Here is a 141292-nt window from a genome sequence, read left to right as displayed (position 1 = left end):
CAGGACGCCAGGGTCCGGAAAGTAGCACGTCACCTGGTTTCGCATCCTCCCAGAAGCTTGGCCGCGTCCCCAAGCTCAGGGTCGCCCGCCATCCCGCACCCTACGTCCCACTTCTCGGGTCCTTCAGGTCCCCTCCCCCTAGTCAGCTGTGACCGTATTTATAGCGGTGCGGGGCCCCGATGCCGCTTCACTTCCGAAAGGGATTGTGCCCCTTCGTCCTGCCTTCAGAACCCCCGACACCTGTTCCCCGCACGAGCCCAGTGGCTGGGGGGAGTAGGCGGCCCCTCCTCCCGGAGCTACCGTTGGGGAGGGGGCTAAGCTCCCCGGCCTCCGCGAGCTCCCTCCTGGTTGGGTGCGCCTCACTCCCCGCCACCCGCCCCGAGCTCCCACTCCTCCGGGAGCCTCTGTCTGATCGCAGGACCCCCCTCCCTGCACACCGACCCCGAGCCGCTCGGTTCCCAGGCCCCCCGAGGCCCCAGCCCCGCCTGTCTCCCCTCCTCCCCTCGGCCTGCCTATTGTTCTGGATCCGGGGTCCTGGGGCCTGGGCGGGCAGGGTTCTGCGTGCCGGGGGCGAGGGCCAGCCGACAGCCCACCCGTCTCTGGGCAACGCTGAGAAACCTGGAGAGACGCTGGCCCCGCGCCGGACACAGAGGCGGCGCTGTTCCTGTGAGGGGCCGGAGGGCACTTAAGTGACCGCCAGGGAAGGGGATCTCAGGCCGGGGGGTGGGGATTGGGAGCGGAGGGCGGGGGAGGGTGGCAGATTTAACTGTCCCAGGTTGGAGAGAGGTTGACTGACGGGGGCCATGGGAAAATTTTTCCCAGCCTCCGTCCCTATTGTGTCCTCAACTCACCCAAATCAGACCCTCCTGTTTGGCCAGACCCCACAAGGGGCTCTTTACAAGCCTGCTGGCACGTGGTCCTCATAACCTGGGTTCTGCAATGAACCCCACCTAAAGGATGCTGAAATAGTGCCCGGGAGAACCTTTGGTGACTGGAGTGGTTAAGAGACCAGGTTCTGGGTACCCGACTTGGGACTGGAGCCCCAGTCATGCTGTCTCCTTCCTAGCACAGCCCAGCAGCCCGTCTGAGCCTCAGTTTCCTCATCTGCACCACTAGTGGATAATAGAACCCACCTGGTGGATGGTTCTGTGGATCCCACTGTCCCTGCATGGGAAATAAGATATTTAGCACAGGCAGGCCTCTCAACTCAAAGAGTGCCTACATGCCAAGTCACTCAGTCGTGTCTGACTCTTTGTGACCCCATGAACTGTAGCCCACCAGACCCCTCTGTTCATGGGGATTCTCTAGGCAAGAATACTGGAGTGGGTTGCTACACCGTCCTCCAGGAAATCTTCCCCACCCAGGAATTGAACCCCTGTCTCTTATGTCTCCTGCATTGGCAGGCGGGTTTTCTTTTTTTCACCACTAGTGCCACCTGGGAAGCCCCAACTCAGAGAGAGAAGGGTTCAAACTCAGGTTGCCACGTACTAGCTGTGTGACTAGCCCGGCGACGGCATCTCTCTTTGCCTCCGTTTCCCCAGTTGCTCTTAAAATTGAAGCAGTTATGATACAAACTCACTAGTATGGAATACACCTTTCGTAAGTGTTAGCTGGCTCTCCAATTTTCCCTCTTATCCTGTGTTCTTCATGAGAGAGGCTGGGTGTGCCTGTGTTTGTGTGTGAGGGGTGGAGGGGGGGAGGGTGTGGTCATATGCCCAGGGCTACCCAGGCCCCAGACTTGGAGTCAGGGGTTGAGGTAGGTGAGTCTGAGACTGGGCCTGCTGCCTGGCAAGTGGTCCCCTATCCCAGAGCCCTCCAGGGCAGCCTCCCCCCGCCAGCAATCTTCTCATGGGGCAGCTGCTGTTTCCTCCTGCCAGGCAGTCACCAGGGTGGGTGCCCCTGGCCAGGGGCATCTTTTCGAGAATGCAGATTCCTGGTGTGGGGGCCCTTAGTGGGGAGGAGATCCTGAAGGGGATGGGAGGAAGATGAGTGTAGACAGCGGACTCTCAGAAACCGGGTGGTCAATGGAGAGGAATGTGGGATCAAGAAAAGGGTTTTAGGACTTCCCTGGAAGTCCAGTGGCTAAGACACCATGTTCCCAGTGGAAGGGGTTCGACCCCTGGTTGGAATGAGATCCCACATGCTGTGCAACTAAGAGGTCTCATGTCACAATGAAGATGCAACTAAGACCCGGCACAGCCAGATAAATAAGCAAATATTAAAAAAGGAAGAAGAAAGGGTTTTAGGGACTTCCCTGGCAGTCCAGGGGTTAGTACTCTGTACCTCCACAGCAAGGGGGTATAGGATTGATCCCTGGTCAGGGAATGAAGATCCTGCAAGCAAGGTGCAAGCAATAAAAAAAATTTTAAGTGATGGAAAACAAAAGTGGGTAAAAAAAGAGAAGCTTTTATAAAGTGCCTTGAAGGAATTCCCTGGTTGAGAGGTTAGGACTCTGCACTTTCCCTGCCAAGGGTGCAGGTTCGATCCCTGGTGTGGCCGAAAAAAGAAAGTGCCCCAAACTGTGTAAACGCTCACAAAAGGGATGCTGCTAAATATACTTTTATTAGATAATAATTAAAATCATTATCCGAATGACAGTGATTACCAGTTCCCGAGGCTCTGAGCTCCAAAGTCTGTCATCCCCTTCAGCTCACAAAGGAGGGGCTAGAAGCTACAGCAGGCGGCCAGAGGCCTGCAGCCCAAGGTTAGGCCCCAGGTTGTCCATGTGGCGGCATCGATTTCTATTTTCATGTATTGCTTTGAAAGCCCAGGAGGCTGCAGATTCCTGTCTCTTGGGCTGGGAGTGGTAATGAGGCCTCTCCAGGGAGGATGAAAAGCTAGGAACAGGTTCTAGAAGCGTGGTGGTGGTGGCTGAGGAGGGGACTGCCCAGATCAAAGCTGGGAGGTGGGAGGGACGCCCCCAGCTTGAACTCCCCCAGCTGCCAGTTTGCAAGTTCTCAGGAGCGGGGCTGAGCCCCAGGGCCAGTGTGCATTCATAGAGCACCCACTGTGTGCTGGGCTCTGGGAACTCAGAGGCAGCTATGACAGATATTAATGAAAGAAGCTCCCTAGTCAAACGCAGCCGTAGCTAGGCGAGTTTCAAGGAGTCAGGGGAGAGAGGGACTCCAAAGGCTACCTGAGGAAGTGACACTTGAGCTGAGGACAGAAGAATGAGGACCTGGAGGGGTGCCTGGAAGTGGGACAACAGGGCAAAGGCCCTGGGGCCATGTGAAGTGTTGACTGTTTCAGAAACTGCATGGCCCCAAATTAAACCCGTTTTTCTTCTGTCTCTGAGCCTCATTTATTCCCTCTGTGAAATGGAAATAGTCACAGAAACTCAGAGAGTGTCTCTCCAGGTGTGTGTGTGTGTGTGTCCACCTGTGTCCTCCCAGCACACTCCAACAATTACTCTCTTATTAGACTCACTCTCCCCCTCCCCAGATTCCATGCTCCCCAGGACAGCGCGTGTGCATGTCAGGTCCAACTCTGTGTGACCCCATGGACTGTAGCCTGCCAGATTCCTCTGTCCATGGATTTCGTAGGCAAAAATACTGGAGTGGGTTGCCATTTCGTACTTCAAGGGATCTTCCCAACCCTGTGATTGAGCCTGCATCTCTTGTATCTCCTACACTGGCAGGCAGATTTTTTTTTTTTTTTTTACCACTGGCATCACCTGGGAAGGAACTTATGTGAATCTTGTTCACCGCTGTAATTGCTAGGCCTGGCATGCATTAAGTGCTCCATCAATACCTGTCAAATGCATACATAATAAGCCCTATAGAACCACGTCCTGGGTTAAGCATTTTCTAACTATTAACCTATTTATTTCTCCCCGAAGCCCCATGAATGTGTGTGTGTCGGGGTTGGGGGGGGAGGGGGACCCCATGAATGTGTGTGTGTCGGGGGTGGGGGGAGGGGGACCATTGTAAACCCATTTTACAGGTGGAAAGGCTGAGTCACAGACAGGTTATGCTCCCACATGTCTCACCACCATGTCACACCACCTCTCGGTCTGGATCTGTGGGTTGTGGGTTTGCGCATGTTTGCATGTCTCTGTACATCTAGGTGTGTTCTCAGTGTTACCAAGTATCTGAAGAGCAAACTTACAAAGGGCTTGCACAAGCTGTGAGGGCACCCTGAGCCTGAGGACAGTGGGTGCCACAGGGTCGGAGGCCAGTGAGGGAGGGCGGGTGGGCAGACTCCAGTGAGACCGAAGGTCCAGCCTTCAGGCCTTGTTTCCCATCCTGGACCTGGGCTCCTTCCCACCTGCCGTGGTCTGGCCCTGGCCCAACTGCCGACCTCGGGAACTTGAGTCCCCCCAGGGATGCAGGCAGTCAATTAGAACTGGCAGCGCCTGCCTAAGTAAAAGGCCTGCTTTAATGAGGAGGCTGGGAGGGGTGCTTGGAGCGGCAGGCACCAGGCTCAGCCAGGCCTGGCCAGGAATATGGGGTCCTGCAGCCACCAGTGCCCACCCGCCTGCCAAATCTGTAGGTCCCTGTGTATGCTAGTATTACATTTATCCTCACCAGGCTGGAGCTATTTACAGACCTGAGTGGAGCAGCCTCCAACTCATGCAGGCTACACATTTATTGGGTGTCGACTGTGTGCTAAGTCCTATGCTAGATGTGAGGATACAGCAGGGACAAGAGACACTTCCTAATGATCTAGTGGGAGTGACAGACATCACTAGGTAACCCACAGAGTGGTAAGAGCTATGATTATGATACAGGTGGCATTGGGGACTAAAGGAAGCATCAAGGTGGGCTTCCTGGAGGAGGTGATCCATAAACTGTAATCTGAGGCATAAATAGAAGCAAGTTCCAAAGGAAGGCAGGGAAGAGGAATACCATGGCATGGTTAGGAATAATCTCCATGTGTCCTGGGAGATTAAAGCTACATAACCAGTTGTGTTAGGCAAAATAATGCTCCCCAAAGAAGGCTGAGCACCGAAGAATGGATGCTTTCAAATTGTGGGGCTGGAGAAGACTCTTGAGAATCCCTTGGACAGCAGGGAGATCAAACCAGTCAATCCTAAAGGAAATCAACCCTGATTATTCATTGGAAGGACTGATGCTGAAGCTGAAGTTCCAATACTTCGGCCACCTGGTGCAAAGAACCGACTCATTGGAGAAGACTATGAAGATGGAAAGATTGAGGGCAGGAAAAGAAGGGGGTGGCAGAGGATGATATGCTTGGATAGCATCACTGACTCAATGGACATGAATCTTAGCAAACTCCAGGAGATAGTGAAGGACAGGGAAGCCTGGCATGGTGTAGTCCATGGGGTCACCGAGTCGGACACGACTTAATGACTGAACAACAACAAAGATGTCCTCATCTGAATCCCTGGAATCTGTGAATGTTAAACCTGGAATGGCAAAGGGGAATTAAAGTTGCTAAATCAGTTGACAGTTAAATTAAAGAGATTATCTTGGATTATCCCAGTGAGCCCGGTGTAATAGCTATGACGAACATAGACAGCACATTAAAAACCAGAGACATCACTTTGCTGACAAAGGTCTGTCTAGGCAAACTATGATTTTTCCAGTAGTCATGTACGGATGTGAGAACTGGACCGTTAAAGAAAGTTGAGTGCCAAAGAATTGATGCTGTTGAACTATGGTATTGGAGAAGACTCTCGACAGTCCCTCGAGCTGCATGAAGATCAAATCAGTCAATCCTAAAGGAAATCAACCCTGAATATTAATTGGAAGGACTGATGCTGAAGTTGAAGCTCCAATACTTTAGCCACCTAATGCAAAGAGCTGATTGATTGGAAAATATCCTCATGCTGGGACAGATTGGAGGGAAAAGGAGAAGGGGGTGGCAGAGGATGAGATGATTAGAAAGTGTCGCGGACTCGATGGACATGAGTTTGAGCAAACTCCAAAAGATAGTAAAAGATAGGGGAGCCTGGCATACTGCAATCCATGGGTGGCAAAGAGTTCCACACAACTTAGCAACGTACAACAACAACCAGTGTAACCACAGGGACCCTTATCAGAGGGATGTAATGGGAGGAAGACTGCACTAGCTGTGAAGATGAAGGAAGGACTCCCCTCCCTTGCCCCTCCCCCCTAACTGTTACTTGAGCCGAGGAATGCAGAAGGCCTCAAGAAGTTGAAAAAGGCTAGGAAACAATTCTCCCCGGAACTGCCCTGCCCACACCAGGATTTTAGCTCCAGAAGTTTAAAAATAATAAATTCAGGCTGTTTCAAGCCAGTACTTTTGAGGCAGCCTTGGTATTCTTTGGCTGATAGCCACATCACCCCGGTCTCTGCCTCCATCATTTTTCATGACTCTCTTCCCTGTGTGTCCAGATCAGCCTCTCCTTTCTCATAAACACACTGATCAGTGAATTTATGTGCTTAGTTGCTCAGTCATGTCTGACTCTTTTCAGCCTCATGGACTGTAGCCCGCCAGCCAGGCTCTTCTGTCCCTGGGGATTCTCCAGGCAAGAATACTGGAGTGGATTGCCACGCCCTCCTCTAGGGGATCTTCCCAATCCAGGGATCAAACCCAGGTCTCCTGCATCACTGCTGCTGCTGCTGCTGCTAAGTCGCTTCAGTCGTGTCTGACTCTGTGCGACCCCATAAGCGGCAGCCCATCAGGGTCCCCCATCCCTGGGATTCTCCAGGCAAGAACACTGGAGTGGGTTGCCATTTCCTTCTCCAATGCATGAAAGTGAAAAGTGAAAGTGAAGTCGCTCAGTCGTGTCCGACTCTTAGCGACCCCATGAACTGCAGCCCACCAGGCTCCCTTGTCCATAGCATTTGCCAGGCAAGAGTACTGGAGTGGGGAGCCATTGCCTTCTCCCTCCTGCATCGCAGGCAGATTCTTTACCGTCTGAGCCACCAGGGAAGCACAGTGGATTTAGGCCCCACCCTAAGTCTGGATCAGAGAAGGCAATGGGACCCCATTCTAGTACTCTTGTCTGGGAAATCCCATGGACGGAGGAGCCTGGAAGGCTGCAGTCCAAGGGGTCGCTAAGAGTCGGACACGACTGAGCGACTTCACTTTCACTTTTCACTTTCATGCGTTGGAGAAGGAAATGGCAACCCACTCCAGTGTTCTTGCCTGGAGAATCCCAGGGATGGGGGAGCCTGGTGGGCTGCCGTCTCTGGGGTTGCACAGAGTCGGACACGACTGAAGCGACTTAGCAGCAACAGCAGCAGCTAAGTCTGGATGATTCCATCTCAAGATCCTTAATTACATCTGTAAGGACCCCAGTGGCAAATAAAATCCCATTCTGAGGTTCCAAGCAGTCTTGAATTTGTCCAGGAGCAGTGGGAGTGGCAGGGCAGACAGGCACTATTCAATCAGTACCGTGTGTGTGTGTGTGTGTGTGTGTGTGTGTTTAAACAACATCAAAAATATATATTTATTTGGCTGTTGTTGGGTCTTAGTGCAGCAGGCAGATTCTCTGTTGCTCCACGCGGGATTTTTTGGCGTGGCACAGGCAGTGTATAGTTGTCGCAGGATCAGTGGCTCTGGCACATGGGAATCTTTGTTCTCTGACTAGGGATTGAACCTGCACCCCTGAACTGCAAGGTGGATTCTTAAGTACTGGACCACCAGGGAAGTCCCTACAATGTGTGCCTGATTTTGGTTTCTCTGCTTTAACTCCTGGAGGGCAAGAATTCTGCCCATCTTGGAGAGGACACTGAGGCCTGAAGATGGGGGGGAGTTGTTGAGGGGTACAGATTCATTTGGGCTTCCCTGTTAGCTCAGTTGGTAAAGAATCACCACCCGTGCAGAGGTGAGCCTGGTTTATTATTCTGGGGGCTCTTTAGGGAGTTCATATTTCCCTAGTAAATTCTTTTCTATTCTTTAATTTTTAAGCTTATCTGCATCATTCTTTTTTTTAATATAAAAACATTTTATGATGGGAAATTTTAAACATATAAAAGTAGAGATTAATGCAATGAAGCCTATGTAAGCATTGTCAATGTCAAAACTTATCAATTCATCACTGATCTTGTTTCATCTTCATTAGTATTATTTTGAAGACAATTCTGGAATCATATAATGTAGACATACACAGATCAGTTTGTATCTTTAAAAGATAAGGATTCATGGTTAAAATATTAATATTTCCATAATATCGTCCAGCAATCCATCAGCCTTTAAACTTCCAGTTGCATAAAGTCATAATTTTTTTTTTAGCCATGCTGTGTGGCATGTGGGATCTTAGTTCCCCAACCAGGGATCAAATGCTCGCCCCCTGCATTGGAAACGCTGAGTCTTAACCAGTAGACCACAAAGGAAGTCTAAAAAAAGTTAAAAAAAACAATTCCTACACTTTGAAGTGGATCCAGACAAGATCCACACACATAATTGTTTGATTTCTCTTTATGTCTCTTTATGTCTTTTTTTCCTTGCAATTTATTTGCTGATGATCAGCATTCTGTTTTAGGTGTGTGTCCTCAAAAGAACACAGTGATGGATTTTGTTTCTTTGTTGCTGTTTTTATGTGTCTAATTTGAGAGTCTATGTCTTTCGAGTAGTGAGTTTAATCCATTTATATTTGTTGAGTTTAATCCACTTATATTTGTTGAATTTACAGATGTATTTGGATATATTTCCATCGCTTTCTATTATAGTGTTTTATGGTCAACACCATTTTTTCCCATTACTTCCTTTTTACCTTCTCTTCAACCTCCTGCTGAACTTGTGGGATTTTCTCTATTTCCTTTTATTATTCTCTCTAGTGGCTTGAAAATCATTCACTCTATTTCTGTCCTCTAAGTAGTCATTCTTATCATACTTAAAAAAAAATCAGGCATACTTAGCTTACCACAGCAGAAAGTCAATCAGTGTCTCTTTGTCTCTCTCAATAAGACAAGATCTTAGGATTCATGAACACTACAGCCTCCCCTACCCACCACCCGGCACACACCCACACACACACACGCTCTGAATGTCACTCCTGCTGGTATTTGAATCCTGCCTTGGCACATCCAAGGATGGAAGTGAGATGGGAGATGCCCATGTGGGTTGTCAGTGTCTGCAGCCGTGGTTGAAGAGGTGCAGATGGATTCCAGAGGCCCTAACTTTCTGTGTGACACGTCCTATTTTGGGCCTTAATTTCCCCATCTGTAGGAAAGTGTTGAGTCCCTCCTATGCTAACATCTGAAGATTCTACCCTCACCTCCACATCTTTATTCCCACCATTCAAAAGACCATGCAGAAAATGAATACAAGACTGAAGTGGGGGACAGGGGCTCCAGGAACTCGCAGGAGATGCTAATGTCATTATTTACTTCACTGAGCTAAATAATCTCGGGAATTGCTCATCAGGGCCTGATAACTCGATTGGATTTACGCACAATTAGGCCTTCAGAGCTGAGGAATTCGTCAAGTTCAGGGAAGAAGCTAGGCTCCCTGCCAGAAAGACTAAGGTGCGTGGGCAGTGACACGGGTGCCCAGCCCCAGGAAATGGCCAACTGTGCCAGAGGGAGGCCTTGGATGTCCCGGTTAGTGGCTCCAGCTGGGGCTGGAGGTGAAGGCCCACCAATCAAATTCAACTTGTCGTTGTTCATGTATTATTAATAGTTGGTTTATATTTGGGGACTTTTTTTTTTCTCTCTTTTTAAACATAAAGTCCAGAGAATACTATTGCATAAGAACCGACCTCAATTAAGGATCGCAGTTACTGTTTCGTCACTTTTCTTTTTCACCTATTATTTTGCTTTTGTTGTGTTCAGTCACTAATCCATGTCTAACTCTTTGCAACCCTGTGGACTGTAGCACGCCAGGCTCCTCCGTCCTCCGCTATCTCCTAGAGTTTGATCAAATTCTATGTTCACTGAGTCAGTATTTTTTTTATTGGAGTATAACTGTTTTACAATGTTGTGTTAGGCTCTGTTCTGAAACATGGTGAATCAGCTATTATGTATGTACACATAGATCCTCTTCCTCTTGAATCTCCCTTCCCCACCCTATTTTTCCCCTCTAGGTCGTCACAGAGCCCTGAGCTGAGCTTCCTGAGCTATGCAGCAGGTCTCCACTATTTCACACGTAGTAGAGTACATATGAACCCACTCCAGTGTTCTTTCCTGGAGAATCCCAGGGATGGGGGAGCCTGGTGGGCTGCTGTCTATGGGGTCGCACAGAGTCGGACATGACTGAAACAACTTAGCAGCAGCAGCAGCAGAGTACATATGTCAATATTACTCTCCCAGTTTGTTACTTTTGCCTGAGATTTTTGTTTTTCTTCTGTGAAATAATTCAGAATGATCAATTTAAAATCTAAGTCAGATCCATCCTCCCTCTGCCCACAGCCCTTCAGGGCTCCCACCTCCCTTGAGATAAAAAACCCAAGTCTTCTCCATGGCCCACAGGGCCCTGGGTGACCTGCCCCATCCCCTCCCTCCCCTCTTCCCTCTCTCCTTTCTCTCACTTTGCTCCAGCCACACAGGTCTCCTCCCTGTTCCTCCAACACACCAGGCAGGGTCCGGCCCCAGGGCCTTTGCACCTGCTGTGCTGTCTGCTAGGATGCCTGTCCCCCAAAATCTTTTCTTCCTAGTGATTGGTCACCAATTTATCTTTTAGTGCCCCTGTTCCAAGTCCCTCTTTGGTGCAGCCTTAATTTTCCCACCTAAACCAGAGCCTCCTCTCTCCTCACTGCCTGGCTAGGAGTCGGGGTGGGGGACAAGAAAGGGAAAGAGACCTCCCCAAGGTCACACAGTACCTCGCCTGGGAGCCCCTGAAGCCTCAGATGTGAGTCCCACTGGTTCTTGCTTGCTGTGCCCCCTCTTTGACAGTTCAGCTCTCTCATCTGTATGGGGGAAGATGAGGGTGTCACCTCAGTGGGTGATGATTAAACAAATCTGCGCAGAGAAAGCGCTTAGAACACATGAAAGATGGAGTCAGAGGGATCACTATAGACTTGGATGATCCTGGGAAAGTGGAGAGAGATGAGGAAGGGCTGGTTTGCATTGGGACCCTCATTCAGAAGCCGATTTGATTCAGAAAGGGTGGCCAGGGGTCTAGGGGCTAGTGGGGAGGAGGTGGGCTGGTGGGACAAGCTAGTCTGTTCTATTCCAAGAAAAGAATGTGGATTAAGGGGCTGGGGGTGGGGAAGTCAAGAGCATTGGGTTGCCTAGCAACAAAGATGAAGCTGACAGACAGGATCAAGACCACTGATGTCCCAGAGTCTGAGTCTGGGGGTGGAGGTGGCATATAAGAAAAGAGTTGACATTCAGGATTTTCATCAGGGAGAAGACATTAAGCAAAGAATCTGTGGGGAGGGGGCATGTTTGTCTAAATTCATTTGTTCAATCCATTTTTATTGAGCACCTACTGTGTGCCCAGGTGATGGGAATTCAGCAGTGACAGAACAGACAGAAGTCCCCGCTTCTGTGGAGCTGATATTCCAGTGGGAAGTGGAGAACTAACAAGATAAATATGTAAAGTCAAATGGTGAGCTGAGCTGTGGACTGAACAAATTAGGGGGGATAGGGGATGGAACGGTGCTATTTTAACAGAGGGTGATCAGGGAGGGCCTCTCCAAGTTTGAGCACAGATCTGAAAGAGATAAAGGAGGGAGCCATACAAAGATATGAAGGAGAGGGCATTCCAGGGAGAGGGCATAGCACTTGCAAAGGCCCTGAGGCAAGACCATTACTAGATTATAAGGGATAGTAACAGGGTAATAGTAACAGGGTAATATTCCTTTTCCCTTCTTTTTTACAGATTTCTCACCTCCCTTCTCTTCTCTCTAGTTTTATTTATTTATTTTCGGTTGTGCCGGGTCTTCACTGCTGCACACAGGCTTTCTCTAGTCGCTGACAGCGAGGGCTGCTTTTCATTGTGGGGCACAGGCTTCTCACTGCAGTGGTTTCTCTTGTTGCAGAGCATGGAATCTAGGTGCATAGGCTCCAGTAGTTACGGCACCTGGGCTTAGCTGCCTGGCAGCATGTGGGATCTTCCTGGACCAGGGATCGAACCTGTGTCCCCTGAATTGGCAGGCAGATTCTTATCCATTGTACCACTAGGAAAGTCCAACAGAATAACATTCTAACTCAAAACTCCCCTATCACTTTTAACAGCTGTGTAGGGTTCCACAGCATGAGCCTGAAGTGATACCCTTAATGAAGCCCCAGTTCTAGAATGGCCCTCCAAGGATCCCCACCTCCTCCTTTATCACACTTTGTTCAATTCCCTCCAACTGGGTGTTAACGGGGTCTCTGACACTTCTTTTTTTATAATTAATTAATTAGGCTGCGCTGGGTCTTAATTGTAGCACGCAGGATCTTTTTTGGCTGCATGCAAACTCTTAGTTGTAGCACGCGGGATCTAGTTCCCTGATCAGGGATCAAACCTGGGTCCCCTGCATTGGGAGAGTGAGAGTCTTAGCCACTGGACCACCAAAGAAGTCCCTCAGACTCACTTCTAAACAACAGAGTATAGCAAAATATGATGGGATGGTACTTCTGAAGTCCATTAAATTACATGAGATTGTAACTTCAGCTTTGTTATTTCTTTCTGTCTCCCCACAAGCCTGCCCCGATGGAGAAGGCCACCTGGCAGGACTCCGAGAGCCACTAACAGCTTGCAGCCAGTCTGTAGGGCTGAGCCTGCCCCAGTTGTGCTGTGGATGAGATGGGGTCCTCAGGTGTCTCCTTGAATGAAGTCTCACCAGACCCTGAAGAAAGGCATCTGGCTAAGCCGAGCTGGGTTCCTGACCCACAGAAACGATGGGCAGTGACGTGCGTTGCTTACAGTCTTTACATTTGGGGTCATTTCTTGGTCGCCAGCATGTGTGGTTTCTTTAGGCTGGAAGGCGGTTTTCCCAACCCGGGCAGGAACACAGCGCGGGGCAAGGAGAGAGTCTGTGTCTTGCTGGCAGGGCAGTGGGGACCCATGGGCGTTTGGGGGCAGCGTGGGATGGGACGGAGCTGGATTTTAACTTGGCCATTCTCATTACTCGTTATGTCTGTGCAGGGACAGAGCTGTTGGGGGGCAGCACTGGAGAAAGTGGGGAACCCAGGATGGGACCCCAGAAGCCTTCTGTCCCAGCAGGCCATATCGTGTAGCTGCTCTGGGAGTTTTACCTCTTCCTCATCCTCCACCCCACCCCACCCCCATCTCTCCCTGCTCCACTCCCTCTGCTGCTGCCCATGACGGAAAATGGAATTATATTTTTGTAACTCCTTGTTTTTCCCCTGAACTGCGTTCCATGTGCACTGGGCTAAATTTAAAATCAGATGGATATAGGGTGATCGTGTTCACGCTTGCTCTCCTTTGGGGGAAAAAAATAAGCGCTTCTATTCAGGTGCTGTTTCTCTCAAGGCTGTGGGGAAGTGGGAGGGGGCATTTTTGCTGTGGTGGGCTGAATTGCCACCCCTAGAGACCCCCAGAACAGCCCTGCTCACCCTGTGCTGCAAGCCACCTGTTTATATGTTTGTTGCTCCCCCAGGGCCTCCACCCTTTCTGTTCCCTCTGCCTGGCACACATTTCCCACACACCTCCAGGGCCAGCTCCCCCTTCAGGTCTCAGCTCAAGAGTCACCTCCTCCGAGAAGCTCTTCCTGACCAGCTGGCTCAAAAGGCTACTTGGCTGCTTCCTATCGCATCATCTTCTTGCATTTTCTTTATTTCTTTTGTCAAACAATTTAACAAGAACAATTTATTATTTAAAATGTTATCAACAGACACCGAAGAAGATATAATTAATTTCATTATTATCTGCATTTTCTTTACAGCACTTGTTATCACCTGGGATTCTCTTAGGCTGATGATGGCCTCTCCCAAGTCCAAATGACAGGCTGGCAGAGGCCTATCCATCCCCCTCAGCTTCTCTATGACTCTCAGCAAACAGGTGTTAAGTGGCTACTGCACTAGACTGTGTATTCAATGGTTCCCGACAATGTGCGCATGCTAGAATCACCTGGGACATATTAAACCCTGCCACTGTCCTCCACCCTGTCCCTGCTTGCCCTCAGGTTCTGAGTTAATTGGTCTGAAGTGGGGGCTGCATACATGACCCAAAGGTGCCACCAGGGTGTAGAATGAGAGGTTCTAGGTTTCCTCATTTCCCCAAAAGACCGAGCTCACCGCTGCCTTCAGGTCTTCACCAGCTTCAGCTGCTGCCTCTGCCTGGAACTTCCTCCCCTCCCATTTAAGTCCTCCACCACTAACTTTTTCTCCTCCTTATAATCATTTATTTCTCATTTTGAGAAAAGTGCAAAGATGAACATAGCAAACACCTGTGTGTCTCCCACCCAGGGCTGACAATGAATGGTTAACCTTTGTCATATCTGCTTCAGGTCATTTTTCATTTTTTAAGAAACAAACAAAATGTGGGGGTGCTTATATCTGTATGTTCTCTCAAGCACATTTATATCCAGGAACAGTGAATAGGATTATTTTGTGCATTAAAAAATGCAGGGAATTCCCTGGTGGTCCAGTGGTTAGGGCTCTGCATTTTCACGGCCAAGGGCCTGGGTTCAGTCTTTGGCTGAAACTAAGATCCCACAAATTGTGCAGTGCTGCAGAAAAAAAAAAAGACATTAATGTACTCATGGCATATATAATTGTGCAACTTATTATTATGATTTTACTAACATTGTATTTTTGACTGCCTGGGTTCGAATTCAAGCTCTGCCATGTAAGAATCTGTGACTTTGGGAAAGTTCCTTAACCTCTCTGTGTCTCAGTTTCCTCACCATCTATTGCAGAATAACGAAATATTCTGAAACATAACAGTTTAAAACAATGAACACTTATTATTGTCTCATTTCTAAGGGTCAGAAATCTGAAAGTGGTATAGCCAGATGGTTCTGGGTTGGGGTCCCTCATGAGGTTGCAGTCAAGACACTGATTGGGGCTGGATCATCTGAAGGCTCAACTGGGGCTGAAGGAGCCACTTTCAAGGCAGTCCATGCACCCCGCTGCTGGCAGGAGGCCTCAGTTCCTCTCCCTTGCTATAGTGCTGCTTGACCATCCTCACAGTATGGTGGCTGGCTCCTCACTCCCTGCCCCCATCAACTGAGTGATCCAAGAAAGACACCAAGAAGGAAGCCAGAGAGCCTTTTACATCCTAGTCACTCCTGCCTTATTTTATGCGTGAAAAACCAGTTGCTGAGTCCACTCACCCTCAGAAAGAGGAGAACTGGGCTCCACCTGTTGAATAAACTGTCAAAGAATTCAGGGACTTCTTTTAAAATTGCCACATTTGGGAAAATACAGATACTGATGCTCTCTCCTTTTCAGTGGGTACTCTTTAGTAGTCATTTTAGGATTGCTTTCTAAGAGTTGCTGTGTGTTATTACACATAGAGTGCTTAGCACAGTACCTGGTACATAGTAGGTGCTCAATAAATGTTAGAAATCATTATTTTTTAAAAATTCTTTTTGGAGAAGGCAATGGCAAGCCACTCCAGTACTCTTGCCTGGAAAATCCCATGGATGGAGGAGCCTGGTAGGCTGCAGTCCATGGGGTCGCTATGAGTGGGACGAGGCTGAGCGACTTCACTTTCACTTTTCACTTTCATGCAATGGAGAAGGAAATGGCAACCCACTCCAGTGTTCTTGCCTGGAGAATCCCAGGGACGGGGGAGCCTGGTGGGCTGCCGTCTATGGGGTTGCACAGAGTCGGACACGACTGATTCGACTTAGCAGCAGCAGCAGCAGCAGCCGCAGCAGGAGTATTTATACCAGAGAAATCTGCAATTGCTAAAAGGCAGGATTACTTCCAAAGAGCTGCTTTCCCGGAATATTACTGTGTATTTTGAACCTCCCTCTCTACTGTTTGACTTAAAGTTTGAGAAGAGGAATTGACTTCTGTATTCAACACTCAAAAGACCAAATAGTGAGATCTTTTTATCTAATAAATATCAAATGAAACACTAAAAAAAAAAAATTCTTTTTATTTATTTAATGAATTTATTTGGCTATGCCAGGTCTTTGCTGTGCCATATGGGCTCTTAGTTTCCTGACCGGGGATTGAACCCAGGCCCCCTGCACTGGAAACATGGAGTCTTAGCCATTGGACCACCAGGGAAGTCCCTAGAAATCATTATTGTATGGATTTAATTATGTCCTTATTGACTCTTCTACACTATTGCATTGTTAGAATATGCCCTAATTTACACTATGGATTTTTTTAGGTCAATTCCTGCTTTTCTGTTGTTGTTGTTTTAATTATATGAAGTTCCTTTATTGTTATTATTATTAAACCTTTTATTTTTCTATTGGAGTATAGCTGATTAATGGAGAAGGAAATGGCAACCCACTCCAGTATTCTTGCCTGGAGAATCCCATGGACAGAGGAGCCTGGTGGGCTACAGTCCACAGAGTTGCAGAGAGTCAGTCACAACTGAAATGACTTAGCACACACACATCTCTTTATGTATTAGGCAAAGTGTTTCCCTGAGGACTATGATTAAATATGGAATCAGTGGGTCATTGGGTGGATGCACTCGGCAACATCAACTCTCCTCCATCATTTCCCAAATCCACAGTTCTCTAGAGTTAATGCCTCAGGGCCTTTGCACATGTGTTGACTGCCCAGATATCTACACAGCTTCCTCCTCACGTCCTTTAGGTCTCTGCTCAAATGTCATCTCCTCAGAGAAGCCTTCCATAATCACCCTGTCCCTCCAGCAATCGGCTTCATGTTTGATGAAAGAATTTGCCATTGTATTATGCGTTTTATTGAACTGTTGATTATATGTCTTCCCCACTGGAAGGTCAGCCCTTTGAGGGCAGGGATTTATCTGTTTCCTCCACTGCTGCAGCCCCAGCATCCAGAACAACGCCTGGGAGTAAACACTGGCTGAGTGGACACCAGATCTGGGTGGCGCTCTCCCGGGCCTGACTCCTCTTATCTTTCCACTGGGATCCATCCTGAGCTCCCCTGAGCTGAAATTAAGGATTTTACTCCTTCTGGAGGCTCTAGGAAAGAACCCACTTTCTGGCTCTCCCAACTTCTAGAGACTGCCTGCATTCCTTGGCCCATGGCCTCTTTCTCCATCTTCAAAGTCAGCCAAGACTGATCACTTCTCTCTCAAACTATTGCACTTTCTCACTTTGCCTTTGTTGCTTTGTTATCACATCTCGTTCTGAGACTCTGGCATTTCTGCCTCCCTCCTGGGGTGACACTGAGCTCACCCAGGTAATCCTGGATCACCTCCCCATCTCAAGATTCTTAACTTAATTGCATCTGCAAAAAGTCACTTTTGCCACATAAGTTGATATATGCAGAGGCTGTGGGGATTAAGATGGGGACCTCTTTTTTTGAGGGGGAGTTATTATCCTGCCAACCACAAAGAGATGCAGATGTGGATACATTCATTACTTCCGCCAACATTATTGAGCACCTACTGTATGCCAAGCTGTCTTAGGTACTGAAGACAGCAGGCAACAAGGCAGACAACCATTCTGGCCTTCATGAAACATAAGCTCACTGAGAGAGACAGAAAACACAGTCAAGGAAGCAGACAGAATATCTGATGTTTGCTACCAGGATGAGTCTGCCTGAGGGAGTGATATCTTTGCACCTGACCCTAGAATGGGGAGTCAGTGTTGCCCAGAGCTGCATGCCCCTTGTTCGAGAACAACATGACTTCAGAGGGTGCTCAGCAGAAATAACCTCAAACTCCAGCTGCAAAGAGACTCTTCTTAAACGTCATTTCCATCTTCCCCAAGTCTTAGTTGGGTCCTGGGGGAGGGGGTGTCTGTTACACATTTTCTACCTGCTAATCCCGTCACAGGATCAGTGCTCCTGCAGGCATCAGTAACCAATGAGATTCAGATTAAATTGGATTTTCAGTTACCTTCTAGATATGATGAGAAATGCTGATCTTTCTTTTATGTTTGTGATTAAGAGAAAAGGACTTTGAAAAACTCATACAGGGAATTTCTTGGCAGTCCCATGGTTAAAACTTTGCCTTTCAATGCAGGGAGTGCTGGTTCGATCCTTGGTCAGGGAGCTAAGATCCCACATGCCTCCTAGCCAAAAACCCAAAACATAAAATAGAAGTAATACTGTAACAAATTCAACAAACACATTTTAAAAAAAAGAAACCTTAAAAAAATCCATACAGGTATTGATGTTTCGATGTGAGCAGGTGTAAAGGAAAATCTTAATCAAACACTTATGGGTGTAGGGAAAATTGAATATGTAAGGAGTCATTGGCATAGGTTTGCGAAATGTTACCTGTCCATAGCTGCACTCAATATGCCAGCAAATTTGGAAAACTCAGCAGTGGCCACAGGACTGGAAAAGGTCAGTTTTCATTCCAATCCCAAAGAAAGGCAATGCCAAAGAATGCTCACACTACCGCACAATTGCACTCATCTCACACGCTAGTAAAGTAATGCTCAAAATTCTCCAAGCCAGGCTTCAGCAATACGTGAACCATGAACTTCCAGATGTTCAAGCTGGTTTTAGAAAAGGCAGAGGAACCAGAGATCAAATTGCCAACATCCGCTGGATCATGGAAAAAGCAAGAGAGTTCCAGAAAAACATCTATTTCTGCTTTATTGACTATGCCAAAGCCTTTGACTGTGTGGATCACAATCAACTGTGGAAAATTCTGAAAGAGATGGGAATACTAGACCACCTGACCTGCCTCTTGAGAAATCTGTATGCAGGTCAGGAAGCAACAGTTAGAACTGGACATGGAACAACAGACTGGTTCCAAATAGGAAAAGGAGTACGTCAAGGCTGTATATTGTCACCCTGCTTATTTAACTTGTATGCAGTGTACATCATGAGAAACGCTGGGCTGGAAGAAGCACAAGCTGGAATCAAGATTGCCGGGAGAAATATCAATAACGTCAGATATGCAGATGACACCACCCTTATGGCAGAAAGTGAAAAGGAACTCAAAAGCCTCCTGATGACAGTGAAAGAGGAGAGTGAAAAAGTTGGCTTAAAGCTCAACATTCAGAAAACGAAGATCATGGCATCTGGTCCCATCACTTCATGGCAAATAGATGGGGAAACAGTGGAAACAGTGTCAGACTTTCTTTTTCTGGGCTCCAAAATCACTGCAGATGGTGACTGCAGCCATGAAATTAAAAGACACTTACTCCTTGGAAGGAAAGTTATGACCAACCTAGATAGCATATTCAAAAGCAGAGACATTACTTTGCCAACAAAGGTTCGTCTAGTCAAGGCTATGGTTTTTCCTGTGGTCATGTATGGATGTGAGAGTTGGACTGTGAAGAAGGCTGAGCGCCAAAGAATTGATGCTTTTGAACTGTGGTGTTGGAGAAGACTCTTAAGAGTCCCTTGGACTGCAAGGAGATCCAACCGGTCCATTCTGAAGGAGATCAGCCCTGGGATTTCTTTGGACGGAATGATGCTAAAGCTGAAACTCCAGTACTTTGGCCACCTCATGCCAAGAGTTGACTCATTGGAAAAGACTCTGATGCTGGGAGGGATTGGGGGCAGGAGGAGAAGGGGACGACAGAGGATGAGATGGCTGGATGGCATCACTGACTCGATGGACATGAGTCTGAGTGAACTCCGGGAGTTGGTGATGGACAGGGAGGCCTGGCGTGCTTCGGTTCATGGGGTTGCAAAGAGTCGGACACTACTGAGCAACTGATCTGATCTGATTTGATAGTAGGGGTTCCCTGATAGCTCAGACAGTAAAGAGTCTGCCTGCAGTGCTGGAGACCCAGGTTGATCCCTGGCTCGGGAAGATGCCCTGGAGAAGGAAATGGCAACCCACTCCAGTATTCTTGCCTGGAAAATCCTATGGATGGAGGAAACTGACAGGCTACTTTCCATGGGGTCGCAAAGAGTTGGACACGACTGAGCGACTTCACTTTGCTTTAACCCTATCACAGATCCAATACTTTGGCCACTGGAAAAGACCCTGATGGTGGGAAAGACTGAAAGTAGGAAGAGAAGGGGATGACAGAGGGTGAGATGGTTGGATGACATCACTGACTCAATGGACATGAGTTTGAGCAAACTCCAGGAGATGGTGAAGGACAGGGAAGCCTGGTGTGCTGCAGTCTATGAGATAGCAATGAGTTGGACACAGCTGAGCGACTGAACAACAACCTGTCCATTTTACAGGTTGAAAAAGAGAGTCCTCAGAAAGAGGAAGGACTTCCTATGATCACAACCCACTGGTGGGCTGAAGGTCTTTTCTCCAGGAGGGGAGGGGTGAAGGAGCAGAAAGCTTGGGCTTTGATCTCTGGGAGGTGGAAGACCTGGAGGGCTGTGGGCAGAGGAGGGGCGCGGCCTCACTCAGGTGCTCATGGGCGCCCTCTAGCAGGCGCGGGGAAAATGCATTGAAAAGGGAGCGCAACGGCCGAGGGGAGACCAGTCCCAGCTTTGTCTCTCATTTGCTCTGTATCCCCAGGCGAGTGAAATCCCTCTCTGGGCTCAGTTTTTATCTGCTAACGATGGACCATAACAACTCCTCCTTCCTGGGGCTGCGGCAGGGACTCAGATAACGCGCAGAAGGTGCCTGTTGCCCCAGATTCTGGCTGGGTGTGCTGCCGCTGAGTTATTTTAGGGTGTCAAGGTTAGGCTCACATACCCTCCCGAAGGTGGGAGGATGAGGTCAGCGGCACCCCCAGCTCAGGCCCCGATGAAGTCACCAAGAGAGACGGGTGGGTGTAAGGACAGCGGCGGAAATAGATTCCCCACCTGCGCCCTGTGTCTGCTGGAGAGGTGAGGATGAGCAAACCAAGGGGAACATCACACTCCACAGGCTGTGAGATGCAACCCTCAGCACACTTCACTGCCCAGGAGACCCCTCCTGCAGGAAGCCTTCCCAGTTGTCCTGATTCTCAGGGGTCTTGCAGGGAGCTGTTAGGGGGAGGATCTTAGAGAAACAGTAGGGACCCAGAGGCTGGTCAGATGGGGGAAAGGATAGTCAGAGGACCACGAGAAGTGTCCAGAATGTGCGGGAAAGCAGGATCGGAAGTTAGGTTTGAGTTAGAATCCTAGTTCAGACTCATTCGCTTTCAAACTCTAGACCAGTCCTTTCTGGACTCTTGCTTTCTCAGCCACAAAGTGGAGAGAAAAGTCTCCTCAAGGAGCTTAACAAATATTTAGTGAGTGCCTACTGTGTACTAAGCCCTGTTTGGGGCACCAGGAACACAGCAGTGAACAAGATAGACCCAGCTCTGCCTTCCCAGGGCTCTCAGGCTGGCAGACAGACATGTCACTGGGCTGCTAAGATACAGGGGGACTATGGTTGTGGTGGGGGGCACCTAGGGTTCTGTGAAGCCCAGAGGAGGACCAGATTCAGCTTGGGAGGGAGATCAGGGGGGAAAGCTCCTTCTGAGACAACCTCTGGGGAGTGAACAGATCTCCAGGCCAAGGGGTGCAGAAGAGGGTATCTGGCAGCAGGCTCAGCATGGGCAAAGGCCTGGAGAAGAGAGAGAAGTTCTGCATGATGTGGTGATGTGAACGCACCTGGAAGAGAAGTGGATGAAGTTGTGCCTGGTCACGGACAGATTATATATATATATATATATATATATATATATATATATATATTTGGACTGTACTGGGTCTTCATTGGGGCACATCCTATGGCATGTGGGATCTTAGTTCCTTAGACCAGGAATCAAACCCACATCCTCTGGCTTGGAAGGTGGATTCTTGTCCTCTGGATCACCAGGGAAGTCCTCACAGGGCAGATTAAACACGAAGATCATCCTCAAGTCCCCAGCTCACAGCAGCAGCCCTGGTTTCTAGGCTGTGAGCTTTCCAAGGGCAGGGACTGTCCCCAGCTCTGTCCCCAGAGACTATTTCCAGCCAATACCAGGCCTAGCACACTAAGTGCTCATTGTACAGATGACAAAATTGAGGCTCAGAGAGTACAAATGATTTGTCTGGAGTCATACAGCAAGTAGCTGGCAGAGCAGGGATTTGAACCCATCTAATGACGGTTTCCCCTCAGCTGCCCCTAAGCGTGGCCCAGAGGAGCTACCCCTCACCCAAGGTCAGGGGCGGCGGCTGAGAGGAGCTACCCCACGTCCAAGGAGGGGTGGCTGCACGGGTGCAGGAGGGCCGAGAGGAGCTATTCCACTTTCAAGGTCAGGAGGGGCAGCAGTGAGGAGATACCCCTCGTCCAAGGTAAGAGAAACCCAAGTAAGACGGTAGGTGTTGCGAGAGGCATCAGAGGGCAGACACACAAACCATAATCACAGAAAACTAGTCAATCTAATCACACGGACCACAGCCTTGTCTAACTCAATGAAACTAAGCCATGCCCTGTGGGGCCACCCAAGATGGGCGGGTCATGGTGGAGAGGTCTGACAGAATGTGGTCCACTGGAGAAGGGAATGGCAAACCACTTCAGTATTCTTGCCTTGAGAAGCCCATGAACAGTATGAAAAGGCAAAATGATAGGATACTGAAAGAGGAACTCCCCAGGTCGGTAGGTGCCCAATATGCTACTGGAGATCAGTGGAGAAATCTCCAAAAAGAATGAAGGGATGGAGCCAAAACAAAAACAATACCCAGTTGTGGATGTGACTGGTGATAGAAGCAAGGTCCAATGCTGTAAAGAGCAATATTGCATAGGAACCTGGAAAGTCAGGTCCATGAATCAAGGCAAATTGGAAGTGGTCAAACAGGAGATGGCAAGAGTGAACATCAACATTCTAGGAATCAGCTAACTGAAATGGACTGGAATAGGTGAACTTAACTCAGATGACCCTTATATCTACTACTGTGGGCAGGAATCCCTTAGAAGAAATGGAGTAACCATCATGGTCAACAAAAGAGTCCAAAATGCAGTACTTGGATGCAATCTCAAAAATGACAGAATGATCTCTGTTCGTTTCCAAGGCAAACCATTCAATATCACAGTAATCCAAGTCTATGCCCTAACTGGTAATGCTGAAGAAGCTGAAGTTGAATGGTTCTATGAAGACCTCCAAGACCTTTTAGAACTACACCCCAAAAAGATGACCTTTTCATTATAGGGGACTGGAATGCAAAAGTAGGAAGTCAAGAAACACCTGGGGTAATAGGCAAATTTGGCCTTGGAATACGGAATGAAGCAGGGCAAAGGCTAATAGAGTTTTGCCAAGAGAACGCACTGGTCATAGCAAACACCCTCTTCCAACAACACAAGAGAAGACTCTACACATGGACATCACCAGATGGTCCACACTGAAATTAGATTGATTATATTCTTTGCAGCCAAAGATGGAGAAGCTCCATACAGTCAGCAAAAACAATACTGGGAGCTGACTGTGGCTCAGATCATGAACTCCTTATTGCCAAAATCAGACTTAAATTGAAGAAAATAGGGAAAACCACTAGACCATTCAGGTATGACCTAAATCAAATTCCTTATGATTATACAGTGGAAGTGAGAAATAGATTTAAGGGACTAGATCTGTTAGAGTGCCTGATGAATTATGGACGGAGGTTCGTGACATTGTACAGGAGACAGGTATCAAGACCATCCCCATGGAAAAGAAATGCAAAAAAGCAAAATGGCTGCCTGGGGAGGCCTTACAAATAGCTGTGAAAAGAAGAGAAGCAAAAAGCAAAGGAGAAAAGGAAAGATATAAGCATCTGAATGCAGAATTCCAAAGAATAGCAAGGAGAGATAAGAAAGCTTTCCTCAGCAATCAATGCAAAGAAATAGAGGAAAACAGAATGGGAAAGACTAGAGATCTCTTCAAGAAAATTAGAGACACCAAGGGAACATTTCATGCAAAGATGGGCTCGATAAAGGACAGAAATGGTATGGACCTAACAGAAGCAGAAAATATTAAGAAGAGGTGGCAAGAATACACAGAACTGTACAAAAAAGATCTTCATGACCAAGATAACCTCGATGGTGTGATCACTCACCTAGAGCCAGACATCCTGGAATGTGAAGTCAAGTGGGCCTTAGAAAGCATCACTACGAACAAAGCTAGTGGAGGTGATGGAACTCCAGTTGAGCTATTTCAAATCTCAAAAGATGATGCTGTGAAAGTGCTGCACTCAATATGCCAGCAAATTTGGAAAACTCAGCAGTGGCCACAGGACTGGAAAAGGTCAGTTTTCATTCCAATCCCAAAGAAAGGCAATGCCAAAGAATGCTCACACTACCGCACAATTGCACTCATCTCACACGCTAGTAAAGTAATGCTCAAAATTCTCCAAGCCAGGCTTCAGCAATACGTGAACCATGAACTTCCAGATGTTCAAGCTGGTTTTAGAAAAGGCAGAGGAACCAGAGTTCATTGCCAACATCCGCTGGATCATGGAAAAAGCAAGAGAGTTCCAGAAAAACATCTATTTCTGCTTTATTGACTATGCCAAAGCCTTTGACTGTGTGGATCACAATCAACTGTGGAAAATTCTGAAAGAGATGGGAATACCAGACCACCTGATCTGCCTCTTGAGAAATCTGTATGCAGGTCAGGAAGCAACAGTTAGAACTGGACATGGAACAACAGACTGGTTCCAAATAGGAAAAGGAGCACGTCAAGGCTGTATATATTGTCACCCTGCTTATTTAACTTCTATGCAGAGTACATCATGAGAAATGCTGGGCTGGAAGAAGCACAAGCTGGAATCAAGAATGCCGGGAGAAATATCAATAACCTCAGATATGCACATGACACCACCCTTATGGCAGAAAGTGAAGAGGAACTCAAAAGCCTCTTGATGAAAGTGAAAGTGGAGAGTGAAAAAGTTGGCTTAAAGCTCAACATTCAGAAAACAAAGATCATGGCATCCAGTCCCATCACTTCATGGCAAACAGATGGGGAAACAGTGGAAACAGTGTCAGACTTTATCTTTTTGGACCCCAAAATCACTGCAGATAGTGATTGCAGCCATGAAATTAAAAGACGCTTACTTCTTGGAAGCAAAGTTATGACCAACCTAGATAGCATATTCAAAAGCAGAGACATTACTTTGCCAACAAAGGTTCATCTAGTCAAGGCTATAATTTTCCAGTGGTCATGTATGGATGTGAGAGTTGGACTGTGAAGAAAGCTGAGCGCCAAAGAATTGATGCTTTTGAACTGTGGTGTTGAAGAAGACTCTTAAGAGTCCCTTGGACTGCAAGGAGATCCAACCAGTCCATTCTGAAGGAGATCAGTCCCGGGTGTTCTTTGGAAGGACTGATACTAAAGCTGAAACTCCAATACTTTGGCCACCACATGCGAAGATTTGACTCATTGGAAAAGAGTCTGATGCTGGGAGGGATTGGGGGAGGAGAAGGGGATGACAGAGGATGAGATAGCTGGATGGCATCACCGACTCGATGGATGTGAGTCTGAGTGAACTCCGGGATTTGGTGATGGACAGGGAGGCCTGGCGTGCTGTGTTTCATGGGGTCGCAAAGAGTCGGACACGACTGAGCGACTGAACTGAACTGAACTGAATGACGGTTTGTTCAGTGAAGAATTGGTAATGAGTTCATGGTGATTATGGGCTGTACTTGATGTCCATTTAGAGCCCCTAAATGATTATGGGCTCTACTTTACTTGGAACTCCTTTGAGGCTCCCTTTTGTGTTAGAGAGTATGATAGGCAGTATATTGTCACTCTGCTTATTTAACTTATATGCAGAGTACATCATGCAAAATGCTGGACTGGATGAAGCACAAACTGGAATCAAGATTGCCAGGAGAAATATCAATAACCTCAGATATGCAGATGACACCACCCTTATGGCAGAAAGTGATGAGGAACTATAAAGCTACTGGATGAAGGTGAAATACAAGCATGAAAAAGCTAGCTTAAAACTCAGCATTCAAAAACCAAAGATCATGGCATCCAACCCCATCACTTCATGGCAAATAGATGGGGAAACAATGGAAACAGTGACAGACTGTATTTTCTTGGGCTCCAAAATCACTGCAGATGGTGACTGCAGCCATGAAATTAAAAGACACTTGCTCCTTGGAAGAAAAGCTATGACCAACCTAGACATCATTTTAAAAAGCAGAGACATTACTTTGCTGACAAAGGTCTATATAGTCAAAGCTATGGTTTTTCCAGTAGTCATGTATGGATGGGAGAGTTGAACTCTAAAGAAGGCTGAACACCGAAGCTTTGATGCTTTTGAACTGTGGTGTTGGAGAAGACTCTTGAGAGTCCCATGGACTGCAAGGAGATAAACCAGTCAATCCTAAAGCAAATCCATCCTGAATATTCATTGAAAGGTCTGATGCTGAAGCTCAAATGCTTTGGTCACCTAATGTGAAGATTAAATCTCAGGTCAAGATTTCTTTCTTTTTTTTTTTTTCTGTCTCTATAGTTATGCCTATTCTGGGCATTTCATACAAATAGAATTACACAATATGTGCTCATTGTAACTGACTTCTTTATTATGTTTTTAAGTTATGTTCTCGTAGCATATATTTGTATCTCATTCCTCTTTATTGCCAAGTGATATCACTTTGTATGGATATACCTACACACTTTTATTTATCCACACATTGGATATTCTTTGACTATTATGAATAAACCTGCCATGAGCATCTGTATGTCACTTTTTAATTATATCATATGCCAAACATAAGTTTTAATTTTGAAGAAGTTCAATTTTTCCAGTTTTTCTATTTTTTTGCCTATAGTTTTGTGTTGTATCTAAGAAACCATTGTCTTACTCAAGATCTTAAAATTTTACTCTTCTGTTTTCTTTTGTTTTCATTCTGTTTCTGGAGTTTTATAGCTTTAGGTCATACATTTATGTTTCAGTTCCAGTTTGAGTTAATTTTTACATATACCTTTGAGCATATAAATTTATTTTACATATAAATTTCAGCATATAATTTTTACATATAATAATAAGGCTGAGGTCCAACTTCAGCCTTTGGCAGGGGCATATCCAGTTGTTACACATTAGTTGTTGAATCTCAGGTCAAGATTTCTATGGTTCCTGTGGATCCTTTAACTCAACCATTGTGAGTGAATTGCTGTTTTCACACCTTTAAGCCTTTTTCCTGGGATGGCCCCTCTTCCTGGAACACTCTCCTTTTCTGCTTCTATTTTATCTTCAAAAACTCCTATTCAACCATCAACACCCTAGCTCCCATGCCCCTGCTTCCATGCAGCCCACTAGGACCTTCACAGGCAAACTCTTTCTCCCTTCTACTGCCTGAGCTCTGGAGCCTCCCTCTGCAGGAAGAGTCTGAGTAGAGCTCTGTTTTCCCCCAGAGTGGGGAATCTTTGAAGCCTATGTCTGGAGAATGAAGCCACTCTGGCTCTGTGATCTCCTAGTACAAGGCTGGGCACATAAAGAGAAAGGGAGTTTACATTGTAAAAATGAAATGAATAAAGACAGTTTTAAGGTTTTCTTTTCTGGAGGTCTATAGTGCTATGAACTTTTCCCCTGCTTCACAGCTCCTGCCCTCTACCCTATACATACATCCTATGAGGTGCCAAGAAGATGTCCTTGGCTGGATCTACAGGTTCTAGATGCTAGAAAGTCCAGGGGCTTCAGGCATAGTTGGAGCGAGAGCCTCAGAACTCAGTCTCCTTCTCTGCCTTGGTTCTGCTGTCCTCCATTGTCTTCTGTGTCCAGCAGACTGACCTCTCAGCTGATCTTTAGCAGCTCCCAGCTCTTGTTTCCCCAGTTTAGAGATTCCTGTCTTATAAATCACGTCCCAGGGCGGGTTCCCCTTGACTGATACTGAGCTGTGTGCTACAGCAGATGCCCTTGGAGCCCTGTGTCTCTGCGGCACTGGCAAATACTTATAAGGCTCATCTTGAAGTTTTCACTCTGCCCAGAGCCAACATTCCTGGGAGCAGCCTCAGGCAATGCTGGTTTAGGGCTGGAGGATGACTATCCCAGCTCCTTCGCTGTTGGGGTGGAACAACTCTGTGGGGTAGTCTACACTGTCTTCCAGAAGCTCAGCACGACTGAACCTCAAGTGGGTCATGACAAATCATATATCAACTGACCTCTCTATCTAATTTTCTACTCTCCTACTAGTGCTGAGCAGACACCAAGACAAGGCTGCGGGTAGTTTATCTGGGAGATGGTGGTGTTTTAAAAATATGCCCACAAGGACTTCCCTGGTGATCCAGTGGCTAAGACTCCACACTCCCAATGCAGGGGGCCCAGGGTCTATCCCTGGTGGGAGAACTAGATCCTGCAAGCCACGTCTAAGAGTTCGCATGGCGCAACTAAAGATCCCACATGCTGCAACTAAGACCCGGTGCGGCCAAATAAATAAATAAAAATATTAAAATACACAGTTACTTTTAAAATAAATTAAAAATGCCCCCGAATTCTTTAACACACCTCCCTTCAGAAAGGGAAGCCTAATTCCCCTCCTCTTGAGTGTAGGCTGCATTGAGTGACTCACTTCTAGAACATGGCAGAAGTGACAGTGTGACTTCTGAGATGAGGTCATACACACAGAAAGCCAGGGCTTTCTCTTGGCTCTCTCTTGCTCTCTTTCTGCTCATCCATTCTGGGGAAAGCCAGCTGCCATGTTGAAAGGACACTCAAGCAGCGCGTGATGATGGGCGAGTGGCAAAGAATTGAGGCCCTCCTGCCAACAGCCAAGTGCAGAAGTCAGCTTGGAGGCAGGGCACGGACACAGGGACATACACACCAGCTATGTGACACTCCCTCATGTGTGCACACAGGCCACTTCCAGCCTCATATCCAGCCCTTTCCAGAGACATGTCAGGACATGGACTGGTCAGATCAGGGGATGTGGGGAGGCCCGGAGGTCCCAGAGGAGCAGCTGACATTGAAAGCTGAGGCTGTGCCAGGACAGGAGAGAGATCATCTGATGAATTTCAGAGTCACACCTACCTCTCCACCCCAACCACACCAGTGCTCTGCTAAAACCACCCACGGCCCCCTGCTCTTTGCCTTTCTTTTTCTCTTTTGGCGTAATTTAGATTTACGGGAAAGTTGTAGTGATAGTACAGTTTCTGCTCTTCACTCAGCTTTCCCTAATGTTAAAACCTTAACATCTGTCCTAATGAACAAAGCAGCCTGGGCACGCTAAGATGCACAGATGCTCCTGATGTCCTTTGGATGTCTCCCTTTATTCCATGAGTGCCCTTTTTTCTGTTTCAGGTTCCAATCCAGGATACCACATTGCACTGAATGTTCACTCCCTTTTAGAATTGCACGATGCAGTTTTTTTTGTTTAAGATATATTTATTTATTTATATTTTTGGCTGTGCTAGGTCTTCCTTATTGCCCACGGGCTTTCTCTAGTTGCAGAGATTGGGGACTATTTTCCGAGCAATGTGCAGGCTTCTCGTTGCAGTGGCTTCTCTTATTGTGGCACGGTATTAGTTGCACCAGCAAGTGGGATCTTCCCGGACCAGGGATTGAACCCGTGTCACCTACACTGGCAGGTGAATTCTTAAGCACTAGACCACCAGTGAAGCCTACAATTGCAGTTTTGAAATGATTTGCATTATCGCTGTTTCAAGCCCCTCTGGGAAGTCAGCTTTGTGAAGGCGGTGGATAAAAGAAACCGAGGTTGATGGGACTTCCCCAGGGGTCCAGTGGTTAAGACTCCACACTGCCAATGTAGGAAACACGGGTTCCATCCCTAGTCAGAGAAGTTCTCCATGGCCACCCTCCCCCTCCCCCCGCCACTGGAAAAAAAGGAAAAGAAAGAAACTGAAGCTGGTCGACAGATAGACAGTCACTCCAGTCTGAGCCAGAAACAGCTGGGTCTGTGTGATGATTCAGGAGCTACACCTGCTCCCTTGCGGAGCTATCTCACCCGCTGAGAAGGGTGCGAGGAGGGTTCTGAAGGTGGAGAGAACCGCATGAGCACTGGCGTAGCAGTGTGTCCTCGACAAACCAGGAAAACACTATCAGGCGGCAGGGTGATGCGGTTGCGGGTGGGGGGAGGGGAGGCGATGCGCCGGGCACTCCGGGATAAGGTCTGTAGGACCCTGTTAGATCCGCCGCAGGTGATGGACTGAACGAGGGCGGGGGATCTTGGGAGTTTCTTATCTTCTTGCTGATCAGGGCCAGTCTAGATCTGTGGGAGGAGGGGGTAAGGGGAGGGCGGGGAGGCAGATTCTTTGGATGTGGGGTTGACACAGCCCCGGGAGGGAAGTAGGTGGCCTGCGACAATCCGGAAGAGGTAAATCCTGGGGAGACTGTGGAATCTGGGATCCCTAGAGTCTGGGACCAGGAGTGCTGGGGGGCGGGGAGCGGAAATCACAGAGGAAACAGGCTGAGCCCTAAACTCCACTCTTTACCCACCTCTCTCTGCCTTTACCATATCCTCACCTCCAGTCATGTCCTCAAATATCTGGATTCCAAATCTTGCCAATGACCTCCCAACTGTCCCTCACCCCAACTATCTCTCCCAGGAGAGACAGCTCAGACTGGTCTCCGCACCCTGGTGCTGCCTGCCGGCTACCCTCCTCAAGATCTCCAACAGCTTCTCCTCCTCCTCTCTGGGGTGCAATGGGGGCAGGGCATCCCAGGGCTGCACCCTCCTTCCCTACAGCCCCCTCCTCCCTGGCGTCCCAACTCCAGCCTTGCACATTGCTGTCTACCCACACTGGCCAGTGGAGAGATATTTCAATATTCTCATCTCATCCAAGCTCTGACATCTTCTGAGGCTCCCCATTGCCCTCAGGATGAATTCTGGATTCTTCTTATTATTTTTTATCATTTGGCCACCCGCGTGGCATGTGGGATCTTAGTTTCCGGACCAGGGATCGAACATGTGCTCTCTGCCTTGGCAGCGAGGAGTCTTAACTACTGGACTGCCAGGGAAGACCTGAATTCTGGATTTTTATATCCAACGTTTGATGTCCTGAAGGTCTCTGTGGTCCCATCAGGACACACGCTTTTCCCTGTCAGCCCCTAGACCTTCCCAACCCCCTTGCCCTTGTTCACGCCTGGGGAGGTTTCCATCATCAGCACTTCAGCCCTTTCTACTGTCCTTATTCCTCCAGAGCCTGGGAGTTCCTGGGGGCAGATGATAATAACCCATCCTCACACTGGGTTGAGCACGTCCCTACATCCTCTCAGGAGTCTTTGCAACTGTCCCGCAAGGTGGGTATCATGAGTCTGATTCACAGATGAAGACACAGTGGCTCAGGGACTTCCATGGTGGTCCAGTGGTTAAGAATCTGCCTTGCAACGCGGGGGATGTTGGAGAACTAAGATCCTCTGTGCAGAGGAACTAAGCCTGCGCACCACAATTACTAAGCCCTCAGGCCACAACTAGAGTCCTGTTCCGCAACAAAAGATCCTGCATGGGGCAATGAAGATCGCTCAGGCTGGGACTAAGAACCCAAGCAGCCAAATAAATGAATGAATAGTAAAACAAAAACAAAAACGGGGGTGGTGGGAAGAAAGTAAAAGAAACAGGCTCAGAGTGAACCCATGAGATGCCCAAAATCAGTAAGCCAAGAATAAAAGAGACCCTCCTTCCAGTTTCTTCCCTGTGACTGACTTCTGCTCTTTCTTTAAGTTTCAGCTCAGCGGTCACCTCCCCCTGGAAGCCACCCTGGTTGCCAGATGGGGTCAGGTACCTCCTCTAGGCCCCCAAAGCTGCCTGTGCTTTCCCCATCACAGCTCTGACATGATGGCCCGGTGCTGTGAATCTGTGCACCCATCTTCCAGATGGAGCAATTGAGACTCTGGTAAGAAGTGAAGCTTCCTCCAGCCGGGAGTAACGGAGGGAGGGTGGGGCTCACTACCCTCAGAAGCAGCAGCAGATCCGGCCCTCCCCTCCCCCACTACACGCGAACCCACAGACCCACACCTGACCGTTTATCTCCGCAGACGCCCGCCTCCCACACGCAGGCGGCCGACTGGCGTCTGCGCGGCGGACGCTTGTAAACACATTCTAGCGCTGGGACTGACTCGCTCCTGCGCTCCTTCACTGCCACGGGGAGGGAGATGTGGGGAATGCGGAGGGCGGGGAGGGGGGCTCGGGCGGGGTGGGCAGACGCAGGCAGAGGGCTGAAATATTGGCTCTTAGGACCTTGCGGTCCCACTTTCCTTCTGCTTCCCTGATTGGGCGGGGAGGCGGGGGGATGGGGTCGACGGGCCCTGAGCCCCCACTCCCTGCTGAGCCCGTGACCCTGGGATGAAGACAGCTCTCCACGCTCAGTGCCCTTGGAAAAGTTCCACAGGATTTCCTGGCCTGGCCAGGAGGCTCAAGTAAGGTCCGCCCCTCCTCCCGTCCTCCATCTGTGTCCAACCACCCACTCCCTTTCCTAAGTGGCCTTGGGAGGGGTCTTGCGGGACAGATTGATGGGCTGGGGACAGATGGATCGCGGCACGTGGGAGTTACGCCTGGACTTGGAGCGCGGGAGGGTGGCGCGCTGGTCACCGCCACCATCGGCGGTGGAGCGCTCCGGCTGCGAGGTAGCCGCCAGGAGGAGGAGAAGGGGCTCCCGAAGGTTCCTGGAGAACAGGCTTTCCTACCTCCCATCCTTCCATCACCCCCGCGGCCGCCACTACTGTGGTCCCATTGCGCAGGCGCGAGGAAGAGACCCCCCCCCCCCCAGAGAAGGGGGTCGGCCGTCGCGAGACACACAGCACCGCCTAGTGCGAGGTCTGACCTCGGGGTGCAGATGACGCTGGGTGGGTCTAGGATCTGGGGTGACTTAGACTTGGGGACCCTGTGTCGTGCATTGCATATCCCGCCCACCAGGGCGACCATTCCCAGGAAAGCCAGGGCTCAGCCGGCCCTGGCTGTGGGCAGAGCACGCCCCCTGCTGGGCACGGCCGGAATCCGCGCAGCTACGAACATTGGTACCCTGGATGGAATCCCCCACTCAAAATTGAACACCCACCCAGCTCCCCGCTCCCCGGCTGAAACTGACCCCTGATACAGAGCTCCCGACGCTGCACTGAGCCCCAACTCTGAGCTAAGCTCTAGACCTCAAGTCACTGGTTTCAGGCTTAGCCTCCAACCCCGGATAGAGTCCCTCGTCTGTTCAGACCCTCACTCCCTAGCGAGACCCCTAAGGATGTCCGACCACCTAGAGGAGCTATATCCATTGCTCCCGCCTCACTAATCCCACCTCTGCCATGACCTGGCTGAGTGCCCTGAGACAAGTTACTTGTTTCCTCTGAGCCTCAGTTTCATCATCTGTGAAATGAGACACCTGTAGGGTGTCACAGCATTGTAGGGTTGCCTTGAGAATTTGGTGAGTTAATGTATGTAAAGTGCTTAGGGACTGGAACGTAGTAGGTACTCAGTAAATATTAACCATAGTAGTAATAGTGTCAGTCGCTCAGTCGTATCCGACTCTTTGCGACTCCATGGACTGTAGCCCACTAGACTCCTCTGTCTATGGAATTCTCCAGGCAAGAATACTGGAGTGGGTAGACATTCCCTTCTCCAGAAGATCTTCCTGATCCAGGGATCAAACTCAGGTATCCTGCGTGGCAGGCAGATTCTCCATGGTCTGAGCCACCATGGAAGTCATCAACTATAGTATTATTATTATTGCCAGATATACTGCTGGGCACTTTAAAAGAAAAATAATTTTGTCGAGACATAATTTATATACCACACAATTCACCCACTTACAGCATACAATTCAGTGGTTTGGTATGTTACAATATTAATTTTCTAAAATTATGGCAAATATATAATAAAAATTACCAATGTAAGTCTTTTTAAATGCACAGTTCCGTGGCATGAAGTACCTTCACAATGTCGTGAATCCCCACCATCATCTCCAGAACTTTTCCATCAACCCTGACACAAACTCTGTCCTCATGAAACACTAAGTCCCCATTCCTGTCCCCCCAGCCTCTGGCCACCTCTATTCTACTTTCTGTCTGTGGATTCTCTGATTCGAGGTCCCTCATATAAGTGGATCACACAATATTTATCATCTATTTTTTTTCTTATATTTTGACTGCACCTCATGGCATGCAGATCTTCCCTGACCAGGGATCGAACCTGTGCCCCATGTAGTGAAAGTGAGGAGTCTTAACCACTAGACCACCAAGGAAGTACCGAATGTTGATCATCTTATGATTGGCATCTTAAACCTATTTTTTTTTATTTGTCTGAAATCTTTGTTATGGTAATATTTTTAATATTTCCAAACAAGAAAGAAATACAACATGTGTTCAGTAGCAGATGTCCTTAAACCTATTTTTAAGGTTCAGAAGGCAATGGCACCCCATTCCAGTACTGTTGCCTGGAACATCCCATGGACGGAGGAGCCTAGTAGGCTGCAGTCCATGGGGTCGCTAAGAGTCGGACACGACTGAGCGACTTCACTGTCACTTTTCACTTTCATGCGCTGGAGAAGAAAATGGCAACCCACTCCAGTGTTCTTGCCTGGAGAATCCCAGGGATGGGGGAGCCTGGTGGGCTGCCGTCTCTGGGGTTGCACAGAGTCAGACACGACTGAAGTGACTTAGCAGCAGCAGCATGTTAGCATGAATAACTTCCTTCCTTTTTATGACTGAATTATATTTCACTGTTTGGAGAAGGAAATGACAACCCACTCCAGTATTCTTGCCTGGAGAATTCTATGGCAGAGGAGCCTGGCTAGCTACAGTCCACGGGGTTGCTAGAGTTGGACACGACTTAGTGACTAAACCACCACCACCACATTTCACTGTATGGGTGGATTGGGTTTCCCAGGTGGCTCAGTGGTAAAGAACCTGCCTGCCAATGCAAAAAACGTGGGTTTGATCCCTGGGCAGGGAAGATCCCCTGGGGAAGGAAATGGCAACCCTCTCCAGCATTCTTCCCTGGGAAAGTCCATGGACAGAGGAGCTTGGTAAGCTATAGTCCATGGGGTCGCAAAGACTTAGCAACTGAACAATAACATATGGATGGATAACATTTTGTTACCCCTTCCTCTGTCGATGGACATTTGGGTTATTTTGTCTTTCAGTTCAGTTCAGTTCAGTTCAGTCGCTCAGTCGTGTCCGACTCTTTGCAACCCCATGAATCTCAGCACGCCAGGCCTGCCTGTCCATCACCAACTCCCAGAGTTCACTCAGACTCACGTCCATCGAGTCAGTGATGCCATCCAGCCATCTCATCCTCTGTCGTCCCCTTCTCCTCCTGCCCCCAATCCCTCCCAGCATCAGAGTCTTTTCCAGTGAGTCAACTCTTTGCATGAGGTGGCCAAAGTACTGGAGTTTCAGCTTTAGCATCATTCCTTCCAAAGAAATCCCAGGGCTGATCTCCTTCAGAATGGACTGGTTGGATCTCCTTGCAGTCCAAGGGACTCTCAAGAGTCTTCTCCAACACCACAGTTCAAAAGCGTCTTTAGGCTAGTGTAAATCATACTGCTATTAAAATTGTTATGAAAAAATATACTTGTTGAAGTCCTTCCTTTCAACTCCTTGGGGTATATACCTAGGAGTGGAGGCCTGGCGTGCTGCGATTCATGGGGTCGCAAAGAGTCGGACACGACTGAGCGACTGATCTGATCTGATCTGATCTGATGGTAATTCTAGGTTTAGTTTTCTGAGAAATGACCAAGCTATTTTCCACAGAAGTTTCACCATTTTGTATCCCTACCACAAAGTGTGAAGGTTCTAATTTCTTCATATCCTCCTGGATACTTTTCTTTTTTGGCTGCACTGCCCAGCATGTGGAATCTTAGTTTCCCAAGATCGAACCCATGCCCCCTGCAGTTAAAGTATGGAGTCTTAACGACTGTACCACCAGGGAAGTCCCTCCTGGGCACTTCTTATTCATTCTTTTACTTTTTGGCCTCGTGGCTTGTGGGATCCTAGTTTCCCGACCAGGGATTTAACCTGTGTCCACCCTGGTGAAAGCATGGAGTCCTAGTCACTGGACCACCAAGGAATTCCTTTTATTCATTCTTATTTGTGGGCTTGTAGGCTTTATTTTTTAAAATTTTATTGTTTTAAATTACAAAAGTATGATAACACATTTATAGGAGACTTGGAAAATGCAGAACAAGGTTACATATAGTTCCACTATATATTACAATTATTTTTTTAAGTAGATAAAGAATTTTAGTTGGAGTTTCAATATCAAACTCTCAAAAATTAATAGAATGAATATACAGAAGAGTAGAAGGATATGAAGTGAAGAAGTGAAGTTGCTCAGTCGTGTCCAACTCTTTGCGACCCCATGGACTGTAGCCTTCAAGGCTCCTCTGTCCATGGAATTTTCCAGGCAAGAGTACTGGAGTGGGTCACCATTTCCTTCTCCAGGGTATCTTCCCAATCCAGGGATCGAACCTGGGTCGCCCACATTGCAGGCAGACGCTTTACCATCTGAGCCACCAGGGAAGCCCCTGTAGAAGGATATAGTAGACCTGAAAATCACTATGAACCAATTCAACATAATTAAGATTTATACAATTTCCACACAACAGTATGTCAGTGCATAGGAATGCCAATACACAGTGTCCCGGATGAGAAACTAGTACCTGGCTGTGAATGGGAGGAGGTGGGACAAAAATTACTGGGTTAAAATCCTGGACCTGCCACTTTCGCTTGCAGGTCCTCAGGCAAGTCACTTCCACTCTCTGGGTCACAGTCCCCTGATTTAAAAAAAACAAACAACAACAAAAAAAAGGATGGGATAAAGAGACATTTCATCTCTTTTTGCCTCCTGAAGTCTGTGCCAGGGTTGTGTGTGCCCCACGTAGAGGATAGGACTCAACCTGCACAGGTTGTGCAGCCTGCTCTGGCTCCCCCTGGTCCTAGCTGCAACTGGGACTCAGGGTTGGAGATTCCGGGAGGAAATGGAGCGGCAGGGACTCTGGGAGCTGCTCCTGGGTCCGGTTCCCAGGACTCACAGCTGCATCCTCCGGGGGCCCCAGCTGGCCCCACCGCCCCACCCGCCAGCGGCCTGGAGGCTCCTGCAGATCTCCCTGGCTCATTCCCACGGACATCGTGCCTGGGTCTGGGAAGTCCCCTGGTGGGATCTCCAGGGTCCATCCGCGTAGCGACTGAATGAAACCTAACCTGGAGAATTTATCTGCAACCCAGAAAGATGTATCTTCAACCTTGGGTTAGATTCAGCTCGTCTGGAGGGTACAACAATCTACATTTTTAATGGGCTCCCTGGTCATTCTGTAGTTAAGGGTTCCCCGGGGCCGTTCTTTAAACGGAGTCCCAGTGGGAGAAAGGGGCAGTCCCAGAGCCACAGAGTTGTTCTGTTTTTCTTTTTGGCTCGCTTTGTCTCCATGGCCCTCATATCTCTGTTTTTGACTCAAGTCTCCTTCCTCTCCTTTCTTGGACTGGCCCGGGGTTGGCCTCTCCGCTGGCATCCGGCCCCTTTCGTGATTCCGGAGGAATCCCCCAAGCCGCCTGGCCCCGCCCCAGGCCCCACCCCTCCCGCGCGGCAACCTTCTCCCATTGGACTCTTCGTACACCGCCCGCACTGCCATTGGCTGAGCCTAAGTCCCCGCTCGCCCCCACCTCCGTCGGCCCCACTGCGGCCCTTTTCGGGCGGGCGGGGGCGAGGCGGGGCCGCAGAGAAGGGCGGGGCAATTGGAGGGCGGGACCGAGCTTCCTGCCCTGCCCCGCCCCGCCGGGTCCCAGTCCTCCGGCACGAGTCTCGCAGCCACAGCAACGGCCTCTCCGAGGCGGCCGGACAGAACCTCGACGGTCGAACCAACGACTGAATCCCAGAGAACAGGTAAGCGAGCGGTGCTGGGCCGCCCCGCATCTCAGCATATCTCGGGGGCCACTTGGTCTCTCTGTTTCTCTCGCTCCCTCTGCCCTGACAATCCCCCTTCAATCAGTATTCCTGCCTCAGTTTCCATCTCCCTCTCTCTTCTCCCTTTCCCTCTGTCTCTCTTGCTCTGTGGGTCAGGGGAGGCATATCTGATCTGCCTCCTCCCCACCCCCCGCATGGGTAGTGCTCTGAGACCAGAGCACACCCAACAACAAGGACTCTGATGGACTCTGCCCGTTTCACAGTGCAGGGTGCCAGGTCCCAGGGCCAGAATCCAGAGCCAGGAGGGCATTCCAGGTGTGGGCAGCCAGGCCAAAGACGTGGAGGTGAGGATGTGTGTGACTTCTGGCTGATCCAGGCAGCTGAGGGAGTGCGGAGCCAGGCCCACCCAGACTGGCCACCTGGGAGTCCCCAGTAGCCTGAAGCCTTGGTCTCAGTTTTGTCAGCTGTGAACTGGGGCTTCGTCACTGAGGTAATTGGCAGTTGACCTGACCCAGATCTGTGTGCATCACCACTCCCTGTAGCTGGGGGGGCTCAGCTGGAGGAGGGGCAGCCCCATCTGTAAACAGGCCTCTGAGGTTACTTCCTGAGCAGGTCTCAGCCCAGCTGGGGGAGATGAACATCCTGGGTTTGAGGGTGGGTGGGTAGCATAGCAGGGTGAGGGCAGTTCAGCCCAGTGGTTGGGGAGCTCAGAATTTGGAATCAGACAAACCGGAGTTCCTGCTCTGCCGCTCACCACCAGTACCTTGAACAAGTTGATTCCATTCTCCCAGCTTCAGTTTCCTGTCTGAGGGACATAATAACTCCCCCAGGGGTGAGGGCAGCTTGCAGGATTAAATACAGGAACATGGGCCCTGCATGTCTCTCCCCTGGTCCCCACCTCCTCCTCCTCACCCACCTCACTCACTCTGCTCCAGCCACACAGCCGCCACACTCCACCAACGCACCAGGCACGCTCCTGCCTCAGGGCCTTTGCAGGAGCTGTTCCTTCTACCTGAATGCCAGGTGCTCAGGAGCCAGCTTTAAAACATAACAAGTTGCCTAGATGGGCCGGGCCACGGGCCGGCGGGGCCAAGGCTGGGCAGCTGGGTGGCTGGGAGGGGCGGAGGAGGAGCCGACCCAGGGACGCTGTACCTATGGAAACCAGAACAAAGAACTGTCGTCCCAGCCACAGGAACACCTGGGCTGAGCTTCTCCCACTTGGCAGGCCCAGTGGCCTGGGACGCCAGTGGTGGGTGAGTGCCCAGATCTCTTGAGGGGAGGCAAACTGGGGACTCGAACACCACTCTGATGGAGGGTGGGGGTCCCTAAGTTAAAAGACCAGTCAGGCAGGTACAGGTTGGAGGCCCTGTGGTATCCCTTTCTGCTGTGTGGCCTTGGGCAGGTCAGGGGCTGCCTGAGCCTGTTTCCTCATCTGAGGCCTGAGGAGGGGAGGGGCCTCTTGGTTGCTTGGTGATCTGATGTGATGGATTCAGAAGGTCTCAATGTCCCTGTCTGTCAAATGGGGCCACAACAGGGTGCCTAGGACAGAACTCCTGCTATTGTCATGCAAATAGCTCCAAAGGCAGGTGCTGAAGAAATGACTCATGCTTGTGCAGGTTCAGCCCCAGGTGTTACAGACTGAGATGACCTAGAGACAGGCAGGACTTGGCCTTACAGAGAACTCGGGCTTTCACCCCAGAATCCCCCACATATACCCCTCCATCAGACGACTTCCTCCAGAATCTCACCACGTGAGGCATTCAGGAGGCACCTCTGGCCAAGTCCTTGGGATCTTCCAAGGCTCCATCCTCCCGGCCTCACTTTTCCCTTCTGTCCAAAGGGGCGGTGGAGGTTGGGGAGTGTCCACCTGGAAGAGACCCTTCCAGAAGGGTTCGTGTTTTGCTTCTATGTGACCTTAGGATATCTGTCTTTCTCTTTGCCTCAGTTTCCCTGGCTGGATAGTGGGGCCCTTGGACGACATCTCTGACTTCCTTTCTGGCACCGAAAGGCCATCTATTCATTCAACAAACTGGTTCTGGGTGCCTACTGTGAGCCAAGCCTGGTGCAGGGTGCCTAGGACCCAGCAATGACCCAGGTCCACGTGGTGCACCCCTCCCTCCCACCCGGATTCAGCTCACAGACATTCATCCAGAGAAAGTCATTAGGCTTAGCTGTAATTGCATGAAGGACTGGAGAGACAGATGGATGGGGAAGTTAGTTGAGGTGGGGAATTTGGGAGGGACTCCTGAGAAAGTGAGATTTGAATTGAAGCTCAATGGCAAGAAAGAAATAGCCATGCAGAGACGAGGGGCAATCCAGGCAGAGGGCACAACCCATGCAAAGGCCCTGGGGCAGCACCAGGCTCCATGTGCTGGTGGAACAACCAGGAGGCCTGTGTGTCAGGAGCAAAGTGAATGAGGGGGAGAGAGGAAGGAGGGGAGCGCAGGGAAGGGACGGAGAAGGTCGTGCATGGCCTTGTGGGCCACGGGAGGACTTGGGATTTTACTTTGAGGGGGGTGGGAGCCCTGAAGGGCTGTGGGCAAAGGAGGGGGACTCGGGTGTTCACTAGCGCCCTCTGGCGGCTTCTCCGGAGAGGAACCCGGGACAGGGGACGGGGACCAGAGACAGGATGGAGGCTGCGCAGAGGTGAGAAGTGGGTGGAGCCGGACTCTAAAGGGCTGTGTCCACAGTCCTTCCCAGTGGGTGACCCTCGAACCTCTGCCACTTGCTGTTAAAAATCAGACTGAGTCCCAGCCTCTCCTGTCCTTCTCTGCAGTGGGGTGGGCTTCGGTCTCCCAACATTCATTTTTGCCCATCCATTCTTTACCCCCAACCCCCGTCCCTCGCCCAATCCCTGATCTTTCTTCAGTGGAGATCTGACCACTGTGGAAAGTGTCTCAGTTTTTGCCGCAGCCTGGCAGGCAGGCAGAGCCTGCCCATCCTTGGGGTGGCCCCCGAAGGCTCTGGGAAACCCGGTTTGAGAACCACTGGTATCCCCTCCCCAGCCCCCACCTCAAACAGGTTGCCCCCAGCCCCACTTTCTACATATCCAAATGGGCGCCAAATGTGAGGTCTGAGTGATGGTTGATAAAGGGCTGGAAGCAGCGGGTACCCTGGTGTTGGCTGGAAACAGCAGGTGCTCTGGTATTGGCGGAGGGTATGGAATGGGAACAAGGATCGTGGGGGCATTTACCATGGAGAGCGGAGGCCCGGAGCCCCCACCCCAACCCCAGGCTTCCCTGGGCCCCTGCAGCCGGGGCTGAGGGAGAGAGGTGGGGTGGTAGCCCTGGCCTCGCTGAGCAGGCCCATCAATTATTGATGCCCTTTGTTGGGACATGAAGAATTCATGTGGAGGGCAGGCTGCTCCGTGGACCTGTGGCATGCCGGAGCCGGCCTCACCCCAATCATCGGAGTCACTTGCTGTACTGTTAGGAATTTTGCCACCCAGTTGTTAATATCCCAATTTTGCCACCCAGTCGTTATTAAAAATGACAGACTGTCAATAAAACTGGAAGAAAAAATAAATTTTAAATAATGACAGGCTGTGAACTTACAGTCAAATACATTATATTTAAAACAAAGGTATGGATGGGAATTCCCTGGCGGTCCAGTGGTTAGGACTCCCAGCTTTCACTGCAGGGGACCCAGGTTCCATCCCTGGTGGATAAATTAATGGCACAAGCTGCATGGCACTGCCAAAAAGAAGAAAAACACCCACAGAGCTACAGAATACTATCCAGCCATAAAAAGGAGTGAAGGCCTGACACTTGTTACAAGGCAGATAAACCTTGAAAATGGGATGCCCAGTGAGAGAAGCCAGACACAGACTGTGTGATTCCATTTATATGAAAAAATAGGCAAATTCATGGAGATGGAAAGTAAATTAGTGGTTGCCAGGGCCTGGAGGAGGGGATGGGGCGTGACTTCTGATGGGGATGGGATTTATTAAAAAAAAAAAAAAAGGGGACTTCCCTGGTGGTCCAGTGGTTAAGAATCTGCCTTGCAATGCAGAGGACACTGGTTTGATCTCTGGTCTAGGACGATCCATATGTCTCAGGGCAACTAAACCCGTGCACCACAGCTACTGAGCCTGCTCTCTAGAGCCTGTGAGCTGCGAATACTGAGCCCACGTGCTGCAACTACTGAAGCCCAAGCACCTAGAGCCTCTGTGCACCAACAAGAGAAGCCACTGCAATGAGAAACCCACACCCTGCAACCAAGGGTAGGCCCCACTTGGCGCAACTAAAGCCCAGGTGCAACAATGCAGATCCATCATTCCTTCTCCCAAGAAAGAATAATAAATAAAATATATAGATATAGATATATTTTATTTACTTGGTTGCACTGGGATCTTTGAACTTTGCTGTGGCTTACAAACTCTTATATGCCATGCATGCGGGATCCAGTTCCCTGAGCAGGGATTGAACTGGGTCCCATTCTTGGGATCTTAGCCACTGGACAACCAGGGAAGTTCAAGGGCTGGGGTTTCTTTCTGGAGGGATGAGAATGTTTCAGAATTAAATAGTGGTGATGGTTACCCAGGTCAGTGAATATATAAAACCCACTGAATTGTACACTTTAAAAGCATGGAGTTTATGGTATGTGACTTAAATACTTCAAAATAACTTATAAAAAAGCAAAGGTCATAAATGGTCAAAAATCCTTTCAGGACTTCCTTGGTGGTCCGGTGCTTAAGACTCCGACCTTCCAATGAAGGGGGCACAGGTTCCATCTCTGGTCTGGAAACTAAGATCCCTCATGCCAGGCAGTGCAGCCAAGAAAAGAAAAAATATATCCTTTCTAATTATTTTACTGCATTGTGCAATGACCTCTATGCTCTCGAGGTTATTTCTGTTTGGTGGAAATGGTGAGCAGTTTGTTCCAACTCCATGGTCAGGTTGGAAGCTTGAAACTGGCCATGGCAAGAGAATTTACACCATGGATATTGGCAGATGCTACAAATCAGGGTTTGATGTATTGTTCAGTCATCATCTAATCCAGAGGTTGGCCAGCCTTTTTCTATAAAGGGCCAGATAGTAAATATTTTTGGCTTTGTAAGCCGTACAGCCTCTGTTCCCTCTATTCAAGGCTGTGCTTTAATATGTACACAAATTGGCATGGCTGAGTGCCAATAAAACTTTACAAAAACAGGCAGCTGGCCAGGGTTTGCCACCCCCGGTATAATTCCAGGTAATGTCAATAATGAAAATTAAAGGGTGGTGTGTCTCTAGTTGCTTGCTTTCAAATAGCACAAAAAACCTTGAAGGGATATTCCCTCCTATAGGAAAACCACTGTTGGATTCTGCAAAAAAGTCTGTCACCTGGCTGACGAGTAAGTGAAGTCCAAGTTTTCTCTGTTTGTATGAAAGAGAAGATCCAGGAACATCCATGTCAGAACTGCTTTCATTTATCCATAGCAACCACAGATTGGCTATTGGTACCAGTTTTACAATTGGGGTTTCCTGGTGGCTCAGTGCTAAAGAACCCGTCTGCCAATTCAGGAGACATGGGTTCGATCCCTGGGTCAGGAAGATCCCCTGGAGGAGGAAACAGCAACCCACTCCAGTATTCTTGCCTGGGAAATCCCATGGACAGAGGAGCCTGATGGGCTGTAGTCCATGGAGTCACAAAATAGACACGACTTAGCGACTTAACACCACCACCACCACCGCATTAGGCAAAACTCACTGAGAATGTTTATCGAGCATCAACTGGCTGCATGAAATTTACAGCGAGGTTTGCTATTTTCTTAAGTTGCACGGTACACATCCTTTATGTCAGGAAGGTTTATGGAAAACATACATATGTACCTACACGCCTACATCCCCCCCACCCCCAACCCCGGAGAGCTGGTGGCTCTTTCCAGCAGGTGGTGAATGGGATGAGATGTAGCATTCCCAGTGCGCCTAGGAAGGGCCCCTGGGAGTTGGGGCGGAATCCCCATCACCCCCATGTCCAGCATCCAGCACCGGGAATGTGTGCATGGAGAGGCCACCCACAGCGTGCTCAGTTCAGGTTGGATGGAGGGCCGTGGGGAGAGTCTCCCCACCTGGTGGAGACCCCAAGGCTGGACCGTGCCTAGCATGTTGCAGGGACAGTGAGAGAGGAGATGAACTGGGGAAGGTCACTGATGGTGCAGGGATGGGGGTTGGCCCTCCTCCAGAGTTTGGGGACTGAAAGGATTGGGAGGAACAGATCTGCCAGGCTGGGTGCCCTTCCCCTCTGGGAGGGCTCACAGAGTCCTGCCTCCCTGCCCCTGCCTGGGCAAGGAAAGGATGCTGCATGTCTAGAGCAGTCCGAGGCTCCAGGTCAATGTCTGGTCAGTTTAGGAGCTGGAGTGTCCAAAATGGGGGCAAGGACAAAGGTCAGAGCCAAAGAGACAAAGTGGGGTTGGCAGAGGGCAAAAGTCTGAGGTAGGGATGGAAGGCCAGGGTTCTGAGAAGAACATAGAGAACAGGAGTTGACAGAGTCAGGGACTCAGTGACTGGACACTCATTTCACAGATGGGAAAGCTGCCCTCGGGGGCTGGGGCTAGTCTGGAGTCTCGGTGGGGAGACCTCAGAGCTGTGGGAGGACTTGGACAGTGGGCTCCTCGGAGGCTGGGGACCAGCCTTCCGTCTCCTCTCTGCACTGCCCTGCCCCAGGGCCTTTGCACCTGCTGTTCCCTCTGCCTGGCTCACCTTTCTTCAGACCCCGCCCTTCCAGTCCCAGCTGCAGGGGCTCCTCCTCCAGGAAAACTTCCTGACCACTGGCCTAGGTCACCTGCCATCCCTGGCTGTCACTGCTTCCCACCCAGGCCTTATTCGTCTCTGAAATTATCCTGTTTATTCCACGTTCATTGGTTCCTGCTGTCTCCTCCTTCCAGCAGGGGTGACCCCTCTTAGGTGGCTGTTTTGGAAATTCAGAGGGCTTTTCCCCCCACTTGTGATAATAACGGGATGTGCTTGCATTCCGGGGGCAGGGACCAGGGACACTAGGCATCCAGCCATGCTCAGGGCGGCCCCTCAGCTCACAGCTTCCTCACGTCCTGGCATCTACCAATGTACTTTCTATGAATTTGACTATTCTAGGTATAAGTGGAGTCAAACAGTATTTGTCTGCACCTGATGTATACTGGAATGCATTTTTAAGGTTAACCTGCCATATGTCCTACAAACAGATGGTACCTTTGGAGTTCTTTTTTTGATAGAAATTTGTATCTACATGTTCACTGCGATGCTTCATTAAGGGGCAAACCTCTGACAGATTCACTCCATCCTTGAGTGCAGTGGGCCTGAGGTTTTCTTTTTTTGAAGATTTTTGTTTTCTTATGTGGACCGTTTTCATTTATCTATTTACTTTATAATTTTGTTTGTTTTTGGCTGTGCTGGGTCTCCATTGCTGCGTGGGCTTTTCTCTAGTTGCTCCAGTGCTCGGGCTTCTCATTGCAGTGACTGCCCCTGTTGTGGAGGTTGGGCTCGAGGGCGCTCGGGCTTCAGAAGTTGCCGTTCCCGGGCTCCAGAGCACAGGCTCGATGGTCGTGGCTCATGGGCTTAGTTGCTTCGCGGCATGTGGGGTCTTCCCGCATCAGGGATCAAACCCATGTTTCCTGCATTTAGGCAGATTTATTATTACTGAGCCACCAGGGGAAGCTCTTAAAGTCTTTGTTGGAATTTTGTTACAATATTGGTTCTATTTTATGTTTGTTTTTTTTTTTGGCCATGAGACATGTGGGATCTTAGTTCTCCAGCTAGAGACTGAACCCACACCTCCAGGATTAGAAGCACAGAGTCTTAACCCCTGGACCATCAGGGAAGTCCCAATTTATTTAACATTTTTAAAAAATTATTTATTATTTTTGGCTGTGTTGGGCCTTTGTTGCTGTGTGGGCTTTTTGTAGTTGGGGCAAGCAGGGGCTACTCTCTAGTTGAGGCGCAGGCTGCTCATTGCTGCGGCTTCTCGATGCAGAGCACGGGCCCTAGGGCGCATGGGCTTCAGTAGCTGTGGCTCGTGGGCTCAGTAGTCGCAGCTCCCAGGCTCTGGAACAGAGGCTCAGTAGTTGTGGCACGTGGGCTTAGTTGCTCCCAGATCAGGGATCAAACCCATTTCTCCTGCATTGACAAGCAGATTCTTTACCACTGAGACATCAGGAAAACCCTATTTAACATTTTTAAAGTGAGGCATTATATCTATATAGGCTTCCCTGGTGGCTCAGCGGTAAAGAATCCGCCTGTCAGTTTGATTCCTGGCAATCCACTCCAGTATTCTTGCTTGGGAAATCCCATGGACAGAGACACCTGGCGGGTTACAGTCCAGGGTGTCACAAAGAGTCAGACACAACTTAGTGACTAAACAACAACAAATATATAGTAAGGGGCACAAAGGTATAAAATATGTCCACTGGATACAGATGCAGTGAGTGTTCAGCTTGATGATGTATAATTCACGTATTGTAAAATTCACTAAAGTGTTCACATTCCAAAACATTCTTCTACCCCCAGAAGACATCCTGTTTCCATTAGCAATCACTCTCCATTCTGTGCTCCCCAGCCCCTGACAACAGGAACCCACTGTGTCTGCGGATCGGCCTGCTCTGCACGCTTCCCGTCAGTGGAGTCACACCCTGTGCGTCCTTCTGTGTCTGCATCTCTCACTGAGCACTGTGTTCCCAGGGTCCATCCATGTGGTAGCGAGTGTCAGGGCTTCACCCCTTTTCAGGGCTGAGTGATGCTCCCGTGTGTGGAGGGACCATATTTGATTGTCCATCTGTATGTGGGTGGGTGTTTGTGTCATTTCCGTGTTTTGGCTAGTACAAATGTGCTGCTATCTATGCCCACGTGTGTGTACGTTTCTACGCGAACATATATTTTCATTTCTTGGGCGAGGTTGATGCTTAGGAGCAGAATCGCTGGGTCATGTGGTAACTGTGTTTGTTCGAGGACCTGCCAGAAAACGGTTTCCCATGGTAGCTGCACCATCTTCTGTTTCTACCAGCCTTGGATGAGGGCTTGTTTCTCCCAGCCTCGCCAGCCCTGTTTATTGTCTGTATTTCTGGCAGTAGCCGTTCTTATGGGGTGAGGTATTATATTATGAGCTCGACTTCCATTTTCCTCCTAGCCAGTGATGTTAAGCATCTTTTCACCTGCTTATTGGCCATTTGTATACCTTCTTTGGAGAAATGTCGGGTTTTTTTAAATCGAGATCTAATTCATACCCCATAAAATTCACCCCTTGAAGGTTTACAATTCGCTGGGTTTTAGTGTATTCACATTGCTTTGCAACCACCCACTGTAATGACTTTTTACATTCGTGTAAACCCAGATGGAGGCACAGAACCTGAAACACTCCAGGGACTTCCCTTGTGGTCCAGTGGCTAAGATTCCCAACTCCAAATGCTGGGGGCACAGGTTCTATCCCTGTTTGGGGAACTAAGATCCTGCATCCTGTGCGGCATGGCCAAAAAAAAAAATTTTTTTTAAAGAAATATTCCAGAGTTCGCCTGTACAATCCTGCTCACTGTTCTCACCACCTATTAATTTTATTTTTATACTGGTGGGTGGACAATGCTGCCTGTGGACTCTGTTTCAGGGAAGTGAGGGCACCCAAATTATTTTGGAACAAGGAGGTGGCACGGGATCTAGCAGGCCTGGGGAGGCAGGGACCCAGTCTCTTCTGGTCCAGCTATAGAATCTGCCTGACGAGCAGGAGAACCGGGTTCAATCCCTGGGTCAGGAAGATCCCCTAAAGGAGGAAATGGCAACCCATTCCAGTATTCTTGCCTGTGAAATCCCATGGACAGAGGAGCCTGGAGGGTTACAGTCCATGGGGTCACAAAGAGTAAGACAGGACTGAAGCGACTTAGCACACATATCCCCAGCCCTGGGACACAGCTGGTGCTGAATAAACACTCACTGAGAACCTGAATGAGCGTTCCAGTCGAGCCCTGGCTTCATTGGGCATTTCTGGCTCGTGATGGCAGTGGGGTGATCTGGCATTGGGTCCGCTGGGCAGACCCTGGGAAGGCCCTGCCCCCGCCAGGCCCCTCCCAGCTGGCCTGCCCTTGGACCTCGATGAGCACAGCTGGCAGGAAGGAAGGCTGGGGTCTATTTTGGTCCCCAGAGTGCTCCCCCGGGAGAGTAGTCATCTCCCTGTCTGGCTGCTTAGAGGGGGTGGCGTTTCTGATAGAACAATGGATGGAGGAGAAGGGTGGGGCTACCATGCAGCTGGGCTGGTCCAGGTGTCACAGATCTGGGGACTGGCCGGAGGGGCTAAGAGTGTGGAGTCTCCCACTCCACCCCCCACCCCTCTTCCTCCTATGCTTGGCAGGGTAGGGTGGGGTGAAGCCAGTAAATAGGACCAGCCTCCCCTCTGAACCAACATGCACAAGCTCAGGACTTGCAGACTGGAAGGTCAAGGCCCAGAGAGGGGCAGAGCCCTGCCTGGGGTCACACAGTAATGGAATAGGGCAGAAAGACCTGAGTGCCAGGGTTCTTGGGATCTAGGGAAAGGCCTTCTCCTGTCTCTGAGACTCAGTTTGTCCATTTGTAAACTGGGGGACCCAGGGTGTTGGGAGTTCCCTCTGGGTTCCAATGTCTGCAGACATCCCTCCCCTTATTCATTCAACACACACTTACTGGGTGCCTGCTGGGTACTAGGCCCCAGGCTGGCCGCCAGAGCAAGAAACATACAGCCCCTGCCCACACCCTCAGGCCTGGTGTGATGGACACTGAAACCAAGCGCTCAGGGCTGCAATGGAGGACGGACACCCATGGAACCATGGGAGCCAAAAGGGCACCCGGCACAGCCTGGGACATCCGGGAGTCTTCCGGGAGGAGGTGACAGTAACTCTGAGACTTGAATGGGGAGCAGTTTACAGGTGATGAGAGCAGGAGGGGTGCCCATAGAGGGAACAGAATAGAATGCCCTAGAGACTTCCCTGGCGGTCCAGTGGTTAAGACTCTGTGCTTGCAATGCAGGGGGTGTGGATTTGATCCCAGGAACTAAGATCCCATATGCCACCTAGTGTGATCAAAAAGAAAAAGAATAGACTGTTCTAGAGAAATTGTTGAGAAGGCATCCTTGCTGAGAATATAGAGAAATAGGTCTTTTCAGAGAGCTAAAGGACGCAGAGCTTGAAGGTCAGAAGTCAAGACAGTGGTCCAGCCTCTTGCCCAGGGAAAGCTCACAGCCTGGGGGTTGGGGGGGCTCTCAGGTTGGCCACAAGTTTCTGCCCTGGGATGGAGTCAGTTCTCCATCCTGACAGTCACCATCTTCCATTTTACAGAGGAAACGGAGGCATAGGGCAGTTATGTTGCTTGGCCACATGGTCAGAGCCAGGAGCAGGCCTCAGATATCAGGGCTGGTTTTGTCACAGGGGATATCTCCCAGCACCCCAAGACTGAGGCTGACTCCCAGGAATCAACTAGGAAAGGCAGAGGTAGCTGGGGTGCAGAGAGGGTGGGGCAGGCGGTCCCTGTGTTGCTGTGTGGCCTTGGGGAAATGGCTAAGCCTCCCTGAGCCTGGTTTCTTCTGCAAATGGGCAAGCTCAGTAGAATACCAGGCAGAAGTTGTGAAACAGGCACCGGCCACTGCTCAGGGCCTGCCATGTGATGCTGAGTCACTCGCACCCCGCTCTGGCCCCAGCCTGTGGACAGGGTCTGAGACTGGTGTAGGGGGCAGGGAGGCCCAGGTCATTCACCACCAGGCCTATCCTGACCTCTGTGGGCAGCAAGAGGGCGGCTGAGGGTTGGACTCCTCCCGGCGTCTGAGCTCACACAAAGAGGGGCTTTGTGGGGGCTCCTGTGGCTGAGTGGGCACCCACATGGCATTCCTGGTCTGGCTGGCCTGCAGCTGGGGTGGGGTGGATTCTGACCAGAGCCTGGGGCAGCAGCGGGGGAGGGCTGGGGGTGGGTCTCAGGCTACCTCATTCATTGGACAGATGTTTCTGGAGTCTCCAGAAACAGAGTGGATAGGGAATCACGCCATTTTGTCCCCTGGGACCTGTGGTGAGGCAGACCACTGAGGCAGCAAAGCCAGGGTGTGCAGCAGGGACGGGGGATGCCTGGGTGCTGGGTGACTCATAGGAGGGACCTCACTGTCAGTTTGGCTGTTCAGGGATGGCTTCCTAGAGGTGGTGTCCAGGCTGAGCTGAAGGATGAAGCTGCCAGGGGAAGAGGCAGGGGCTTGGAGGCCAGGGCTTTGGGGCATATATATGAGTCCACCAAGGAAGAGGCAGGGGTTTGGGGGCTAAGGTATTGAGGGATGTATAGGAGTTCACCAGGGAAGAGGCAGGGATCCAAATGGAGTGTGGGGCTTGGTCTCAAGAGCCATGAGGAGCTTCCAGCTGGTTCTTAGAAGGAAAGGACTATGCCCAGATGTTCAGTTTAGGAAGAATTCTGGTGCTGAGGGGGAGGCTTCAGAGCCTGAGAAATCTGGAAGATGGCCATGGTAGGCAGGACATAAGGGACAGGCAGAAATCCAGGCTTCTGCAGTCAGAGGCGTGGCTGCTATTCCAAGAGCACCAGCCTGCCACTCACCTTGGCCACCTGCCCGGTCCTTTCCTGGGTGGAAGCTGATGCATGTCAGTGTTTCTGTATCAGAGGAGTCATCAGAACGCTGTGCTTCCAAAAACCCCACAAATGGCCCTGGGGAACCCCAGCCAGCTGCTGCCCTCTAACTCATCCAGGGCCTGACTAAGGCCTTAGGGATGTCTGCTGTAAACTCACGGGGTTGGGGAGATGGGGGGTTGCTAACTGCGCTCCTCCTCCACCCTGAACAGCCTGAGGCTGGGGCTGGGACCCTGTCTCATGGAGCTGTGCAATGAGGCCAGGACCCCCTGTACTCACTCATCCTGAGCCCTTCTCAGCTCACAGCAAGGCTACAGTGGGTTTGTGAGGCTGGAGCCAGGGCTCACGTGTAGTGGGATTCAGAAGGCCCTACTCATTAATATCCAAAATATATAATCAGTTCATACAACTCAGTAACAGAAAAAACAAACATCCCAATCAGAAAATGGACAGACCTAAATAGACATTTCTTCAAAGACATTCAGATGGCCAATAGGCACAATAAAAGATGCTCAACATCGCTGATAGAAGAGAAATGCAAATCAAAACTACAATGAGGTATCACCCCACACCTCTTAGAATCAGTTCAGTTCAGTTGCTCGGTCCTGTCCAACTCTTTGTGACCCCATGGACTGCAGCACGCCAGGCCTCCCTGTCCATCACCAACTCCCGGAGCTTGCTCAAACTCATGTCCATCGAGTCAGTGGTGCCATCCAGCCATCTCAGCCTCTGTCATCCTCTTAGAATGGCCATCGTTAAAGGTCAATAGTAAATGCTGGACAGGGTGTGGAGAACAGGGAACCCTTCCATACTATTAGTGAAAATGGAAATTGGTGCAGTCACTATGGAGAACAGTATGCAGGTTCCTCAAAAATCTAAAAATAGCGCTGCCAGATGATCTAGCAATCCCACTCCTGGGCACATATCTGGACAAAACTATAACTCAAAAAGATACATGCAGCCCAATGTTCATAGCAGCCAGGACATGGGAGCCACCAAATGTCCGTCAATAGATGAGTGGATAAAGATGTGGTTTACATATACAATGGACTATCACTCAGCCATAAAAAGAATGAAATAATGCCATAGGCAGCAACATGGACAGACCCAGAGGTTCTCCTACTAAGAGGACTAAGTCACAGAAAGACAAATACCATGTACGGTACCACTTATATGTGGGACCTATGGCACTAATGAACTTGTCTACAAAACAAAGACACCAGGGGACATTGAGAGACACCAAGGGGACATTGAGAGACACCAAGGGGACATTTCATGCAAAGATGGGCACAAAAAAGGACAGAAATGGTATGGACCTAACAGAAGCAGAAGATATTAAGAAGAGGTGGCAAGAATACACAGGAGAGCTATACAAAAAAGATCTTTATGACCCAGATAATCACGGTGTGATCACTCACCTAGAGCCAGACATCCTGGAATGTGAAGTCAAGTGGGCCTTAGGAAGCATCACTACAAAGCTAGTGGAGGTGATGGAATTCCAGTTGAGCTATTTCAAATCCTAAAAGATGATGCTATGAAAGTACTGCACTCAGTATGCCAGCAAATTTGGAAAACTCAGCAGTGGCCACAGGACTGGAAAAGATCAGTTTTCATTCAAATCCCAAAGAAAGGCAATGCCAAAGAATGTTCAAACTACCACACAGTTGCATTCATCTCACATGCTAGTAAAGTAATGCTCAAAATTCTCCAAGCCAGGGTTCAACAGTATGTGAACTGTGAACTTCCAGATGTTCAAGCTGGATTTAGAAAAGGCAGAGGAACCAGAGATCAAATTGCCAACATCCACTGGATCATCGAAAAAGCAAGAGTTCCAGAAAAACATCTACTACTGCTATTATTGACTATGCTTTGACTGTGTGGATCAGGACAAACTGTGGAAAATACTTCAGGAGATGGGAACACCAGATCACCCTACCTGCTTCCTGAGAAATCTTGTATGCAGGTCAAAAAGCATCAAGTAGAACTGGACATGGAACAACAGATTGGTTCCAAATCTGGAAAGGAGTACGTTAAGGCTGTATATTGTCACCCTGCCTATTTAACTTATATGCAGAGTATATCATGAGAAATGCTGGGCTGAAGAAGCACAAGCTGGAATCAAGATTGCCGGAAGAAATATCAATAACCTCAGATACGCAGATACCACCACCCTTATGGCAGAAAATGAAGAACTCAAGAGCCTCTTGATGAAAGTGAAAGAGGAGAGTGAAAAAGCTGGCTTAAAACTCAACATTCAGAAAACTAGAATCATGGCATCTTGTCCTATCACTTTATGGCAAATAGATGGGGAACATGGAAACAGTGACAGACTATTTTTGGGGGCTCCAAAATCACTGCAGATGGTGACTGCAGCCGGGAAATTAAAAGACGCTTGCTCCTTGGAAGAAAAGCTATGACCAACCTAGACAGCATATTAAAAAGCAGAGACATTACTATGCCTACAAAGGTCTGTCTAGTTAAAGCTATGGTTGTTCCAGTAGTCATGTATGGATGTGAGAGTTGGACTATAAAGAAAGCTGAGCGCGGAAGAACTGATGTCTTTGAACTGTGGTGTTGGAGAAGACTCTTGAGAGTCCCTTGGACTGCAAGGAGATCCAACCAGTCCATCCTAAAGGAGATCAGTCCTGAATATTCACTGGAAGGACTGATGCTGAAGCTGAAGCTCCAATACTTTGGCCACCTGATGCAAGAACTAACTCACTGGAAAAGACCCTGATGTGGGAAAGATCGAAGGCAGGAGGAGAAGAGGAAGACAGAGGATTAGATGGTTGGATGGCATCACCAACTCGATGGACATGAGTCTGAGCAAGCTCTGGGAGTTGGTGATGGACAGGGAAGCCTGGCAGTGTTGCAGTCCATGGGGTCGCAAAGATGGGACATGAGTGAGTGAATGAACTGAACTGAACGAAACAGAAACAGACCCACAGACATAGAGAACAGGACTTCCCTGGTGGAGCAGTTTAAGAATCTGCCTGCCAATGCAGGAGACACAGGTTCAATCCCTGATCTTGGAAGATCCGACATGCCATGGAGCAACTAAGCCTGTCTGTCACAACTACTGAACCCTATGTGCCTAGAGCCCAAGCTCAGAAAAAAAAGAAGCCATCGCAATGAGAAGTCTGTGATCCGCAACTAGAGTAGCCCCCACCTGCTACAACTAGAGAAAGCCCACGAAGCAACAAAGACCCAGAACAGCCAAAAATAAAGACATAGACAACAGACTTGCAGTTGCAAGTCTGGGATTAGTTGGGAGTTTGGGAAAAGTAGGTGCAAAGTATTGTTTACAGAAATGGCTAAACCACAGGTCCTAGGGTATAACACAGGGATCTATATTCTGTAATAAACCATAACAGAAGGCCCTGCCCAGATTTCACCACTACACATTAATTCCTTTAAGAAACAAATTCCCTTAGGTCCCTTAGGGTCCCTTGGGTCATTATCTCTTCAGTGTGAATGTTGTTTGTTTTTACAAGCTTTTCCTAAAAATAGCTTTTGCTATTTGTTCACAAGTTTCTGCATCCGGTCCTCCAACAACTCTGAATTTCTCTTCCCTAGGCCTTGGAGCTCCGTAATCTTCCTGCCTGGGATTCCCTCCCCATCTTGTTACCTGTCCCTTTGTCCAGGGCCTTCTTGATCTGCTGAGGAGCCCCTGCTAAGGGCTCTTGCAGCATCGCAGATGGCGGCACTTGCTATGTTTGGTGCAGCGGGGAGGAAAGGTCTCCCAGTCAGCTCTGCACACCCAGTACCTCTGTGGTGTGGGTACGTGGGCTCCGCTGGGGATAGGCTGGTGGCGCGCGCCCATTTCTCGGATGGGGAAGACAGATCTCCAGCATTAGCTGCCTGCCCCTGAAAGCCCCTCACAGCTGGGCCCCGCGGGCTGACGGCAGGTCTGTGTGTCTCCCCTCGCAGGACAGATGGACACCTTCAGCACCAAGAGCCTGGCCCTCCAGGCCCAGAAGAAGCTCCTGAGCAAGATGGCCTCCCGGGCAGTGGCGTCCGCCTTCATTGACGACACCAGCAGCGAGGTGCTGGACGAGTTGTACCGCGCCACCAAGGAGTTCACCCGCAGCCGCAAGGAGGCCCAGAAGCTGGTCAAGAACCTGGTCAAGGTGGCGGTGAAGCTGGGCGTCCTGCTGCGCGCCGGGCAGCTGGGCGCCGAGGAGCTGGCGCGGCTGCAGCGCTTGCGGCAGCAGGCGCGCCGCCTGGCCATGACCGCTGTCAGCTTCCACCAGGTGGACTTCACCTTCGACCGGCGCGTGCTGGCCGCCACCCTGCTCGAGTGCCGGGACCTGCTGCACCAGGCGGCCGGCGCGCACCTGACCGCCAAGTCCCACGGCCGCATCAACCACGTGTTCGGCCACCTGGCCGACTGCGACTTCCTGGCGGCGCTCTACAGCCCTGCTGAGCCCTACCGCTCCCACCTGCGCCGGATCTGCGACGGCCTCACCCGGATGCTGGATGAGGACAGCATATGACAACCTCCGAACCGCTGCGGTTGCTTGCAGGGGGCGCAGCTTTAAGTGGGACGGAGCTAACCCTTTCCTTCCTGTCTGACTCTGGCCAATCACCCCTCGCCCAACACACACACACAGGTGACTGTGCAGCTCCAAAGACCCGGGTCCCCTGTCCTCGGGCCCAGTCTCACCGGGCTTAGAGCCCGGCTCAGTCTGCCTGTGCCTGCGGCCTCTCCCAGGCACCTGGAGACCCCTGCCTGCTCTGGCACCATCTGAACTATGCCCCTTAAGCCACCGTCTGTACCCCTCAAATCACTGGGTGTCTCTGACAGCTGGGGGCTTCTCACTTTAGTGTTACTTGGGCTTTTTCATTCCCGCAGAGAGGGTCACAGGGAACCAGGAGAAAGGGGGTGTTACAGAGTGAACTGTCTCACCCCACCCCACCTCCCATTTCCCGGATGAAGTCCTAACCCCTGGGACCTGTGAATGTGACCTGATCTGAAAATTGGGTGATTGCTGATGTAATTGGTTGCCATGAGTTCATATTGGAGCCAGGCAGCCCCTAATCCACCATGACTTGGGGTCCTTTTGAGAAGGGGACATGTGCACAGAGTCAAGAGGGAGAATGCTATGTGAAGGTGGAGGCAGAGACTGGGCGGATGTGTCTATAAGACAAGGAATGCCAAGAGCTGCAAGCCAGCACCAAAAGCTGGGAGAGAGCCTGGGACACCGGCCCAGCCCACACCTTGATGTCGGGCCTCCTGAGCTAAGCAAACAAGCTTCCGTTGTCTCAGCCTCCCAGGCTGGGCACTTTGCTCCGCAGCTCAGAAAATGACGCCAGGGAGCCGTGGTGAGGGCTGTGGTGGGCTCAGGCCTACTGGTGAGGATGCCCCTCTGTCTGCTTGGCATCGTGGCCCTGACTCCCAGGAGGGAGTGGTCAGAGTGCGCCTCCGATGAAGGCCGTTGGGAAAGCCATCTGAGACACATGCCTGTTTTTAAAGGATCATTTCATATTTGGAAAACAAATACACATAAACACTTGTTTTTATAAGACAGGCCTCAGAGACAAAGCTCAACAAACCTTGGCTTTGGCAACACCCAGCAGGTGGGACAATGCTTAACTTGGGGCATGGATGGACACGTGGGGGTGTGGGGGGTGTATCTGCAATCTGTTGGTTAGAAGTGGGCACAGGTTGTAAAAGATTGTGAAACCCCCTGCAGGTCTGGCTGTGTCGGGTTGTTTTGAGCACCCCGAGGGAGGGGGAACAATGTCCATTTCTGTAGAATCTGGTCTGTTTAGGGGAAACACTGCCAACAGGAGGGCTGCAGGCCGTATTAGGTGAGAAGATGGGTTTGCTTAGCCTCATTCAGTGTTTGAGACATTTGGAATTAGTTGCCAACACTTGAAACCAAGGAAATTGCATGTCCCAATCTATCAGTGGATCTTGAAAACTCTAGAAAACTCACCTGCACTGCCCGTTGGTGAAGCTGCAGAGGCGGCCTGTCTTTGCTCTGCCACAGTCCTCACCACTCCCTTTTGCCTCTCCATGGCCTGCTGGGCTGGCTAGTAGATTAGGACCCCAGATCCAGGGCAGCATTTCTGTTTGGTTTCAGCTGCCCTGAAAAAGCCAAAGGCTTCCACCCAACAGTCAGCTGTTCCCCTCTCTACCTTCGACTTCCAAAGCAACTTACCCCCTTTGTGTGCCAAGAGACAGATCCTCAAGTTCAAGAACAAACGTGTATTTTGATTACACCGAGAAGCCCCAGATGAAATTCTTTGCCCTCTGCTCTGCTGGCTGAAGGACATCCACGTGACAAGGCTTTGGACTTGTTGTCTTGACTCTTTTCATACACTTGAGATTTAATTTAGAAAAAAAAAAGAACCGGGACTTCCCTGGTGGTCCAGTGGCTAAGACTCCACACTTCCAATGCGGGGGCCCGGGTTCAGTCCCTGGTCAGGGTACTAGATCCCACGTACCACAACAAAGACCTGGTGCAGCCAAATAAAAAGAATTTTAAAAAGAACCAAAGAGAACTATGTAAATAAAAGCATCTGATAGCCTTCTCTCACCTGCCCGGGGTTTCTACCTATTAAAAATCAAGTTTGGGGACTTCCCTGGTGGTCCAGTGGTTGAGAATCTGCCTTCCAACGCAGGGAACACAGCCTCCATCCTCGGTCCAGGAACTAAGATCCCACCTGCCACAGGGCAACTTAAGCTTGAGCATGGCAACGAAGACACAGCACAGCCGAAATAAAAAAAGAAAATAACTCCAGATTGCACACAAATGTCATAGGTTCACAGGCTGCTGGCAGGCTGAATTCCCGCTGGGCTTGATGACACCCTAGCAGAGGTGGCACAGCTTGGCTTTGGCAGCACAGAGGGGGCTTGGTACCGCTCCTCACTGTGACCTGCGGCGGGGCGGCTCGGCTCACCAGGCCCTTGGGGTAAAGGGGAGGCTTCTTTGTGTCCAGAGATGCTCTGCCCTGCCCTGCCACATCGCACCCAGCGCTCTGCCTCTCTGCTAGCACCCAGGATGTGGAAGTGGTAAGTGATTCCCAACTGACCGTACAAAACTCAGTACCCCTCTTGGCTGGGGTCTCCTCACGTAGCTTAGGCCCAGGGAGCACCATTGCCTCTGGCTCTGTCCTGCTGCCTAGCTTCTGCAGGCAGCCCCAGGCAAGCGTCTCCTGGCCCTGTTGAAACCTGCAGGGTGCCGTGCTCAGTTAAGCGAGCGTCCCCAAGGACTTGTGTGCGTCCAGAGCTGCTCTGTTGTACTGTCCAGGGGGCGACAGGACAGAGGACGAGATGGTTGGATGGCATCACCGAATCAATGGACAGGAGTTTGAGCAAGCTCCACGAGATGGTGAAGAACAGGGAAGCCTGTCATGCTGTGGAACATGGAGTCACAAAGAGTCAGACATAACTGAGCAACTGAACAAAAGAGGTGCTCCCGAAATGGCACAGGTCATGTGCACTTGACCATTGAGGCTGCTGGTTCTTTCCTCAAGTCCTGTGGGCCCAAGGTCCCTGTCAGTCATTACTGGTTCTGAGTGCAGCTGTTTTTCTTGCTTGCACCTCCCTTGGAATGGCTCCCACACCAGTAGTGCTGGAGCCCTGGGGCTGGATCCCATGCCCTCGGTCACCGGCTTCTTCTCTGGCTGGCGGGGTCCCAGCAGCGCCTGGCTCCTCAACAGCACGAGGGGCGGGCCAGGTGAGTGACAGACACAGAGAGGCCTCAGCCAGCCCAATGCGGTGATTCTGATCATCAAGGACCTGATTCACAGCCACAGGTTTCTTTCCTCCTGGTCAGAGGCCAGGCAGACAGTCCAGTGGGGGTCAGACTCCCAGGCCCTGCTGCTAGGACTGGCTGAGGCATTTGGGGATTTCATTTATTTATTTTTGTTTGCCTGTGGGTGTTTTGTTATTTTTTTTAAGTCACTGAGTTTGCAATCCAGCTTCCAAAAAAATAAGCAGAGCCAACTATAGGGCACAGAACAGATGGTCTGGGAACTTGCCTGATGGTCCAGTGGTTAAGACTCCACACATCCAAAGCAGGGGACGCTGGTTCAATCCCTGGCTGGGAAAATAAGATCCCAAATGCCATGCCAAAAAAAAAAAGAAGAGCCAGTCTTCCCTGGTGCATTCCCCTTCAGCTAGGAGTGGCCCCACAGGTGAGGCCATGTGAGCCTTGGTGAGGCTGCCTCAGGTCCAGTACATCTGCACCTGCAGGAAAGTCCTACCAGGAGGTTCCCTCTGCCCGGGGGTGACTCAGTTCTCCCGTCTTCAGCAGCAAAGGAAAGTAGGGGACCCCAGCCCTGCAAGCCCAGCCGGTGGGGGGGGGGGGCCACCAGCACCGGATGCCAAGACTGTGGGTGCTTTTTAGTTGTCTTATTTATTTAAATATGAAAGAACATTTCATTGCTGCCCAGTATGAAAGTTGGTCCCCTGGGGAGTGAGAAGGCGGCTGGTGTGGGGTCTCAGGCGGCGGGGGGTTCCCCCGCAGAACATCCTGGAGCCTGGCCTGATCCCAGCGGGGAGGAGGGGATGCCCTGGCTTCACAAAAGCCATGATTCCAGGGAGACGCCCCCCTGTTCCCCTGGCCATGTGTTCTGATGTCTCTTCTGATGAGAAAAGCAGTGGGTCTCAGACCCACAATCTTCAGGGTGAGGGAAGGTGGGAGCCAGGTGAGTCCTAGCCCTCCAGACTCAATTCTGGGGCCTTAGCTGTCCTCCAAACAGGGCAACATCAGCTGGGACAGAAAACCAAGAGCCCCCCCATCCAACCTAGAAAACAAGTACTGGGCCTTCTGGGGGTCCAGCTCCTTGCGGAGAGAGGAGGAAAAGCTACCCTCAGAGGGGCTTCAGGTCACAGTTCACTGCGTGTTGCCTTGGCCACGATCACCAGCTTGGACAGCTCAGCCTTGAAGGCCCCAGGCCTGTGGAACACTGCAAAGGAAGAGACCCTGGGTTGGCACTCGCCTCTGCAAGTCCTCTGGGTCCTGAGCTGGGGGGTGGGGTGGGGGCAACAATGTGGGCAGGGCAGTGGAGGGGCCTCCAAGTGGACTCCATAAGGAAAGGCTCCTGGCCCTGAGAGGCTTATGGGTGATGGACAGGGAAAGGTGGGGAAGTCGAGGGCCTGACTGGAGGGAAACGAGAGGCCACGGGAGAGGCTGAGGTGGAAAAAGCTGTGATTATTTCTGCCACATTGAGAACAGCTGGGGGTCAGAAGTTTGCCCTGGCAAACTTGTCTGGCCATGCCCTGCTCTGCAGCCCCAGCCTGCCTCCCATTCCCTGTCTATCCTCCCCATTGGTGCTCCCTGGGGCTCAGGGTCTGCCAGCATCCCAGGCCCCTCTGTCCTTGATCTCCACTCTGAACAGGCCCTGTTCCCTGGAGGACCTGTGGGCAGGGCAGGCCTCCTTCCAGGCCCTCCTAAAACCCCCAATCACACCACCACATTCCCTCCCCTCCCACTCTCCACTTTGCTGCCTGGTGACACCCATGGCCACATGGGTTCCTCATCTCATTTCTCCCCTGTCCCTCAGGACTCTCAGGCTCCCTGACTCAGTTTAACTCCATGTCCACTGTCTCACTCACTCATCCCCCATTGCTCTCACCCCTCCGAGCCCCAAGTCTAGCACCCACTCTTTCTGTTCTGCATTTGGCTTGCATGGCTGTAGCTGAACAGGGGTCAGAGGTCACAGGGGTCTCGGAGCCTCAGGATGTGACGCCCTTGCCTCTCCAGTCATGCGGCGCACATGAGGTCCCAACTTCGATGCCTGAACCTGTCACAGGGCCCAGGACGCCCCCTCCCCCATACCCCACTGTGGAGCTGAGCAGACTTTTACACCCTCTGTTCTCTGCAAGGGACGGGCCAAGCATGCCTGCCACCTATGAGCAGTGGCTTCTACATTTATAAACAGAAATCAAAGGGAACACGGCATCCTGTGGTATGGGAATGTAGTATGACATTCACAAGTCAGTGTTCACAAAACAAGGTCTTATTAGCATGCAGCCACCCACATGCATTGACTAGTGGTTCATGCCTGACTTGGCCCTGCGGGGGCAGATCAAGTTATTTCAAAGGGGGGTGTCTGCCCCTAAAACCGAAAATATTTACCAGACGGCCCTTTTTACAGGAGGGATAGCCGCCTCCTCTCACCAGTGGTCCCTGGATCGACCCCTCATGGGGGTCTTGTCCCCTCTCTCACCTTCCCTGCTAGAGAACCTGGTTTCCAGCCCCACAAACCCCTCCACCTACCTGCTGTTTTGGTCACCTCAAACTCCTCATTTTTCAAGGGAACGTCACTCTCTTTCTCAAAAGCAGCTTTCGACTGAAAGAGAACAAGTGGAAACTTCTCTAATCAGGAAAGAACACGGCTCGGTTTGCTTCCTGGAGCAGCAGAGATGACAGACTTGAGATGCTTTTTTAAGCACAGAAAAGAGAATCCGGTGGAAGTGGTGGGTTAATCCACTTACGAGATCATCAACTGGCTTCAAACCTCATGCCTTGCTGCAAATCCAAGGAGGGAGGCATCTAATTCAGTTTTTCCCTTTAGCTGATGTATGGAAATGGCATACAAGCATGGCAGTCTCTTGAATGTAATTTTTAAAAATCAGAACTGTGTCTTTCTCAGATCAGTTAGAATAATGGAGTTTTATAGTAAGAATAGATTACTTTAGACACAATTTTGTGGTTGTTTAGTCACTAAGTCGTGTCTGACTCTTGCGACCCCATAGACTGTAGCCTGCCAGGCACCTGTTCTTTAAGAAGTGGAGTTTCCCAGGTGGTGGAGTGTTAAAGACTCCACCTGCCAATGCAGGAGAGGTAAGAGATGTGGGTTCAATTCCCTGGGTCGGGAAGATCCCCTGGAGGAGGGTATGGCAACCCACTCCAGTATTCTTGCCTGGAGACTCCTCATGGACAGAGAGGGGCCTGGCAGGCTATAGTCCATGGGGTTCCAAAAGATTTGGACGTGACTGAGCATGAATGCATGCAAAGTGAGAAGAGACCCAAGAGAGTGATGAGTTAACAGACTGATGGTCAGTCTGATGTGTCAACTGGAAGGAGCCGTGGTAGCATTAGGCAATCAGACCCTGGTGGGGGCTGCTGGGGCGGGGGGCACTGCTGTGACAGAGGTTCATCCTGAGCTAACTTTAAGTCAAAGAGACGGTCCTTGATGCCCTGGGGATGCCTAGGGGAAGAGCTGAGGCTCCCCTGGACGAATCCCCGCCAACAGCCAGGCTCCCACAGCAGAAGCCAGTTCCTACAGTGAATCTCTCATGTCTGTCTCTTGTTGGTTCTGCTTCTTGGGCTGATAAAGTGGTTTTCAAACTATTCCCAACTCGGATGCAGAAGCAGTCATGGGCTCTGCAGAGTGGCCGGGCTCTGAAGGGGGTTGTGTGGGTCAGGAGCATGGCGGAAGGTGCTGGCTGAGCCATGAACCACAGCTCACTGGGGCCAAAGGACGTGGGGCCCTCCCAATACCAGTGAGCCTGCCCTCTGGGCCCACTTCCGCCCCATCCCCAGATCTGAGCCCCCCTGCCTCCTGACTTCCTGCCAGCTTGGCCAGCAGGGGACGTAAGCGGGAGGCTGGTAAAGCCTTACTGGAGGAAGACTGGTCTCTAGGGGCCAACAGGGATCCCCTCTGGGTACTGCAACCTGCGACCCCCAGGCCTCCCTCTAAGGGCTTGGTATCCATCTCCTCATTATTGCCGCCTCCCCACCCCCCACCTGGGGGTCTTCAAGGCACAGTCCATGGTGGGCCAGCCAGGCAGCCCCCAGTCTGGGCGACACTCACATAGGCCATGCCGTACTCGATCTCGGCACCCCGCACCTCTGCCTTGAACTGCGTGAAGTACAGGTAGGACTTGCCCTGGGGCCTGCGAAGAAAGGTTGGGAGACAGATCAGCCTGGGGCTACGTGTCCCCCGCTCCCTAAGAATCTATTTGGGGATTCCATTTTGGGGAAGGACAGACTGGGTGCCCTCAACATGATCTGCTCTTTGCCAGAACATTCTTCCAGCTCCACGATGGACACGCCTCTTCCCTTTCTGCACAGGAGCTGTTTGAGGACAGGAACACTTGCATCCATTTGCTGAACACTTGTCATCCCCTGGACAACATCCCAGGTTTGCAGTGGGGGCGGGGCGGGGCAACATGCCCAAAGGGTGAGAGTACAGGGGTTAACTAGGTAGCAGAGGAGGGTGTCTACAGCTGAGTGTGTCCCTAAGGGCTGCTGCTGGGTGGGTCAACTAAGAGGCTGCAGGATGAGGACCCTGCTCTGGGCCTGTGTGGCCCAAGTCTGTGCCCAGCTGGAGGGCTGGCACTCCCAAGCCCATGTGAGATGATGGTCTACAGGCAGGGGGATGCAGCTTGGATGACTAACCTGTAACGAGGGGGCCCCACCCCGGCTCCTCTCCTCTAGATGCTTCCCTCTGAGGCCAGGAAGGGGCACAGATAGGGTCTCAACAGGGCTGGTGGTGGCGTGTTGAGGACATGAGGCTCCCACCCTCACACTACTCGGTACCCTGGAGTGGGGTACTGCTGCTGTGTGTAAGGTATCTCGCAGGAGACGGGGACTGCACCGAGGCCAGCACGCATCTTCTTTGATTAAATGTCACCCTCTCTGCTCTCTATCATATCCCATTTCTTGATCTGTCCCCTGGATTGACTCCGGTCCCTGACGGTGAGAGCGTGGCTGGGACTTCTGCTGTGCTGGACACGTGTCAATGCTTGAGAAATTGGTTCTACAGTACCTCTCTGGCAGTCCAGTGAGTAAGAATCCACCCGCCAATGCAGGGGATGCCAGTTCGACCCCACATGCCATGGAGCAACTGAGCCGTCATGCAACTACCAAGCCTGTGTACCACAAGAAGAGAAGCCCCTGCACCGCAGCAAAGATCCTACATGCAGAAACTGAGACCCAACACAGCTAAAAAAAAAATCAGTTCTGCTCAGGTGATCCATTCCAGGCCACAGGGCCCAGAGGAGAAGGGCCAGGATCCGATGACACTGTAGACCCTCCTCCCCATCAGGGGGCTGACCGCCTCCTTCTCAGGCTCCTCGAGCTGGGCTCCAGGCCGTGGGGTTACAAGAAGGGTGGGCATGGTGTCAGCCCCAGGGCAGGAGATTAAGCCCTTGAATGATGAATGTAACTGAGGGTGAAGAAGAAGGGGGCAGTGTCTGGGGAGCCCGACCCCTCTCCCGGGGGCTGCAGCCCCTGCCTCCTGCCCCCTCAACCCCTTCTCAGCCTCAGTGTCAAGGTGATCTCCTGGGGAGCCCTCCCAGGGAGCTCTCCCCACCCTGGAGGGCCGCAGGACTCTGTCAGCCTGTGGGCTGCCTAGAGCAAAGGTGCCTCATCTGAGGAGGGGGTAATCCCACCCCCAGGACCCTGGCTTACCTCCAGATGGTGCAGGTGAAGTGCTGGTGGTCTTCGCTGGTCCCCAGACTCATCTGCCACTTCTGGGGAGAGAGGACAGACAGGTCAACCCAGGACACACAGCCTCACATGGTACACAGCCTGCACCGCACCGGGAGTGAACCCCGATGTCAACTCTAGACTTGGGGTGCTGATGTGTCAGTGCAGGTTCACTGACCCTCACAAATCCACGTGATCAGGGATGATGGTGGGGGGACAGGGATACAGGAAATCCCTGTGCCTCCTGCTCAATTTTGCTGTAAAAAATAAAGTCTGTTGGGAAAAATAAAAGAAGGAAAGACAGTATCCTCCTGCTTGCTTGTGTAAGTGCAGAGCAGTTCTTAGAGAAGATGCAAGACTGCAATAACCATGGTGACACACAGGACGTGGTGGGGGCTGGGCAGATGGAAGGTGCCGGAGAGCTTTTCATGGTTTTTTTTTTTTTCTCTTTCTGAATGACACGTATTAGCTTTTTTAAAAAATTAAATTAAGAAAATAATACTTTAGGGACTTGCCTGGTGGACCAGTAGTTAGGTCTTTGTGCTTCCACTGCAGGGGCACAGGTTCGAGCCCTGGTCAGGGAACTAGGATCATACTTTAAGATGGTTCCAAAACACACCACTACCAGTTTATTCTCATTTTCAGGGCCTCCGAAAAGTTGGCCAAATGCAAGGTCTGGTGGCCTGAGGTGTTTCTGAGCTTGACTAGTAAAATGAGAGTGTCTTATCTTTCTGAAAGAGAAAAGATGGATTCCAATTGCTGATAAGCTGTTTTAACACTAGAGCTTTTCCACTAGTAAAAACAAGGCCGTTTTTATGTTAATTATGATGGGAATAAATGGTCACTTAGAAGCCTCCTGCCTGCAGCATGAAGGCCGGAGCCAATCACTTAGGTGGGACAGGCAAGGCAAGTGGACTCATATATTCATTTTCTATTTAAAAACTACTGGGACTTCCCAGGGGGTCCAGTGGTTAAGACTCTGCACTTCTACCGCAGGGGGCGTGGATTTGATCTCTGGTCGGCGAACTAAGAACCCACATGCTGCACAGTGTGGCCAAAAAATAAAACTGGACAAAACAAACAGGAAAAAAACTCCTGCCCACAGTTTCAAGGGCTCACAGTTTTATGCTGTGAAATATCTCTGGGATGGTGTTCTATAGCTCTTAAAAGTTCCATGACAGGCAAATCTTTAAGCATTTTTTTTAAGACTATGAAAGCAAACTAAATTAAAACCAAGCATTTCTTAGCAATATGGCCAACCTCCCTCTGAGTTGTTTGTTAAATGAACTTGACTGTGGCCTTGAGGCTGCAGGCTAGGGTGGGCGGTAGGTGCCCTTGGTGAGGCTCACATTTTGGCATCAGATACTCACATGAGGGTGTGTTTTGAGGCAGCCCGTTCAGACAGAGCCTCTGTGACCTTCCCCGGAAGGCTGGGGAGATCAGGGCCTAAGTGCCCAAATGGTCACCGCTATTGTTTTTCATTAAGATATACTGATAAGTAACAGATGGTGAAATGGGCCCATTTGTGTATTTTTTTAAGATTTTTGGATGTAGACTATTTTTAAAGTCTTTATTGAATTTGTTACAATATTGCTTTTGTTTTATGTTTTGGTTTTTTGGTCAGGAGGCATGTAGGATCTTAGTTCCTCAACCAGGGATTGAACACTCACCCCCTGTATTGGAAGGTGAAGTCTTAACCAGGACCACCAGGGAAGTCACTGTGTCTGTTCTGAGTTACCCAACTGCGACACAAGTCAGTTCTGTCTCCCCAGCTGTCTATTCACCATCCCTGTGCAGTCATTCCCTTCCTGCAAATCCCCAGGCATCACTCATCTGCTCTGTCCTCATAGCTGTGCCTTTGCACAACGCCGCCTGAGCGGAATCACACAGGCCACGATCTCCTGAGTCGGTCAGTCTGACTCCACCTAACACATGTCTGATTAATCTGAGTGGTTGCATGTGTATCAACAGTTCACTCACCTTTAACAGCTTTATTGAAAAACAGTTTATATAATACACAATATGCTCTTTTTAATTGGACACTTCAGTGTTTCCTTGTACTTTCAAAGCTGTGCAAGCATCACCTGTATAGCCACTCTCTTTTCCCGGGGATCTTCCTGCCCAGGGATCGAACCCGGGTCTCCTGCATTGCAGGCAGATTCTTTGCTGTTTGAGACACAAAAGAAACCCCTATCCAATTCTCACCATCCCCCAAAGAAGTCCTAAACCCATGAGCAGTCACCCGCACTCACTCCCCCAGGCCCTGACAACCAGGAAACCACTGTGTCTGTGGATCGGCCTGTTCTGGACGTTTCCCACCAGTGGAGTCACACCCTGTGTGCCCTCCTGTGCCTGCTTCTCTCACTGAGCATCGTGTTCTCAGGATCTGTCCACGTGGTAGCGAGTGTCTGGGCCTCACCCCTTTCCATTGCTGAGTGATGCTCCTGTGTGTGAGGGACCACGCTGTGTTCATTCATCACCTGTTGAGGGACACTTGGGTGGCTTCCGCTTGTTGGCTATGGCAAATCACGCTGCTCTGAACAGTCACGTGCGAGCTTTGTGTGGACGTAAGTTCTCATTTCTAACAGGCAGATACAGAGGATCCAGTGGGCTGTTTCCTGACACCGGGGCAGTGGGCCAGCAGCCAGAGAGCCTGTGGGTCACACTGTCGTGTTCCCATGCTCTGCTGGTGGCCCGCAGTCTCTGATGACCAGAGTTCTGGCTGGTGCTGCTGGAACAGGTCATGCCGGACACGTCTGCTCTGAGGTATTTCCTTTGGGAAGAATTCCCTCATCCAAAATGGAAGAACTGAGCCTGTTGCTGGCTCAGAATCTGTGACCCAGCCGCTGTCCCAAGAGTGAGCCTGGCTCTCCCGTGAACTGTCCACCTGCAGGGTCCTGTCAGGGAGGCACTGCTGGTGATGCAGGCTGTGTCCCACCTCAGGGTAGTAGTCAAAGGTCTGCACCTTGGGGACCTCGGTCACATTCCAGTTGAGGGGGCCTGGGTCCTCAGCCTCAGAGGCTGCCATGTCCTCATGTGCGAAGTGGGGTAATGACAGCCTCCCAGGGTTCTGAAGATGAAACGTGACATGTGCCTGGCTTAGCACCGCTCGGTGCGCCTGGTAAACTGCTAGGTGGTTGGGGACATCACGATTTTACTATCCTATGAACTGACCATGGACACAACCATGGGCTTCCCCGGTAGCTTGGACGGTAAAGAATCTGCCTGCAATGCAGGAAACCTGGTTTCATTCCAGGGGTCGGGAAGATGCCCTGGAGAAGGAAACAGCAACCCACGCCAGTATTCTTGCCTGGAGAATTCCACAGACAGAGGAGCCTAGCAGGTTACAGTCCATGGGGTCGCAAAGAATTGGACATGACTGAGCAACTGACGGTTTCACTTTCACAACCAAACAGGCAAGGAATGCACTGATGAGGAGAAGGAGCCCAAGAAGGGGCATGGCTCTACCAAGAGGTATGGACCGGGGTAGAATGTTCTACCACGTCACCACCCCACAGTGGACTGGACTGCTTAGAGAAGCAGCGAGGCCTGGAGGTGTCCGAGGGAGCGGTGGACAATCCCAGGATGCCCATGGTCCTGGCGGCAGGGGGAAGGGCTGCAACGACCCTTGGTTCCCCTGGGAAGGGTGTCACCAGGTGGTCACTACATTTCATTACAATTCTGTTGCTGGGGGACATTTATTTATAAATCGAATGTATCCAAAATCAGGAAAGTGGATTTCATGTCACTTTTTAATTTTAATTATCTATTTATTTATTTGGCTGCGCTGGGTCTTAGTTGGGGCTTGTGGGATCTAGTTCCCTGACAAGAGATTGAACCTAGGTCTCCAGCATTTGGATCACAGAGTCTTAGTCACTGGACCACCAGGGAAGCCCCAACTTCATATCATTCTTGCCCAGTGGCTTTCGCCTGGGGGTAATTTTGTCCTCTAGCAGATACTGGAGGACATTTAGACATTGTCTAAATTCACAGGTTCTAGGAAGTAAGATGTGGACACATCTTTTTTGGAGGACCTCATTCAACTCACTACATTATGTGAAGAATTACCACAGATTTAATAGCTTGAAAGCGACACCCATTCATTGGCTTACAGTTCTGTAGGTCAGAAATCTGGGCGTAGCAGGGCTGCGTTGTTTGTTCAGTCTCACAAGCTAAATCAGAGTGTCAGCCAGGGGCTTCCCTGGTGGTCCAGTGGTTAAGACTCTGCCTTGCAATCCAGGGGACGTGGGTTTGATCCCTGGTTGGGGAACTGAGATCCCATGTGCTGCATGGCCCGGTCAATGAAATAAATGAAATAAGATTGGAAGCCAGACTGCATTCCCAGCTAGAGATCTGGAGATTAGGGTCCTCTTCCGACGCACCTGGTTGTGGTGGGGTTCAGTTCCTTGTGACTGGAGGGCTGAAGCCCTGATTTCCCTGCTACCAGCCAGGGGCTGCTCTGAGCTTCTAGAGGCCACACATCCTACCTCCTCAAAGTCAGCTGTGGTGCACTATACCTGTCTTATGCTTCCAATCTCTCTCACTCCATCTTCTGCCATCGGCTGGAGAAACCAGCCAGCAAGGAACTGGGGACCTCAGTCACACACCGAAAGGAACCAGGTTCTGCCAACAACTTGAATCAGTCTGGAAGAGGGTTCTCTCCAGAGCCTGCAGGTGAGAGCCCAGGCGGGCTGACACCTTGATCTTGGTTTTGTGAAGCATCCAGCTGAGCTGACAGGGACTTCTGACCTTTAGAACCATGGGACAGGGACTTCCTCTGAGGTCCAGTGGATAAGACTATGCTCCCAACGCAGGGAGCCTGGGTTCTATCCCAGGTTGGGGAACTAAGATCTCACATACTGTAACTAAGCCCTCGTGCCACAACTACTGAGCCCTCGTGCTCCAGAGTCCATACACCACAATTAGAGAAGCCCACATGCCCCGACAAAGACCCACGGTAGCCAAATAATTGAAAAAAAAAAAAATAATGATGCAATAATAATTGGGCACTGTTTTAAGCTGCTCAGTCTGTGTTACTCAGCACAGATGAACACGATACTGCTAAGGGAGGCTCGTGAGAACGGCAGATTCAGGTCTCACATCCCTCTTTCTGTCCATATGTCTGTTCACTCTATGGAATTATGAGTAGAATCTGCCATCACCATTGGACTTGAGCACTGTCTTTTATCGCTTAGGCAAGAATAGTCCAGTGTCCTCTAGATAGCATGTATGACAATGGATGCTATCATACTAAACTACATGGAGTTTTGAACAACTCACCTCATTGGTTCCTCCTTGAGATGCATAGGTGAACACACAGGTGTATTTGTCCTAGAGAATGGAAGGAAAAAACGTCTCGGTAGTAGATAATTGTTAGCGCTGGAGCTTCAGGGTCTCTGAATGTCCCTCTGAGATCCAGAATCAAGATCCTGCTTTTGAGTATCTACACTTAGGGGGAGGAGGTAGAGTCAGAGCCTTCTGGCTGATGTCCCTGGAGGCCGATGTCCTTGGAGGCCTGAAACTCCCCCACCAGCCTCCCCGCTTGGGGATCTCCTGGCTCTGGACAAACAACCCATGTGGCTTCTAGAAGGGGGAGATCACATCTCTTCCAGCACCCACCCATTTAGGAACATGAAATCTGGAATTAGGGACCCCTGGGGTCCCTGTGTCCACATCTCTGCTCCGCTGTGGGCCTTGGGCAAGGGCAAAGCTTTCTGTTTCTTCACCTGGAAAATGGGCCTCACATAAAGAATCTAGCAAAATATCAGGTTATAAGAAAGAAATAAACAAATAGTGACTATTGATATCATTGTTAGACTGGAAAGGGGGACTGAGAGAGGAAGCAATTTCTCCAACAAGCTGAGGATGGGCTAGACTAGACCTAGGCCTGCTGCCTCTAGATAAGGAGGGTCTGGCCTCAGATTTCAATGAAAAAGATGGGGGACCTTGTGCAATGGAAGGAAAAGCAACATCTGTCCACTTCCTTCCTGGTCAGAGCTGAGGCAGAACGACTTTCTGTGGGGTCTGGAAGCATATGCCCCTGGGCCTCCAGCTCTCCTCTCCCTACCTCTGGGCCCATCCTGCCCTCCAATAAGGAGGGGCTCACTTGAGTCTAAACCAGACAATCCTGAAGGAAATCAACTCCGAATACTCATTGGAAGAACGAATGACTGACACTGAAGCTGAAGCTCCAGTACTTTGACCAACTGATGTGAAGAGCCGACTCATAAGAAAAGATCCTGATGCTGGGAAAGATAGAAGGCAGGAGGAGAAGGGGGCGACAGACGACGAGATGGTTGGATAGCATCACTGACTCAATGGACACGAGTTTGAGCAAACTCGGGGAGATAGTGCAGGAAAGGGAAGCCTGGCGTGTTGCAGTCCATGGGGTCGGAGACTCGGACACAACTGAGCGACTGCAGAACAACACTTCAGTCTGAGGGATGGGGCTGCTTGGGCACAATGGGCAAGTGAGATGAGTTAGGGACTGAGGCTAGAGACTCAGCCCCTTCAAAGAAGCCAGCCCGCAGGAGCCTCACCTCCTCTTTATCCAAGTCCCGCCTCCTACCCTCAGGCCCTGCCCACGCCGGGGCCGCCCCCCGGTCCCGCCCCCGACCCCGCCGGTCAGCTCCCCCTCCCCAGGCCATGCCCCGGCGAGCACCATTCCTCAAGCCCCCGGGGTGTCTGAGGTACTTACCCCAGGGCCCACGTTCTGGGAGAAAGAATGCACCACGCCGCCAGGCCGCACGTCAAACGCCACCGTCGTGGGCTCGGACACCGTCTCCACCGGCCTCAGCGCCGCGGCCGCCAGGAGCAGCGAGACCCACAAGTTCGCGCCGCCGCTGCCATTCCTTCTTCCGCTGGGCGCTGCCATCTTGGAATCAGGTTCGCGGGGGCAGGAACGGCGGACGGAGCGCGGGGAGGGACACGTAGGGAGTCTGGCGGAGGCCACGTCGGCGTCGGGCGCGACCACGTGATCCGAAAGGCCCCGCCCCTCCTACCCGGGCTGCCATCTTGGGGCGGGGCTTGGAAGTCCCAGGAGCGTTTGGGGCTGAAGGAATTGGAATAGGTTTCTTGGTTTGGGGTCCATTTGTCCCTCACTAGCCAAGTGACTGACCCTTCAACTCTTCTAGTTAGTACGTGTACAATGAATGAAGGATATAAAGGAGCACCACTGAAATTCAGGTTAATACATGTAGGCAGAAGATATAAAGGAGCACCACTGAAATTCAGGTTAATACATGTAGGCAGAATGAGGGAAATGGAAGATCACCATTGAGCAAACAACTCTGATTGTTACTCCAAGATTCGTGGATCCATGCTAAAAACTGGTGGGGAAGAGGATTTTTGCATTATCTCAAAGTATTTCCCCCCGAGATACATAACAGTTACAAAGAGAAAAGTAAGTAATTTTACAGGGGTGACACCATCTTTAGCCCACTGAGCAAAGTCAACGTCGTTAAAAAAAGACAGTGACTTCATGGAGTCACCACGGGATACAGAGGACATTCTGAGTGGCATCTCCTTGGAATTTCTGTGCAAAATGCACGGCCTTAATCTGATAGAGCAGATACCAGAGAAACCCAAGTTGAAGGATGTTCTACCTAGGTAGCTGGCAGTTCTCTTTAAAAATGTTAGGAAAGACAAAGGCTGAGGAACCATCACAGAATGAGGAGACTAAGACGTCGAAAGGCAACTGGGATCTAGGATTGGATGCTTGCCTTAGTCTGGGTTGTTATAACAATATCTTAAGCAGACAGGCTGGCTTAAACAACACATTTATTTCTTACAGCCTGTTCTGAGTGGGGGTATTTGCTCCTGTTAAGAAATGCTTCCCTCTTTGCAGCCGGCTGCTGTGGACCTGTTAGGAATTGGCTCCATAAATCGGAGGACGGCAGACTATTTGGTGTTTTCACACAGCACAGTTCTTTTTATGTCTCCATTTCCCTACTTCCCGTGTTTGACCTTCAGTGGGTCCCTATGAAGGATTCAATTAGTGGCCAAATGCTGTAGCTGACAAGATATTTGGTTGTGAGTGGTTTTGAGTTTCCTACTCAAGAGGGGTAGGTGTGTGTATGTGTGTTTTCTTCTCAGACTGAACCCCAGCCTCTTGTTTCTGTTTTTCCTTTTTGCCTGTAAAACAAAAACCAAAATAGGAACAAACAAAAAACTTAAGGGATTTAAAGAGAAAAACCATCATTCCCAAGATTCTGCTATTTAATCATGACATGAAATCTAGCAGTCAAAAAATATTTGGTAACAACTACCACGGCTTCTGTCTCCATGGTTAGGACACCATAAACAGGGTGGGTGTGGACATCATAGAGTGTGAAGGAACTCCCTTGTGGTGACTTAACAGCTCTGTATGTATGTGTGTGTGTATATATATATATATATATATATATTTTTTTTTTTTTTTCCCCCTGCCATGAGACATGTGGGATCCTAGTTCTCTGGCCCAGGGATCAAACCTGGGTCGCTTCAAGTGGAAGCTCAGTCTTAACCAACAGACTGACCACCAAGGAAGTTCCCAACAGCTCTGTATTTTGACTGTGGTGGTGGTTCTAGGAATCTGTACAGGTGACAGAGTGGAATAGAACTACACACATATGAGTGCCTGTGAAAGCTGATAAAATCTGAATAAGGTCTAGAGTTTAGTTCATTGCGTTGTGTTCACATCATGTTCCTGGCATGACAGACAGTGTATTAGGGTTAGGTAAGATGTACGCTGGGTGAGAGTACACACTGTTTTTGCAACTTCTTATGTGTCTGTGGTTAGTTTAAAACAAACAAACAGGAACTTTCCTGGTGGTCCAGAGCATGTTTACACCGCAGGGGGCACTTGTTTGATCCTTGGTCAGGGAACTAGGATCCAGCATGTCACAAGGCAGCTCCCCCAACCCAAAAAAAAAGTTTCTGCTTGAGATGGTTGTGGGTTGCCAATTGCCAAGCCTCCTGGGCAACCCTAGTGACTCTTTTCTCATCAACTTCTGTCATTCTGTGACTTGTGATTAGTTGCCTCTCCACTTTCACAGTGGATTACAGGCAAGATATATTCTTATTCCTGAGATGATTCTTAGCATTCATTGGCTGAGCTTCCTACCCATCAAACATTTTAAAATCAGCAACATTGTTCAGGTTGCAACATGTATGACAATGCACTTATTTCCTTCACATATAAAGAGGGTCTACAAATGAATGAGGCCAACATATCAAAAGGTGGGCAAGGAATTCCCTGGTGGTCCAGTGGTTAGGAATCAAGGGCTTGGATTCCATTCCTGGTTGGGGAACTAAGATCCTGCAAGCCAAAAAGAAATTTAAAAAGTTGGCAAATAATTAGCAGTAAACAAGTGCCTTAAAGCATGAAAATATTCATACACACAGAAATATGAGTTCAGAGTACAGTGAGCTGCTGTGTTTCACTCCCTAAGCTTTTCAAAAATAACAGGTGGTACTGAAGACTCTTGAGAGTCCCTTGGACCGCAAGGAGATCGAACCAGTCAATCCTAAAGGAAATCAACCCTGATATTCACTGGAATGACTGATATTGAGGCTAAAGTCCCAATACTTTGGCCACCTTTTCCAGCCGACGCACTGGAAAAGCCTCTGATGCTGGGAAACATTGAAGGCAAAGGGAGAAAGGGATGATAGAGGATGGCATCATTGGATGCATGGTTGGATGGCATCATTGACTCAATGGACATGAACTTGGGTAAACTCCAGGAGATAGTGAAGGACAGGGAAGCCTGACATACTGCAGTCCATGGGATCACAAAGAGTCAGACATGACTTGGCGACTGAACAAGAGCAACACTGAAGGAATGGAGCAAGGGGCACATTTCACCAAGAGGTGTATACATGGAGGCATTCTCCTTAGAAGGCAATATTGCAATATTGTTCAAAATTAAAAATGAATATGCCTTTTGATAATTCTAGGAAATTATCCTATAAATTCAGACATGCCCAAAACATGTACAAGGCTGTTTGTTGCAGGATCTTTTATAGCAGAGGTTGGTCATTGACAACTTGTGGCCAAATTTGGCCAGCTGTGTGACTTTGTAAATAAAGTTTTATTGTCACACAGCCACATCCACTCATTTATACATTATAATTATACATTATAATGTATACATTATACATTACCCTTGGCTACTTTTGAGTTGCAAGGGCCAGAGCTGAGCAGTTGGAACGGAGACTAATTGGCCCACAAACCCTGAAATATTTACTCTCTGGTCCTTGACAAAGTCTGTTGACCCCTGATTTATACAAAAAGCCCAGAATAACCTTATCCCTTGATAAGTGTCTGGCAAAATAAATTATGGCATTCCCAGAGCAAAACAGAAGGCAGGTATTAAAGAGAGAGACTGGGGGACTTCCCTATGGTCCAGCGGTTAAGAATTTGCCTGCCAATGCAGGTGACACAGGTTCAATCCCTGGTCCGGGAAGATTCCACATAACATGGGACAGCTAAGCCTGTGAGCCAAAACTGCTGAGCCCAGGTGCTGCCGACATTACGTAAGCCTGCATGTTCTAGAGCCCATGCTCCACAAGAGAAGCCACTGCAACTAGAGGAGCCATTGCTTGCCACAACTAGAGACACCCTGAGCACATAAACGAAGACCCAGCACAGCCGAAAATAACATTTTCTTTTTCTAATGAGAGACTGGGGAGGGGTTACCACCCCCAGAGGTGGGGAGGGCATCGTTTTCCTCTCTATACCCTTTTGTACTGGTTTATTTTTGGCCACACTGTGGCATGTGGAACTTCCCCATCGAAGGATCGAACTTGTGCCCCCTGCAGTGGATGCATGGTTTCTTAACCACTGGACCACCCAGGGAAGTCCCTGTTTTATTCTTTAAGCCATTAAATATAAAAGTGGACCTTCACAAAGGATGGAGCGGGTGATGGCCCTGGGGCCAAGGTCATTGTGCCATTAGAAACTCAAGTACCATGAGTGCCCTCAGCTCGGGCAGGGTCTCCAGTCTCATCTCTCAGCTGTTGAGACAGACTTGAAGAGTCTGCACCCTGCCCCGACTTGTCGGTGTGTCCTGATGCTCCAACCACTGAATCAAGCCTCTGGATAAGGAAAGGTGCAAAAGGAAGTCAGGGCCAGGCTGCCCACGACAGCCTGGGCTGGGTCCCTCAGTGGCACCCACGAGCTGCCTCAGGACCTCTGAGACTGTCCTTTGGGCATCTTCCAGCCGTGGCATGGGACCCCCTGCTGTTTTGTGCCAGGGCAGCAAGGCTGAGCAAGCAGCCCCTCTCCTACCACTGCCAAGACTGCCCTGCCCTTGGCTCAGCTCCCTCCTGGGACTTCCCTGCCCACCCACGGAACCCCCATCACCAGCCCCGGGGAGTTTAGCTTAGAAGGAACCTCAGGCAGGTGGCAATGCTTCCATCTGGAATTGTTTAATGTGTCTACTTCTTACACGCATAATTATAAAAGAATAAGAATTGACAAAAATATTTTCTTTCCATAATATGTAGAGGTGGTTCGGCTCTCTGGTGGGATTTTTTTGTTGTTGGGTTTTCTTTTTTTTTTTTTAACCCGCCCCTGGCAGAACTCTTGGCGGGAGGGAAAGGAAGAATAAGGATAACCCTGAGGCGGGGAGGGTTCCACTCCCAACCCTGGAAGCCCGGTTAGTGCGGGCCAGGCAGAAACGTGGGACCAGATGGCCCGGCTGGAGAAGGGGCAGCAGCCGCTGGCCAGCAGAGCCCCAGCCGGTCACGTTTCAGAGCCTGCCTGAAAGCTGAGGGAGAGCCGGGCCGGAGGGCTGCCCGCTCCCCTGCACACTTGTGGTCTGCTGGGTGCACAGCTCCTGTCTCGGGTGCTGGCTGGGGTGAAACCGGCGGCTGGCGGCAGACCCAGATTCTAGATTTAGGCACCCCTAGCTTTCTGTCTTTTAAATAATAAAGAAAAACGCCCCTCCCACACCCCGCCAAAAAAAAAAAATCACAAGTGGGCGTGGGTGGGGAGGACAGGCAACCACATGCTTCTGCACCGCTGGCTGGGCTGAGCCTAGGCCTGGCCACCCCCACCCCACCCTGCCCCCGGGGCGAGCAGTGCAGAGGCCAGGCTTCTTGGAGTCTCTTCAGGCCTCCACATTCAGTGGAGTTGAGGCTCCCAGACAATGGGGAGCAGTGGGATGGCTTGAGGAAGTGCTTTGTGGACATTGGCCTCAGCGCTCCATCCTGGCAACCCTGAAGCAGCAGGCAGAAAACCCAGGAGCATGAACAAAAACGATCAAAGGTGTGGGGGTGAAGGTGGTGGCTCCCGGGGCGGGCAGTCCCGCGGGCTGGTGGGAGGAGGTGCGGTGCGGGGCCTGCGAGGCCACTCGGTCCCTCCTGCACCCTGCATGCGCGATGGCGGCTGTGGAGCCACTTGTGCTCTGACTGTGCAGGCCCCTCCCGAGGCGGCCCCGGGCTCAGAGGTGTTCCTGAAGAAAGTGCAGCAGTGTGACTTCATAGTGCTCACCGGACTCGGGGCAGCGGATGCTGTGTCTCTCGTTGGGGTAGATCTGGGTGGAAAGAGAAGGCAAGGCTGGTGGCACCGAGGACCCTGCATCCTGAACCTCACCCTCTGAGTCTGGCTCCCAGCGTGTCCCCTCAGGGCCTTGGTCCCACCCTTGCCACCCTGGGAAGAGGTCTTGCTCTGGAACTGAGGGACCCAGGTTTGAATCCCTCCTCCATGGACAACTTGCTGGGCAAGTGACAGCCTCCCCCCATGAAGGCTGAGTGAAAAATTCAGACCTTGTAGGGTCTGTGTGGCCTGGGCCAGCTAGTTCAGATACGAAAGCACATATGCAAGCCTTGCGAACCTGTGCTGGTCCTCTGTCCCCCAAACCCAGGGAGCGTGAGGAACTCATATCCGCAGAGGGGCTGGGGCTTCAAATCATGGAGACGTTTGCTGCCCTCCACTTGAGCCACTGCATTTTACCAACAGGCCCCACTGGGGATTGGACACACCAAGGCTCCAGAAAGCCCTTGCTCTAGGAGGGCCTCCCCCCAGGCTTTGCCAAGTGCTTCCTGGGCCCTCTCAATAACCAAGGGGGGACCCTCCCCTGAGAGAAGTGGCAGTGTGCTGGTGATAGGGCCCATGCCCAAGGAATCACCCAGTCCCTGAGACCTGGCTGAGTGGAAGTAGGCTCTCAGGTGGATGGTGACAGCGAGGCAGGTCTTGCTTCTGGCCATGGAGTAAGGGTTCCTGGGGCAGGTGTGAAACCTGCTTCACACCCTAGGAATGCATCTAACTGCTCAGATATCTGCCCTCCTCCACCCTTGCCTTCAGTATTCCATCCTGGATGAATCACAAGTCTCATCATACTGTCCCCAGCTCAGAGGAGTTGCCAGGCTGAGATCAAGACCTGGACTCCTGGGTCCTACTGCTCCCAAGGCTTCATAGGTCCCACTCCTTCAGGGCCCGGGGCAGTGGCACAACCTGGGACAGACACCCACCCCTCTATGCCACCCTGGGTCCTGGGTGCTTGGTCACTTCCTCCTCCTGGGTTGTGAGGGCAAGGAGAGGCTCATCTGGCTCCCCACTCTGCTCCCAACCCCCAGTCGTGGGCCTGGTCTGCGGCAACAATGTGAAGTGTGAACAAGTTTGGCCTGTCAGCCTCCAAGCCAAGTGTTTCAGGGTGTCTGAAGCGGAAAGTGGGTGTGCTCCATCCCCCCTCTCCCACCCTCCAAGGGAGCATCCTGTCTCACTTTCAACTTCCCCTGGGAGGCAGAGGCACAAGTCTCCAGGCCCCCATGTGCCCAATGTTTTTCCTGAGAGCACTCATTTGACCCTCAACACCTCTCAGAGGTAGGGGTTATCAAGCCCATTTCATAGATAAGGAGACCAGGCCCAAGGTTAAAGGACCTGCCCAAGGTTAAATGACCTGTGGTCATTCAGGGAGAGGGGCTACCCCAACCAGGAGACTCAGGCCTTCAGGCTCAGAAGGGATACTTGAGGATCCACCCTGGCCCTGCCTGACTCCTCAACTCTGATATGCAGCTGCTGCTGGCCTGTGTTGGGGGTGCATGTGAGGTTGGGGGCAGGGTTGCTCCCAACAGCTCCTCACCCTGTGGGAGCCCCGCCGCCCTCCTGCCCTGTCTGGCCAGTGCATGCACAGCCATAGATCTTGAGGCCTGTCCCTCCTGCCTGGTGACCTTCAGTTTTTCCATCTGTTGAATGGCAACGTGTCCTCCCCTGACAGGACTGAGCACGTGAAGGTGTCCAGGATGCAAAAAGACTGCGTGGCGGCTGCAGGTAATCAAATCTGTCCTTCTTACCTCCAGCATCAGGCCTCCCCCAACCACCCCCCTCACCCTCCCCCCCCCGCCCCCCCCCCCCCCCACGACCACGTCCCACCCCTGGAGTCCACCAGGCCTCTCGCTCCTCACTCCCGGCCCCTTTCCTGCCAGGACAACTGACTGGTGCATGTCCCACTGGCCCCATGGGCCTCTGTCTACACGGCTGCCTGAAAGATGACCAACCTTTCCTCACCCTTAGAAAAAAATACAGCCCTCCCCTGAGACCCACTCCCAAAGCCCGGCCCTTTACCACAAAAGCCCCACCCTTACCACCGAAGCCCCACCCTCTCGTGAGGGCCTGCCCTCGCCTGAGACCCCGCCCTTACTACTTAGGCCCCGCCCACCACTGGAGGCACTGCCCGCCTGGCCACGCTGGTCACTCGGCCCTGGTCCTCAGCTCTTCTGCTGGCTGCAACCACGCTGGTCTCTTGTCCCTGAGCTGCTCCCTTTCACTAATCTCCTCTGTCTAGTGTCCTCCACAGCCGACCCCTAGGCCTAGCTGAATCCCCACTCACTCATTAGCATCCTTAAATGTCACCTCCTCAGGGAATTCCTCTCCAACCACTCCCCCCGTGCCCCTCATACTTTCTGGGTGGGATTCCGAACTTCAAAGCAAGCTTCTTGGTTTAAAATAACGCATGTGCTCCTGCAGTAAGAGCGTGTGCTCCCCCAGTTCCCAGAGGTGGCCAGCAGAGGGCGGAGTGGACTGCGAGGCATCTACTGAATGGACTCGCGGACCCAGGGAGCCAGGGTAATTACCAATTACCGTGAGGAGCCAGGCAGTCAGATATGAGGATGGGGGCAGGGACATGGGTTTCCTCCCACTGCCCCCTCCCCACCCACGCTGCTGCCCACCCTGAGAGCTCCTGGGAGGAGCCACTCACCTGGAGCTGGTAAGGCTTTCCTGCGCGGATCAGCTGGGAGACGAGGAAGTTTGTATGGAAAAAGTGCACGTTCTCATCCAGGAAGCCGTGCAGGATGAGCAGGCGGTTGGGCCTGGAAGACAAGGTTGGGGTGAGGGTCTGGGACCAAACCCCCTTCTCTCACCCTGCCCCATGGCAGTGAGGAGGCAGAAGCAGCAACTTGGCAGCAGATGGTGGAGCAACCCAATGATCTGGCATGACTGGCACGTCTGGGAGACACCTGGCCAGGAGGGGAGGGTGTGGCCAGTGGTACCTGGAATGCCCTGAGGTCCCAGAAGCTTCTGGAATGTGCTAGACCTGCCTCACCCTACACCACCAGTAGCTACCAAGCACTTGACATGTGGCATGGGTGGTGGAGGATGATTCCTTTTGAAATTTTGACATAAAAATAGCTTACTGAGGTGATACATGATCTAAAATTCACTCATTTTAAAGAGAACAATTCAGGGGCATTTGGTGCATTCACAATGTCAAGTAGCCATCACCTGGATCCTAAGTTACAGGACATTTCCATCATCCTGAAGCAAACTCTATACCCATGAGCAGTCGCTCCCAGTCCTTGGCAACCACCAGGCTTCTGTCTTTTATTATTCCAGTGAACTGAGATGAATGCAAAAGTGGATGGAAGTGGCTGCAGAGCTGTGGGTTCTGAGCTTGGCTGCACCATGGTGGCCCCTGGAGTCACCCTCTAGACTGAAGAGAACGGCCTCGCAGGGAGAGGGGCCAGGGCGGGGTCAGTCTGGGACAAGAACCTTGGCACTAAAGGTGAGGCCAGGGTGGACGTTCACCAGACACAAGGTACATCAGAAATGGCCATGCCATTTTCTTTCCGATGGGAAAATCAGAAACCAGTGCCCAAAGCATACATGGAATATCAGAGCTGGGCCAACACATGTAGGTTTTACAACCACTGTGGACCTGGGTTCTGAGGCAGAACCCACAAGACAGGCGGTTAGGGTTCAAAACCGACTCACAGGGCCCACGGCAGGCTACGTGCTTAGGAGCCAAGGGATGCCAGGGTGTCCAAAGTAGTATCATTCTAGAGCTTCCTCTCCATGTTTCTGGGGGCAGGGCTGGGGGCTTCCCTCTCTCCTTGGGCTAAGAGAACCCGGGGGCCTGCTTTCTGTGAGGCGGATGGAGGAAGGGGAGGGGGCGCCGGCAGACAGAGAAGCAGGTATGGAAGCCACGCCCACCCGGCCCCAGGAGAACCCAACTTCAGGGAGGGCCGGCCTTGGTGATCTGGCGGCAGGGGGCCTTACTCATTGGGCAGCTTCTCCACGTGCAGGGCCACGGAACCCGCCTCGTAGCCAAGCTGGTTGTTCTCTGGGACATCCATGTAGCGTTCTGTGTAGCCCGTGTCGTAGGCCATCCACACTGTGACCGGGGCGCCTGCGATGGCCACCTGGGGGCCACCGTGGGTGAAGGGGTGCAGAGAAAGAGAGAGAGACACACATAGGGGTCACGTCCTGGGAGCCTGCGTTTGGCCTGTGGTCCCGGGGCCTCCCCCGGAGGACATGAGGAGCGGGCATGCACACGGGGGCTGGCGGGGAGGGGCCCTCCGTGTGTCTCCCCCGTGGACCGTGCACTGTCGTGGGAGGGTGGGTGAGCTAGGCGAGCGCTCAGGCTGAACTTGGCCCCTCCCTGGGCCCACTGCCTTCCTGCCTCCTCCTCCTCATCGCCCTGGCAGCGCCGCCGGCCTGGGGGCCCCTCCCCCGACGCTCTCCACACCATGCCCCACCTCTGCCCGTCCGGGGCCGGGGTCCCGAGCTCAGCCTCCCACAGAGAGCTGCTGGCGGGGTTTTGTGCAGCCGGACGCCATCCTGGGGTCAGCAGTGGCGGGCAATGAGGAGGGGGGCTCGTCCCCGTGGGGCTGCTGCGGGGAGAAACAGCCACGTGGCAAGGCCCCTGCCAAGATGCCTCCCCCAGGGGGGGCGGGCTCCAAGGGGCACGAGGGCGCTGGCAGACAGGGGGGAGAAGGCGGGGCGGGACCCACCTTGAACACCTGGGGCTTGTGGATCAGCCCCATGAGCGAGAGGAAGCCTCCGTAGGACCAGCCGTGGATGGCCACCCGGCTCAGGTCAATGAAGCCATACTTCTCGGCCACGAACTGCAAGCCCTCCACCTGGTCCTCGATTTCCACCTGGCCCTGGGGAATGAGGCCAGGTACCCCTCAGTGGCCTCCTCCCAGGCCCATGCCCCACTGTCTCCCTTCCCTCGCAGGGGGCCCTCTCTGGAAGTCACCCTCTCTCCAGGTCCTGTGCAAACCTCTCGGGGTGGTGGTCAGCTGGACCTGGCACCAACCCTGCCCTGCCATCTCCTGGCTGGCTCTGATAAAGTTACATCCCCTCTCTGGGCCTCAGTTTCCCCATCCCCAAAATAAGGAGGTTAACATGAAGAGTACGGATTTTACAGTGAGTGTGAGGATGAAATGAAATGCAAGGTATCCTGTATTCAGAGGCCTGGTGTGTGCCAAGACTCAAACAGCTGGTGTTATCACCACCACCAGCACCACCACCTCCATCCTCAACACCACCATTATCACCATCAAATTCCTCATCATCACCAGCATCACCCCCACCACCATCAATATCCCCACCATCATCACCATCCTCACCACCACCGCCACTACCACTTCCACAGCCACCAGTGCCTATCTGGCCTAGCCCTCGGGGCTTCCTGCTGAAGGGGCCTATACTGACATGCCTGGCTGCATCTGGGTCTTAGGCACCAGGTAGGGTATATGTATACCTGTCTCCCCACGGGGCACCACTCAGAGCTGAGCAGCAGAGTGGACATTCCTCTAGTTCCATAGGCTGCCCCATAGGACTGACACCCTGGCCAAGACTGTCCTTGAGGAAGGTGCCCCAGGGCCTCCCCCAAACCCCAGGTCCCCCCACCTTCATCACACAAGAAGGGAATGGGAAAAGACATTACCATCTGGTTTTTCAGAGCCCCTTCGAATCGAAGCCCTCGCTGGCAGGAGCCCCTGCCGTCAATCACGACCACAGCATAGCCCAGGGATGCCAGGGTGTTGAGCCGCAAGTACTTGATTCCTTTGAAGGAGTTATTGACCAGCTGCACCTGTGGGAAGGCAAGGCAGGTGTGAGTCTAAAGATGAGGCCTGCACTCTATCATGAAGACTATGGATGGCACGGAGAGGAAGGCCCCTGCCCAAGTTCCTCCCTGGAATTACTCCCTTATTTCTTCAGCTACATTTTGCCTCTTTTCTACCCCTCTATTTTATCTACAAACAGACACAGAAGCTGATGGGGAGCGTGGCAGGCTGGTGGTGCCGGGTGGTGTGTCCCCCAAGTAATGTGGCTTATGCTGGTCCCTTACTTCGGCACAATTCATGTTTGGGGCCTCCTCATCTTCTGGGTGGTGTCCTGCTGGCTGTAGGGTGTTGACAGCACCTCTGGCTTCTACCCACTAGATGCCAGGAGCACCTCCACCCCAGCTGTGATGACTACAAATGTCCCCAGATGTCACCAAGTGTCTCCTGGGAGACAGCCACCCCAGCTGAGAAGCGCTGTCTTAGGTGCACCTGCTTGCCAACCTGCCTGCCTGGCCTGTCCCCTTCTCAGAGGGCTGGGCCCAGAGCTCCAAGCTGGTGACCAGGGGTAAGAGTGGGTCACTGCTGGGTGGGTGGCCCAGACACACAGACGGGGTTTAGGGGGGCTTCCCAGAGGGACAGGGAGTATCACCAGGTGAAAGGGGGAGGAGGCTGTGCAGTGAGGTCAGTGGGGATGGGCAGCAGTGCTAGGAGGGGCCCCGCGAGCCCTGGATGGGGGGTATGGGGGAGGGGCATGCCTACCTGTGGGCCTCCATACACAAAGAGGACAGTGGGGTGCTTCCTCCCTGGCTGCACGGCGTGGGGCTTGTAGATCATGCCATAGAGCCGCACATCGGACCGCGTGTGGAAATGGAAGATTTCCGGAGGCACGTAATCGGGGGGGCAGCCTATGGAGACAGAGTGGCTGTGGCTCCGAGGGCCAGGGTGAGCCAAGGCAGGCTCAATTCTGAGCGGGGCCCACGTCTGGCCGAACCCACACTCCCCCAAACCCAGAGGGTGGACCAGAAGCACCCCGTCTTCTGTGCTTCCTGGCAGTTATAACCAGGGGGCCCTTTTTAGTGAGTGATCCCCATGGCGGGGTGCTCTGCATTCAGTTTACAACTCATGGGCTGCCACGGGGCCATTCAGTAGGTAATGAAACATTTAAGAGAGATGAACTGAACTGACTGGCATTCGCTTCCGCAGCTAGAATTGGAACCTGGGGTCACCCGGGTGGAGGCCTGGCCGCCCTGGAGGCTCCTGGGTTAATTAACCAGCTTCCTCCCACTCCCCGAGGCCCCTAGCGACCGACCCCAGGCAGGGGCCATCTGCTCTGCACAGGTGCACTTGGCCCTGTGTAGGGACCCCTCTGGAGAAGGCGATGGCACCCCACTCCAGTACTCTTGCCTGGAAAATCCCATGGATGGAAGAGCCTGGTAGGCTGTAGTCCATGGGGTCACTGAGGGTCAGACATGACTGAGCAACTTCACTTTCACTTTTCACTTTCATGCATTGGAGAAGGAAATGGCAACCCACTCCAGTGTTCTTGTCTGGAGAATCCCAGGGACGGGGGAGCCTGGTGGGCTGCCATCTACGGGGTCGCAGAGTCGGATACAACTGAAGCGACTTAGCAGCAGCAGCAGCAGGGACCCCTCCACCTGGCAGAGCCGGCTCCTGCCCTTTGCATGTGCTCTCTCTGGGACAGCAGCACAGAAACTTGAGGCTGTCTCGGGGGCCCCACAGGACAGTTCAGGGCTATGGTTACGCTCGATTGGTTCTTGGGGCTCTGGGCCGCTTGCTGCCTTGCGCTCACCCGCGTTATTCACCAGGGCTCAGCCGGCAATGCACGCGGTCAAGGTCCCAGGGGTCTGGGGTTACTCACTGGCTGCCTCCATCATGCTGGCCCAGAACCGGGGCTGCTTGTGTAGAGGGTCGTCGTCGGGGCCGCTGAGCTTGTAGACGTGCACGCAGGGTGGTGTACCCACGCTGCTATAGTGGCTGATGAACATGTCGAAGTTCTGCGGGCGGGATGGGGCGCTGAGACCGCGGGGCGCCTCCCATCACCCCCACTGTGCTGGCGCCTTCCCCCATCACCTCCACCTGCATCAACTGCCTGCCATCCATACCCCGTGTGGTGTGTTTGCTCGTGTGACCCTGCTGTTACCACCACCCCTACCCTGAAAGGTGAGAGGAGCCTGTCCCCTGACCAGGGGGGCCCTGGGTGCTGCTGACTGAGGGACCTGGGGGCGGGTTCAGACCCAGACCTCCCCATCTTGCTGGTCCTACAGCCAGCAGACTACACTGCCTACTTGTCTGGGTCGGGGGTGGCCCTGTGGTCATGTTCCAGATTGCTGCCTGATATTTTGGAATGTTCCAAGGGAGGGCACGTTGGGGAGAGGCCCACCTGGCTCATGGAGCAGCTGTGGGAGAAGCCGGGTGTGGTGAGGCGCACGATCTCGCCAGCCACCTCGTAGCTGACCACATAAAGGTGGTGCTCCAGGGGCGTGTCCTTTGTGCCTTGGAAGTATACCAGCTTCGTCTCCTCGTTGACCCAGATCTGCAGGTGGCACAGGAGCTCCTGGTGACATGGCCCCCGGGGCCTCCCTCCCCGCCCCCAGGGAGGGCTCAGTGTTCTATGAACAGGGAGGACAGTTCTCCCAGAGCTGGCTTCAGCCCGCCGGCTGGAGAGCTGTCTGGGAGACTGTCCTGGACCCCGCAGGGAAGAAGCCCACTCCACTAGAGCTGGGCTAACCACATGTTCTCTGGTCTGACTTGGAATCAGAACTCCCAGTCTGGACAGCTCCTTCCAGGCGGGCCCAGAGCCACCGGAGGGGGACTGAAGGCACAGTTGTGGGGGGATACCGAGGCCGAGGGAGGGCCTGTCCTGGGTCCAGCAGCCCCCAGTCCTGGTCCCCAGTGGGGACAGCCCACCCTCTGACCCAAGTGCTCAGGGTTAAGAAGTGGTAACTCCCTGCCCCGCTATTTCCTGGAGGAAAAGCCCATCAGGCCTGGGTGTGGTTCTCAGGCAAGGACCTCAGGAGGAGGGGGAAAGAACCTCGTTCTGGGGACGGAAGAGGCACTGCCTTGCTGGGCTGACCGTGCAGCACAGATGCTCTGAACAGGCCTTTATGCCCCTGGGGACTGCTCCCAAGGATGGCACTGGAGGGGCAAATTCCAAATGAAGGCACAGTGATGCCCCAAGTGCTCTTCAGATGAGAGAGCTGATGATAGCTGAAATGTCCTAAAGACAGGCTGGCTCCACCCTTACAGCACACCTCTCTGGGGCCACAAGAAGCCATGCAACCCTACAAACCCTCTAAAATACTCATGTTCCTGTGCAAACAGGAAAGACCTACAGTGATTCCCCACTGTGGTCACTTCTGAGGATGGAGGCAGGTCACGGGGGCCTGGGTGAGGATGGAAGGGGACCGTATAGAGAAATTCAATTTTTACAACCAATGCTGGTATGTTGGTTATCATGTGCTCACTGGAAAATAAATGCAGGTTTTCTGAAAATGGAGGATGTCATTAGAAAATCCCAAACCACCCATAGTTAAGTCGTGTGCTGGTTTTGTTACCAAGTCTCTGTAAGAAGCTGTGTGGGCGGGAAGGAGAGTCTGCAGGTGAGGGACCCACCCAGACCCGGGGCACAGGGGTGGAGCATGTGGCTGTGGGCAGTGACGGCAAAGGAACGGCAAAGGACATTCTTTCCTTTTCTCTTTCTTAAAATGTTGCTTTTTTATTTTAAAGAAAATTTCTAGGTAAAAAGATAGGGTGTGCAGAGGATTAAACTCTGACCATGGAGAAAGTTTGTTTTTTTTTTTTCCCCCCAGCCGTGAGCACGGCATGGGGGATCTTAGTTCCCCTACCAGGGACTGAACCCAGGCCCTGGCAGAGACAGCACTGAGTCCTAACCACTGGACCACCCAGCAAGTCCCCAGAGAAAGATTTTAATACTGTCCTGTGTGTCTGCCAGCTGCTAAAGGCCTTCAAAGTACTTTAAAACAGGGTTCTCACCTGGGGCCGCTCTGTGCCCCCGGGCCATTTGGCAGCCTCTGGACACATCTGTGGTCATCACAGCTGGGGTGGGGGCCAGGGAGGCTGCTCCACACCCACAGTGCCCACAGTTGCCCCAAGTGTCCACTGATGTGGAGATGGGAGGGCTGGAGCTGTTTGGCCCCATGTCGCAGCGAGGAAACCCAGTCTTAGTGCCTGGCTGGCTGGGCCAAGCGAGGCTATGAGCCCAGGGGTGCCTCCAGCAAGACTCAAGCACAGCAGAGCCACCCAGTAGGGACAAGTGTGGTCCCACTGTCACGGGCACCGTGCCTTACATTACCTGGGCCCAAGGAGGTTACTTGTCTCCTGATCGAGTGTTTTCACATTGCTGTTTCCTACCATATCAACAGTGCACACTTGTGTGCTAACCTGAGCGTGTCCCGGGTGGTCTCGCCTAGAATGGGGGCTGTCAGGTCAGATGAGGTGCAGGTTGACACTGTAATGGATGCCCCCTCTGCTCTCTGCCCAGGGGTGCCAAGGCCCCTTCCCTTGGCAGCACACGGGCCACCCAGCTCTGGGCTTTAAAAAGGTTGGCCTACATCTCCTCTTGGGCACTTGGACAGTTTAGGTCTGTCTGAGTCTTTGGACCAGGAGACCTTTATAAAAGCTGGGAGGGAGGGAGGGCTCCAGGACGTCTGATTAAGGGGTCTCTCTGTAAAACTGAGAATTTTGCAGACCTGGCCCCCAATGATGGATGCAGGGCAGTTCCACGGTGGGCCCCACCAGTGTCCACAGGTAGCTTCATGCAGCGGAAGGAGGCCAAGTGGACGCTCCTGATGGCAGGGAGAATGGGCCAGGTCCCACCCACCAGGATCCAAGGAAACGCAGACAACCCTGCCTCCAGACCCAGGATCTCCTGCTGGTGGCAAGTGCAGCCCCCATGGCCCTTAGTTGCAGAGCAGGAGCGGGTGGCTAGGTGCGGGGCATGGGGGTGGAGAAGAAGCCACAGGCGCCCAGGGTCTGGAGGGGTCAGGACCATGTGTGTGTGTCTGTGCACGTGTATGTGTACAGGCGTGTGTGGAGACTCGGGTACCTTGGAGCCGTGCCTCGCCAAAACCTCCCACTCGCCGCTGGTCAGTGCGATCTCCTCCTTGATGGGACATTTAAATTCATCTGGAAGGATAGGAAAAGAGGTGAAGGGGGCCCGGGGAAGCTGTGACACAGACTCAAAGCACAAAATGGACTTGCTGCAAAACCCAGGCAGCTGGGAGACAGGCAGGTGGACCGGCTGGGCCCCTGCCATGGGACGCAGACCTGAGATCTGCATTTTTATCAAAAGCATCCGATTTTGGGGACTTCCCTGGAGGCACAGTGGTTAGGACTCTGAGCTTCTCCTGACCCCAAGCTTCCACTGCAGGTGGTATAGATTTGATTCCTTGTCAGGGAACTATTGATAAAATTCCACATGCAGACTGATAAGGCCAAAAAAAAAAAAGGTACCCAGTTTTAGAACCCTGCGGGCCAAACCACCTCCTTCCAGGCCTTGAACTTGTGACTGGTTAGGACAGGTTGGGAACCAGGTCTTGACTAAACTCTGGGACTGACCAAAGGCTCAGGGGAGTTACAGTAGGTTTTTTTGGGTGGGTAGGTCTCTCTCTTTTTTTATATATTTATTTACTTATTTTTGGTCATGCTTGATGTTTGTTGCTACACATGGGCTCTCTCTAGTTGTGGCGAGTGGGCTTCTCATTGTGGTGGCCTCTTTTGTTGAGAAGTATGGGCTCCAGGGCACACAGGCTTAGTTGCTCCGCAGTATGTGGAATCCTCCTGACCCAGGGATTGAACCTGTGTCCCCTGCATTGGCAGGTGGATTCTCAACCACTAGACCACCAGGGAAGTCCTCGCTTTAGAGGTCTTATCAGGTAAATAACAATATGTAATGTTTCTTGCCATGTGTTTGAAATTTTATATTAAAAACAGTTTATGAGCAGTGGCTACAGATCCTTTCTATTCTCTTGGGTCTGAACCAAACTACTGTCAACGTATCCTATGGAGGGGCAGATGTCCCCACACGGATCCACAGGGCGTACAGAACAGAGACCTGGGCTAACTGACCATCACCAAAGGACCCAGGAGGGACAGCCACTCCTCAGTCCCTCACTCACTGCAGGGTGGGTGCGCCACTGCCTGCCCCCAAACCTTCCCCGATGCCCGCACCGTTGGGCCCACATGGGGAGCCGAGTCGCACAGGCCTCCTCTGGGGCTGGCGGCCCTGCCAATGCACTGCTCTGGTTCTATAGCCTCTGTGCCCCTCGTTACCAAGCCACCCCCGTGAGACCCCCAGCAGGCCTGGGTGATGGCACAGCCTGCTGGTCCCCCTGCCTTGCTCCAACTCACTCTGAGCTCCTGAACCTTCTTCTGGGTTCAAGCCCATGCTCCTCACGGCCTAGAGGGTCCCACCGACCACACCAGGCCTTCCCTCCCTTACCCCGCCAACTACTCTGCTCCAGCCACATGGGCCTCCTCACTGTCCCTCCCCAACACCAGGCCTAGTCCTGTCCCCAGGCCTTTGCACCGGCTATGCCCTCTGCCTAGAGCACTGTGTGGCCACCTCTGCCACAGGTTTCTGCCCTGTGTCACGTTATCCACTGATCTGCTCCGGGCCTCCTGCTGTCTTTCACCGTCTCTTGATGTCTGCCTGCCTCCCCTCTAAAGCAGAGATGTCCACATTTGTCTCTTTATACAGTGACCCTCCCTGTGTGCAGGGCAGGGCAGCTTCTCCTATAAAGGGCCAGATGGCACAGCCTTGGTACACAAAGGGCCTTGGCATGCAGTTGGTGCTGGATGAACCCTGCTGCCAAAAGAAACCAGTCATGGCTGTGATAGCCCTTCCAGACCAGGAACGGCGTTGGGAAAGGCCAGTCTCTTAATCACAAACACCCACACCCTGTGGGGTGGGACCCGTGAACAAGCCGTGCACTGAACCACTGGCTTGAACTGCAGGCAAGAGTGGTGAGTAAGTATTAGTTGGGCTTGCTCACCATCCCCGGGGCTGAAGGGCTGGGTCCAGTCATAGCCGCGGGGCCGCAGGACAGCGGTGACTTTGTACAGGTGGCAGAAGCCAGTCTTGCACTCGTTGGCACGGATGAAGCAGAGCTCGTCCACTCCCTCTGCTTGGGGGAAGGGGTAGAAGATGTCGTGAACCTGTCGGGGCAGAGAGAGGTGTCATGAGTGGGGGGTGTGGCAGGAGCAGGTGCGGGGAAACTCAGGCTGTGTCTCTTTGAGAAAGCGGAGGCTTGGACAGTCTGGCCAGAGGGCAGTCCCCGCCAACCCTCCCTCCTGAGCTGGCTTCTCCACACTGAGGAGCTGGGGGCCTGGGGGTAGGGACATGGGAAACCAGGAGGTGCGCGAGGACAGGGCCCACACCCCAGCTCTTACATTGATCCACACGTCGGTGACCTCCTCATACACCACGTACGGCTGGACATCCCTGGGCACAGCCCTGGCGAAGGCCGCCCGCTGCTCCTCGTTGTCGGTGGTAGGGATGAACAGTGCTGGGGGCAGGAGGACCAGCTGGAGGCGCTGCTGGGGCCGGTCCAGGAACATGGCCCAGGCACTGGAGGGTGAGATGGGAGGACGGGAAACTCAGGGCCTGGTGCAGGCCAGCCGGGGCCTGACACCCCCTGCCCATGCGTGTGCATGGTCAGAATGGCTCCTCCTCTGTCAGCTTCAGTGACACTCGAGCAAGTGACTACGCAGTACATAAAGCCTCCCTGGCTGGCAGGCATGCCCAGGAGGGAGATGGGGCTGGTGGGGACGGGGGTGGGGTGGGTGCTGACAAAACTGTATGATCCGGCTGTTCTGCAAACACCTCGCGTCACTGGTGAACTTGGGCAACTTCTGCCAAACCCTCGGCCCTTATTTGTCCTTTGCTTCATATCTTGCTCTAAGTGGACAGTTAGCTTAAATCTTTTTTCTGTTTGTTTCTTTTTTTGTCGTAATGCACGGCATGCAGGATCTTAGTTCCCAGACCAGGGATTGAACCCTCGCCCTCTTGCAGTGAAAGTGCGAGTCCTAACCTCTGGACTGCCAGGGAAGTCCCAACTTCAGTGTATTGTGGACAGAGATCTACTGGCATCAGAGGTGGAAAAGTTGACTCTCAACAGAAAGACAGACCAGATGCCCTCATTGCAGGCCACTGTTCCTTTCTCAACTACTCAACTCTGCCTGTGTGGAGTGAGTAGCCACAGAGGTGTGGCCATGTGCCAATAAAGCTTTATCTCTGGACACTGAAATATGGATTTCCTATCATTTCCATGTGATGAAATACTCCTCTTTGGATCCCCAGCCCCTGCATCACTGGAAAATGGAAAAATCATTCTTGTGAGCTGCATGGTGATGGGCAGCCGGCCAGGTCTGGCCCCCGGGTATGCTTTGGGGCTCTGGTGTAGTGTGTCTGGCCCAGCCCAGGGCAGAAGTGACTGTGAGGGGTGTCTTGGATTCTGAGGGATGACACTCACTACTTGCCGTCCTGGGTCCAGCCGGCCCTGGCGAGGTACTCGACCTTCGGGAACAGCAAGCTGAATGGCTGCACCAGCTCCTTCTCCTGCGTTGACACGATCTAAAGGGGAACAGACAGACGTGGGTTACCATCCGGCCTGGCCGTGTGCTGCCACTGCTCTGAGGTGCTGTATCTCCCCAGAGCCACACACTGGAGCCCTAACTGCTGGGACCTAAGGAGGGGGCCTGACTTGGAAATGGGGCAGTTATACTGAGGTCTGGGGTGTGGGGGCCCAAACCCACAGGATGAGCGTCCTTATAATAGGGGGAGATGTGGACACAGGCGCCGTGCATCCTGTCTTGTGACACGACGCAGGGAGAAGGTGGCATTCCCAGGCCTCGGATAGCCAGAGACAGGTCTTCTGCCAGGCCTCCGGAGGAAGCCGCCCTGTCGACACTTTGGTTTCAGACCTTCAGCCTCCAGAACAGGAGATGACAGCCTTTGGGGACTAAAGCCTCCCAGCGGTCTTTGCTGTGACAGCCTGCTGACTGGAAACCAAGGGTTCTGGCATGGCTGTTGCTGAAGAGCCAGGTGGCCTTGGGCAAGACAAGCCTCTGGCCCCTGTGGCTTCCTGGAGGTGACACAGGGCTAGTGGGGCATCTCCTGAGGAGGGTGGATGGGAGAGAGGCCAGCAGGGCCCAGCACATCCCACACCCAGGCCTGCCCCCAACCTCTGCATCCCCCAGCTGTGGGTTAGTAGGCAAAATCCCCCAGCCATCTCAGGACCCTGCTCATCTGAGGGGGTGCCTGGAACCATTTACAACAGCTGGTGGGGCTCAGCAAAGCCGCTTAGTGCAGGTCCCTGGAGGATCCACCAGAACATTCTGGTCAGGAGTGGAGAAGGGGCTTGGTTAGGGCCTGCTGCTGCTGCTGTTGCTGCTAAGTCGCTTCAGTCGTGTCTGACTCTGTGTGACCCCATAGACAGCAGCCCACCAGGCTCCCCCGTCCCTGGGATTCTCCAGGCAAGAATACTGGAGTGGGATGCCATTTCCTTCTCCATGGTTAGGGCCTACTCGTGCCCAAACCAAAACCAACCCCTAGATCGTGAAAATAAGTGTAGTTTATCTCAGGTACTTTTCTGAAATGTTACACAAGAAGCCATTCTGGCCAAAATACAAGGGGCTTCCTGGCTCACCAGCCTGCTTTGATCTCTGACATGAGGGGCATCCCCCCAACATCCTCACATGGAGTTGGGCATCGCCTCCACCCTTCTCCCCACAGCCTCCCCTGCCCTCCTGGCTATGGATCCTGAAGAGTGACTCCCTGGGTGATGAGGACCCCCATCTGTGATGCTGACTAGGTGATGGAGAGAAGGATCCGGAACACTGATGCGTCTGCTGAAGTGACAGATGAGGAACTGCCCAGAGGCGGGGACAGGGGTACCCTTGGTCGAAGGTCAGATCCTCCAGGTGACTGCACCCCCGCCCTTCTGGGCACCCCAATCCCTGCAGGGCCTCCGCTCAAAGCTCACTCACAGGGGTCCCCTCTCCACACCCCAGGGCCACTCCCTGTCTGAATCCAGGTTCAGGGTGATGGATGGAAGGGTGTGGCCTGGAAGCCGGGGCTCTGGGTGGAGCCTCTTTTGGGTTCAGTTGGCCAGAGAAGCACCTGCCCTGGAGTGCTTCTGATCTGGCCACCTGATCTCCCAGCAGAGACCCTGGCCTCCCCTCCTCACCTGGACGCTTCTTCCAGGTGCCCCGGCCACATTTACCTTGCCCTGACTGTCGGTCTGGAACTCAGCCAGTTTCAAGGCGATCCTGGGGTTCTTGCTGCCTGCAGAAATGAAAGCAAGGTGGACCTGGCAGGTAGACCAAGAGGGCTGACAGCAGGTGCTGGGGCGGCAGCTGAGGGTGCAGGGGATGCTCCCAGGCTGTGACCCAGCTGACATGGGGGGAGGGGAGGAAGACACCAACTGTCCAAAGGTCCCTCTGTGGGTGTGTCACCCTCTCTGGCCTGGGGAACAAAGGCCCCCAGGCAGGACTGACTGTGAGCCTGGACCATGGGCCCAGTGGTGATGTGGCTACAGATTTGCTGTGTAAGAACAGAGATCAGGCCTGGGCTGGTCGGGGGTCATGGAGGGACACAAAACAGGAGGAAGATATCTCCCTGCCTCGGGAGACCTTGAAAGCTGGGTGCAAAGATGGCACATGCCCCTAATAAAAGCATCCATGACGCAGAAACAGGGCCCATGTCTGGCGACAGCTGGTGCTCAGCAGTCAGGAGGCAGGCAGGCTATAGGCTGGGGTAGCCGAGACAGGTTCTCCAGGGTGGGATTCAGTTCCTATGACATGTCTCAGCTCTGGCCCATGGCTCTAGCACCCTGGCAGGTGGTATCTTGGAGCTCTGCTTCCTCACCTTTCCAGCAAGGGAAGGAAAAGACTGACCTCCCCATTCACACCAGGGCCTAGAAGTTTCCCCAGGAAGGCTCTGTCTAGCACAGCCCACAGTCGGCAGGAACAAGTCTCTTGGAGGCTTCCATGGGGGCCCCAAAGATGCTAAACCTGGCCTGCATGAGTATTTTGTGTGGCTCACCAAGTTTGTTTTTCTTTTTAAAAATTGTGTGACTGTGCCTAGCATGGCATGTGGGATCTTGGCTCTCCAACCAGGGATCGAACCTGCACCCCCTGCATTGGAAGGCAAAGTCTTAACCACTGGATGCCAGGGAAGTCCCACTAAAAGTATTTTTAAATAATTTGAGACATGTTTAAGAATTGGTAGATTTCTGGGACTTGGTAGTTCAGTGGTTAAGACTCGGAGCTTCCAATGCAGGGGGTGCAGGTTCGATCCCTGGTCAGGAGGCTAAGATTCCACAAGCCTCTTGGCCCAAAACTGAAATATAAAACAGAAGCAATGTTATAAAAAAATTCAATAAAAACTTTTAAAATGGTCCACGTTAAAAAAAAAATAAATTGGCAGATTTTGTGGGTGAGTCTGGATTTCTGGCTTCTCTTGAGACACGGGGCAAACTGTACTCTCACAAGGCAATGAGTGTCCGACACGCCTTCAGAGAGGCCACACCCTCCACTACCTCCCCAGGGCTCCTGTTGTCTCCTGGGCCCCAAGGCAGGACGCCAGTCACCACTGATGCTGGCGCTGGCCCGGCTGTTGTTCCCGAACCCAGCCTGCTTCTCTGGGTCTATTCCTGCCTGGGTCCTGTGGGCCCATCCTGGTTGGTGCCTCACCGGGTTCCACGAGGGTTCAGACATCTCCAAGCTGCCCTGACCTATCCCAGGCCCTCACCTGTCCGGGGGTACCGGTAGGAGTCCGTCTTCCTTTCCTCCAGCGCAGGGGAGGGCACATGGATGATCTCCACCTCAGACTCGTCCACTTCCTCGTACAGGATCCGCAGCGTCTTGCAGCCTTCTGACCCTGGGAAGGAGCCGGGCACCTGCTGAGGGTGCCAGGCATCCCCCCGCTGCCCCCCACTCCTGCCCACACAGGATTCTGCTCCACCACGGTGGGGCCCAGACACCCAAAGCTGCCAATGCCTCCACCTAGGACATCCAGTCTCCAAGCTGTGACGTCCAAGCTGCCCATCTGTGGGACTTGGTCACACCCACCCGAGCAGACCAGCATTCGGGGCTGAGGCAAGAAAGGTGCCGTGAACATTGTCACGAGAAGGAAGCGAGTAGCCAGGAGCTGCTGGCTTAGCAAGCGGCATGGGGGCTGCCAGTGCCAAGGTCAAGGGATGGAGCCCTTAGCCATTCCTTTCTCGGTTGCTGAGAAGGGTCCCCTCTGCATCTTATACCCTCATCTAACTCGCTAGGGTAGACCAACATCATCCACCAAATGTGGCTAAGCCCACTTGGCCTGCAGATGTCCACACCTGCTCTGTAGGGTGCTGGTTACAGCAAGCGGAGTGAGTGCCCCTGGGCTCCTGCATGCCGGGGGCTCTATCTGAGGGTTTCTGAGCTGCTGAGAATAGTAGAGTGAGAATCCTGACATCATCAAGGCCAGCAGATGACAGCAGGGGTCATTCTGTGTCCCCAAGGGACCTATGCCATGTCCGGAGACATCTGTGGTTGTCATGAAAACTCAGGAGACCACAGCCCCCCACAGAGAAGAAGCCCACCTCCATGCCCACAGGGACAAGGGGAGAAGACCTCATTTTATAGACCATGATGTCGAAGGGTGGGACAGTCACCTGCTTTTGACAGGCAGAGTCATGAGCAGAGTGACCTGACCCGACCCCAACTTCTGACCTGGAGCCCTTCTCCCTGGTGGGCCTCAGGCACACCAGGTGTTACAGTGATGAAAGACACTGGCCAGACGGAGGAGTGTGGACAGTGTCTTCCCCAGAAACACGCCGATCCCCGCCAGGTCTTGGGAGTGCCAGCAGCCTACCCAACCCTGACAATCCAACCTCTGCCTGGGTGCTGGCTAAAGTGTAGGGCACTGGTTTCTCCCCACTGCACAATTTTCAGGCCAAGCTTGTATTCACGGTTGGACCATGAAGTTTTCTTTACAAATCAACTTAAGGAAAAGGTGAGCTGATGTAAAGGTGGCTGTGGATGGCCGATGGGGTGGTGCAAGGCTGGGGCGGTGGACACCAACGCCTGGTCCCCAGGATCCTGGGTTTTGTGGCCCCATGCCCACTGGCGCTCAGGTCAGAGGGACTCTGAGCAGCAGAGGCCTGGGCCAGTTCTGCTCATGCTGTGGAGAGTCTGACACTACTCACTGGCCCCGGAAATGACTGTTCCCTCCCTCAGAAGACAGACTGTGCTCTGCTGAACAGGGAAAAGGTGACACATCCGGCCTTAGGCACAACTAAGAAAAACAGATACAAAAGGGCCCACTGCTCTGGCTTCTTCCTAACTTGTTGGCAAAACCCACCAAACTTCTAGGTGCATGTAGCTTCAACTCATCTCTCTTCCAACTGGGAATTTCTCTAAGGCGGGATTTTCTTTTCTTTCCTCTTTTTATTTTAAATTAATTTATAGCTGTGATAGGTCTTCACTGCTGCAAGTGGGCTTTCTCAAGTTTCAGCTAGTGGGGCTACTCTCTAGCTGTGGCACCCAAGACATCCACAGGTAGAGGACTGATTCTCCGTGTTCTGATTGCAACGGACGGAATGTGTGCATCCCCCCAGAATTCAAATGATAGATCCTAGCTCCCCACCACTCAGTGTGATGTACTGGAAGGTGGGGCCTTCAGGACGTGACCAGGTCATGAGGGTGGAGCCCTCATGAAGGGGATTAGTGCTCCTTACAAAAAGGAGATCTCAGAAAGCTCCCTGCCCCTTCAGCACGTGAGGACAGGGAGATAAGATGGCACCCGGAAGCTAGGGAAAGTCCCTCACCAGCAACGAATCTGCCTTGGTTGTGGACTCCCAGTCCCAGCAACAGTGTTGTTTATAAGCTGCCCTGGCTGTGGTATTCTGTAACAGCAGCCTGAGTGTCACCAGCAAGCTAGCCGAGGCCGATCTTAAATGAAAAGTGTGAAGGGTAGACTAGCATGTATACTGTGCTTCTATTAATAGAAGAGCATTTGCAGAAGTGTGTTTATTTTTTTGCAGCACCTTGCAGCATGAGGGATCTTAGTTCCCCAGCCAGGGATCAAACCCACATCCCCTGCAGTGGAAGCGCAGAGTCTCAACCCCTGGATCACCAGGGAAGTCCTGTGCACAAGTGTTTTTAAACCAGAGAGGCACTTACCCTCCCAAGAGGCTGTGGGGCACCACCAGTAGCCAGTGAAGCGGTCAAATTCCTCCTGGATGACAAAGGTGGCCACACCTGCAGACTTGGGGTCATCGAGGACACTGGACAAGCCTGGAGAGGACAGAGCCAGATGGGAGATGAGGAGTCTGGTTCAGAGGAGGGCTGCTCTCCTGGTACTGCTGACGGTGGGGGCCATTCTGGGGGCCGTACTGGGCACCATGGGGTGTAGGGCAGTATCGCCACCTCACCCACTCCATGCCAGGTACATCCTTTCCCCATTGTGACAGCTAACAATGTCTCAACACATGGCCAGTGTCCCAGTCGCCCCAGCTGAGAAGCTCAGGCTTATCAAGAGGGCACCGGGACCTGGGGCAGGATGGTAGGCAGGGATCAGCCATAGCCCTTGGATTTCCACAGGCGTCTGCACAGGGGTGCCATCACACAGGGCAGGCAGGGGCCTGAGGCAAGCCCGGATCTGGTGAGCTCTGGGCTGGAAGTGTGGAGGCGGACAGGAGGGCAGGGGTAGGAAGGCTGAGATGGGCAGCAACTAGTGGGCAGGCCAGGTCCCCATGGCCCGGGTGATTCACAGAGAAGAAAGCCAGGCAGCTAGACTTTGTACAGGGCTACGATGGGGGTGGGGTGGGGGGTTGCAGTGGCTGGGAGACCAGGCTCTGAGCAGGTGCTGGTGGTCTGGTGGGGGCGCATGGTGGGGCAGGGGTCTCCAGCAGAAGCTGAAGTGGTGGCTGTGGGGACTGACCACAAGGGGGAGCGGGTTCCCATCCGCCACCCTCCACATAGGGACACAGGGAGGGGATTGGTAGGTAGTGGTGGTGGTGTTCCGGTCGCTCCTGAGTCCACCCCCACCCCACCCCCCACCCAGCCTCACCCTTGTGGCAGAAGGTCAGCCTCCGCTCCTCGCCCGTCTCAATGTTGGCCACCCACAAGTCACTGTTGTTGATGAAGGAGAAGAAGGCAGGGTCGGCGGGACAGATCTTAGGGTCCATCCGTGGCCCCGAACACTGGGTCTTGATCTCCAGGGGCTTCATGGGGGACACCTGCAGAGAGAGGGGCCTGGCTCAGCAGGGTGGGATGCCCCAGCCATTCCTCCGCCCTCCCCACCAGCAAGCGCAGCTCACCATGAAGCCATTCTTGCCGCCGTCCCGGCAGTGGAAGAGGCTGTTGCTGGCCTGGAAAAGGAAGAGGCCGCTCTCGCTGTGGAAGTCGTAGGAGGTGATGCCAAAGACGCCCAGGCGTTTCCGCTCCCGCAGCAGTTCCTCCTCCCGGGAGTAGACCCCGTGGTGTGGTGTGGCCTGGGGACACAAGGGGGACATCGGCGTCAGCAGCTAAGGCCCCGGCCCCCTTTCCCCACTGACTCTCTCCCAGACAGACAGGGCCAGGCCCCCAACCAGTGCCACCCTACAGAACCCCGCCCTCCATATTCGATCATAGCCCCTTTCTGCAAGAACATTTGAGCTCATTCCACCCACCACCACACATTCCCACTCTCTGCACGGGGGAGGGGACCAGCAGACTCAGGACCACCCAGATGCCTGACCTGGGGTGGGGGGGGCAGCTGGTAGGTGAGCGGGTGCATTATGGGGGACACCATGCAGCTGCCCCACGGAGAATTCTGAACATCACGTGGGAATTCAGAGAAACATTAAAAGGAAGAAACACATTTTTATTTTTTAAATTTCTTTTTCTGTGGCAGCGTTGCAAGGCCTGCAGGATCTAGTTCCCCGACTAGATATTGACCCTTTGCCCCCTGCAGTGGAAGCATGGAGTCCTAACCACTGGACTGCAGAAGAGAGATCCCAGAAATGTGTTTTTAAAGAGCAGAATCCAAAGCAAAATGAGCACCCCTCCACCCCTACCCCTGCTGCAAGGAAAGCCATGCAAATAGGAGCTGGTGGGCTTGGTGGCTTCTGTCCAGGACAGGCGACAAGCAGAGAGGAGAGAGCTGCATGGGTCCTCTCCCCAGAGTACTGTCATATGTTTATGATCCAAAAGCAGTCAGTGTAAACCAGTACAAGAGGCACTCTCCCCACTCACCAGCCACATCCTCTTTGGAAGCGAGATGAATTGGACCACATGGGTCATTAGTTAAACGTCTATAAAAGGGCCTCAAGCCCAAGTTACTCGCACGCTTTTGATGAGGCTTTTAAAGGGAGAGGTGCTTCCAGCAGGCGCTGTCATCACCAGCCTGTGCTGCGGTTCGGGTGCCCAGGGGGAAGGGGAGGGCGGGCGTAGGGCAGGTGTCCAGGGCCAGGCACTCCTCCCCAGGGGAAAGGCTGGGACCCCCTCAGAGGCCAAGTGCACCTGCCCGCCTCAGCCACAGGGAGGGCCCAACTCAACCATGGGGCTCACCTGGAAGTGATCCAGCATCTGCTTCCACGACAGAAGCAGCAACGCCTCCTTGCGGACCTTCCTGGGGATCTCGGAGTAGAGGAGGGAGTTCTCTCGGCTGCCATAAGGCATCCCTTGTGGGGAAGAGAAAAAAGCAGAGTGGGCACCCTTGCCAACTCTAGCCTAGCTCAGGGCAGGAAGAGAGCCTCAGGTGGGACAGTCCTAGGACCTAGACTCCCCACAGCTCCTGGGACTGGGCCCGGCTGGCTCCTCCCGCTTCTCCAGCCCCTTGGCCACACGTCCCTCCCCAGAGAATCCATAGACAGAATTTACCCTGGCCAGCAGGAGCAGCAGGCTCTTCCACCTGAAATGTTAGAGCCAAATATGTCAGCCTCAGTTACTGAACAAAAAGCACCCAAGAGGACAAAAAATGGGGGGTTAGTGATCCCCAACTCCCCACAGGTTGGGCTCCGGTCATGTATCCTGCTCTACTATGGGCTCTTGCAAAGGCCAGGAATTAGTCTCGGATCAGAGGAAGGGCAAAACTCCAAAATGACAGGAAGAAGTGTATTCAAGTCCAGCCCCTCCCCCTCTGCAGTGCTGACACCAGGTTGGTCAGCTTCTGCGGGGCCATCCTGGGCACTGGAGGGTGTGAAGCAGCCTCCCTGGCCCTACCCTCAAGAGCCCCATCAGTGTGACAACCACAGGATGTCCCCAGACACGACTGAGCATCGTCTCCTGGGGCAGGAGCACCCGACTGAGAGCTGCTGATCTGTAGAGCAGAGTGGCTGCCTGGGGAGAACTCTGTGTGGGTGAATGAGGGAAGAAATATAGAGCGCGCAGCACAGACAGCAGCAAATACGGCAAGAACACATTTTCCAACCTGAAGTGTCTTTGCCTTGATGGACAATGGCATGATGGCTGTGGGAGCAGGTTGGTTCTCTCGGGGAGCCTGGGGGTCCCTGCTCTCCAGGTACCACGCTGGGGGACTGAGGCAGGGCTCCCTGGAAGCAGGTTGTGGCCAGGAATGCACCATGACCGACAGTGGATCACAGAGAGTGGGCGCCTCTCTTTGACCCCTTTTCAATCCCAAACTCCTCCAGGAGGAAGACTGGGTTTGGTACTGGTCTCCTGGCCTCATATGCACCCTCACTTCTAAGACTGGAGGCTGGGGCCCCAAGTTTGGTGCCTCTAGAGCTAAACAGAGCTTCATAAGTAATACCCATCCCACCACAGTGACTCTTATAGGTAGCTTCTCAATACAGCAAGCGACTTGCATTTTCGACTCGTGACAGTTTACTCATGAAGTATAGCTGGTAAAGAAGTGAAAATGCAAAGCCAACTTGGACGTACAAATGAGAAGTGTTCACAATTCAACACCTAAGGACTTTAAGCCAGGGGTCCCTAACCCCGTCTGGAACCAGGCCTCACATCAGGAGGGGAGCACTAGTGAGCAAAGCTTCATCTGTGTTTACAGTCGCTCCCATTGCTTGTGTTACCACCTGGGCCCTGCCCCGTGTCAGATGAGCGGCATTAGTCTCTCAGGAGCAAATCCTACTGTGAACTGCACAAAAGAGGAACCCAGGTTACAAGCTCCTCATGAGAATCTTCCTGAAACCATCCCACCTCCAGTCGGCGGAAAAACTGTCTTCCATGAAACTGGTCCCTGGTGCCAAAAAGGTTGGGAACCGCTGCTCTAAGCTGCCGCAGCTAGACTCACCCTCAGCTCAAGACACAGACTCTATACCGCCCACCCAGGCCACCCACGGGGACATCTTCCTTCCGAAGTTCACAAGACAAATGGGGACGGGAATCATGTGGTGGGTGACTCCTTTCTTGTAAAATGTCCAGAACAGGCAAGTCCAGAGACAGGAAGCGAGTCAGTGGTTGCCAGGGCTGGGGGCAGGGATGGGGAGTGACCGCTCACGGGGATGGGGATTGCCTTGGGTGATGGAATGTTCTAGAACTAGACAGTGAGGACGGTTGCGCAATCCTGTGACTGACTGTACCCAAAACCACCGTGCCATCTGCCTTTAAGAGAAGGGATTTGATGTGACGTGAATTACTTCTCAATTAAACAACAAACAAGGCCCATTGTGGGGGCCAGCGTGGACAGCTGGGAGGGGGCAGGTGGCCATTCTCAACCAAGCACCATGGGCTCTGAACAGCCCCGGTCCACAGGCTCTCTGGGAGCCCGAGCCTTCCAGACAGGAAGTTGGTGGTGCAGCCCTACCAAAGAACACCAGAGACACCTCCCCTCCCCACTGACTAATAAGTACTGACATGAAAAGGGACATGCGCTCTGGCACATTCCCTGAAGCAGCTGCCCAGGCCCTGGTGTTGGTGGGGATCGGTGTGCACAGTGAGGGTCTGGGATGGCTGAGCACGGCCCCTGACTTCTGCTGTCACTTCTCTTACCAGCTCCACCATCTCAGCACCCCATCCCAAAGCCCCCCAGCATGTCAGGTGGCCCAGGACCTGGACACAGAACACGAGAGATCTCCCTTACGCCTGAAGGGACTCCCAGTGCCATCTGGGGCCCAGTGCCTTCCTCCACTGGACACGTGACACCCATCTGCAGCAGGGAAGAGCCAACCCACTAAGGAGCAGTGGAGCCCTGGAACCGGAGCCCGTCTTCCGGGACAGCAGCAGGCATGTTCTCTTCTCTGCTCTGTCCCACACGCATTGGACTCCAAGAGAGACTTCCCAAAGGGTGGTGATGGGGCTCGCCAGGGAGGAAGGGGTCCCGGAGGAGCAGGGGCACAGGCCACATGCTCAGAGCACCAGAGCAGGCTGGGCATCAACCTGGGAGGTCCTTTCTGTTCAATCCATAAACGTGTCTTACTACCAGGACTCCCCCAGCACTGAACTATAAATACACGGGGGCTCGGGGGAGACCTGATCCAGGAACCTGGATGTGACGTGAGGTCAAGGGCACCCCAGGGTGCTGAGTGATACACACTGGATCAGCTCAAGGGTGATCTAGCCCAAGAGAAGCGGGATGGCTCTGGGCTGTTCTGGGCACCTTTCGGGGTCTCAGTGGCTCTACCGCCCTTGTCTGGAGCTGGCCCAGACCCCTGGGGTGGGCGCTCAGAACCTTCTGCAAACCCCAGGCCCAGACCCGTGCACAGGCTGAGGCCGACCAGAGGAGTGGACATCTGACCTACATGGAGCGAATCATATTCAGAGAAAGGTGGTCAGTTTCTGCTGGTGGCCGGAACCAGGCATGCGATCCTGGGAGTGTGGCAGCAGAAGGCAGGTGGGAAGTGAGAGTGGAGCCGCAGAGAGAAACACATGAAGCGGATGCCTGGACTCCATTTAGCTCAGGCTTCTCAGTGTTGGGAGGCACGGGGCGGGCTGGAGGAGGTCCCTAACACCCACATCTTTACTATGAGGCTCAGAGTAACTCAGAGCGTTTCTGCCCTTTTGGCAGCTCTGTGGTTGGCTTAATGATGGCTCCCAAAGACGCCCAGATCCTAACTCCGGGAGCTGGTGAGCATGGTACCTGCCTGGCAAGAGGGCTTTTACCATTGGGATTATGGTAAAGATCTCGAGATGGGGAATTGGGCTGGATTATGCAGGGGGGCCCTAATGAGCCTGATAAGAGGGAGGTGAGGAGATTTCAGACACACAGGAGAGAAGGCGATGTGACCAGGGAGGCAAAAACTGCAGCAATGCAACCACAAGTCGAGGAACGCCGATGGCTGCCAAGAGCAGGAAGCGACAAAGAACACACCCCCAACCCCTTGAGCCTCAGGAAGATGACCAGCTCTGCAGACGCCCGGCTCTCGGTCGAGAAACTGATTTCAGACTTCTGCCTCCAGCACTGAGACAAAATACACTTCTGTCATTTTAAACCACCAGTTCAGGGGTCACTAGTGTCAGCAGCTGTCCTGGGACACTCAAACAAGTATCTTGACCTGGGAGGGCAACTTGAACTTGAGCAAGCTAGGGACCCAAGTGAGACTGCATGCAGGATAGGGGAGGGACTGGGGACCACGGAACCACAGGAAAAAGAAAAAGAGAGGCTGTAGCTTGCCACGGTCACAGAGTCTGGGCCGCATTCAGTTCTCTCTTTTTCCTCTCCCCAGGGTAAATGAAACCTGAAGCCTGCCCTAATCTCTCCTGGCAAACTTTTTTCCATAGGGGCCAGACAGTAAGTATTTTTGGCTGTGCAGCCCACATAACCTCTGTCCCAGTTACGCTCGAAAGCCGCCCGAAATGGTCTGTACACCCACGGGTGTGGCGGCACACCAGCACAACTGGATTTCTAAAAACAGCCAGCCGCCGCTCACCTGCCCTTCTAGACCATTCTCTCTGACTCCGCCTGCCAAACTGCCATCTGGTCTCCACGTGGGCCTCTGCAGGGAGGGAGAGCATCCGGCAGCCCCCACGGTCACTGTCACAGGCCTTGGCATGAGGGCAGCACTGGTCAGGGTCTTGATGTGGGGGCAGCATGGGGTGGGGGATGACCTTCAATTGTACGTTCGCTCCATCACTCATTCCAATACTGACCAAGGGCTGACTGGGATCAGGCTGAGGGTATGTGGAGAGTGACCTGGCCCCGAAGATCCAGAGCTGGGGTTAAAAACCTGCCTCGGATCAACAATCACAGGTCAGGCTGTGTCCAAAGGAACAGGACTGGTGCCATTCTTTCTTGGCCTGGAAGACCCTCAGGCAATACTCATTTGCTCAATAGGTTATCTGTCATCCACCTCCTAGGAGCCAGCCCAGGGTCCGGCTGTCCAGGCCACAGGTGTGCATAAGGCCACACCATGCCCCAAAGGCCAGCGGGGAACACAAGCGCAGACCTAACTGCCGATGACGTAGGAAGCCCTGCATCGAGGCACACCCCAGGAGGCGGAAGTGAGCAGCAACTGATATGCTTATCCGGGGATCCAGGGCTGGGAGAGCAAACCCCCAACCATCCGCCCACGGTGATGCAATCCTGCCACCTCTCTGTGAGCCTCCGGGTCCTTCTCAACATGCCATGAGCCGGCAAGGCTCCACGGGAGTGACGTTCCACTCCCACTGTGGGGAGTCACATTGCTCACCAGCCACCCCGGCCCAACCCAAGCCGCTGGGAAGTGACTCAGGGGGCGGGCCTAGCTGACAGGCCCTGGAAACAATCTCAGGGGTGTGGGCACACCTACCAGGCCCAAACCTGGAGCTGCTGCTCCATGGCTGGGGCAGGACTGCCCTCTGTGCTGGCCTCCACACAGCTGAGGCCCTGGGGGACCCTTGCCCCAGGCTATCACTGCTCACAGTTGTCACCTGTGGGTGGGACCACACCATTTGCGGAACAGCTTGCCCCAGGCCCAGACCTCTGTCTGGACCTTCTGACTCACTGGACTGGCTGACCTCTGGGGACCAGAGGACGGCGTAACGGCTGGCCCAGCAACATGGCAGGGGCGGGGAGCCTGGGGCCTTACCCAGGTAGTAGAGGCGGTGGGAGTGGGGGCCTGACTCGTCAGTCTTCTGCACGAACTGGAAGTCGTGTGGCGCCTTGTTGACCACGAGGCCCGAGTTCTTGCGGCTACCGTGGATGATGCTGCGGAGCCCCTCCCACGAGTGCTTCTGCACCTGGAAGCGGGAGGCCGGGTCCTCGGTCTCCGCCGCGTCGCCCCGCTCAGACGTCAGCGCCCCAGTGGCCATCCTCTCCGCCCCCTGGGAATTCAGCGAGAAGCTACGAGGAGAGTGGGGCAGGGAGACAAGGACAGGCGGGAAGACGATGAGAAGCAGGGTGGCACCCAAGTTCCGCCCAAAAGCTGCCCCCTACCCCCGACTCCCCTGGCCAGGCCCAACCTTGGGCACCCTGCCCCGCCCCTGAGGACACCTCAAATTCTTCCACTTCTTTCCAGCCATGAACCCACAGACCCCCACCACCAGCACCTCCTGGCTGAAACACTGCCACTGTCTCCCAGCTCAACCTCACATGTGTTGCAAATCTGACCTTGCGACTTAAAACCCTTCCTTGGTTTCCCACACACACCTGGGATAAGACCAAGCACTCACATGGCCTTTGCTGGCTTTTGTCCTCTGACCTCTGCCAGGCCTTCAAACCTCACCCCCTTCATCAATCTAGGCCTTCTCTCAGCTTTGCAAACAAGCCAGGCTCCTTCCCAGCCCACAGCCTTTGTCTGTGCTAGCCTTCTTCCTGGAACACCTCTGCCCCACTCCACACTGGACTAGCTTCTAATCAGATCTCAGCGTGTCTGTCAGGGCTGTGGATGGCCATCTGGACCAAAATTGTCCATCCATCTTTCACTTGCCCCCTGGCTGCTCCACCCTCAGAGTGTTTTGTCATGGTGACTGTTCACGGATCCCCTGCCTGTTCCCACCTGCCCTCCCCGCCCCCACATTGTCTGTCCTGGCCATGGCAGTGTCCCTGGAACCTCACACGGCCCCTGGCACACAGGAGGCATTCTTTGGAGAGACACAGAGTGACAATCTCTACTGGGAGACACTCTCTCACTCCCCAAGAACTGAGCCTAAGATGCAGATGGGCAGATCTCGTGGCCCATGCTGTCAGCTCGCCAGCCAGCAGGGGAAGCTGTCCTGTCTCACCAGAGGGGCTCAGAGAGCCAGGCAGACATCTGCTGGTCATCAGAGAGCCTCAGGTGAGAGGATGGACAGGCACCCCCTTCCCCAGAGGCCACTCCACTCTCTCCACCCACTCCAGGGAAGGTTGCTGCTGTGTAATCCCTCCCCACCCCCTGCACTAGCGGCTTCTTGACTGAACTAGACTGGCCAGGCAAATATTTATTTTATGGAAATCTAAACACAGCCTCGGTGACCTGGTTCTAGAAGAGCGAGGGTCGTCTGGTGAGGCCAGCCAACATGGGCAGGCCAGCCTGGATTTCTTGTGAGGGCACCAAATAGCCAGAGGTCTTGCTTAGACTCTGGGATACCTCATCCTCTGGGATTAGCGCCTCTGTGGGCACATGTACATGTTCCCTTGTAGGAGGAACTGGCTTTCAAGAAGTTGTGGACAGAGCTAGGGTTCCACCTTCACGTGGGGGCCTTAAGACTTCCAGAAGGCTTTGCTCCTTGCTAGTACGAGATCCCTTGCCCGCTGTGAGAGGCGACAGAAGCAAGAGATATGGCAGGCACCCATGGCTGCTGAGCACCCACTGCAGGCTGATCTTCACTCCTCTTTCCAACTGGGCCCTGCTTGGTCCTTTCTGACCCAGCTGAGCTGGGGGAGGGGCAACAAACTGCTCCCCAGACACCAGCTGCCCCCACTCTGGCTTTGAAGATATGGACCACAGGCCATCAGAGCCTTTTGGGGACCTCAGGTCAAATAAAGCAAACCCTGGCAGGATAGCACCCTTGCCAAGGGGCACCCATGGCCTGTCCTGGCCTGCCACAGAGCTGCGGTTCACCTTCACGGCAGCAGGGGCCGTGGGTGGGGCTGGGAAGGGGCCGGGCCAGGACCAGCTGGGCGCTACAGAGCCCACGCAGCCCCAGCACTGTTGGCAACAAGCTCAGAAAACCAAGGCAGGACAAGTCCCCTAACCGCCAAACCCCCCGCCTCGCCCCCAGCCCCACGCTGCCATCACAATTCCAGCTGCAATCACGGCAGAAAAACAAACTGGCCTCGGGTGCTCCCATGGGGGACCCCAGAGGCAGAAAGCAAACCTGGCAAAAACCCTCATGGAATCTCATGGCTTATATCCACAGCAAAGGAAAATAAAAATGATCTTGCCTCCGATCAGTGCAGAGAGCCCAGGAAGCAAAAACACGATCCAGGAGATGAGAAACGAAATGAAACATCGGGAGGACCTTCTAGGAACCTTCTAGACGTGGCTCGGCAGCCCAAGCTCGCAGGCAGGCCAACACTTGCTGCTGGGCCTTGGCCCTCGGCTCGCCTCTCTCCTCCCCAGGGGTAGAAAGAGAGGCTCGGAGAGGGGAACAGGTGAACAGAATGCAGCCCTCAGGAAGCAAGCCTGTGCCGGCCCTGCCTCATTCAGCGTCAGCTGGGGCTCGGCTTCTTCAGTCAAGAGTTTACACAGCTGGGGAAATGAAAGCGGATTCCAAGCCACCTAGGCCAGACCCACCTACGCCTTTTTTTTGGCCAATCGATAGGACTGCCCACAGCCCACACCACCACCAGCACCCAGGTCGGGCCCTGCCAGCAGGGACGCTGTCAAGGCCCGCTTGGCTTCTGAGATTTGACTGAGCCAGCGCTTCTCAAGCTGGAACCACCTGCCCCTGGAGTATCAGCCAGAGTCCCAGGTGATGAGGGAAGCAGGTGGAAGGCAAGAAGGCAGGAGGTGCCAGACGAAGGGAGGTGGGGCCCAGTGCCACCACGCTCCAGAAATGCCTGGGAGTGGCCTTAGGGACCTCATAGCACCCCTCCTTTTGGGGGCTCCCCGGAAACAGCAAGCCATCCTCCACTCTATGAGGGCCACCCCTAGCACCGCCCAGGCCTTCAGCTTCTTTGAGTCCTTGTGCAGCCCAGCCCATGCCCGCCCCAGACCCGGTGCACAGGGGAGAGGAGACCCCAGCCCCACTGTGGACCGGAGCCTGAATGCACAGGCACCACACCGACTCAGGGCCGCTTCTGGGTAACAAATCACGCACTTAATGCCAGCCCTGTCTTCCAGAACCGTCTTCTGTTCCCTGCCTGCCGTCCTCTGCCCCGATCCTTGCACTCACTGAAAGCAGATGAGCCTGCGGATCAGAAAACTGATACTGACAGAGATTGGCTCAGCTGAGAAATTTTCATGGTCACTTTCTCTTGTGCCAGGCCCCACATGTAGAACGGATGAGTGACTGGGCCTTGTGAGGATAACTGTATTTGATCCTCACTGAAACCTTGGGAAGTGAGTTCTCCCTAAAGGTGACTGGAAAGCAGGCTCTGAAGTCAAGTGGCCCAGCCAACCTTCCCCACAAAAAAGGGCAGGAGCCCCAAGCCCACATCCTGACCATCTGGCCAGTGGTTCTCAGTCTCCTCCCCAGGGGACACTGGGTGATGTCTGGGGACACTTGGGGTTGTCATGACTTGGCGGGGGGGGGTGGATGCCCCACTTCTGCAATGCCAGGGCAGGCACTGAAGGACCTAGCCCAGTGGCGAAAATACCAAGGCTGGAACTTCCACATTCCCAGTGCAGGGGGCCCGGGTCGATCCCTGGTCAGGAACTATATCCCTCATGCCACAACTAAGAGGTTGAAGGCCACAACTAAGACCCGGCACAGCCAGATAAATAAATAAAAATATATTTTTTAAATGCCAAGGCTGAGTAACCCTGCTAGCCCATGCTGCCGCCCTCACAGAAGAGCCAGAAGCACACTTTGGGGAAAACCAGAAACCTGGGGACCACCAAGGTTTGTCTTAGACCCTCCAGACCTAAGATTCCATTAGAAATTCGGGAAACTCTGCGATATCCCCACTGACCAGGGATCCCCAGGCGCCCCTTACCTTCTCCAATGTCCTGTGTTCACGTTGTCCAGCCGCAGCTTCTTAACCTTCCGCATTAACCACTTGGCTGACCTCAGGGTGGGTGAGCCTGAGAGGGGGGAGACCGCAGGGCTACAGCTCTGGCAGTGTGGAGGGGCGAGGTCTCGCTCCCCTTCAAACACAGCCCTCCCGGGACTTTCCTGGCTATACAGTGCGCTCGAGTTTGATCCCAGGTCAGGGAACTAAGATCCCACATGCCATGTGGGGTGACCAAAAAAAAAACACAAAAAACCCAAAGGCAGCCCTCTGGTCTGCAAAGAACACTCAGCACCAAGGGCCTTCTCATGCTCAGTCGTATCTGACTCTTTGCCACCCAATGGACTGTAGCCTGCCAGGCTCCTCTGTCTATGGGATTCTCCAGGTAAGAATACTGGAGTGGGCAGCTATTTTTCTTCTCCAGGGGATCTTCCCGACCCAGGGATCGAACCTGTGTCTTTGTATCTCCTGCATATACAGGGGGATTCTTTATCACTGCACCACCAGGGAAGTCCTTCTCATGGGGCTAACATTAGAAATCTGAAGGCCTATCCAGGTATTTGCCAGGAAGCGGGCAGTTCTCCCCAGTTGAGAATCCTGAGAAGACGCAAGTTTCACATGACTAGGGACATACCACCCACTGCACTTTTGGGGAATCAAATAAACCCACATTCGCCACTGTGGTTGCTCCCCGATGGCTGTTCCGACCCCACTCCTCCCAGATCTTGACCACCATCTCCAGCGACAATGGCCTCAACCTCCCTAAACATTCAGGCAAGCCCACCTCCGGGATTTTGCACTCCCCAGCCCCTCTGCCTAGAACACCCCTGCCCTGCTTTTTGTAAGACCTGCTCCCTCTTGTCCTTCGGGTCCGGTATCAGCTCTTCAGAGGTCGTTCCTGGTACTCGGTCCAAAGTGCTACCCTGTCAGCCCCATCTCAATGCCTGAGCATTTCTGCAGGCACTCATTCTAAGACAGTAGTTCTCAGTGGGAGTAATTTTTGCCCTCCACCCTTGCCCAGGGCATCTTTGGTGATGCCTATTGACATTTTTGGTTGTTCTGATGGTCGGGGGGGGGGGGGGGCGGTTACTGACACCTAGTCAGTGAGGTCTGGGATGCTACTTATCACCCTACGGTGTCCATGACAGCCCACCCCCACTCTCTCCAAGAATGATCTGGTCTCAGTGTCCTAAGTGCCAAGGGGAAGAAACTCTGTGTTTACTGTCTGGGGGGCAAAAACTGAGTAAGATTCTTAGCCTCACACTAGACATGAAAGTAAATCACCTGTGGTTTAGGTGGTATACCAGGGTGGCCCCCAGGGCCTGTGAGTCACCCCTTCTCTGTTTGTGTGCTTAGATGTGTGCAGCCTCCCAGGGCCTCTGCAGGTCAGGTGATCCTGGTACGCAGACGGGTCTCAGCGAGGCCCAGTGTCCCCAGAGGACAGTTTTGGTTGTCAGGACTGGGAGGCAGGTGGCTGGCATCTGGTAGGTGGAGACCAAGGATGCTGCTAAGCCCCCACAATAAGCAGGATAAACCCCCTCCCAACACAAAGAATAATCTGGCCCCTAATGCCACTAGAGCTGAGGCTGAGAACCCCTCTCTGGGTAGATGACCACTCCCAAGAGGATGTCAGCTCCATGGAGGCAGACCTTCACTTGTCTCTTTCCCACTGTGGTCCTGACAGACAGGATGCACTCAACAGACATCTCAGGTTGAATGAACAGGTCCTTGTCCTCACTTGAATGCTGTCTAAAGTCAAAGGGACCATTGGTGTGGGGGGCACTCCACCACCTTCTTGACAAGACAGGCGCCCCGATGGTTAAAGAAAAATAAAGCAGTGGAACTTCCCTGGTGGTCTAGTGGCTAAGACTCTGTGCTCCCAACACAGGGACCCAGGGTTCGATCCCTGGTCAGGGAACTAGATCCTGCATGGCACAATGAAGATCTGGCTCAACCAAGTAAATATTTGAAAGAGAAAAAGAAAGCAGCGCCTGGTCCCAGGATAGAGAATCACCTGGAAGTGAAGCAAAACGTCACTAGAAAGCAGCACCGATTTCACCGCAGACCAGGGATGAAAACTGTGGGCTCTGTGTCAGAGAGGTGTGGGGTCAAATCCTGATTCCACCACTCGTGGGCTCTGGTGTCAGAGAGGTTTGGGGTCAAATCCTGATTCCACCACTCGTGGGCTCTGGTGTCAGAGAGGTTTGGGGTCAAATCCTGATTCCACCACTGCGACCTTGAAGGAGTCGCCTAACACCCCTGTGCCTCAATTTCCCCAGTTGTAAAACAGGATCAATGCCCTGTTTGTTGGCAGGGCCAATGCCTAATGCTACTGTGAGGATTGAATGAGATTACAGGGGTTAAAATCACACACATAGAAACCACAGGGCAGTTAATACTGTCATCTGAACAAGTTATTTAAAATCAATAGTTACTTAAATAACAAGTACTTAATAACAAAGTAACAAGTTACTTAAAATCTCCAAGAGGAGAACTGGACTCAAGCCCCTTTCAGAGCAAGAATCCACATCATTCCAGAACCCAGTGCCAGGCACCCTATCAGATGGGGAGTGGGGGGTGGAGGGTGGGCGTGGTGTGTCTGTCTGCATGTGTAGCCACACATCCACCAAACACTTTTTTTTCTCTTCCTGAATAGAAAGAAAAGTCTCCAACCAGAGCAAAGCTGAAGCCACTAGCCTGGGGCCAGGCTAACTGTCCCCCAGGGCTGTAGAAAACCACTTCCTCCCAGATTCTATATCCTGGAACAGACAAACAAACCCCACTCACTCATACCCAGCACTCCAGCCGCCCCACCCCACTGACCTTCTAAAGGGTCCAGAGAGCCTCCATTTCAGCTGCAGATGTGGTTCACAGACCTTGAGAGAGTAAATGTGTCATTAACGCGGCGACTTAAAAGATGGACTGACTAACCCCCTCATGCTCCTGCCACTGGCGAGTCCCCAGTGGTTGGGCCTGATTCACTGTACCCAGTAGATCTTAGTGATGCCTCACAGCCCCGCAGCGCTGTGTACGCGCCCTGGACCGCACCCCGCAGGAAAGTCCTGCCACCAGGTGCCAATTCGACCAGGATCCAGCAAGGGACTACAGGGACTGGTGACCACACTGCACCCTTCCTGGGCTTTTAGTCCCAGCTCCTGTAAAGGTTTATGCTTGCCGCTCAGGCAAGTGACTTCCTCACAGTCCGGGGCAGGGATGCGCTCAAAGGAACAGGAGCCACTTCTGCCGCACAGATGGGGAAGTGTCAAGACTCTGTTGGAAGAGGGTGGATGGCTGGACAGGGCTGGGAAGGAGGCTGAGGGAAGCGGGCTGGACCCAGTGGGGATGTGGGGTGAAGGGGTGGGGGCCGGACGCAGGGCGGGGCGGTGGCCTCTGCTCTCATATAGGTAGCATGTGTCTGTATAAAGAGAGGACAAGGTGGGGACCTCCAGAGCCGACGGGGAAGAGAAGGCATTATTGAGTGCGGCCACCCCGGGAAAGGGGTCAGAGCCCGGTAGCCCGGGCAGCAACGGGATGCGAGAGGACGTCGGGTCAGGCCGGGCAGAGGAGAGATTGAGAGCTGGCCGGGCAAGCGGAGGGAACTGGCGGGAGAAGAGTGAGGAGAGAAGCGGGGCGAAGGGGAAACGGAGGCGAGGACTGGAGGAACCGCGCGTACGGTCAACGGCCGGGCCGGGGAGCGCGGGGGCGGGGACGGAGGGCCCCCGGGGAGGCCGTTCCACGTAGGGTCCAGAGTCGGGACTGAAGCGGGGCGGGTCAATGGCGGGTTCAGGGTTGCGGCCGAGGCCGGACGGGGCGTGGGGGTGCTGCTCACCGGGACTGGGGGCCGGCGCGAGGACGGCAGCCGGGCTGGGCAGGGCGTCCCGGAGCCGGCGGCACCTTAAACTCGCGGCTCCATGCCCGGGACTGCGGCCCCGGAAGTGGCGGGCGCGGGGCACAGCGGGGCCGGCGGACACGGGGTACCCGGCAGCCCAGGCCCCTTTGACCCGGAAGTCGAGCGGCCCAGGCGGCGGCCTGGGATTGGTTGCGGCCCGGCCTGTACCAAGAAGCCCGGGGCGCTTGGGGGAGACGCGTCAGCAGGGCCCCCCGCAGTAAGAGGGGTGAGACGTGCCACGGGTGGCGTCTTCCTGTGCGAAGAAGGGACGCTGGGAAGAGACACCCCTGATAACTTGGTATCACCCAACCAAACCGCTAATACTTTTACTAAGGGCATTGTGAGGAACCCTCACTTATTGGGGCGTTGGTGGTATAGTGGTTAGCATAGCTGCCTTCCAAGCAGTTGACCCGGGTTCGATTCCCGGCCAACGCAACGGTTGCTTTTTTTCTTTTTTAACACTTTCTTTTTTTACTGTCTATTTAAAATTTCCTAAACATCAAGCTAGTATTTCTATTACTTTGCAATAACTTCTACAATTCCAGAATAGCTTTAAAAAAAAAAAAAAAACAAGAAGAAATTTGAAAAGCCCCTAATCTGAACTTCTACTGTAGTAAATTTTAAAGTCCCATAGTAAAGATATCTAAGTGTTTCCATCTGGGTTTTGAACCAGGGATCTTTCTTGTGGGAGGTGACAGTGATAACCGCTATACTAGGAAACGAACAAGAGTCACACTTCTTGAGTTTATTATAGACAATGTCACAGAAGTTGTTACATTGTCGCTCCTGAAATGACTATCATTTGGTTCGGTCCCCCCACGTTGATTTTCACTCTTCCTAAATGTCCATCACTCTGCCTGACGCCGTGGAAGCTGCTAAGTCACTTTAGTCGTGTCCGACTCTGTGCGACCCCATAGACGGCGGCCCACCAGGCTCCCCCGTCCCTGGGTTTCTCCAGGCAAGAACACTGGAGTGGGTTGCCAGTTCCTTCTCCAATGCATGAAAGTGAAAAGTGAAAATGAAGTCGCTCAGTCGTGTCCGACTCTTAATGACCCCGTGGACTGTAGCCTACCAGGCTCCTCCATCCATGGGATTTTCCAGGCAAGAATACTGGAGTGGGGTTCCATTGCCTTCTCCGGCCGTGGAAGCTAGAAGGAGGAAAATAACCCCCTCTCAACAAGCACAAACACACTATTAAAACGAACAAGACAGAAATTGCTCTCAAACCCATCCTGAAGTCAACGTTTCGTTAGTTCGTCTCATGAGTCCTTATTCTAAACCCTTTCCTGTCTACAAATATTAACCATGCTGTTTCAGCCCAAACCACTTTCTACAGTAATTTTCTGTAAAAGATCTAGCTGCTGGGTGCATCGAATTTGGAAGCGGAAAAAAAAAAAATCAGGACATAGAAGTTAATTGAAGATAATTTAAATGAGTTTTCATCTTAACTGGAGTTAACTCATTTTAGAGCATTTCTTTTTTTAAGAGAGATAGTGGAAGGAAGGGAGGTAATCATAAGGATTTAGATTCAGATTACTAAAATCTGCTTTTTTTTTTTTTGCCCCTTGCAGGGCCAGGATTAGAAGAAGGAAAGTGAGGCACAGACCTCAGGTGCAAAAATTAAGGTGGCTCTAAAAAACTCAACAATCAAGATAAATAATATTTTAGTACATTATCCTAAGATAGTAATATCAAATTAATGGCAAAAAGCAACCTCACAGTGGACAAAATATCAAAATGTTAAATCAAGACAGGTTTTGGCAGTGTCTTACCAAGCCATATTGCAGTCTGAAGCAAGAACAAAAATGTGTGTCCTTCTATGTCTGGTTTTACATGTTTTTAAGTCCTATTTCCCCCCAGAATATCATTGAAAATATTGAAACTTTAAAGTAGGTATATTAAAATTCACAACATTAAGAACTTATAATTTTATGTTTCTGTGTTTAATGGAAGCAAACATATGGATAACACTTTCAACATAGGCTCGAGGCGGGGATTTACTATTAAAAATTGCTTAAAACATACTGAGGGACTTCACTGGTGGTCCAGTGGCTAACTCTCCAAGCTCCCTGTGCAGGGGGCCCCAATTTGATCCCTGGTGACACAGGACAGCAAAATACATAATCTTTTTTAAAATCACACTGAAAAGCACACAGTTTTCCTTTTCCTGAACTAGGTCTTAGTTGCAGCACACAAGGTCTTTGATCTTTGTTGTGGCATGTGAACTCTTAGTCACAACAAGCCGGGGTCTAGTTCCCTGACCAGGGATTGAACCTGGGCCCCCTGCTTTGGGAGTATGGAGTCTTAGCCACTGGCCCCCCGGGGAAGTCCCCTCTTCTCCTTACAAGGATCCGTTTGATTATGGCAGGCTCACTCAGATAATGCAAAATAATTGCTCCAGCTCAAGACCCTGAACGTAATCTCACCTGCAAAGTCCCTTGTGCTCCCATGGAAGGGAGCATCTGGGCATTAGGTTCTGGGCATTAGGATGTGGACATTGTGGGGGGCATTATTCTGCCAACTACACCTTCCCTTGCCATTAAAAATTCTTCTGCAGCATCCTTTTTGACAGCTGCATAGTATTCCGTCTATTCATTCATTCAACAAGTATTTGCTGACTACTTATTATGTGACCATCTCTCTCATCCTCCCCCTCATGGCCCATGTGGACCAGTGTGGTCACCTGCATCCCCGCAACCCCCACAGCACGTGGTTTCTTACAGCAACAACTGCACCTGTGAGCACCCGACTCAGGCCCCACCACTCCTCTACCCACAGCCCTCCAGGACTCCCATTTCCCTTGGGATAAAAGTCCACATCCTCCCATGGCCCATAAGCTCCTGCACAACCTGCCCCATCTTCTCCCTGCCCTCCTCTCCTTCTCTCCTTCCCCCTCACTCTGCTCCAGTCACATGGGCCTGCTCGCTGTCCCTCCACCATACGAGGTATGGTCCTGCCCCAAGGACCATACAGCTTTGCACAAGCTGTGCCTGCCACGTTCTCCTACTTATTTCCAGGGCTCGTTCCTTCCTCTCCTCCAAGTCTTGGTTTTAATGCTACTTCTGAAGAGGGGCCTTCCTTGAGCCCAGCTAACCTTAATCTTCTCCCCTAACTTTGACAGCCATAAATTCACTCCCAATCATGTCACTGTTTCTTCAATGACTTATTGGTCTCTGAAACAACCCCATATGTAGATCCGTTTACTTCTTTCTCCTCTGTCTACCCCACTGGACTGTAAGCTTTACCAGTTCAGGGTTTTTGTTGTTGTTACTTATTTGTTTATTTGTTTGTTTGAATCTATTTTGTTCCCTACATGTCAGTATGGGCTCAGGAAACATGTGTTGAAATTACAAACAAATGAATAGCTGCTCAGAGGAGAGAAAATACCAAGGGATGGCGTGAAAATACCTGGTTATGGGGATGGAGTAACACAGGTAGGCTTCCTGGTGAAAGACAAAACCTTGCAAAGCCTGTTCTTTCCTGCATCAAGATCTGAGAGGTCACTTATCTGCAAACAAAACAAAAACAAAAAACAACAAAAAGAAAACCTTCTTTAAAATTATTTCTTGTACTTCCCTGAAGGTCCAGTGGTTAAGATTCCGCCTGCTGGGGCTTCCCTAGTGGCTCAGTAGTGAAGAGTCCACCCGTCAATGTAGGAGACTCGAGTTGGATCCCTGATGCAGGAGGATCCCACATGCCGCAGAGCAACTCAGCTCACTGGCCACAGCTATTGAGCCTATGCTCTAGATCCCGGGAACTGCAACTACTGAAGTTCGGTGCTCTCGAGCCTGTGCTCCACAACGGGGGAGACCACTGCAGTAAGAAGCCTGCGCAGTACAATGAAGAGTAGCCTCTGCTCGCTGCAACTAGAGAAAAGCCCACACAGCAGCAAAGACCCAGCACAGCCAAAAATATATACATTTTTTAAATTATTAAAAAAAAAATGAGCCTGCCAATGCAGGGGATACAGGTTCCATCCCTGGTCCAGAAAGATTCCACATGTCACAGGACAACTAAGCCCACACGCCACAACTACTGAAGCCTGCGTGCCTAGAACCTGTGCTCTGCACAAGAGAAGCCACTCAATGAGAAGCCCACCTACCCCAACTAGTGGCCCCCACTTGCTGCAACTAGAGAAAGCCTGAGCACAGCTATGAAGACCCAGCCCAGTCAAAATATAAATAATTTTTTAAAATAAAAATAAAACATTTTTAAAAGCTCATTGAAGGAGTTCATTAAACAATCATTTCTTGTGTCCTTCAAACTGACTCAAGGCAGCCAGTCTGCCGTGTGATGCCCAGAAAGTCGCTCCCCTTCTCTGAGTCTGTGTCCAGTAGATGTCCTTGAGGAGGCTAGAAACTCAGGTGCCTCGAATGAAAATGACGATAGTTTCATCTTTCCACTAGGTGTCAGCAGGAGCCCAGACCACAGGCACCTTGCATTATCCATACCACCCCACCATTATCCCCTTCCTGCCACACATCCCATCCTTCCTTCCAGCTCCTCACTGAGGCCTAGATTTCTCTCCCCTAACACCCACCCCCAGTACTTGCAGAAGTGTCCTTGTCCCCAAGCAGGCAGCCTCAGCAGGCAGAGTCTATTCTATCAAAGTGCTTAGCCTTCCAGGGGCCTTCAGGAAGGTTGGAGGGAAGAAGAGGAAAGAGGAAAGAAAGAAGGGAAGTGGGTAAGGATTCAATGTTTTCAGTCTGGGAAACATCTCTTGTAAAGGCTGTCTGCAACAGATCCCTTTTACCTCCAGCAAATGTGAGCTCAGAACCTTTCTAAGAAAATGTCACATTTTATACTCTTTTAGGGGATTTCCCAAGTGGTCCAGTGGCTAAGATTCCAAACTCCCAATGCAGGGGACCCAGGTTCCATCCCTGGTCAGGGAACTAGATCCCACATGCCACAACTAAGATCTGGCGCAGTCAAGTAAATAAATAAACCCCCAACTACCCCCCAGAAGCTCCCTTTTTAATGGGTGAAGAGACCCAGGCATAGGGAGTTTAGTAACATGCTCAAGGAGACACAGAGAGGTTAAATAACTTGCCCAAGGTCACACAGCTTATAAATAGTTGTTTCCCAGGTGGCTCAGTGGTAAAGAATCTGCCTGCCAATGCAGAAGTGGTTTCAGTCCCTGGGTTGGGGAAGATCCCCTGGAAGAGGAAATGGCAATTCACTCCAGTGTTCTTGCCTGGGAAATTCCATGGGCAGAGGAGCCTGGCGAGCTATAGTCCATGGGGTCTCAAGAGTCGGACACGACTTAGTGACTAAACAACATCAACTTGATGATAGACTAGAGATTCAAAGACAGGTGGTCTGGCTCCAAAGTTCATGGCACAAAACTAGACTGCATACTACATAGATGAAGTTCAAGGTAATCAAGATGACTAAAGATAAAATAAAAGCTCATTGAACAGGAATCAGTGACTAGAACATTCGGCCTGGGCCCTACCAGGGTCATTCATGAGAATATTAAGACATAGTAGACCAAGAGCTTTCTGGGCAAAAGAACAGAAACCAGGATTCCCAAGTGGTTACATGGCTAAGACTTCGTGCTCCCAATGCAGGGGCCCTGGGTTCGATCCCTGGTCAGGGAACTAGATTCCATATGCCACAACAAAGTTTGATCTGACGTGTCACAATTAAGATCCAGTAAGAGGAACTAACGGAGAAGGCAATGGCACCCCACTCCAGTACTCTTGCCTGGAAAATCCCATGGATTGGAGGAGCCTGGAGGGCTGCAGTCCATGGGGTCACTGAGGGTCCAACACAACTGGGCGACTTAACTTTCACTTTTCACTTTCATGCATTGGAGAAGGAAATGACAACCCACTCCAGTGTTCTTGCCTGGAGAATCCCAGGGACGGGGGAGCCTGGTGGGCTACCATCTATGGGGTCGCACAGAGTCGGACACAACTGAAGCAACTTAGCAGCAGCAGCAGCAAGAGGAACTAAAAAGCCTCTTGATGAAAGTGAAAGTGGAGAGTGAAAAAGTTGGCTTAAAGCTCAACATTCAGAAAATGAAGATCATGGCATCCGGTCCCATCACTTCATGGAAAATAGATGGGGAAACAGTGGAAACAGTGTCAGACTTTATTTTTTTGGGCTCCAAAATCACTGCAGATGGTGACTGCAGCCATGAAACTAAAAGACGCTTACTCCTTGGAAGGAAAGTTATGACCAACCTAGATAGCATATTCAAAACCAGAGACATTACTTTGCCAACAAAGGTCCGTCTAGTCAAGGCTATGGTTTTTCCAGTGGTCATGTATGGATGTGAGAGTTGGACTGTGAAGAAGGCTGAGTGCCAAAGAATTGATGCTTTTGAACTGTGGTGTTGGAGAAGACTCTTGAGAGTCCCCTGGACTGCAAGGAGATCCAACCAGTCCATTCTGAAGGAGATCAGCCCTGGGATTTCTTTGGAAGGAATGATGCTAAAGCTGAAACTCCAGTACTTTGGCCACCTCATGCGAAGAGTTGACTCATTAGAAAAGACTCTGATGCTGGAAGGGATTGGGGGCAGGAGGAAAAGTGGACAACAGAGGATGAGATGGCTGGATGGCATCACTGACTCGATGGACGTGAGTCTGAGTGAACTCCGGGAGTTGGTGATGGACAAGCAGGCCTGGCGTGCTGCGATTCATGGAGTCGCAGAGTCGGACACGACTGAGCGACTGAACTGAACTGATAGCCAAATAATTTTTTTTTTTTTAAGAGAAGAAACAGCCCAATTGTCCACCCACAGCTGTGTGATAAATGAGAAGACCCTTTATGTTCTGAACTGGGGCAGTCTGGGCAACTGTATGGCCTATGCCAGCGTTTATCAAAATAATCACAACCCAGAAAGGACACAAATGTATATGAACATGGTGAGGTGTGCCCACAAAATAGCCCTGGAAGGAGCCTGTGAAATGGGCAGCAAGGGTAACTGCCTATGACCTCTGGGTGAGAGGCTCCTGTAGGCTGGGGGCTGGGGGTTTGGGCAAGACTGACTTTCTTTTTTTTTTTTTTCAGGAAAAAATGTATTTTTTGTTCCTGAATCTGTCATTTTAAAAAGCAGCCAAATTCTAGAATTTTTTAAACTATAAATATTGAAAGTAAGAGGGAGAGGCTCTGTGCTGCTAATTTTGAAGCAACATGTGGTCTTTTCTTACTTTCTCTCATTAAACATCAGTCATAAGATGTTGGGGGAAAATAATCACAGGATTATTTATATTTTCATCTTGAACCACTTAACGAGTTAAACAGTTGCAGGACTAAGTACACAAAATGGAAATATTATTGTAAAATTGTAGAAGTGGCAAATAGTATCTGTGTTTACATGTTTATAATAATTTTTATCCTGTTTCAAATCCCTATTAAGCCTTGACAGGCAATACTTTAAAAACTGCCAATAGAGCATATACTGCTGCTGCTGCTAAGTTGCTTCAGTCGTGTCCAACTCTGTGAGACCCCATAGACGGCAGCTCACCAGGCTCCCCCGTCCCTGGGATTCTCCAGGCAAGAACACTGGAGTGGGTTGCCATTTCCTTCTCCAATGCATGAAAGTGAAAAATGAAAGTGAAGTCGCTCAGTCGTGTCCAACTTTTAGCCACCCCATGGACTGCAGCCCACAAGGCTCCTCTATCCATGGGATTTTCCAGGCAAGAGTACTGGAGTGGGGTGCCATTGCCTTCTCCAAGGACTGACTTTCTACTCCTCAGCTTGTGTACAAGTTGTATCCCTATTTTGGAAACCATTCCAAACATACAGAAAAACTTGTGGGACAGAAGAATCGTGGCTCTAATGCAAAAACCTTTTATTTTATTTTTTTTTTTGGCTGTACCACTTGGCAGGTGAGATCTTAGTTCCCAGACCAGGGATCAATCACATTTTCGATTAGAAATTAGTTTACAAAAATCATGATAGTGAACTACTAGCTAATGAATTGGTTAACTAGTAGTTAAATAATGATAGTTAAGGTGACAGGTCCTGAACTAGTTTTTTTTAATTATTATTGTTAAATAATTTTATTTATTTATTTATTTATTTTTGGCTGTGGCGGGTCTTCACTGCTGCACGGGCTTTCCTCTAGTCAGAGAGAGCGGGGACTCTGCTGTAGTTGTGGTCGAGGGCTTCTCATTGTGCGGCTTCTCTTGTGGATCACGGGCTGTAGGTCACGTAGGCTTCAGCAGGCTCTAGAGCACAGGCTCAGTAGCTGTGGCGCACCTGCTTAGTTGCTCCGAGGCATGTGACATCCCCCCAGACCAGGGATCGAACCCACATCTCCTGCCTGGGCAGGCAGATTCTTTACCACCAAGCCGCCAGGGAAGCCCCTGAACTACGTGTTTCCGTAATTTCTTTATCATAACTCTCATTATGTCCATTTTACAGATGGGGAAACTAGGCTTGGTGATTTAAGTTACACAAGAAGCAGTGTACTGGGAAGACAGACACCCAGAGAGATTAATTTCATAAACAACCTCGCTCACTTGTTTTTTGCTATGGAGAAATATTTTTAAACTATTTATTCCCTAGGTGTTGGAACCACAACAGTCATGTTTGAATGAATCAATTCTTTGACTGATTACCTGGGGAGGTTTGCAGTAGCTGGGAACTCCCCTGCCCACCTTATCTTTATAATTTTCATTGATTTATGAAATGATGCCTTCTTGCCTGCAGCCCATGTGGATTCCTCCCCCGACCCCTGCCATCTGAAGACAATCCCTAGTGCTGGGGGTGGGGGCTCCCATAAATTCTTTTTTTGTTGTTAATTTTTAGATTTTTTTTAACTGGAGTATAATTGCTTTACAATGTTGTGTTAGTATCTGCTGTACAACAATGTGTCAGCTATGTGTATGCATACATCTCCTCCCTCATGAACCTTCCTCCCACCCACCCCCATCCTACCCCTCTAGGTCATCACAGGGCAGCGACTTGAGCTCCTGGTGCTATACACAGAGAGGGAGGTCCTTAAATTCTATTCCACCCATCACCATTACTACAACTGCAGAGAACATTAAGGGAAGACCTCGTAGGCGCTGGGTGCACTTCTAACCTACTTCATCCTTGTGACACTGAGAGGTATGATCATTAATCCCATCGTATGGATGGGGAAACTGAGGCCCAAAGAGATGAATTCATCTCAGCCAGCTGGGGAGCACCGACTCTAACCTGGCATTCTGACTCCAGAACGCACGATTCTAAACCTCTCCATGGCTAACCTAGCACCTATAAATATAGACAGGACCTTCTCCGTCAAGAGATGATGACACAGTGAGCTTGTTATTTCTGTCATGGGGAGACAGGGATGGCTGATGGGAGAAGCAGAAGCCTTGGGCTGCTGGTAGAAGCTACAGAGTGGAGAGCTTTGGCACCGGGGTGGGGGGCATGTGTGGATGAGACCTGCCCTTTTCCCCGCCTCCTTCCTACAGGCTCTGCCTCTCACCTCCCTGCAGTTCCAGGGTACTTTACAGTTGGGGTTATTCTTAGCTCTGCACAATCAAACCGTCATTCTCTGAAGGCTAAATGTGGGGGGAGATGGATGTGGTGGGGGCAGGGTATAGAGGGATGCGAGAAAGATTTTCTCATTCCCCAGATCTGTCTCCCCGACCCTCACACACACACACACACACACGCACATAAGTATCCTACTGGAGTTTGCCCAGGACTACACTCCTCTCTTACTCTCTCTTGGGCAGCCTGGTGAACTCAGCCTCACTGTGTGCCACTGGGCAGGTGGTTTTCACTCTCTGAGCCTCAGCTTTCTCATCTATGAAACGGAGATGATAAAAATAGTACTCCCTCATGGATGGCCGTGTGTGTGTGTGTGTGTGTGTGAGCCGTGTTCAACTCTTTGTGACCCCATGGACTGCAGCCTGTCAGGCTGTTCTGTCCATGGGATTCTCCAGGCAAAAATACTGGAGTGGGGTGCTATTTCATTCTCCGAGGATCTTCCCAACTCAGGGATCAAACCTGAGTCTCTTGCATCTCTTGTGTTGGCAGGCAGGTTCTTTACCACTAGCGCCACCTGGGAAGCTGTGAGTGCACAGCAAAAAAGTGCAGGAAGGGTTTCCTACCGCAGACCCCTGGCTCCTGGCGAGTCAGTGGAGTCCTTTCTCCTGTTGCTCAGCTCAGTCCCCTCCCCACTTGTGCCCTGACCTGTCTCCACTCAGGCAGGGAAACACCTCAGTCTCCAGATTGTCCCTCGGACATCTCCTTGTCGTTTCTGCTTCTCCCCAAGCATTGCCTACCTATCTGAGCCATGGCTCTGTCCATGGTACACAGCCTGTGGTATTCAGGAAGGACATTAACTGTGTGAATGAATGAATGAATGTTTTGTGACTTCCTTCTAGAAATCTCTTTCCTTTAGCCAACTTGCCCATGATTCTACTACATTCAAAGTTCATCCCCAGAACCCCTGGTGGTCCAGTGTCTAAGACTCCTTGATCCCAATCCAGGGGGCCCGGGTTTGATCCCTGCTTAGGGAGCTGGATCTCACATGCCACAACTAAAGATCCCACATGCTGAAACTAAGAACCTGCGCAGTCAAGTAAATAAATATTTAAAAACAAAAACAGCCCCCCTAAAACAAAGTCCATCCCCTAAGGCAAGTTCATCCTCTAAGTTACTATAGCATAATGGTTAGGAACTTGGGCATTGAATCCCTAAAGCCTTGGTTCACATCTCAACCTTGCCCACATCCCCCACCTCTTTTTTTTTTTTTTGGCAGCACCATGCAGCTTGTGGGATCTTAGTTTCCGACCAGGGATAAAACCCATACCTCCTACCGTGGGAACTCGGAGTCCTGATCACTGGACTTTGGACCTTCTTGGAATTCCCTCAACCTTGCCCCTTAATTGCTGTGTGACATCAGATAAGTGTCTGACCCTCTCTGTGCTCCAAGCCATCATCAGGAGTGGTTTCATGTCAGGGTTAATATATGTGAGGGGAGGAGTACCCAGTCTGGTGGGTCCATAGTCCTTTCCCAGATTCCCAGACCTTGACCTTGATTTGGGGGGGATGGAGTAAGAGAGAGTCCACTAAAGAATGGGGCCCACTGGTGTGTCTAGGACATGGCAGGGTGCTGATTTGAGCAAGCTGCTGCTGCCCATACCCAACCCAAGGTGCAGGGGAGACAGATGGGCACCAGCTCCTGGGGACCCATGCTATAACCATTTCCTAGATGGTTGAAAGGAGATCCAACTAGTCCATCCTAAAGGAAATCAGTCCTGAATATTCATTGGAAGGAGTGATGCTGAAGCTGAAACTGCAATACTTTGGCCACCTGATACGAAGAACTGACTCACTGGAAAAGATCCCGATTCTGGGAAAGATTGAAGGCGGAGGAGAAGGGGATGACAGAGGATGAGATGGCTGGATGGCATCACCGACGCAATGAACATGAGTTTGAGTAAACTCTGGGAGTTGGTGATGGACAGGGAGGCCTGGCGTGCTGCAGTCCATGGGGTCGCAAAGAGTCGAACACGACTGAGCGACTGAACAGAACTGAACTGAGACGGCAAAACTGAGGCTTGGAGGCCCTGTCTGTTTTTCTGCCCTCTCTGGCTGTGGGAAGGGAGAGGAACAGAGCAGCTGGGGGGAAGGGTGGAGGCAGGATGGAGGGAAGCATGAGACAAAGGAGGGTTGGGGTCTATTTATTAGCTGTAATCGCTGTCTCCGGGGCTGAATTAAACCAAATTACAGCAGCCCGCCCCTAAGGACAGCAGGCTTCCAGCATTGTCTGCGGGAGCAAGCAGACAGCAGCGGGAGCGGGCGGTGGCTTGGGGGGGCCTCCTCTAGACAATGAAGCCCCCCAATTAGCCAGGGAGGGAGGCGGGAGAGCAGCAGCCAGGCCCCACCTCGCAGGGCTGTGCAGAGTCCCAATGAATTCAGCTCCACAAAAGCCAATTAAAGACGGCAGGGGGCCGAGTGGGCCGAGGAGGAAGCGGGAGGGAAGGGGGGTAGGGGATCATGTGATCCAGGGTGGGGGCACACCAGGCCCACAGGAACTGTGCAGAGGGGGCAGTTGAACGACCCCCGAAAAGCGCAGAAGGAGCCAGGTTCTGTCCTTGGCCAGGCCTATTCCCTCAGACATTATTAGGAAGACAGGGATGCCCTGGGGACCTGGAAGGGCAACAGGGCTCCTTGGGGAAAGGTCCACAGGACAGCCTTGGCAAGTGCGTGCACGCACGCGCACACACACACACACACACATACCCCTGAACAGGACACGGGCTTTCCTTAGTCAACAAGGGTCAGCTGGTCAGTCCCTTGGTCATTAGTTGGTGGGCTCTGGGGTCCACTCTTTCAAGCTGGGAGGTGGGGTGGGAAGGACTCTCCCAGGGGGAAGCAGGCCAGGCCTCCTGGAAGCTCTCCAGGATTGCTGCAGGCCCTCTCTGGGGAGTCTTCAATCCTGGGTGCTGTCTCCTCCCCACTCTCTGTGATCCTCTTTCAGAGCCCCCTCCCACTCTCTGAGCTCCTCTCTGACTTCCCCTCTCTGTGCCCCCTCCACTCCGAGTCCCCTCTGTTTCCAGAGCCCCTTGCCTCCTCTTCCTCTTCCTCCTCCTGAACACCCTACCACCACCACCAGCCTCCCTGCCTGGAATCCTAAAGATGGAGTCCTCATCCTGGCCTAGCTTGAGAGGCCTCACGATCCTTCCTCGGCCAGGTTTTGCGGGTTTTGAGGGAGACGGGCTCCCATCCATTTCCCCTTCTTGGTGTCAGAGCAGGCCACTTGTGGGTCTGCAATCCACACTTCGTGGGTGAGATGGGATGGGGGCTGCCATTTACCACACTGTGACTGTCAGCCGTGGGTGAGTCCTCCTGGGGATTCAGTGGTGGGGGCAGAAGAACTCCGCTGTGAATGAGTGTGTGTGAGGCATCAGCCGCTGCCATGGGGACCCCACCCCAAGGAGGTGCCTTTTGTGCCAACATACACCCAGCACTGGCTGCCAGGGAGACGCAGAGACTCCAAGACAAGAAACAGAGAGACAGGGGGAAAGCTGGGAGACCCAGGATGGGGGAGAGAGACTGGGAGAGAGGAGAAAGGATGCTCGCCCGGCCATAAGGCCAAACTGCTGCACCCACGCAGGGCTCTCACGTGCGCACACACACACACTGGCACACCGCCGCGCCCTCTCACCCATCCTCTGTGCCAGGTGCCTATATTTGGGGTCTTGCTGCTTCTCCCCTTTCCCTGATCAGCATCAGTGTCTGATGATCTCATGGGCATTCCCCAGCCACCCACAAATTCAAAGCATGTACTAGGGACCTGGGACAAGTCTGTGTCCATCCATTGCTTTCTGTCGAATCCCGAATCCCTCTCTGTTTCTCTCTCTTTCCTCGATTCTTTCTCTTTGTCTCTGTCTCCACCTCCCCACTTTGACCACATCATGGGGCATATGAGAGCTTAGTTCCCTCACCAGGGATGGAACCCATGCCCTTGCAGTTGAAGCGAGCAGTCTTAACCACTGGACCACCAGGAAGTCTCTCTCGCTGCCTTTTTATTCCTACCTTGACTCTGTCTCTCCCCATCTCTGGTGCCCTGTCCTGAATTCTCAACCCAGACTGCTAGGTGCTAGGGATCACAGGAGGTGACATTCAGGCACACAGCTGTGTCACAAGAAGCAGCCTCCATGACTATCTGGAGGTGGGGCTGGAGCCAGACGACCTGGCTTCAAATATAGCCCAGTGACTCCAACACTCCATGCAGTATCTTCCCCATCTATGAAATGGGTATAATAAGCATTGCTGTTTAGTCCCTAAGTCATGTCCAACTTTTTTAGAACCTGTGAGCTATAGCCCACCAGGCTCCTCTGTCCATGGGGATTCTCCAGGCAAGAATACTGGAGTGGACTGCCATGCCCTCCTCCAGGGATCGAACCTGTCTGCATTGCAGGCAGATTCTTTACCATCTCAGCCACCAAGGAAGCCTAAGAATGCTGGAGTGAGTAGCCTACCCCTTCTCCAGGGGATCTTCCCAACCCAGGAATTGAACTGGGGTCTCCTGCGTTGCAGGTGGATTTTTTACCAGCTGAGCTACCAGGGAATCTCCGTGTCCAAAGGATATCAGGAGGGAAAGGCAGTCCGTGCAGACAAGCTCTGTGAGGCAGATCAAGTGCTTGATGTACACTGAGCGCAGTCATCATGGTGATGATTATGAGTGTGATCCTCATGGTGAAGGGACATGGAAAGATTTTAGGTGAGGGAGGGCAGGACCACACTTCCCATTTGAAAGATTTCCCAGGACCCTCTGGGGGAGCCCCAGAGTGTTCCACACAACCAGCAGGATGGTGGTTACAACATCTACACATGTGTGGTCTCAGTACGCTGAACACACAAGATTTGTCTGCCTCACATGAGCAGGTGATGTCTCCATCCAAAGTAGAAGAAATACCACAAAAGGTATTCCTTCATACAAAGAGAGCTGTTTGGCCCCAGGGAGAAGATGGGGGTATTGTCCCTAGAACCTCAGTGTCCTTGCCTTGCTTGGTTACTTCTATGTCCTCATCCTGAGCTTGGGGGGGATTGGAAGTGTCAGAAGCCCACAGTGCAGGAGGAGCCTAGAAGCCTGGAGCCGTGAAGCCAGGCTTTTTTCCTGACTGTGTTGCCAATAATCTGGGGCCATCTGCCCACATGCCCCATTTCCCTGCTTGCACTGCCCCCAGCCCAGAAACTCGGCCCCATCTTGGCTGGAGGAGTCAAGTCGAGGGCTCTAGGAGAATAAGGCTATGGAGAATAGGTGAAAGGTCCTCCTTTCTGCCTTTTTGAGTCTAAAATGCTAACAGTGCTAAGATTTCATTGTTCCCAACACAGAGGGCCTGGGTGCAATCCCTAGTCAGGGAACTAGATCCCACCCGCCACAACTAAAAATCAAGCATGCTGCAACAAAGATTGAAGATCGTGTGTACCGCAAGTAAGACCCAGTGTGACCAAATAAATAAATAAATATTTTAAAAAGTTAACCCTATGTAGTGGGTTTGATGTGTCCCCCCCAAAAAAAAATTTGTAGCTACCTCGAATCCCCAAGTGTGACCATTTTTTGGAAATTATATCTTTGCAGAGGTAATTAGTTGAGACGAGGTCATGCTGGATTTGGGATGGGCCCCGGACCCAAGGGCCTGGTGGCTCAGATGGTAAAGAATCTGCCTGCAATACAGGAGACCCAGGTTCAATCCCTGGGTCTGATCTCTGGGTCAGGAAGATCCCCTGGAGGAGGAAATGGCAACCCACTCCAGTATTCTTCTCTGGAGAATTCCAAGTACAGAGGAGCCTGAAGGCAGGCTACAGCCCATGAGGTTGCAAAGAGTTGGTCACGACTGCAGATCCAATGACTGGTGTCCTTCTAAGAGGAGGGGACCCCAGGGAGGCACAGAGGAGAGGATGATGCTAAGCTGGAGGCAGAGATTTGACGGGTACATCTACACACCGAGGAACACTGAGGATTTGGGGAAAGCACCAGAAGTTAGGAGAAAGGCATGGGGCAATTTCTCCCCACGCCCTCCAGAAAGAGCCAATCCTTCTGGCACCTTGATGTAGGACTTGTGGTCTCCAGAGCTGTGAGAGGAGACATTTCTGTTGTTGTAAGCCACCGAGTTTGGGATCATTTGTTACAGCAGCCGCAGGAGATGAATACACCCTGTTTTCCCCTAAAGTCATAGATATTTCTTGTACTAATAAAGCTTTTAGGATATACAGATTTTATTTGTTTATTTATTTAAAAAATTTTAAATTATTTATTTATTTGGCTTTGCCAGGTCTTGGTTGTGGAATTGCAGCACAGGATCTTTTTTTTTAAGTTGTGTCATGTCCGATTTTTAGCTGCAGCATGCAAACTCTTAGTTGTAGCATGTTGCCTGCTACAAACATGCAAACTCTTAGTTGTGGCATGTAGATCTAGTTCCCTGATAAGGGATTGAACCCCTTGCATTGGGAATGGAGAATCTTAGCCACTGGACCACCAGGGACGTCCCAGATTTGACTTGGAAATATAGTTGGGCACACCTGGTCTCTAGCTGGGTGTCCCCGAGGATAAGTCATTTCACCTCTCTGAGCCTCAGTTTCCTCATCTGCAAAATGGGATAACCATGCCTGTTACAGGGAGCGGTTGTCCAGATAACATAAGATAAACCATGTACTAAAGGGCTTGGTGCTGAGAACACAGCAAACACTCAAATAGTAATAAAAGCTTAAAGTCTACAGCCGACAGACACTGAGGTAAGCACATTTTAAAAATAAATTTTAACGATCATTATTACCAGCTATACCCAGAAGAAAATAGCAGGCACTCCTATTTCCACTTCCCACTGGTAACTTCACCCCCGCCCCCCACCACACTGGTAACTTTTTGGTGAGCATTCCTTTAGATTAAAAAAAAAAAAAAAAACACCATATTCCAGCACCATATGTGGGCTATTTGAACAAACCAACTGTATAAAAATGTTATGAGCTCTAACAGGCTCCTAGTCCACACTACTAAGTTTATTAAAGACTATTGCCAGCTTTTATTTTTTTTTTTTCTATTTTTTTTTTTTTTACGAGCCCAGGACAGATAGCGAAGACCAGACTGAGCTCAGCAGCTGCCCGCCTTTCCTGACATGCCCTATTGCCAGCTTTTAAAAGAGTGGTGATAATACTAGGATTACATTTTTTTTTTAAACAGCCCTTATCTTTTATAGACCATTAGGGTATTTGTAAATGAGATGTAATGCCTGGAAACAGCCACAAAGGCTTCCCAGGTGGCTCAGTGGTAAGGAATCCACCTGCCAATGCAGAAGATTTGGGTTCGATTCTTGGGCAGAAGATCCCCTAGAGTAGAAAATGGCAACCCACTCCAGGATTCTTGCCTGGAAAATCCCTTGGACAGAGGAGCCTAGTGGGCTACAGTCCATGGTGTTGCAAAAGAGTTGGAGACAACTTAGCAATTAAACAACAACCAATAACCACAAATTTGAGACAGGGACAGGGAATGGGAAGTCACTATTCTGTACTCTTCGTTTTGCCTGTGTTTTGAAAGTTCCCCAAATCAAATGCTTTTAAAATGCCATGACCCAAGGACTTCCCTTGTGATCCAGTGGTTAAGACTTTTCCCTCTAATGCAGAGGGTATGGGTTCGATCCCTGGTTAGGGAGCTAAGATCTCACATGCCTCAAGGCCAGAAAAAAAAAAAAACAACCCACAACTCATAAAACAGAAACAATATTGTAACAAGTTCAATAAAGATTGTTAAAAAACATGGTCCACATTAAAAAAACAAAAACTTTAAAAAATGCCATGACTGTCTTTTCACTCCTATGTAATAATATTTAACAAAGAGAAAAGGGAATTTATGTTCGTATAAAGACTTGTGTTCATGAGGTTCTCAATCCTTTGGCCACCTGATTTGAAGAGCCAACTCAATGGAAAAGACCCTGATGCTGGGAAAGATTGAAGACAGGAAGAGAAGCGGGCAACAGAGGATGAGATGCTTAGACAGCATCACTGACTCAGTGGGCATGAGTTTGAGAAAACTCTGGGAGACAGTGAAGGACAGGGAAGCCTGGCGTGCTACACTATATGGGGTTGCAAAGAGTCGGACACAACTTAGCAGCTGAACAACAAAAAAGACTTGTACACAAATGTTCATAGAAGCTTTATTCATAACCAACTATTGTATTGTTTTTAAAAATATATATATGGTCTTTGTCCCAGGTTCCTGAAAGACAACCTCTAGATCCTTGGGTTTTCCATGAACAAAAGAAATGTCGATTGTTGACGGTGCGGCTTGACCACATCTGAGTTTATGTAAATGAGACAACTCAGGATGGGGACTGGTCGTGCAGGAAACACTGACTGACCTTAAGGGATGGAACAGGAGGGTGGCTGAAGATTAAGTTTAGTCTCACAGCCAATGATTTGATCGTTCATACCTATGTAGGTAGTGGTTTAGTCGCTAAGTCGTGTCCAACTCTTGCAATCCCGTGGACTGTAGCCTGCCAGGCTCCTTTGTCCATGGGATTCTCCAGGCAAGAATACTGGAGTGGGCCATTTCCTTCCCAGGGGATCTTCCTGACCCAGGAAATGAACCTATACCTATGTAATGAAACTCCAGTTAAAACTCTGAGCACTGAAGCTTGGTAGAGGTTCTTGGTTGGTGAATGAATCTGAAGTGAGGACAGTCTTGTCGGCAACTGTGCCCTTACCTTATGGGGTCTGCCTCAACTCCAAGTGGTTAGTGTCAGAACTGTATTGTACTGTATCACAAAAAGCCCAGGAATGACGGAGATGTCATCCCAGGTAAATGGAGAGATTGTGGTACATCCACACAATGGAATACTATGCACTAAGAAAAAAGAACAAACAATACATCCACACAACACATGGATGAATCTCATACAGTTATCCATAGCTAAATGAGCCAGACAGAAAGAGTACAGATGGTTGGATTCCGTTTACAGACGACTCTAGAAAGTGCAAACTCATTTTAGTGACTGACAGGTCAGTGGTTGCCTGGGAATTGGCAGGGGAGGGTAGGAGGGAGTGATGACAAAGGACAGGAGGAAACTTTTGGGGTGATAGATGTGTTCACTATTTGGATGGTGGTGATGGAGAAGGCAATGGCACCCCACTCCAGTACTCTTGCCTGGAAAATCCCATGGACAGAGGAGCCTGGAAGGCTGCAGTCCATGGGGTCGCTAGGAGTCAGACACGACTTCACTTCCACGCATTGGAGAAGGAAATGGCAACCCACTCCAGTGTTCTTGCCTGGAGAATCCCAGGGACGGGGGAGCCTGGTGGGCTGCTGTCTGTGGGGTCACACAGAGTCGGACACGACTGAAGTGACTTAGTAGTAGTAGAAGTAGATGGCTTCATGGATGTCAATAACTAGCAAGTTGTACACTTTTTAAAAAAAAAATCACTTCATTGTTTGTTCTTTGGTTAAATAGTAATCTTTTATATATATATAATTTAATTAATTTATTTATTTTTGGCTGTGCTGGGTCTTCATGGCTTTCAGGGCTTTCTCTAGGTGTGGACGGCAGGGGCTACTTTTCATTGCAGAGCTTGGGCTTCTCATGCAGTAGATTCTCTCGTTTTAGAGCATGGGTTCTAGGGTGCATGGGCTCAATAGTTGTGACTCCCAGACTCTAGAGCACAGACTCAATAGTTGTGGCTCACCAGCTGAGTTGCTCCAAGACATGTGGGATCTTCCCTGACTAGGGATCAAACCCATGTCTCCTACATTGGCAAGTGGATGCTTTACTACTGAGCCACCAGGGAAGCCCTTTAAATGCAGTTCATTCTATGTCAATTATACCACAAGATAGCTGTTTAAAACTGTATCCATCAGGGACTTGCCTGGCAGTCCAGTGGTTAAGACTTCATGCTTCCAATACTGGGGGCGAGGGTTCAGTCCCCAGTTTAGGAACCAGGATCCCGCATGCTATGTGGCCAAAAAAGAAAGGCATCTATTGGTTCTTTCTTTGTCCACCAGTAAGTATTTATTGAGCACTTACTGTGTGCCAGTCTCTCTCTTTAGAGCTAGGTGACATAGCTGTGAACAAGAGCGATCAAGACACCTGCCCAGGTGATAATTTAGCTGGGGAATACAGACAGCAATAATGCAATTTAAATACACGTTCTTTGGGGGCTTTTTTTTTTTTTTTGGCCACAATAAGCAGCAAGCAGGATCTCAGTTCCCTGACCAGGGACAAGGATGGAACCTGTGCCCCCTGCACTAGCAGCATAGAGTCCCAGCCACTGGGCCCTGGATACACATTCTTTATAGAGTCAATCCTCATTATTTTCAGGCTTGAAAATGAAAGAGTTAATCACTCAGTCATGTTCGACTCTTTGTGACCTCATGGACTGTAGCCCTCTAGGCTCCTCTGTCCATGGAATTCTCCAGGTAAGAATACTGGAGTGGATAGCCATTCCCTTCTCCAGGGGATCTTCCTGACCTAGGGATCAAACCCAGATCTCCTACATTGCAGGCAGACTCTTTACTGTCTGAGCCCTACAGAAGATCCATTTTCAGGTTTGGTATATGCAAAATCACCTCATTGTTAACATTTTTTTGTAACTCCAAAGCAATGTGTTTGACTTTCACGGTCATTCCTGGACGTGCGCAGAATGGTGAAAAATGTATCACCACCATGCATTCTCCCTGCTGAGGCTGAGCCAGGCAATTCCTGTCTTCTGATTTCACTCAGATTGTCAACAAGTGTCCTTTGGGGGGTGATTTGAGTGCCATATTTTCTGCGTCATTGGTGGTGGTGTGGCAGTGGTTGCTTGGTTGTCTAAAATGGCTCCAAGCGAATGAGCGGCACTCAGAGATGGGAGCAGGGGTGGAATGCAGCTCCTGGGATGGGGACCCCACCCAAGGAAGAGGGATGAAGGGCCCTCTCTTTAAGAAGATGAAGATCCAGTTTAGGCAGAGATGGGTCTCAGAACGGCCCACCCTACCACCCACTTCAAACATCTGCCTAGGACACATAGAACCACACACCTGTGAGCTCATGCCTGCACGTAGGCAAAGGTACACATGCAAATGCGGGCACACCAGTCACCTTCATGCATGCACACACTCACACACGCACACTTACATTTCTCTGCAGATTCTTCAAAATCAAAGACCCTATGAGAACCCAGCTCAGTCCAGTGGCCTCTCTGCCTCCTCCTGGCTGGGACTCCAGGCCACTTGTGTGAATGTGTGTGTGTGTGTGTGTGCATGTGACAAAAAGACACAGAAGGGGTAGGACCCAGGAGAGGAGCAGAGGCAGGCAGGCACGGGGATATGCAGAGGGCAGGAGGCCCTCCCTCTGTCCCATGGCTCAGTTGGCATCATGCCACAGTCCTCACATCAGGCCTGGGAAAGGAGGTTCTTTCTTACGGAGTTTTCTAGAAGAGGGTGTATGTGTTAGTCACTAAGTTGTGTTCGACTCTACATCCCCATGGATGGTAACCCACCATGCTCCTCCATCCACGGAGTTCTCCAGGCAAGAATACTGGAGTGGGTTGCCACTTCCTTCTCCAGGGGATCTTCCTGACCCAGGGACTGAAGGTGGAGGCCTAGAAAGGCCTAGGGTTGCCCAGCTACTCATGGTGTAGCTGGGGGCCTTTGAAAATAGAGGCTAAGGTTAGACCATCAGTTCTGCTGGTCTGGGAAGCACACACTCTTTCTTGTCTCTTTTGGCCACAACTCATGTGGAACTTCCCTGACCAGGGATCAGACCCATACCCCCTGCAGTGGAGGTGCAGAGTCTTAACCCCTGGAGCCCCATGGAAGTCCCAGAGTGGCATACATTTTATCCTCTTTTTAAATGCTTTCACATAAAAATCCAGATCTCGGGCTTCTCCAGAAAAAATGGTTGGATCTGGCCAAGCGAGGCTTGCTGTTCTGTGGTGACATGTGGCCGTGAGCAGAGGCTGGGGCGAGACGTGGCTGGCTGTGGTTGTACCTGTCGTTTGTCTCTGATGCTGCCGCTTCTGTGGGTGTCCGCAGGTTTGTGAATCTGTGGGTCTGTGTAGCATGGATTGTGCCTGACCATGGTGTGAGGGTGTGTGACGGGGGATTTGTGGACCACGTATATGGGATGTGGTCACCGGGTCTTGTCCATGCTCCCGCAGCCCACAAGTGTGTGTCTGGTTGCGTGTGAGAGGTTTCCTCGTGGGCGCCCCTGCTTTTTAGTTCCCCGCATGTGTCAGTGCCCTGTGTGAGCGTGAGTGTGTGCGTGAGCTGTACAACTATGACCATCGGTGAGGGTCTGCGCCTGTCCTGATGCATGGGTGTGCTGATGACATCTGTGATCATAAGGGGTGGGGGCCGGGGTGGGGACGTATGGTGTCACTGAGTGGAAACCTATGGGTGGCGCTCTCTGGGGTGTGCAAGTTGTGTGTACAAGGGATGGCCCTGCTCCTGGCGTCCAGGGTCCAGCCAGTGCAGTTTTCCAGGACCTACCAGGCCTGAGATGAAGAGGCATTTTCCTCCCTCCCTCCCCTCCACGTCCTTCCCCTCTCTCTCCTGCCCCCGCTCCCTCTCTCCACTGCTCCCCGCTTGCTCCCAGTCCCTGCTTGCTCCCTCTCTCCCCTCTCTCAGCTCTCCGCCTGAAAGCAGCAGGGGAGAAGTGGCCGCAGGCTGCTATCAGCTCCAATAGGCTTAAGTGGCCCATTTCCTGGGCCGGCTGGGTGCCCACCACAGACACCATTAGGGTAATGAGCCCACAGCCCCTCCCAGGCCCCAGCACCCTGGCAACCAAGGAGGGGGTGTCCCCAGGCCCACAGGGCTGCTGTTCCCTCCTGTGTGCACTTAATGGGGGATGGGAACAGAGAGGAGGGGAAGGACAGCCCCAGAGAGAGGCAGACATGGAGGACAAAGATGCGCAGGGGGTCACATAGGGCAGAAAGGCAGAGAGAAAGAGAGCAGGAGAGCCAGAGACACAGAAGTTCAGAGATGGAGAGATAGAGGGAGCCGGAGGGGAAGAGACAAAGAAGCTGAAGACAGACCGCAAGTCTGGCGGGGAGGGAAAGAGTGCAAAGATAAAGGCAGACAAAGATGGAAAGACACAGAGTCTCCAAGGGGGAGAGCCCCAGAGGACTGGGAGAAAAAAGGAAGAGGGATGGGCCAGAGTAGGGGGAGCCGTGGAGAGAAATACAAGAAAAAGACAGAAAAACAGAGAGAGAGAGAGAGAGGAGAAAGAAGCAAACAACCAAACACTAAAAGAGAGAAAGTGATTCAGGCCCGTGAACCGACAAGTGACATCTGTCAGAGGGAGATGCGGGGGGCGGTGCACCATAGAGAAAGCCTGGGCGATCCTCCCAGGGAGGGAGGCATGAGTGGTGGGGGGTGAGGGGGAGGCTAAACAGACTCAGGCGGGGACTCAAGTGATAGAACCAGCCCAGGACCTTCCCTCTGCCCCGCCCCTAAGGTATTTTGGCAGTAAAACCAGTAGTTACAGGTACCCTGTGTTCACAAGCTCTCAGACCCTGCACTGAGCCCTGGATGGACCTCATTTTGATCTTTAACTTATTTACCCAGCACCTGCTACATGCCAGGCACTGAGCTAGACCCTGGTGACAATGCAGCAGAGGAAAAAAAAAACAGAGGGAAACCCCTGTCCTGATGGTGCTGACCTTCTAGTGGGAGAGACAAACCAAAAAGTCTGTAAGAAACAATCAGAGACAGCGGTTACAATTGCTCAGCCTTGGGCTTGGAGCACCCCCTCCTCAGTAAGGTGCCATGTGATCCAGGGAGTCCACCCAAGACAAATTACAACACAGGAAAATGTACCCACCAGGGTTGGTAATAGCATTATTCATAACAGCCAGAAAGTGCAAGCAATCCACATGTCCATCGATGGATGAATGGACACACAAAATGTGGTCCACCCAGACAATAGAATATTATTCAGCCTTAAAAAGGAACATGGCTTCCTTGGTGGCTTGGGCAGTAAAGAATCTGCCCACAATGCAAGAGACCTGGGTTTGATCCCTGGGTTGGGACGATCCCCTGGAGGAGGGTATGGCCAACCCACTCCAGTATTCTTGCCGGGAGAATCCCCAGGGACAGAGGAGCGTGGCAGGCTACAGTCCATGCGGCTGCAAAGAGTCAGACACACTGAGCGGCTAAGCGCACAGCACAGCACAAAACGGAACAAAGCGCTGATTCATGTGACACGTGGATGAGCCTTGAAAACTTGATGCCTGCGATGAAAGAAGCCAGACACAAAAGACCACATAGTGTCTGAGTCCATTTATATGAAACATCCAGAACAGGCAGATCCGTGGGGACCGGAAGTGGATTAATGGTTGCCAGGAGCTGGTGGAGGGGTAATGGGGAGGGTCTGCTGACGAGCACGGGGTTTCCTTCCAGGGGAGGGAAAGTGTCCTGAATTAGACTGTGGCTGCACAACTCTGTGAATATATTAAAAACAGAAGAAAAAGAAACCCAGTAGGAATTGTATATTTAAAGGGGTGAATTGTATGGCCTGTGGATTATATCTTAATAAACTGTTTTATGGGCTTCCCAGGTGGTTCAGAGGTAAAGAATCCACCTGCCAGTGCAGGAGACACAAGAGACGTGGGTTTGATCCCTGGGTCAGGAAGATCTCCTGGAGGAGGAAATGGCAACCGACTCCAGTATTCTTGCCTGGAAAATTCCATGGACAGAGGAGGCTGGTGAGCTGCAGTCCATGGAGCTGCAAAAAGTCGACACATCTGAGCATGCACACTCTTCTAAAGCTGTTTTAGAGAGAGAAAAAAATCTTTGTATCCAAGCTGGAGCTCATAAGAATGCCTTGAACACCAGTTCTTTGCAGCTCCAGAGACAAGATCTAGGGACTGACAGGGAATTCCCTGGTAGTCCAGTGGCTAAGACTCCACGCTCCCAATGCAGGGACCCTGGATTCAGATCCCAGGTCTAGGAACTATTAATAGATTCTACATGCAACAACTCAAGATCCCATGCGTCAAAACTAAGACCCGGTGCAGCCAAATAAATAAGTTAAAATATTTTTTTTTTAAATATTGAACAGATTTGGCTTTATTAGTATATCTAATAGATAGTGTTTAAAATACTCTAAATACAGCTTTAAAAGATCATGGTAATATTTAGACTGAACAGAATTCACAATTGGTTTTATAAGCCTGAGGGTAAACACACAGCACATACTTAGCACACTCTGAATAAGTTACAGGATGTAAACAAGATCAAAGATGTAGTGTCATTGTAGGTTCAAGATGGCTGCTGCCACTGCGGCTGCTAAGTCACTTCAATAGTGTCCGACTCTGTGCGACCCCATAGACGGCAGCCCACCAGGCTCCCCTGTCCCTGGGATTCTCCAGGCAAGAACACTGGAGTGGGTTGCCATTTCCTTCTCCTTAAAATATTTTTTAAAAAAAGATCTGAAGACTGATAGCTCATGTGGGAGCAGAGGAAGCCCCAGAAGCAGGGAGGGAAGAGAGACAGAGCAGGCAGGGGGCTGGCAGAAGGTGCTCCAATGGGATGCACCTTGGAGTTGCCTCTTCCTTAATTGATCATTCCAGGGTCCCTCCTGGGGTAGTAGCTCCCTGACATGCTGACCAAGTTCAGTGCCCAGCCAGAGAATACCGCAGTTTACCACATTCTTGAACGAAGAAGAGGTGACATTTGAGCTGGGCTGAGGGGATGTGGAGGGGGCGTTGGAAACTTGGGATATCCTGTTGGTTTGATCCTCCACATCCATCCACATGCTCAAATCATCGGGTTATGCGCATCATCTTGTTGTATCTTCCCCAGGATACTTATGAATTACAAAGGGGAAAATGGTAACTTTCCAGTGGAGAGTCCTGGTTGGCACCACTGTAATCAAGTGATTAAGGTGAACATCGTCAGTGATGACACAATTTGACATTACATGCCTCTCCAGAAGATGCCCTGAGAGCACATTGCTTCTGTGGCATCCTTTCCCCCAAATGCCTAACTTCAATCCAGTTATGAGCAAACTTCAGGCAAACCCAGACTAGGGGACATTATACAAAACGATTTGACCCATGCTCTTCAAAAGTATCAAGGTTGTGAAAGACAAGACAGGAGGAGATGAAATGCCATGAGGGAGCCTGAACCAGAATCCTATTAATATTTAAGAAGATTAGGTTAATATGTATAATAATAGGATTAATCATCCAATAATATTAATCCCATTAAGAGGAAAAATTGGTGAAATCTGAGTAAGATCTATTGTTGTTCAGTCGCTCAGTCATGTCTGACTTTCTGCGACCCCATGGACTGCCGCATGCCCGGCTTCCCTGTCCTTCACTATCTCCTGGAGTTTGCTCAAACTCGTGTCCATTAAGTCAGCAATGCTATCTAACCATCTCATTCTCTGCCGCTGTCTTCTTATGCCCTCAACCTTTCCCAGAATCAGAGTCTTTTCCAATGAGTTGGGTCTTTGCATCAGGTGGCCAAAGTATTGGAGCTTCAGCATCAGTCCTTCTAATGAATATTCAGGGCTGATTTCCTTTAGGATTGACTGGTTTGATCTCCTTGCAGTCCAAGGGACTCTCAAGAGTCTTCTCCAACACCACAATTCAAAAGCATCAATTATTTGGTGCTTGCCTTCTTTATGGTCCAACTTTCACATCCATACATGACTACTGGAAAAACCATTGCTTTGACTATACAGACCTTTGTCAGCAAAGTGATGTCTTTCCTTTTAATATGCTATCTAGGTTTGTCATAACTTTCCTTCCAAGGAGCAAGCATCTTTTAATTTCATGGCAGCAGTCATAGTCCACAGTGATTTTGGAGCCCAAGAAAACAAAATCTGTCACTGCTTCCGCTTTTTCTCCATCTATTTGCCATGAAGTGTTGGGACTGGGTACCACGATCTTAGTTTTTTGAATGTTGAGTTTCAAGCCAGCATTTTCACTCTTCTCTTTCATCCACATCAAGAGGTTCTTTAGTTCCTTTTCACTTTCTGCCATTAGAGTGGTATCCTCTGCATATCTGAGGTTGCTGATATTTCTTCCAGCAATCTTGATTCCAGCTTGTGATTCATCAAAGCTGTATATTGTCACCTTGCTTATTTAACTTATAGGCAGAGTACATCAAGCAGAATGCCGGGCTGGATAAATCTCAAGGTCTATAGTTCAGTTAAATAGTATTCAATGGGACAATTAGGGAAACTTGAATAAGATCTTAAATCAGTTCACTGTGTTGTATAAGTGGCAATTTCCTGCAGTTATCAACAGTGTTAGATTAGAAGATGAGTCAAGGGTAGAGAGGTTTGCTGTGTACTATTTTTGCAATATTTTGTAAGTCTAAAATTATTTCAAAGTAAAATAAAAGGAAACAAAATCTGAATACCATCCAGCCTTTGCCAACAAATATATGAGCAATCTGAGAAGCAGCTCCTCTAGTGACCCAGTCAAACCTTCAGATCATACAGCCCTGGCCAAGAATTTGACTAGAACATCAAGAGGGACACTGAGCCTGAACCAATCAGCTAAGCAGGTCTGGATTCCTGGCTGGCAGAGGCTGTGAGATAACACATGTTCATTGTTTTAAATGGCTACACTTTAGGGAAATTTGTTACAGAGTAATAGCTGACTATTAGAGCAGGAAATGGACTGCTACAAAGGAAATGTTTCAAAGGCAGCCGCCAAGATTTTGGAGGCTTAAACATCCATTTGTTTGTGGTGGCCATCTAGAATACCTGTGGGCAGCTTCAGACCTCAGAGAGAGATCCACTCACTCATTTAACCAACATTTGCTGAGTATCTACTGTATGCTGCTGCTGCTGCTGCTAAGTCACTTCAGTCGTGTCCGACTCTGTGCGACCCCATAGACGGCAGCCCACCAGGCTCCCCCGTCCCTGGGATTCTCCAGGCAAGAACACTGGAGTGAGTTGCCATTTCCTTCTCCAGTGCATGAAAGTGAAACGTGAAAGTGAAGTCGGTTACCAGGCACTATTATAGGAACAGGGACACAGCATGCAAAAAGCAAGTGAAAAAAAAAAAAAATCACCGTCCTGGTGGAGTTCACACTGTTGTGGGGGAAAGAGTTAAGAAACAGTATCAGTACATAAATATATTAGATGGTGTTAAATGCTATGGAGAAAAATAAATTAAGGAAAAGAGATGAGATATAAGATGGGAGTTGTGTGAAAAATCTTAGATAAGGTGCCCAAAGAAGGCCTTGCTGAGAAGTCAACATTTGAGCAGAGGCTTAAAGTAGAGGGAATGAGACCTGTAGAGTCTATAGTAAGAGCATTTTTTTTTTTTTTGGCCACACAGCATGTGGGATCTTAGTCCCCCACCCAGGGACTGAACACATGCCCCCTGCATTGGGAGCACCGAGACTTAACCACTGGATCACCAGGGAAATCCTGGGAAGAGCACTTTTTTTTAAATTGGAGGATACTTGCTTTACAATGTTATGTTAGTTTTTGCTGTACAACAATGTGAATAGCTGTAAGTATACATATATCCCCTCCTTCTTGAGGCTCCCTCCATCCCTCTAGTTTATCAAGTGAAGAGCACTTTAATACTTATTTGTTTATTTGGCTGGGGCAGGTCTTAGTCTTGGCACGCAGATCCTCACTGGTAAGCCGGTTTCTTTCTACATGCCTTGAAGGCTCAGAAGTTGTGGTGCGTGGGCTTAGTTCCCCGACCAGGGATTGAACCCATATCCACTGCACTGGAAGGCAGATTCTTAACCGTTGGACCACCAGAGAAGTCCCCAAGGGAAGAGCCTTTTAAGCAAACAGCCACTGCAAAGACTCTGAATGGAAACATTTCACCCACATGCGCATATACACATGATCAACTGGTAAAAACCGTTAGGCACTTTGCTTTCTTCATTTAATAGTAACATCCTGAAGGTATTTCTCAGTGCATAAAGAGCTTCTCTCTCAGTACATAAAGAGCTTTCTCGTTGCTTTCACTCACTGTATAATATCTCATGGCATGGATTTCTCGTAATTGATTTAACCAGCCTCTAGTTGATGGGCGTTTATGTGGTTTACACTCTTTTGTTACACACGCACACACACTGTGCTGTGAGAAACAGTCTTCTACGTGTGTCATTTGGCACGTGTGTGGCCCCATCTGGAGTGTAAATTCTCAGCAGTGCGATTATAGAGTCTGAGGGCAGGCTTATTTGTAATTTTGGTAGATGTCATCCGATTGCCCTCATGGGAAGTTGTCACTTTTAAACAGCTTTCTTTCGATTGGCAATGACAGATAAAGCTGCTATAAACATGTATGGACATATCTTCATATGGACATATGTTTCTCTTTCTCTGGGGTAAATATCAAGGATCGCAACGGCTCCTAAGGGAGGTGTATGTTTAACATTTTTAAAAGCTGTCAAGTGGTTCTCCCGAGAGGTGGTACCATTTTCTGTTCTCGTGGGAAGCTTTTATGCAAGAGAGTGACTAGCTCAGGCTGACATTTCCCAGAGCTGCCTGGGGACATGGGAGGGGGAGGCAGGTGTGTCACAGGGAGCCAGGAAAACTCCAGAGGGCTTCCCTGGTGGGCCAGTGGTTAGGAACCCACCTGCCAATGCAGGGGACACAGGTTTGATCCCTGGGCCGGGAAGATCGTACATGCTGTGCAGCAGCCAAGCCCGGGTGACACAACTCTTGAGCCTGCATGCTGAAATTACTGAAGATGGGATAAGGGGTAGCTAGGGAGTTTGGGAGGGACATGTACACACTGCTATGTTTAAAATGATAACCAACAAGGACCTGCCATATGGCACATGAAACTGCTCAATGCTGCGTGGCAGCCTGGATGGGAGGGGAGTTTGGGGGAGAATGGATACGTGTATATGTATGGCCCTTCACTGTCTACCTGAAGCCGCCACAACATTGTGTGTTAACGGCTATGTGCTCATGCTAAGTCCCTTCAGTTGTGTCCGACTCTGTGTGACCCTATGGACTGTAGCCCTCCAGGCTCCTCTGTCTACGGGATTCTCCAGGCAAGAATACTGGAGTGTGTTGCCACGTATAAGGGATATGATATTTCTCCTTCTCTGTCTGACTTACTTCACTCAGTATGACAATCTCTAGGTCCATCCATGTTGCCGCAAATGGCATTATTTCATTCTTTGTAATGGCCTGGTGCAGCCAAATTAAAAAAAAAAATGTTCTACCTTGAAATTGGCTGCTGCTGCTGCTGCTGCTAAGTCACTTCAATCATGTCCGACTCTGTGCGACCG

General features: G+C 51.4%; 3 protein-coding genes, 2 long non-coding RNA genes and 1 other non-coding gene across 17 annotated transcripts; 4 read left to right on the top strand and 2 right to left on the bottom strand.

The window, feature by feature from the left end:
* Positions 1-37410: 37410 nt before the first annotated feature.
* Positions 37411-56575, top strand: TIPE1 (TNF alpha induced protein 8 like 1). The gene is made up of 2 exons (XM_086410051.1): positions 37411-37509; positions 54006-56575. The coding sequence occupies exon 2, from the start codon at positions 54011-54013 to the stop codon at positions 54569-54571; it is 561 nt and encodes a 186-aa protein (XP_086266177.1). The 5' UTR covers positions 37411-37509; positions 54006-54010; the 3' UTR covers positions 54572-56575.
* A 1850-nt stretch (positions 56576-58425) lies between these two features.
* Positions 58426-70352, bottom strand: MYDGF (myeloid derived growth factor). The gene is made up of 6 exons (XM_086410053.1): positions 70167-70352; positions 68750-68800; positions 63452-63513; positions 61851-61932; positions 60311-60383; positions 58426-58997 (listed from the first exon to the last, which is right to left on the bottom strand). Exons 1-6 carry the CDS (start codon positions 70341-70343, stop codon positions 58918-58920), a joined length of 525 nt encoding a protein of 174 aa, XP_086266179.1. The 5' UTR covers positions 70344-70352; the 3' UTR covers positions 58426-58917.
* LOC147368782 (uncharacterized) lies at positions 70101-90033 on the top strand. 3 transcript variants are annotated; one of them, XR_015166822.1, is made up of 5 exons: positions 70216-70354; positions 77671-77723; positions 78420-78518; positions 82124-82310; positions 89754-90033. It is a non-coding gene; the product is annotated as an uncharacterized LOC147368782 (long non-coding RNA). The 3 variants fall into 3 exon arrangements; XR_015166823.1 differs by lacking the exon at positions 78420-78518 and having other exon boundaries at positions 70101-70354; XR_015166824.1 differs by lacking the exons at positions 82124-82310; positions 89754-90033 and adding an exon at positions 78830-79097.
* Positions 74863-111744, bottom strand: DPP9 (dipeptidyl peptidase 9). 10 transcript variants are annotated; one of them, XR_015166820.1, is made up of 24 exons: positions 111571-111744; positions 110565-110617; positions 109026-109222; positions 107727-107814; positions 103735-103988; positions 98324-98436; positions 97093-97266; positions 96843-97011; positions 95954-96067; positions 93540-93668; positions 92011-92072; positions 90259-90359; positions 89177-89354; positions 88780-88942; positions 86832-86911; positions 84147-84299; positions 83625-83760; positions 82505-82650; positions 81625-81771; positions 80684-80836; positions 80429-80563; positions 79950-80092; positions 78652-78763; positions 74863-75987 (listed from the first exon to the last, which is right to left on the bottom strand). XR_015166820.1 is itself a non-coding variant. In XM_086410047.1 (23 exons), exons 4-23 carry the CDS (start codon positions 107780-107782, stop codon positions 75895-75897), a joined length of 2676 nt encoding a protein of 891 aa, XP_086266173.1. In that variant the 5' UTR covers positions 107783-107814; positions 109026-109222; positions 110565-110617; positions 111571-111744; the 3' UTR covers positions 74863-75894. The 10 variants fall into 10 exon arrangements, 5 of the variants coding, with proteins under 5 accessions (XP_086266173.1, XP_086266172.1, XP_086266176.1 ...); XR_015166819.1 differs by lacking the exon at positions 109026-109222; XR_015166821.1 differs by lacking the exon at positions 109026-109222 and having other exon boundaries at positions 80429-80560.
* A 249-nt stretch (positions 111745-111993) lies between these two features.
* Positions 111994-112065, top strand: TRNAG-UCC (transfer RNA glycine (anticodon UCC)). Its single transcript has one exon. It is a non-coding gene; the product is annotated as a tRNA-Gly (tRNA).
* Positions 112066-114464: 2399 nt separating this feature from the next.
* On the top strand, positions 114465-115351 carry LOC147368779 (uncharacterized). Its single transcript, XR_015166825.1, has 3 exons — positions 114465-114575; positions 114951-115064; positions 115213-115351. It is a non-coding gene; the product is annotated as an uncharacterized LOC147368779 (long non-coding RNA).
* The last annotated feature ends 25941 nt before the right edge of the window (positions 115352-141292 follow it).

Source organism: Bos grunniens, chromosome 7, assembly GCF_055505025.1.
Source record: "Bos grunniens cultivar Pamir isolate PY7600 chromosome 7, Bosgru_T2T1.0, whole genome shotgun sequence".
In the NCBI taxonomy this organism is placed as follows: domain Eukaryota; kingdom Metazoa; phylum Chordata; class Mammalia; order Artiodactyla; family Bovidae; genus Bos; species Bos grunniens.
The sequence above is the reverse complement of the archived record's forward strand: the minus strand, read 5'-3'. Positions and strand labels throughout refer to the sequence as shown.

Excerpts from the sequence above, each read along its gene's own strand:
- TIPE1 (XM_086410051.1), top strand. The coding sequence starts at position 54,011 with ATGGACACCTTCAGCACCAAGAGCCTGGCCCTCCAGGCCCAGAAGAAG.
- MYDGF (XM_086410053.1), bottom strand. The coding sequence starts at position 70,343 with ATGGCAGCGCCCAGCGGAAGAAGGAATGGCAGCGGCGGCGCGAACTTG. Across the intron at positions 68,801-70,166 it reads CCCAGAACGTGGGCCCTGGG|GACAAATACACCTGTGTGTT; the intron begins GTAAGTACCTCA and ends TCCATTCTCTAG. Across the intron at positions 63,514-68,749 it reads CTCAAGGAGGAACCAATGAG|AAGTGGCAGATGAGTCTGGG; the intron begins GTGAGTTGTTCA and ends CTCTCTCCCCAG.
- DPP9 (XM_086410045.1), bottom strand. The coding sequence starts at position 106,078 with ATGTTTCATTTCGTTTCTCATCTCCTGGATCGTGTTTTTGCTTCCTGG. Across the intron at positions 84,300-86,831 it reads TGGCGAGGCACGGCTCCAAG|ATCTGGGTCAACGAGGAGAC; the intron begins GTACCCGAGTCT and ends TGCCACCTGCAG. Across the intron at positions 80,837-81,624 it reads GGGCTCTGAAAAACCAGATG|GGCCAGGTGGAAATCGAGGA; the intron begins GTAATGTCTTTT and ends CTCATTCCCCAG.